Source organism: Atractosteus spatula, chromosome 12 (genome assembly GCF_055471065.1).
Source record: "Atractosteus spatula isolate fAtrSpa1 chromosome 12, fAtrSpa1.hap1, whole genome shotgun sequence".
NCBI lineage: Eukaryota > Metazoa > Chordata > Actinopteri > Semionotiformes > Lepisosteidae > Atractosteus > Atractosteus spatula.
Genome location: NC_142717.1, coordinates 19,627,645 through 19,771,823, shown reverse-complemented (window position 1 = coordinate 19,771,823; position 144,179 = coordinate 19,627,645).

The window sequence follows — 144,179 nt, the reverse complement described above, 5'->3', positions numbered from 1 at the left end:
CTCACCTGCTAAAATGGCAACCTAATTTTCCAACAACATGACTTCAAGTAGTCCGTGTCAGGACTTTTCTCCATTATTCCAGGCTGACGTTGTGACTCAGTAAAGTAAAGAATTCTGCCCAAGATATTCTTTCTGAAACAGAATCATGTGTTCGAGAACCCACAGTTATTATTTCCTCATCAACTAAATAAGACCATTGGACTCATGTCAGCATCTTGTCAACAATAATTGCTGAGGATCAAAGCTATGCAAAGCTCTTATCTCTCTTTCCTCTTCACCAGGTCACTTCCCACACAGAGCAAGCAGCTGCCAAGTCAGACCAGGGATTAACCCAGCCCAGCTCTGTCTTCTCAGCAGGAAGTTTAAACTCATCAAGGACTTTTGGCCAATGGATCTCTGAGGATAAAACTTTATTCACATTATAATCCTTGAGAATTAGCTATCATTATAGCTACTGCTATTATTCCAAATATGTTTGAAGTTTAGGTCACAATAGTAAATGCATATTTACTTGTATTTGATCATATGAACATGATGTGATAATACAGTATAGGACTGATAAACCTTAAGAGGTAAACTATAACATTTATAGTTGATGTTGATGTTTTTGGTGTTATATCACTAAATTGTATATTGTATATTTAGAATCTGTGTGAGACTGTAAATGATTATGTTTGATTGATTCCTAATAAACATCAAGTACAATAGTAATTTACTGTTACAATTTCTAATTGTTACTTTGATACTGTCTGATTGCTATGCTGGATTATCCATCATTAGGGAGTTCTGAGAACAACCCCATCTATAATGCCATGGTCTGCTAATCAGAGAGTCCCTTTTCAGTTGCTTTCCTAACGTTTTACAAAGAGGTTGGTTATATTGTGGTCAAGGCAACAGAAAAAATATTAGAAAGCTCTAATAACATTTAATTCTTAGTCTTGCTATTACAATAGTAACTTAAAATGATTGGATTGATCACAAAATGCTTGTTTTAATATGATAAAAAAAAACAATTTAAAAACACAACATATTAGTTTTGTAATTCATATTAAACACGTGATCACAAGTAGAATGTACTTGAATATAAAGCAAAAACTAAACAGCACCACTACATTTGTTTGAGACTGTTATAACTATTCTGTCTAGAAAACAAAGTTCCAAAATTTACAATCATCTCATTGCTCACTAGGAAATTTCTTACAGACTTAAGCAAACTGGGTTACTGAGCTATAGAATGCAGAGACATTTTTATATCGTGGTCATTAATACACTCCCTGCGCTGCAGTCTTTTGATTTTTCACCTGAAAACAAGCCAACAAATAATGTATAGAAGTATTTATTTGCTATATTGTTCAATTTTAACATTCTTTTTCATTAAGATGTAAAACATAATATTGATTAAATGACACCTGTAAATGTGCAGGATTTGAGACCAGGAATAAAAGAGTTTTACAACTCTTGCTGACTCTATGATAAACTAAGGATGTGCTATATTGACAGCCTGCTATGGGTAACTACAGGCAGCTCTTCCTATTATTACACTGGAGCTGTTCACATGGAAACATTTTTTACTTTTTGTACATAAAATCTCAGTCTGGATTTGTTCACAAAGTTATCCGTTACTTCAAGTATAGCCTTCTGTCTTCTCTGAGGACTTCTATTTTATTTTATCTAAAATCTATAAAAATACTCCAAATGTATTGGGACAGCAAGGGCATTAATAAATCCATATCAATCATAATAAGCACATGGTCACAAATACAAGTTGGATAGAGAAATAATTTTCATTTTGCTGTTCCAGTACTTTGGGAAGTCTTCTTGTATTTTGTGTATTTTTCTTTTGCTGAAACGTACACAGAAACACACTTTATTTTATACACATTGCATTTTCTTTAGATAATGAAAATTATGTATTTTGTGCTTAATGGTCTGCCCTGTACAACAAGCCCATGTACTGGATCATAGCCTATTCTGTATGGTAGTTCCTAGGTTTTAAAGAATGACAAATGATCCATTACTTTATGGTTATTTCTCTTTTTGTGATGTCCTGATGTATTGTTTATCAACATGAACCAGTACAAGATTTCTTTGAAAATCATATTCAACACTAATATTTAACAAGTCTTAGGTTTATTCCATGCTGAAAAAAAGAAGAAAGAAAACACAACGTTTCGGCCATGGAGCCTTCTTTAGGTGTGGAACCTTCTTCAAGCTTTCTTCTTCAAACCTTCTTCACCTGAAGAAGGCTCCATGGCCTAAACGTTGTGGCCTAAACCTATTACTTGTTCCTTTGCAGCCTATGCATGCTGACGCAGCTACCCACCTAAACTTTAACAAGTCTACCTTCTTACTTCATAAAACACAATATATGGAGGTTTGTATTCATCGAAATATTAAAAGTGCCTTTCAAAAACAAGAAGCCATTCTAAGGAAAACATTATTAAAGTTAATTTAGTTAGATTCAGGTAGTAGACATTACATGAATTTAATCTAAACTAGAATATGCCAATTAAAAAAGACCTTAAGCCGTTCAGTCTTTCATACAGTTAACAACAAATTTTAAGTCTTAATGAGGTATTTCTGATAAATAACAGATACATACACGGGGAATTTCCAAGTCTTAAGTAGGAGGGATAATAATTAACCACAGCAAAACATGAGTCATACCACAAATTTACAATATAATGTAACTCCCTAGATTTGAAATTCGAAAATATGGAATTTCTTACCATTAGCTATTAATCTTTCTCCCTTTCTGAGTACATAGCACTATTGATTTTATTATGGTACAACATCAAAATTCAAAGAAATGAATACCTACATTTTCATAAGTGTTTATAAGAATAATTATAAATGTGTACTATGCAGCTTTATTCATGCACTGGGTAAGTCATATTAATTGTTTAAGAATTATTACAATATCCCAAAAAAGTTCATTTGGAATGCAATGTTTTTTTCTCGTGTATAAAATGATCTTATTTGTGGAAAGCGTATCTTACTTGTCTTTTAATTAAATGCAATAATTACACATTATGCATTAATGTATCTTCAGAATAATTTTAATTACAGTAAGTAGAATAGTATATATTTTATTTTTTAAATTATTTTAATTGAAATACAGTAAAGCACGCATTTTGTACACAAATACGATCTAAAACCCAAGCGAAAAATCAAAATGCAGTGAAAGAATGGTAACTGAGACCAATTAGTGATAAAAAAGGACAACATCATATTAATCTGATATTAAGCCAACAGAAACCATGATCAAGCTCTAGAGTGTTTAAAAGGTGAATGATCAAACTGATTTAGATACTATAAAATACCCTTACTCCAGCGTTCTTGGGGCAGCTAAATCCATGCAGAATTACAATAGTTTTGTCATGGTAAACTTATATCAAATGTAGCATTTCTGTCTTTCACAAAGCAGCACGTATAGCAATCTGAAAACCCTGACTCTCAACCTGACTCTCTTTGATGAACTTTCTGCTGCCAAGGGACTTCTGTTTTCATGCTTTTGCACTTCCTAATATTTACTCTAATTCCTGCCTTCAACGTTGGAAACCTGGAGAGGATTGCCTCCAGAACTGATTTGATTAAACCAAAGCAAAAAATAATTAACTTTCACTGCCCCATTGCACCAGCTTCCATTCTGAATCAAAACAGACCACACACACAGATCACGGGGCATCAATTTAGCAGTGAGATTGCTTATGACAGCTCTAAGGATGGACAGTGTATGCTACATAATTCAATCTTCAAGTGTGCCGCTTCACTGGGGAAGGGAAACTCAATTCAATATTTCTCTTAAATGAGGCAGGTGTACACTATATAAACAATAACCAACTCTATGTCATCTTAGCCCTTTTAAAACTTAAAAAGTCCACCTGACCTGCTAAAGCACTCACATCTTGCTGCAGGGAATATGAGGTTGCACTATCTACTGCAAATACCTCCCAGACATGTTTCAAGTACTTGGAGGGCACATTAACTTATTTTTCAATTATCATATTTTATGCAGCCTTGTTACAAGAATCAGTACACAGCAGACAGAATTTCTTTTCTGCCACAGAAAATGCTATCAGCCAAACATTTATCTGTGTAATGTTGCAAATACCTAAGGAATTGTGTATAAAACATATAATTAATTGAGTTAATAATTCCTTTGGCACATCTGTAACATTGCATTGACAATAGCAAAAATGAGTTTACATATTTTACAAATTTGTTAAGTATAATGCCCTACAATGGATCCATTTGCTAAATGGAGGCCAACTATAATAACACTGAGCGAATTTCAAGAAAAAAATATGAAAAATACCATATTGATTCTTCCTCAATTTTTTTCCCTAATCAACAGATCAAGGCTCCCAGTGACCAATGATGATGGTGGGTAAGGTCATACTCACAATAGTAGCCAAAGGCTTGAAAGGGCCAATTGAAAAATTACAGAAGCATAATCTTATTAAAGCAGTAAGTGGTTGATTAGCAGGTGTTTGTGTGTGTATTAGGTTGAGAGCATGTGTTATTATCAGTGTTGGAACACAATTTCTGAAAATTTTAATCTCATTAGCAGTTTTGTAAATGTCTTCACAATTCAAATAAGATTTTAAAAGTAAAATGTTATATTAAATTGAAAGGTGCCAAAAATATTTGTTTCAGGTATACTGTATGTTCACTTGTATGGGGATTAAATGGAATGGATGTTTGAATAGTAAATGAGAATGTTAATTTAGTAAAGAAAATGATTGTTTACACTTTAAGCTTTATTAGTACATTTACTGTATAAACTTACTTTATTTACCACTCAGGTCCTGGATTTGGATGCCTTTTATGGTTATTTTGTAGAATCTCCTCAGGCTCATATGAGTTCTGTCTAGGTGCTCCTTTTCCTTCCACCCCCAAAAAGATAAAACTAGATTAACTAGGGTCTCTAAAATGTTCCAGTTTGCTTCCTATGTGCTCCGAGATGAACAGGCATCCTGTTCAGGTGTATTCTGCCTGTTCTGTGTCTCAGCTTTAGCTTGTCATGACCCCTAAAGGATAAAGCAATTATAGTTAATGGATGGAAGTCTAGTATAACAAAAATATATATCAGTATTGTGTATATCTATCATGCAGAACTTACAGGATGAGATATCTGTGGTAGTAAGCCACTTTCTCCACTTCATAACCCTAAATGTTATGCTGGAAATGGAGATACTGTAGATATGAACATAGATATAATGCTGCCTTAAGCAGTTATTGTTAGGTATTAATGAGCAGTATGGATTGATTTTCTGCTACAAAATCATTTGCAAACAAGCTTTCGTGTCTTAGCTGAATGTACTAGTTTTTCAATTAAAATCTTTTGGTAAAATGCGTATATTCATGTTTTAATTACGAAGTTAAGCATATATAACGGTTCTTTGGGTTTCCACCATTGCTGCTCTTACCCTGCCAGATCATCCCTCACTGTCTAGGCACAAACCCAGGTCCCGGCATCACGCAAAAGGGAACTTGTCGGCTGAGCTAAAGGAGACCTCCCTCAGTCTGGACAGCTGAGATCCCTGTTATACGCAGGGGCGTATTCGTTTCACATACTTTACAAACTTTTCAGCAGATTCACCGAATGTCTACCAAGGTAATAAAGATTGATTTAATGAATTTTAAAACTTGATTCATCTCATCTGCATTTTTTAAAATTTTCTGAAAGCATATACCCAGAATTCCTTAAGTCGTGTGAAACTAGCTCAAGTTTAGGAATAAATATTTTATTAACAGTTTTTAGTATTGCCAGATTAAAAACATATTTGATATATTGTGTTTTTTGATTATTTAAAGGCAATTAATATATGCAGATAGTTTATTGGAATCTACTGTATATATCCATAAATTAAAAAGAGTACAGTATAAATAGGTAAAGACTTTAAACCAGTAATACTGAAAAATATACATTATACATAAACATTCACTATAATTTCAAAGCAAATTTTTGTCATTTTATAATGTGTTTCAAGATTTAATAGGACAATTCTAGATTTAAACTTTTTATATATTAAGTGCACACAATAGTGAAAAAATGTACATGTAGGCCTTACAATAGTTTTTTTCTTTCATTTTGCTTATTAAACGGTAATCAAAATTAATCAGTTTCAACTAATAATGTTACGGATACAACCATATTTCAGAAAGTAATTGAACTGAGTGAGTAAAAATGACTTGTTTTGCAATATAATTTAAAATTTTTATCATGTATGTTAAAACTAATTATTTTTAAAGCTGCAACACCCTGTCTGTCATATTGAAGGTATTAGAAAGTATGATGTAATAGGGAATTCTAAATGAAAGATGGCCATTTGACAAAAAGACTGCATTTATATACAGTATGCGGTACATGTCAATTATAAATGCTAAAAATACTGTGTTTATTTTATCTGATTTAACTTGAACTTGAACTTGAACTTTATTGCCATATGTAACCGGTACTGGTACAATGGAATTCTTACTTACAGAAAGTCTCTCGATTGTAAAACAAGTGTAAAAAACAAAACAAAGTGCAAACAGTGCATCGAGACAATATACAAACAAACAATAGACAATGTGCAAGTAAACATGTAGACAGTTTGAATGTAAACAATACAGACGTGTAAACAATGACTGGAGATGTGCAATAGATAAGAAATCATAAAAAGGTAGATGGTGATGGTGTAGGTATGGTCCGAGGGGGATGACTAAATGTGTTCGCCAGTCTTACTGCTTGTGGATAGAAGCTATTGAAGAATCTAGTGGTAAGTGTCCGTATGCTCTTATATCTCTTGCCTGAGGGCAGTGGGGTGAAGAGCTCATGCCCGGGGTGGTGACTGTCCTCTGTGATGGCCAGAATTCTACCACGGCAGCGGTCCTCATAGAGCTGTTTAATCTCGGTGAGACCGCAGCCGATGATCTTCTGGGCCATATTGACCATTCTATGCAGTGCCTTTCTTTCTCGCGAAGAGGTGTTGCCATACCACACGGTGATCCCGTTGGTGAGGATGCTCTCGATGGTGCAGCGTTAGAAGTTCACCAACACATGTATTGGCATCCCCCATCGCTTGAGGCACCTCAAGAAATAAAGGCGCTGCTGAGCCTTCTTCATGATAGAGTCAGTGTTCACAGTCCAGGTTAGATCTTTAGAGATGTGAATTCCCAAAAACCTAAAGCTGGTGACTGTTTCCACTTCAGTTCCATCAATACTGAGTGGGCTGTGAGTGTATGGCCTGTGTCTCCGAAAGTCCACTATTAGCTCTTTCGTTTTCTTTATGTTCAAGTCCAGGTTATTGCTATGACACCACCTAAGCAGCTGTACGACTTCATCCCTGTAAGTGGACTCGTCATCATCACTGATCAGTCCTATTATAGTGGTGTCATGTGCAAACTTAATGATGTGGTTGTTGCTGTGTCTTGCTGTGCAGTCGTGAGTAAATAGGGAGTACAAACTTGGACTCAAACAGCAGCCTTGTGGGGTTCCAGTGCTCAGGGTGAGTGGTGTTGATGTTTTATTGCCTATTCGCACCACCTGTGGTCTCTCGATAAGAAAGTCCAGCAGCCAGTTGCAGACAGAGTTGCACAGACCTAATCCCCTGAGCTTTGTCACCAGTTGACTGGGTATGATGGAATTGAATGCTGAACTTAAGTCCACAAACAGCATTCTCACTTATGAGTTCTTAGTGTCCAGGTGTTCCAAGGCTGTATGCAGAGCCAGGGAGACAGCATCATCCACTGATCTGTTGTTCTGGTAAGCGAACTGCAAGGGGTCCAGGGACTCTGTGATGGAGGAGTTAATGTGTGACAACACCAGCTTCTCCAGGCATTTCATCACCACAGATGTTAATGCTAATGGGCGGTAATCATTCAGGCATGTCACTTTTGCCTTTTTGGGGGTTGGAACAATAGTGGTTTTTTTAAAGCAGGTGGGGACCATGGACTGTGACAGGGAGGAGTTAAAGATGTCCGTAAACACTGTGGTCAGCTGGGCTGCACATGTCCTCAGGACGCGAGGTGGTATCCCATCAGGCCCTGCAGCCTTACGGATTTTCACCCTGCTCAGAGTCTTCTGCACGTCCTGCTCTGAGAGTTTCAGAACAAACTCGCCCTGCACACTTGGGGTCTTCTCAGCATTGCCTGTGTTCAGAGCATCAAAGCGGGCATAGAAATGGTTCAGCTCGTCAGGCAGGGATGCGTCAGGCAGGGATTAATTAGTTTTTAGTCATGGCAGTTCTGTACACAAAACAAAGATTTTCTTTAAACACTCAATATCACCCAATTGTTAGCGTGTATACAAGAATCAAAGTTAAAGGGGTAAGATATCAAGCTATCTACAGTATGTATATACCCTCTGTAGGCTGAGTTATGTAGAAAAGTATTAATATTTCCGGAATAGACATTTACAAAGACTGAAATAATCTTAATAATTAATATATATATATATAATTATGAACTATAATTAATGGAGGAGAAATAATTAACACATATCTCACTTTAACATTAACATATACAGTAGATATTACATATTATCTAAAAGGAATTATAAATTAATTTTTTAGTAGCTTTCAGTCTCATTTTAGTTGCAGTAATTTTAACTCTGTTTACATTACTGCTATACATAAAGGAATTAAAAATGCATTTGAGAAGAAGGCAAGTCCCCTTTTCCTTACCAATCACTTATACAGTAAATGCCAGTCGTACGTTTCTCCCTAAAGATCTTTGCTCAGCAGCCCTCCTCCCTTCCCGCTCTATATCCACAGCAGCCTCCACTTGGTTTACCTCTAATTGAAAGGCCAATCACCTCATTCATATAGGCAGGATTCACCTCTTCGGCCAAACTGGTTAAAGCCAAAGACATGTAGAATTTATACTTCATGTTTAAGTAATTATTGTTAGGAATGTTTTTTTACCCAAGACACACCTACTATTTACAGCACATAAAGTGAGCTTGTCTTATTATTTCAAGATTTTAACAAATGTTTATACAAACTTTTGAATAGTATTAATTATTATTAAAAAGTGATCTTCAGCAGACCAGGGTTTGCCAGTACCTTTGTAAATTTGGTTTTGAAAACACTGGTGTCAAAACGTATGTTCAATCTTCAGGAAAGAGGATGTTAATCGCAACTTGCAAGTGGGCTGGTATTTTTAGCTGGTTTTAATGGTTTTATTTCATTTTCTGAGTTCAAAGTATTAATGCACTAATTTTTCAATCAGATGTAGCAGTCACATGAATCATCTGTGTATTCAGTGCTAATTATAAACTCTTTCTTATGACCCTTATTTGTACAGCATAGTGAAAAAGATCATAAATCTTTTCTGAGCTATATAATTGAGATCGATCATACTCAAAAGACAATCACATATGAACACTTCATATACAGGATTATGAGCCATTTTTCACCTATGATAATGATACCTATGCCTCACAGTTTCCCTTCCGTACTTCTTTAAATTCACATAATGTGGAATATTAATATGGAATTATGTAACTAAATCAATTTTGGTAGCTGAAAATAAAATTAACCAAAGTATAATAACATCTCGGGACGTCATTAACGATGCTATTTTATCAATATAAATATATTATAATACTGTATATAGCTGATAGTGGTATCTAAAATTTAAAAAAATTGGGTACACAACAGTACTCCACCTTCTACATAAACAGTTTCCACATCAAAGTTTGTTAAAAGTTTTGACATGCTTGTTCTAGCTATATGAAGTTTATATACTTTATAAAATGCTATAATATTTTAACTTTATCCATGAATACTTGCTGTCATTATTGTTGTAAATCATAATGAAACACTTGTAGAAAATAGAAAACATAATCCTGGTTGTTTTTAATTTATTTTGTTGAAAAAGAGTGATGCTTTGGTTCAATGGTACAGGAAAGTTCCTGGATTTGAATCCCAGCCAATGCACAGGTTGTTGTTAGAACAGATGAAGACTCTTTCTTTGATAATATAATATGCATACTATATTGGCATTTTTATTAATTTTATATATCACATTATGTTCAATATTAAATTAATACTGAAAATGAATAGCTACAGATGCAGCCATTCAAAACACGCAGTGGGCATGTCGCATCACAACGCGTCATACTGCATTAACCGCATTAACCGCATGCAAATTAGATTATGTTAATCGTATCCGGAATCACCATGTAAAACTGCCAGGTGGAGCTATTAAACCTTAACCTCTCATGTACAGCATTTGAGCTGTCACCAGAAAACATCCGGTTTTCAATCCCCATTACTGCTAAGGGACAATCTTTATCCAATTAAGAATTTAAGTTGTATACTTTAGACTTTTAATTTTAAACTGTGTATTACAGCATGTTAATCATTAAACATTAAAAAGTTGGTATATTTTATAAAAGCAAGATTACTCAGTTGGACAAAAGTACACAACCTACCAACTTTATCATAAATATTTTAATTATGTAGAAATATTTTATACATCAAAGTCTTTACTGAAGATATTACTAATAGTATTAATAATGAATGACCTTGGACAAGCTGTAAGCTCAAAGTATTACCCTGGTCCACTTTCTTTGTAATCGTCTTGTAAACGAAAATACTTTATTTTTTCATTGAGAAAAAGTAACACCACAGCATTTCGTTTATCCGATCACGTATTTGTTTCCAATCATACAAAGCAAGTTTTGAGAATTTCCGATTCACCATGCCTTTCATATGCTCATAAAGAATATTAATTTAGGAACATAAACATATTATGTAAACTGTATATGGCTGGTATTGATATTTTAAAGAATAAATACACACCAGTATTCCACTTTCTCCCTAAACATTCTAAGCATCAAAGTCTTACATGTGGTTATTTTGGAAACATTTTACGTGCTCCTTCTGAGCTTATTAAGTTTATATACTTTGTGAAAAGTAATAAAGTTCAAACCTTTTCTGTGAATTCGCTCGTTATCAGCATAAGCAAAAGCATACTTTTAGAATTTGATTAACAGAGAATATAATATGGAATCGCGTATCTAAACAAATTAATAATGATATAATTATATTCATGTACTGTCTGGCAGAATAAACTGAAGAGCTAGTTAATGCGACGCGGAAGATAGTATTAATAATTTAGCACTTTTCGGGCCCACACCTTACCAGCTGGGCAATTGAACCCGGGCCTCCAGCGTCACTCAACAGGGAAGCAGCCAGTCGAGCTACAGTGAGATCTGCCTTCAACCCTGACGGACCAGGTTGCTCCTATTCATATGAAAGGCAGTGATGTCACCGCGTTGGCAAGCCCTCATCAACGTTTAACTCGTTCAGAGCACCCTACATTACAAACTCCAAGCGTTTCATTTTGAGCTGAAGACCCTCACACCTGAAGAAGGCTTCACAGCCGAAACATTGCGTTTTATCTCTTCTCTTTTCAGCATGGAATAAACCTATTACTTGTTCCTTTATAGATAATGCAGGCTGACACGGCTACCCACCTGAAGTAGTGTTGTACAGTGATAATAGACGTGTGTAATGTCATCCCCATTAAACAATGTGCTTATTGCACAAATCCTGCTAAACTAGAAGCATTGCAGAAGGTAATAAACTGCATATTATTTACTGAAGCACAGTTGTGTTCAAAGAAGGAAGTCTATGATGACCAGGGTGAAGTTAGCTTGAAGTTCGAAAATGATTTTGGCACGCCTGTACCATTTTCACGAAACCTCCTAAAGTTACAAAAGCACATGCTGTGTGTACAAAGTACATTGTGAATGTTTTCACAGCCTTCACGATGTCGTTTTTACGCCATTTTTTTGACCATGCACGAATATTCTTATGTCCATATCTTAGCAAGGGAAACACAGAAAGCCTTCAAACCAAACGCATTTTAAAGACCTCTACTTGTGAAAATGTTCACAGCCTCCACATAAAACTATCAGTGAGCTAATTCTCTTTTTGTAAACCTCCAGTTTTCCAACGATGCGTAATTACGCACTAACTGGAACCCTGGGGGACCAATGTGTACACAAGTTCACAATGCGAGAAATACTGCTCAATACGGCTTCGTGAGAAAAACCCGTGTATCACCATAGGAAGCAGAACAGCGTAGTTTCCAATTACCCAGACTGTAAGCACGGGAATTTCCGAAACCCTTTCTTGTCCTGTTTTCATTCAGGTAAAGGTCAACTATATACACCATACTGCTGACAGCAGGAAAATTCCTATTCTTTACTCAGCAGCTTATTAAAAGCACCCATGATGTTCAAACCGACTTTTTACAGAGAAGACTGACACAGCTTTGTGTTGTGAATCTCTTTTTCTTGTGCTTTTATTTAATGTGGCACTAAAAAAATGTGGCGGAAAAAAAGTGAACCCTGGTTTTTTGATAGTCAAATGTAACGTATGTTTGAACACAGTCTTGCAAATTAATGTTTTTACAAGATGTGGAAGTGCAACAATTTATCACAGTGCGAATTTTAATACTAATTAAATGACCGCGGGCACTTTTCCTCCCCCTCTACATTCTCAGAGTAGAATAGACAAGTCTTCTAATGAAAGACAGTCCCCCTTCCCCCCATGGGCAGGAAAAGTGCCCGCGAGCACTTAAACTTAATATAAACTTAATATAGTCAGAAGAAGCACATAAAAACATTTCCAAAATAACCACATGTAAGACTTTGATGCTTAAAATGTTTAGGAAGAAAGTGGAATACTGGTGTGTATTTTTTTCTTTAAAATACCAATACCAGCCATATACAGTGGGTAATGTATGGATTTCTATATTTATGTCTTTATTTAGTGGTTACATTAGTGACAAGGGTAAACTTTTAGCTTCTGTAACGCATACGTCGTATGGCATGCATGTTTGTAATGACAATATAGTGTTGATAATATTTATTGTCAGTAATAATATCAATAGCAGTAGCACACTTCTTATGGGTGGTCGACCAGGAGTGTGCCAGGAGCCAGACTGGTCAGGGCATATGCCAGAGACCAGCCCAAATGTAGAGTGCAGGGCAGACTGCAGGAAGAGGAGTCCAAAAAGTACAGTAAGTGGCTGCCTGCTTCTAGTGGACTGGAGTAGTTACAAAAGTCGCAGCAGTGTTTGGCTGCCGATGGGTACAGGCTGGAACTGCCTGTGTGAGCTGAAGCAGAGACTGGCTTGCAGGGTACCAGAGTAGCTGTGAAAGTTGCAACAGGCTTGCGGTGTGGAAACTGGAGAGCCTGCATCTTGAGCCAAACAGGACAGAGCATTCATCATTGGGGTGGTTTACTGGGAACACATCAGGAATGAGGAAAAGAAATCCAGAGAGCCAAGCGTGTGCGGTCAGGATGGATTGATGCTTACTGGCTCTTGATTTGAAGCAGAGCGAAATGGCTTTGATTGTCACAGTGGGCTGCTGCAGTGAGTGGCTGCTGTCTCGTAGTGAGCCGGGGAAGCTTTAGAAGTCACAGCTGAGCTAGTGAAGCTGTAGGAACCTCAGCAGGCTGGTGTGGGGACTGGATATTTCTTGTAGCAGACCAGCTAGCTAACTGTAGAAGTTGCATCAGAGGTCGGCTGTCAACTTGTACCAGACTGGTGAGGTTGTTGAAGTTGCAGCACATTAATGAAGCTTAAGTGACTGCAGCAGGCTGGTGCGGACTAGCTTCTGCCTTGTAGTGGATTAAAGAAACTTGCAGCATTGCAGCGGGCTGAGGCAGTGATTGGCTATTGGCTTATAGCTGTCCTGAATGGCTGTAGAAGTCTCAACAGAGATTGGGTGCCACCTTATAGCAGATCAGTAAGGCTTTAGAAGCCACAGCAGTGACCAGGTACCCACTGTTAGATGCCGAAACAGTTGCTGCAGAGGTAGGTTGCTGACTGGAGTAGCAGCTGTTATGGTTACAGCAGAAGTTGGCTTCCCACTGTGGAAGTGGCTGGCTGGTCCCTTGACTTAGAAGACAAAGATAACGATTTACATTGCATTGTCAGATTGTGAATCAATAAAGGCATTTAAACATGAGTTTGCGATTTTAATCAAAATGAGGGTAATGGGGTTAGACCATTAGACATGGAATACACTTCTCGTGATCATCTTAGAATCTTTGTGTAAGCTGTAAGTTTTTTTTTTTACTTTTTTATTATACATAATACATAATTTAAAAACTTTAATTTTGTAAATGCAAAACACATTCCGTACAGATACAGCACAATCACATTCTCCTGTCTTCCCGGGGTGTAAAACAAATTAGCAGGTGATTAAGATAACAATGATTTCACCCACTGAGTGGAATGTTCTTTTTTACAAGTGTAAAAAGAGGTGATATGTGTCTCCTCTATAACTCTTCAGTTTACAGAGAAATTCTGCCAGACCCTCACAACATTGTCCAATAATACTCTTCTTGTGTCTAATTTTTAGTTTAGCAGGATTTGCGCGATAAGCATATTGTTTAATGGGGATGACATTACCCACGTCTATATCAATGTACAACACTTGAGTTGGAGTGCCTGTTAATAAAACAGAGTGCTTTGCAATACATATACTGTAACTACTTCAGGTGGGTAGCTGCATCAGCCTGCGTAGTCTGCAAAAGAACAAGTAATAGGTTTATTCCATGCTGAAAAGTGAAGAGAGAAAACACAACATTTCAGCTGTGAAGCCTTCTTCAGGTGTGAGGGTCTTCAGCTTAAAATGAAATGCTTGGAGTTTGTAATGTAAGGCGCTCTGAACGAGTTAAACTTTGATGAGGGCTTGCCAGCGCGGTGACCTCACTGCTTTTCATATGAATAGGAGGGACCTGGTCCGTCAGGGTTGAAGGCGGATCTCAACTGGCTGCTTCCCTGTTGAGTGACGCTGAAAGCCTGGTTTCAATTCCCCAGCTGGTAGGACATGAGCCTGAAAGTGCTACATTATTAATACTATCTTCCGTGTCGCATTAACTAACTCTTCAGTTTATTCTGCCAGACAGTATATGAATATAATTATATTGTTATTTATTTCTTTATATACGCCCTTATATTATAAATGCCCTTAGGCTGGGCAAACGTTTTTTTTAGTTTTTAAAAAAGAAACAAAAAATTAGATATAATGATAAGTTCCTGCTTAACTTAGACATTGCATGATTTTAAAAGCTATAAAAAAGGTTTTGATAGTTAATAACCACTTTTTATGCCCCAAAAATGGGTGATCTTTCTTCCTCGAGGTCAGCTTAGAATCTTTATGTACACTGTAATTTTTTTCTTCTTAATTAAACGTTTAAAATACATGAATTTCATAAAGACAACACACGTTTCAAACAGAAAAAAACATATTCTGTTCTCTTCCTATTATGTAGAACAGATCAGCAGGTCTTTTTTCCCAATTAATTTTTCCCCTGTAAATAATAACCAATAATGTCCTCTTTGCTAATGGTACTTGTGGCTGTATTTCTGCATTGAGTAACGAGGGACTAGATTCTCAGGTGGAGGAACGTAAACATCTTAATTTTTGTGTCAAATAAATTTTTTAAATTAAAATTAATTCTATACAGCACTCACATATTTGGGGATCGTTTTATAAAAGCAATAAGGCACTCAAGGCCTGTGCTATATCATGGATATACACCTTTTAACTGTGACTATATCCATGATATAGCACACCCTCTCGTGACTTGTTGTTTAAATAATTAAATTCTGAAAAGTATGAGTTTCTTTTACTGTGATAACGAGCGCAAGTATTCATGGAAAATGGTAAACACTTAACTTTGAATGTTTTGTGATATTTAGAAAGACCAACAAATTCAATATAGTGTCAATAATATTTATTATCAGTAATAACGACAGTAGTAGAAGCTTCAAATTATTCGTTGTTATTAATAAATGACTTAGCTTCGAACAGTTGTGATACTTAGAAATATAAAAAACGTCAATATACAGGAGTGTCCATAACATTTGCTATTTTAGTTTTTCAAAGAAATGTTTATTTGTTAAAACAAAAGTCATGACAATAGCTGGGTTCGAATACCAGACCTCAAGCTTATAAGTCAGTCACTTAAGCAATCACGCCACTTAGAAAGCACTAAAAATGAAGTACACATATCCATAGAAAGTCTTATACTACTGTTTGAGCCATAATTATATCATTATTAATTTCTTTAGATACGCGATTCCATATTATATTCCCTATTAATCAAATTCTAAAAGTATGTTTTTGTTTACTCCAATAACAAGCGTATTCACAGAAAAGGTTAAAACATGATCACTTTTCACAAAGTATATTAACTTAATATAGTCAGAAGCACGAGCAATAAAAAAAAATTTGAATCCCCGGCGGAACACATTCCATAAGAATCAGTGCTTTTACAGTATATATCGCCTTTAAAGGTGGCTTCTCAAAACGCTTTACAGGATAAAAACAACAAGAACAGCAACAACAACAATATTGTATTTCATTGCACTTTGAAAACCAAGTAATAACTTAACTATACGTGCAAACGTTTCATATGTTGCTGTTGTGAATGCCTGTGGAGTGTATCTTATTTGCCTTGAGTCCTGGTTATCTCTCTCCCCCTCCTCCCTCTCTCCCTCAATTCAATTCAATTCAAGGTGTTTTATTTGCATGACAAATGGGTACAATCAGTGTTGGGTATGTATATTTTGATATTTACACCCGGCGCGGCACCGAGGGAGCGTCTGCATTTATAACTTAGTTTTTAAAATTAGTCAAGCAATATGAAGCATCTCCTTTTACTTTTAAGTCCCTTAAATACATTGAGCACAGCTTTCTCACCACTTAAGATTGCTTTTTGATACCATCCTTACACAAAGCAGAAACTTTCCGATGACTTACAGTACAAGTGGAAAGATTACAGATTTTAATCGTCTTTAATTTTGTTACGTTATACGTTTTAGGAACGTTTCATCTAAACAAACACCAAAAAACGATTCTCGACACCTACAGTAGTTCACTGCTTTAAATACATCGAATTAAGAAAGTTATGTGTAGCGCTTTAGATCTTTTTTTCTGAACCAGGGAAAATCTGATCATGTTTCTCTATAACAATAATAAAAAACTTTATTTTACATATCACCTTTAAAAGTGGTAGTACCTTTTTTAGTACTATATTTTTGTATTATATTCCCTATTAATCAAACTCTAAGAGTATGTATCGGCTTGTCAGTCAGGTCTTTTTTCTCTATTTGAATTGTGGTTTACACATCGCACGACTTTAAAAGCTAGAAAGACAGGTTTCGATTCACATTAGCTGGCGAGCCTTGTTAACAAAAAAAAACAGACAATACCCATGGAGGGGGAGGTCAAGCCAGAGAGAGAGTTTTTTACCCTCTGTCTAAAAACCCAAATAGCCCGGGGCAGAGACTCCGGGGGGATCATTGCGTGGTACAGAGCGGAGCTCAATCAATTCTTATGGAATGTGTTTTCTTTCTTCTTTTTTTCAGCATGGAATAAACCTGTTACTTGATTCATATGGATGCCCGGTTCCGCCGAGGATTCAAAACATTTTTTATTTTTTTTTAATCGGGTATCGAAGGGAATAGGCAGTATAACCCTGTTCATGCACAAACTGTGGCATGTTACATTGATTTGGGTGTCTCCTCTTGCCAGAAAGCTCTAAATTGCATTTTGAGCGCGGTTTTTGACTTTTTTTTAATTGCATTTTGGGCGCGGACAGCACATACAAGGGTTAATGAACTGCGCCAAGAAATTTAAAATAGTATTCTTTAGGTGTGAGGGTAGGAGTGGACCGCAGCAGGCATAATCAGCAAACCAGGAAAACAAAGAACAGGACAGGTGAGATGTGTATCCAGAAAGCGAGTGATCAGAAGAAGGAAATGGTGTCTTTCCCTGGCATTAGCTCCGATGCGATTCTATGGTGTAAGTTTACCCTTACTTCGTGCGACTGGAAAAGAATTCGTGATCGGATCAACGAAATGCTTCGTAGAAGGAGGCGATCTTTTCCTCTAGTCTAACAGTCTGTCCACAAACAAAACATTCCTGTTAGACAAGAGGAATTGAAAAAAAACAATTTTGTCAATGGAAACCGGTGTGTGTGTCTCTCTCTGCTGGATGTCCCTCTCACTCTCTGCTGAATGAATAAAAGCATTTTATTAAAAACGCGTTTGCGTTTGTCTCGTATTTACTTTGGTCCCTTTTAACTGTTTTTCGATCTACTGTATTGCTTTGAGATGCCACTTTTAAAGGTGATATGTAAAATAAAGTTTTTTATTATCGTTATAGAGAAACATGATCAGATTTTCCCTGGTTCAGAAAAAAAGATCTAAAGTGCTACACATAACTTTCTTAATTCGATGTATTTAAAGTAGTGAACTACTGTAGGTGTAACATAACATTCAGAAATACAATCACATATTTGACAAATAAAAACAATTACAATCTAATCCTTCCATGTTTGATCCCAAAATCCCAAGAAATATAAATCTTAACGGGTAGAAAGCTATGCTGAAAGTTTATTAAGATACTTAGAAGACAAAGATACTGTATCAATTTATGTTGCATTAGCCTGATTATGATTAAAAAACACATATAATTAAACACGTTTGCGATTTAAATCAGAACACGATTTAAATCAATATAAATGTTTATATTGTAACGCATACTGTCCAGCCTCCATTTCTCTATAAAAATTTACTCTATTGCACACACACACACAATAGAAGCAGGAAGCAGAAGCAGGGACCGTTGTCAGAAGGGAAGAAGGTGACTATTCATTGTTATCAAAAATGACTTAGAATCGATCATGTTGTGATATTTTGAAATATAAAAGTCAATTGATTGTCCATAATATCGCTATTCTATTTTTTCGAAGAAATGTTTGTGAAAAGAAAAGTCCAGCACCAGCTGGATTTGAACACACAACCCATGAGTTGGTAAGCGGGCATGTAGACCAGTAGGCTACAGGGGGAATTGCACGAAGACAGAGGCGAAACAGCCCTACACAGCCCTGTCGCAGTACACGAATATAATCATAACGTTATTAAATTCTTTAGATACACGATTCCATATTATATTAGCAGAAAAGTTTAAAACTACCACTTTTTCACACGCTATTTCACATGCTAGTTAAATACTTCGATGCTTGAAATGTTTAGGGAGAAATGGAATACCGGTGTGTATTTTTCCTTTAAAGTACCGATTCCTGGAATCTGACTGGCTGACACCCTTCTGAAGTGGTTCCATAAAATCTGGTATACGGAAAAGAAAGCATTGATAAAAAAAAGCCTGGATTCTCACGTATCTCATACAAGTATCTTTTAATACAGTCTTTGCTGTGCTCTTGAGGATCCTTGTGATATTTTGAGCTCTAGTTGAATGATAAGTGTCGCATTTTAAATCATTTTCGTGGTTAGAAATTATGAAACGTATGAAAAGTATGGCTTGGACAGATTCCAAGTGCTTGTACAAATGTGCTAAAGAAATTATACTTTGAGTATACAGCTTGTCCAAAGTCATTCATTATTAATACTATTAGTAATATCTTCGGTAAAGGCTTTGATGCATAAATATTTCTGATAAAGGTAGGTTGTGTACTTTTGTCCAGCTGAGCAATCTTGCTTTCATAAAATATATACGCGATTCAATATTATATTCCCTTTTAATCAAATTCTAAAAGTATGCTTGTTGACTCCGGTATCTCTTTAGTTAAAGACTTCGATGCTTAAAATGTTTAGGGAGAAATGGAATACTGGTGTGTATTTTTTCTTTAAAGTACCAAGACCAGCCATACACTGTATGTTTATGTTCCAAAATTAATATCGTTTATGGCCTTCACACGCGTTACAGTATGCTTCTATTCTTTTTATGCTCAGCTACTAAGATTTCCCTTCAGTGGTAAAATTCAATATCTACAAAGGGCACAGCAAAGACGTTTACTCTAAGTCTTTCTACGACAGACCAACGGACCACGAGTGCCCCTGTCGGTCAACCAATCACATACTGCGGTGCCGCGCGTCATCTTGCGTCACAATGCGCGACGCCACCTGCGGTATGTGTCTGTAACGCGCACTTTGAATGGCTGCATCTGTAATATGTTTATGTTCCCAAATTAATATCGTTTATGATCATCAGATGCATTATGCTTCTCTTCTTTTTATGCTCAGCTACTAAAATGTCCCTTTAGTTGTGAAATTCCATATAAATATTCAATACTAAGCATTAAAATGTGCACAGTAAAGAGATTAAATGATTAAATCTTTTCACTAACAACCAATGCACCACGACTGCCCCTGTCAGTCACTTTGGCCAGCCAATCACGTACCGCGGTACACCGCAGTGGCTTGTGGGTAGTTGCGTGTGGTACGGGTTTGTACCGTGCATTTTGAATGGCTGCATCTGTATATGGATAAACCTGCTCATTAAACTGACACCCTAGAGCAAGATTACTTAACTGGATGTGTAAAAAAAGAGATTTTTTTGTAGTATGTTATGAAGGCGATGTGGTTTTTCAGGTCTTTATCTCAGTCACTCACTCTCTCAATTCAATTCAAGACCTGGCATGACTGATGAATTACACCCAAAGTAATGCTCCACAGCTGAAACATTGTGTTTCTTTTCTATTTTCAGCATGGAATAAACCTTTACTTGTTCCTTTGCAGCCTACACATGCTGACGCAGCTACCTACTTGATGAATTATAGTGTTGCCAAAGCATATACAGTACAATCAACACAATATTTACAGACATTTACAATACATACCTACAGTATTATTGGACATTTACATACATAAAACATATAACACTATTGAGAGACAGGCTCACTGTTCCTCAGACAAACCATTAAAAAAACTACTATTTCATGGCCCTGCCCCTCTTTAAATATTGTTTCTAATTAAGTCAATCTTTGACCAAGTCTCTATAGAAAGCAATGGAAAAACTGTATGATGCATTAATCTTGACCTTTATCCAATAATCTGTCATGAATCCATGTCTGGATTAGGTTAGTCGTTGTTACTACAATAGATCAATAGTTAATTGTCTGAATCTATCAATAGGTTTCTGTTGATATCTTTGAACAAAAGCAGCACAAACACTAATTTTAACGGCACAAACCAGCTCACATGGAACACCAATGAATGTATGGAGTTTTACTGTTTATGCTTTTTCTGTAAGGGGGGCACATTAAGGAGCTAATTCCCATCTGGGCACAATTTGGTCATATTCCCCAAAGTTATCTGGTTAAGTAATCTCACTTTGTGAAACCATTCCCTGGTGCTCACTGATTTCATTTCTCCCTTGATCATTAAAACGCAACACCCACTGAGCACATCATACTCTCGCTTGTGGGTGCAAAATATGGTTAATGACTTCTGGTTTAAATGATTTGAGATTTGTTTTAAAATTTGTACTTGTTGTGACTGCTAACACAATGGCGAATATAATTGAAATTCTACTTTATGTTTCGAGTTATACATGTGTGTTGCACCAGTGATACAGTTGTTAGGGGTGTACAGTAGTAATGCATAAGTTCAGTCCTTCATAACCTGATCTAGTGTTATGAAGTTCCAAGCTCATATTTAACTAGGTGTTGTGGAGTGAAATTATTTTGAGGTCACTAGAGGTAGACACTGTAATAATAATAATAATAATAATAATAATAATATATTTCATCATCCTCATCATTATTATCATCATAATACAATAATTTAAACACAATGCAACAAGAGAAAATGTGTGTGGCAATGTTATTGCACTTAAATTACTGGTTTCATAGAACTAAAAACTTCTGCATCAGTATATTGAATCAAAAAACAAAATGTTTTAGATTTATAATTTTCTACTTACTTTTCTAACATTATTAGCCTTCTGATCTGAAGACTTCTTTAAGGATTATCTCACTCCAAAAATGTTGATGATTATAAGAAAACAGTACAAAACAAGTTAGTCATTCAAGACAGTAAAACAAAAAAAAAGCATTGCACAAACAAAAATGAACAACTTATCAAAGTGAAAAACAGGTTGCTAACAGAAAAGAGCTCCATTAAACAGCAGGTGTACTAAATAAGTAATATGATGGAGTACTGGGCTCACATCCAATGAACCCATAGTGGACATATTTCTTTCAGTAATGAGTTCCCATTACAGTTTACAGCTTATGGGTCTGATCTTTCAAACAGTATTCTTCATCATTAAAATGCTAAGTTCACAAGGTGCATATGAGCCAATTACTGAATATGAGCTACGTTGCAAGCCCAGGCATGCTTCATATTCCAACTTGGGAAATACAATTTGAATAGGTAAGTTTGTTTCTTAATCATATAACCACATTTTCAAAAAACTACTATTTGCCAAAGTTTAGAAGTTTAGAAAAGCTTTGATTTGTTTTTCAATACCCAGTATATCATGACAACAAAAAGGCATCAGCCATTAATACAGTAGGTACTGTATATGTTTCACAATAATTTATCTTTTCAACAGGAAAAATAAAAATACTTGTACATCCGAAGAGACAATTTCATCAGAAAATCTGTAGAAAACGTATCTTAATATCTTGCACCAGATATCGTGCAGATATTTAAAATGTAATAATAATAATAATTGCTTACACTTATATAGCACTTTTCTGGACACTCCACTCAAAGCGCTTTACAGGTAATGGGGACTCCCCTCCACCACCACCAATGTGCAGCATCCAGCTGGATGATGCGACGGCAGCCATAGTGCGCCAGAACGCTTACCACACATCAGCTATTAGTGGGGAGGAGAGCAGAGTAATGAAGCCAATTCACAGGGGGGATTATTAAGAGGCCATGATTGGTAAGGGTCAATGGGAAATTTAGCCAGGACACCGGGGTTACACCCCTACTCTTTTCGAGAAAATGACCACAGAGAGTCAGGACCTCAGTTTTACATCTCATCCGAAGGACGGCGCCTGTTTACAGTATAGTGTCCCCGTCACTACACTGGGGCATTAGGACCCACATAGACCGCAGGGTGAGCACCCACTGCTGGCCACACTAACACCTCTTCCAGCAGCAACCTTAGTGTTTCCCAGGAGGTCTCCCATCCAGGTACTGACCAGGCTCACACCTGCTTAGCTTCAGTGGGTTGCCAGTTGTGAGTTGCAGAGTGATATGACTGCTGGCTATCTACTGTATATACAGTATGTGTGTAATTGTGAGTTTTGGTATACTAAATGATGGTGCGAGTGTAGGCACTATTATACCATTAGATGCTGTAGCCAAAAGGTGGGGGACCGTGAAAATTTAAGAAAATGTAATACTGTTTACTGATGGGTCCTCTCTGATGCATGAGGGAGAACAGAGAACAGGCTGAGCTGTTACAACAGAATTGGTGCTAACGATCGGAAAAATGCCCCTCCACTGCCTCAGTGCAGCAAGCCAGTTTAGAGCCCTGATGGAAGATTGTAAAAAGAAAGATGTTAAAGGGTTACTGTATATGTATATAATGTATGTATTTGTTGCATGTAGGCCACAATTCTGGATGGCTATGGAGAAACAGGATTCTCTCACAACGGCAGGGACTCCAGTTAAGAATACTGGGCTTGTCTCTGAACTGATTTGTAGTTTTGCAGCTGCTGACTGAAGCAGCTGAAGTAAGGTGTAAATAACACAATAAATAAAGAATTCCAGTAACTCTAGGTAACAACCGTGCAGATGCAGATGCCAGGCGAGCGGCACTGGGAGAGCAGGAGTCTGAGACTCCTGTGAAACCTCTATTGGGGAAAAGGGAGAATTCAGGTTGAGGCCTTTAATAGATGTGGTTAGAAAAAATGTGAAAAGAATGTGGGGTTGTATGATGATGGCGTGTGGGCTGGCAGATACCCAGCTGTATGACAAAGATGATCCCGTGGTGCGGACTGCCCTGCCCCTTGGATACTGATCTAGGGCCATACTACACTGGGAAGGTGTGCCAGGTTGTAATCGCCTCACTAGGGGTGAGGTGGAAGTTACATTGCCCCCATCACCCACAGTCTGAAAGACCAACTAAGGAAATATCAACCGAAGGAACACCGTGGGTAAATGCTCTACCTGCGGTCCTGTGCAGTTTGTGGGCTGGAGCAAACGGAACTGTGAGACTGAGCCCATTTGAAATCATCAAGGGCAGCCAAAGAAACTCCCTGGAGGCCAAGTTTGGCTAACGGACTGTTGAATTTACTAACTCTCTATTACAGTATTGTAGGGTTGTTAACTGAAGTGGTGCTCAGGGCTCGTGAACAGGTGCTGGACGCTTGGGGACCTCCAGTAGAGGGAAGACATGACCGGATACCTGGCGAGTGGGTGTACAGTAGGTGAAGAAGAGATACCCTGCCAGACGTTGCAATCCTGCTGGGAGGGACCATATCAAGTGCCACTAACTACTGACTGTGCCATCTGAGTGACAGGATGAGATCGCTGGATCCGCGCATCGCACTTTCACCGACCCACGGCACCAGAGACTGAGTGAACAGAAAGAAGGATGTTGTTACCATTTCTGTGTCTGATGCTTCCTAAGGTGGACCAACAGTGTGCTTGTTAGGCCTGAGGAGCATTACTGGGGATATGGTATCAATACATTCCGGGTGTTGGCATATCTATCAGCTAAAAAATGATAATCAGAGTTGGGTCAATATTGCTATTCCAAGATCCTGACGATAGATCTCCACATGGCTGAGGTCTGCGTTTGGGTCCTGGGATAGGACTTTATTTATTTGTAGGATTAGGATTGTTTTATGTGTATAAATGTAACTATCACTTGTACGAAAACATCAATCACATCTTGTTGTAACCGTGGAACGCACAATGTCATGGCAATGCATGCCTATTCACCTAGAAAGGAAAAATCTTCCCTTTTTTGGTTTTATGAGAAGTTACGCTGTTAAAAGGAAAAAGGATTCATGTAGAAGTGAAACAAAATACAGCGCATTGTAGTACGAAGAGAAAAAAATATATTCTCGATGTGTATGTGTGTTTTATGAATTTGTGTGCCGGCATGTACTGTATGCCTGAAATATAAATATACTGTATGTCTGACGGACACAATTGTGTTAAACAGTGTTAAACTGTGTTATTACCTTCTATGGTGTATTTGTAATAGTATTAAATGGACTCATCGGTGGTGTATTTATCTTTTCTAAAACCTTCGGTTTCCAATTTTGTACAGGTTCCTTTCTAGGATTTAAACATTATATTGTCACATGTATTTTTACAATTATGAGTAGAACAATAATGAACTGCAGATTATAATGTTGCTTATTAATATCCACATACAGTAAGGTACGTGTTGTAACAGAAAGAATAAGGTTCTGGATCCCGAGATGAAGTTAAACAGATGAGTTTATTGCATGCAAGGAACAATAAAGCCGAAGTCTTGTTTCCCGCAAGGAACAACAAAACCGAAGTATTGTTCAATGTGCCGGTACAAACTTTTAGTTTATATAGTATTTTCTTTTCCGCTTCTGACATCACTCGGTCTTATGGTAAAGAGGGGGGTCATGGTATTTGGCCAGTTAAGAGATCCTGGCCAAATGGTCAGTTTAAGATTACACCCCCTTTCCTGCCATAAACTCCAGCTTGTTGTTTAGAAGTCTAATCTTCATGCAGAAAGGACTTAAAATTAACCCCGTCTTCACATCTTACTTCATACGTAAACAATGCATTGCAATAATCACATTTTAAAATATTCAATGTATACATTTCAGGGTCATTCCTGAAACGTACTTAAAGAATTAAGGAGTTTCACCAAAGCAGATATTTAAAGATGTTAAAGAGGTTAACTGCTTCTAGGAATAAACTTAAATAAATAAGTACCTTTAGATTTTTAATTACTTGAAAGAGAAATAATTGTACTAAGCTCTTTGTGTATGCAATATTATAACTAGATTGTTATGCTCTGAAAGCTTAATATTTTTTTAAGAGGGATTACCAACGTACCCTCATAGCTGTGCATTACCTGTTCAAACATACTATAATACTTTCAAAACCTCATGAGTAGTATAGTACTGTATATACTGTACAGTTAGACATCACTTTGGAAATGACTTCCCAAGAACACCTCTTAGTGTGTGATCTACACACTTCAAACCTGTCATGCACAAGGATCCTGAAAACTGGTTCCTTAATGTGGGGGATATTAACACTTACTCTTAAGAGTCTGTTAGAATAGTGCTACTACTATCAAAACTACTATAAGCCCTCTCATATTAGTGTTTTGCAAAAATGTATAGGAGTGATATTCCCATCTGATCCCAGAGGGTTATAGACCAGCACTTTGTATTTGCAAATTAAAATACTGTACTTAGTGACTAAAAAGTATGAAAACTAAGGTAATTAAATCAAGAAGTGATAGAATTAAGTTATTAAGAGCCTCAATGGACAGACTACAGGGCCTGCAGCCCTCCAGGATCAGAAGTAAAGTATCTCTGTTTTAAGGGCAAAATTTAACCACATTTCAGCTATAATTGCAGATATGAACCACACTTTTGTGAGGTAAATGTTTTGAAAAATAGATTGTTTTAGTTTAATTTCCCTTTAATCAAAATAATCCACTAATTCAGTGATTTGTTTTGTCTCAGTTTAATTCAGTTGGAAAACATTAGAAAATAGATATCACAGCTATTTTGGTTAAAAAAAACAATTGACATACAGTAATAAACCACAGGCTCCCAACACACTAGAAAAGACAAGTTTAACCTATATCAAGTACTGTGTTTGAAACTGGGCATCCAATAATTGCAGCTATTAATAAGTAGAGAACAACATGTGGGGAGCAGATGGCTTGTATATGAGCCTCTCCACTTTCTCACTAGTCTCTAACAAGGTCCTAGGGAATAAACTGGTTAAGACATCTTACTGGCTAGACTGTCTATTAGATCACAGCAAAGCTTTGATAAGGTGGAGAAACATGATATAAAAGCTGCTGGAATGTGCAATTTTTGGCAATTGAAAACAGTAGGTTCAATATCAAATCAGATGTATCACTCAACAAAACAACATGAGAACACTACAGTGAACAATAAAAGAGTGAACCTCTTATTATTGTAATATCTGTACTTATATAAACAAAAGAAAACATATTTACAAGGTGAACTCTATACCATTGGTCCTCGATTTGAGCACTGAATGACTATTAAATCTTGGATAATCAGACACCACTACATTAGCATATATTTACTAAGCTGAATCAACATGGATCAAACAGATGAATATCAGCACAGAGAGGGATGTTCTGGTAATGCTCATTTATTAATAACAGAATATGTATATAGAGCCATTCAGTATTAATGGGACAGTAAAGTCTAAACTTCACCATGAATTATGAATAATAACTTTGCATAATAACTACAGCACCTCTCATGGAAAATACAGTAAAAGACAATTACAATTTACTACTGATAACTACTACTAACTTTACTTTAAATAAAGACATTTAAGTTAAATTCTCTCAGTCAATTAAACAAATTAAGAGTGTTGAACCTCTTTATTTTGAAGGAGCAAAAGTATTGGCTGACAGATGTTGCTTATTGGTTGGATGTTGTTGGGTAATTTGAAAATGAATAAAATATCTGTGAAAATCCTATTAATCATAAAACAATAGTCAATGATATCTGAAATAAATGTAAATAAACACCAAAAGATAATCCCTTAATTTTTCAACATGTTGATACTTATCTCTATACAGCAAAGGTACCTTTAAGGCTTTCTTAATCAATTTAGGATTTGCATCATATACTGTACTTATTGATCCTTTAATTTGTTGCAGGAGCAAGTGTGGTGAAGCTGTTTGGTGGAAGAGGAGCAGAACATGTTGAGTTCTGTGGGGGTCCAGCAGAAATTCAAACTGCAGGTGAAGCAGCACCTCTCAAATAGCCCCAGTGATAGCATAGAAAATATGCTATTGTCTACACTAGAAACAGATGATATTGACCCTAGTTAGGGAAAGCCTGGTGCCAGATTTGTGTTTAAATAGAGGGGAATTAAACCTTAGGTGTGTGTATGGGTGAAAAGAAGGAGTATGGGACTGCTATAATGAAAAGGTCATGATTTCAAAAATATTGGTGCACAAATTTAGTGTGGGATTGTATTTTAAATACAATGCTTACATCTCTATAAGGTAGTGAATTTCAAGGAAAGACCATAAAGCCCAAGGAGCTTTCAAAACAAGTCAGGGATAATGTTTTAAAAAGACACAGACCAACAGAAGGGTATAAAACTACATATACTGAATATATCTTTGTTTGCTGAGAAGTAAATCATTATGAAGTGGAAGGTGTAGTGTACTGCTGATACAATGCCTAGATCAGGCTGCGCCTTCAAGAAGAAGGACGCCATTACTAAAAAAATTAAGTTCTGGATGGAGTTTGCGACAATGCATTTACTGTAGGAGTTACTGCAAATGCATAGCAAAATTTGTTTTTGAGAGACAACTGGAACATTTTGATTTAAATTAAAAATGATGATCTCAATTATCCATATACAGTATGACACAAATGTGTAACCCTAATGCATTTTTTTATTTTCTGGAGCAGAACATGCAGACACTGTGAGTCAATACCAGCTGCCCGATCTAAAACAAGACCATACTGTAAGTATTTGTGAGCTCGGAAGAGACTGGAAGTAAATGGATGAGCAAAGGGCTGTGTTTTTATATTTATTAATTTATTTTAGTACCTCTGAGGCAGAGCTTGTACTGCCTCTCTTAGATGCTATTATAATTTGCCATTAGTATTAAAGATAAATCCTGTGGACTTTTGCTTTGTATAAAAATCAGCCTTATCTTCCAAAGATGCAGCATTTCTGTTAGCTCCCTGTAATGACGATCCTTATATGAGGGAATATATGAGAGCAGCTTTGGGCTCTAGTCTTTAAATATATTGTAAACAATACTAAACAATATCTGCTCATATGTATGTTAGTGTCAAATAAATAATTGTTTGTGCCATATCTTTGCTGTGCCATCTTACTTGTGTAAGGAAATTAAAGAAATTATATGTAATCATAGGTAGTCAGCTATAAGCAATGCATGAGAAAACCATATGTCAGTCCTTTCACTCCTGATACCTGATAGATGAGTCCTCCCTATTTAACTCATATGCTGCAGCTCAGCAGGTATGTAAGGTAGCCAGAAAGAGGGATAAGGACCATGCATCAGGGTTTGAGAGAGAGTGACTAGATGAAGAGACTAAAGACAACAAAAGCTGAAGGAGACTTTTCTAATTTTTGAACCACTTTGTTTTGTTTTATTAACGAACAATAAAAGAGTACACCTGTGCCGGTGAACTGAAAGCAACCTGGCCTGTCATTTCTCTCTAGCCTTAAACACCATGTCATTCTGTGGTTGGTTTTATTTCTGATGACAGAAGATATGTAATCGGGTATTTTAAATTGGTGTCAGGACATATTTTTTAACTTAAATCTTTAATACACCACCAATCCTGGTCAGTATGTTTGTAAAAATGCAGAATCAGTAGAAATGGATGAGAAAACTTCTTAAGATTCTGTTTGAAAAACTGTTTTGTCCCAACAGTAAGTAAAGCAAAGACTAGAAAACAGTGGCCAAGTGATGTAATTAATCAACCGTGGTAAATACACAGCGAAAGAATGTACATTATTAGCAGTATTGAAAGAGTATTATCATCAGGAATATTGAATAAGCAACCAACCCATCTTGTTTAGTCTGAAATCCTGTCTTCATGTTCTTATTGGATTATTTTTAAATGATAAAATATATTTTTTAAATGATAAAATAGGATCCAATGATTTAAAGCCTTCACATACAATATGATTGAGCTCATAGGATTCTTTGTTTTCATTTAGACTGCCAGTATGGGAAAAAAATTTTCAGCCTAGATATATGACTTGGTTTCCCTTCATTTATAACAATTCTACAGCCTCATGCAAGAATTTGTTAGTGGTTACCTACATGCTGCAATTGAGACTAAGACCAGAGAAGTTGTCCTCTTTGGCAAGACTGAGGCTTGAAAAGACTAAAAGAACTCAAACCTAACATGATAAAGCTGCCACAGCTTGATCAACAACAGTTCAGTCCCATTCCAACTTACCTGGGAACAGTCATACAACAATTAGGACCTGAGACCCGAGTTATCTTGACCCTATAAGACAGAAAGAACAATGGGAGTGCCCCAAATGGGAGTTTGACCTTGGGGTGTCAAAGATGAGGTAGATCACCTTGGTGAACTGAGTGTAGCCCCTGCAGAGGGGATCTGCCCTCTCCCACAGAGCAAACACTAAGCCAGCGCGTCTCCAGGGAAATCACATACTGTATGCCACTAGAGCTTGGTCACAAGGAATGGAGGTTGGCTGCATGGTGAAAACAATTCCGCATTGTATGAGGAAACCTTTGCAGCCAGCCAGATTCCCAGGCTACAGGGGGGTTCAGCACAGGGGTTGGTGAAGAAAGCAGGACAGGAGGAGGCAGAGGATCCTGGTAGAGCCTGACAATCCTTTGCAGGTCCCCTCAGTTCTGTTGCTCTTTGCTCCTGTGCTTGGATGGCTTCCTCATTGTGAACCAGGATTTATGGTACCTCTCCTAGCCCAGCTGGATTCCTGTTTTCTGGCTCTGCCATTCTGTTTCAATGCATCTGTGTGCTGCAAGCAACAGCGGAGGAATGGCAGGCTGAAACCCAAATGGTGAGGTTGTGACCAGGCAGATGTGCAGCGGCCTTTAGTTCCACAGTTAGCTCAATAATGAATGGCTTCTTTAATGGCGTCTTGGGAATAAATAGTGGACCCATGAGGAAATTATTAATTGGAAGATTGGGTGCCTGATTGTTATGGGGAAGGTTGGACTGAAAGGCAGCCCTACCAAGTTCTCAGACCCATGGGAGAACTATGATCACTCATGGGAATGTTACGGTTTACCAGGGCAACCAATAGAGCTGCCACTGGACCAGGCGTGACACCTATGTTATCACATTGTAATCTGACTTTCCTTAGGCTAATCAGGCAGACAGGCTGAATCAGGCATTTCATCCCTGGTTTTCAGCAATAGCAGACTTTATAAATCAATCGTATATAAAAAATCCAGTTCTAATTAAATCAACCACACAGAGCTGCAAAAAAAGTCATTTCAATGGCAATTGTGTTAAGCACTGACAATGGAAGCTCCAGAGAGGTCTTAGATCTGTATTACTTCAGAGTGAGTCTGACAATTAAGATTAAGATGTGTGCTTTGTAATTTAGTGGGGAACATACTTTCTCCAGTGTTACATGATGGGAACAAATTTGTGTCAGATATGGATCATTGAGCTTTAAAGTACTTTAGTCAAATAAAGCACACTGACACTAACTTCACTTGTAGGTATTTGAAGTACCGTGCCTGAAAACAGAATCTGATTGCAGACTTTTTTTCTTATTTTCCTGAGGTCATCAAGAAGATATGAGGGGAGGGGAAGGGTGAGCAGGATATTATGATATAGTAAAATTTTCATTTTGATATTATTATAATAAGGGTTTATATATCTAAAATAAAAACAGATCCTGACACCATCTTGCTACATAAGCAGATTACAGAAATTAACAGTAATTACAACCCCTACAGTCAGAAAATATCAAGTGTTACACAACATGTGTAGTTTTGGCTTTTTGTCACTTCTTGGCAATACAGTAATAATCAGGCAGCAAGTTAAATATTTATTTCAGTAGGTTACACAAATACAGTATGTAGCGGCGAGGCTTATTAAAGGACAGGAATTCAGTTTTCTGTTCCCTTTCTCAGCCTAAGAGCGTCTCCTGAACATTCTCCGACTCAGCCCGGACCACCACGTAATGGCCAGTGTGTCCGAGTGCAGAACTTTCCTTTGCTCTAAGAGTCGAGGATGGAGGTTGCCAGCGCGTAACCAAAGGAACCACCCGAGGTTAGCATCAGCAGCCAGCCTTGTGAACAGGTCGGAACTGTGGGCAGCTGAATCAGTATTCAGAACTAGCGCTTCATCAGGAACTAACCAGTCTTCTTCCTGACCTGCTGGGACCCACAGTCACTTTTCTCCTGTGCACAAACTCTGCTAGTTTCAGCCAACACTAACTAGCTCTCTTCAGAGAGCATCAGCAGCGCATCGCAGGAATTTCTCTCCAGCCGCAACAGCACTGCCTGGCACCGAGCCAGAGAGCGCCGATTGGACAGCAACAAGCCTGCCACTGCTTCTTTGTGCCTGCGGGAGATCTGAATCCCCACAGATTGGATGAGTATTCAACATTCTGTATTACCTCTCTAAAATTAAATTGTTATCCAAACCAGTTGATATCAATTTAATTCTTATGAGTGATGTACTTGCTTTTGAATATCTAGTGTAGAAGTTGTAATTCAAGTTCATTTACGAAACGGTCTAAATGAATGATATACTGAACGTATGTCCCTCTTGGTATTTGTAACTCTTCATGACTGAATACAGATGCAGCCATTCAAAGTGCGCGTTACAGACACGTACCGCAGGTGGCGTCGCGCATTGTGACGCAAGATGACGCTTGGTACCGCGGTACGTGATTGGTTGACCGACAGGGGCACTCGTGGTCCGTTGGTCTGTCGTAGAAAGACTTACAGTAAACGTCTTTGCTGTGCCCGTTGTAGATATTGAATTTTACCACTGAAGGGAAATCTTAGTAGCTGAGCATAAAAAGAATAGGAGCATACTGTAACGCGTGTGAAGGCCATAAACGATATTAATTTTGGAACATAAACATACAGTATATGGCTGGTCTTGGTACTTTAAAGAAAAAATACACACCAGTATTCCATTTCTCCCTAAACATTTTAAGCATCGAAGTCTTTAACTAAAGAGATACCGGAGTCAACAAGCATACTTTTAGAATTTGATTAAAAGGGAATATAATATGGAATCGCGTATCTAACGAAATTAATAACGATATAATTATATTCATGTACTGCAACACAAGAATAGTACACGCTGTACATTGTCTGTCGATAATGTTTCTGTAGTGCTTTTTCAGCACTCTGCATGTGACTGGGTTAGGTTCCTGACTCCCATGTCACACGGTCTGTGATCGAATCCCATGGAACTATGACTTTATTTTTTAACAAACATTTCTTTGAAAAAATGAAACGTTTCCCTTGGTCAGAGATTAAATAAAACCTCACTCGCACCAAACAAATTTATATTTCTAAATATCACAACATGATCGGATTTAAGTCTTTTTAATAACAATGAATAGTCACCTATGCGTTACAAAATAAACATTTATATTGTTTTGAATCGCGTTTTGATTTAAATCGTAAACGCGTGTTTAAATATATGTGTTTAAAGGCGATATATAAAAGCGCTGATTCTTATGGAATGTGTTCCGCTGGGGATCCCAAAAATTTATTTTTTTTTATCGCGTATCTAAGGAAAATAGCAGTATAACTTTGTTCATGCACATCATTATACAGTATCTCATTTTGTATTTCTATAAAAAAAATCGTTTGCCCAGCCACTATTGTTGTTATTGTTTTTATCCTGTAAAGCGCTTTGAGGAGCACAGCTTTCTCACCACTTAGATTACTTTTTGAAACCATCCTTACACAAAGCAGAAACTGATTGTATTTTCCGATGACATACTGTACAAGTGCAAAGATTACAGATTTTAATCGTCTTTTTTCTGAACCAGGGAAAATCTGATCATGTTTCTCTATAACAATAATAAAAAACTTTATTTTACATATCACCTTTAAAAGTGGCATCTCAAAACAATACAGTAGATGTAAACCACAGATTACAAGGTAAATACCCTTAATCGTTTATTAAATTTAATTGTCTTTTTTCTGAACTGGTTTCACAGCGAAAGACACCTCCCCCCCCTCAAAAACCCAGTAAGTACAGTGCTAGTTAAGAAAGGCTAGGCTCCTCAATGAAATCGCTTTAACATGCTAATACGTTGGTGTAACAGTCCGGGCGTGGCAAGCTTCTCATTTCAACCCGACCACGGCGAAAGGAACCCTTCTTTCATTTGAAGACAATGAACATATTTTAGCCCTGAATGAATTAATAGCAAACATGGTTTACATAAAAGACATTTTTCCAAGAAAGTTTAGCCTTTGTCACTAATGAAACCACTAAATAAAGACATAAATATAAAAATCTTAAGATTTTTAAAATACATGACTTTGCTAAAATTTATTTGAAAATAAAAACGATTACAAACGCCAGGGGAGAGAGAGAACAGGGGAGGGATGTTGGTTTTGCATAAGGGGCGGGGCTATGGAAATAAGGTCTGTTTGGGAATGCAGAGTTACATGTTCTGGCTGTTTGTGAATTATCGTTGTTGAGTACGGAGTATTGAGGTATTGATTTTGTGTAATGCTTTATGTTGAAAATTGAGGTGGATTTTGTTTATGATAAAGAGGATAAACTGGGATGGGAGGAGGGTTTGGTTTTGCATAAGGGGCGGGATTATGATAATTGGAGGAATTTGCGAGAGTATAATGGTTTGATATATTTGATTTTGTATTGTGGTTGTTATCTATGTTTTTGGTTGGTATTATGTTTATGTGGTTGTTTTTGTTGGTTGGTTGTTATTATGGTTATTAATAATACGATCTATAGTTGAAATCTGAGCCTAAATAAAAAGAAAAAGCAAGTGATTAGGTTTATGAGCAATCTAATTACTTATTCGTTTAAAACGCTATATAAAATAAAGTTTATTATTAATTTGCTGGACAGAGCGGTGAACATTATTATGCATAAGACAAAGACAACGATCCTGATCAGTTTAGAAATCTGTGTACGCTGTAAGGTTTTTACTTCTTAAACTTTTAAAATACACGTTTCGAATAGAAAGAAATCCTCTTCCTGGTACAGTCGCATGAAGAGAGAGGCGAAACAGCCCTACACAGCCCTGTCGCAGTACACGAATATAATCATATCGTTATTAAATTCTTTAGATACGCGATTCCATATTATATTAGCAGAAAAGCTTAAAACTACCACTTTTTCACACGCTATTTCACATGTTAGTTAAATACTTCGATGCTTAAAATGTTTAGGGAGAAATGGAATACCGGTGTGTATTTTTCCTTTAAAGTACCGATTCCTGGAATCTGACTGGCTGACACCCTTCTGAAGTGGTTCCATAAGATCTGGTATAGGGAAAAGAAAGCGTTGATAAAAAAAAGCCTGGATTCCCATGTATCTCAGAGAGCGAGTGATCAGAAAAAGGAACAGCTGTTACACCCAGGTTTTACGCTCTCTCTCTGTTGAATGAATGAAAGCATTTTATTAAAAACGCGTTTGCGTTTGTCTGGGTATTTACCTTGTAATCTGTGGTTTACATCTACTGTATTGTTTTGAGATGCCACTTTTAAATGTGATATGTAAAATAAAGTTTTTTATTATTGTTATAGAGAAACATGATCAGATTTTCCCTGGTTCAGAAAAAAGACGATTAAAATCTGTAATCTTTCCACTTGTATGTCATCGGACATTAACGAGTACAACCCCCTCTCTGCCGGAGTGCTGGCTGTGACGAATTAAACCGGTTTCACAGGTATTTTCAAAGTAGGAAGTACAGTGTTAACTAGTAGCTAGGCTCCTCAATGAAATCGCTTTAACATGCTAATGCGTTGGTGTAACAGTCCGGGCGTGGCAAGCTTCCAATGTCAACTCGACTCGATTGGAAGACAATGAAGGTATTTTAGCCCTAAATGAATTAATAGCAAACATGGTTTACATAAAAGACATTTTTCCAAGAAAGTTTATAATAATACGATCTATAGTTGAAATCTGAGCCTAAATATAAAGGAAAAGCATTTTCAGAGAGCAATCACGCTGTGTTTATGAAGAAAAAGCGATTAGGTTTATGAGCAATCTAATTACCTATTCGCTTAAAACGCTATATAAAATAAAGTTTATTTAAAGATGAATGATAAGTGTCGCAGTTTAAATAATTTTCGTAGTAGGGCTTGGACAGATTCCAAGTGCATTTTTGCAATTTACGTTGCATTGTCCAATGTGCTGTTGTAATACAGTTTAGAATACAGTAAGTCTAAACTGTATCAGCTTTATTTATGGGTTGCAATTTAGAAAAAGTCAAAAACCGCACTCAAAATGCAATTTAGAGCTTTCTGGCAAGAGGAGACACCCAAATTATAATGTAACATGCCACTGTTTGTGCATGAACAAAGTTATACTGCAATTTTCCTTAGATACGCGATTAAAAAAAATAAATTTTTTGAATCCCCGACGGAACACATTCCATAAGAATCAGCGCTTTTATACAGTATATCGCCTTTAAACACATATATTTAAACACGCGTTTACGATTTAAATCAAAACGCGATTCAAATCAATATAAATGTTTATTTTGTAACGCATAGGTGACTATTCATTGTTATTAAAAAGACTTAAATTCGATCATGTTGTGATATTTAGAAATATAAATTTGTTTGGAGTGAGGTTTTATTTAATCTCTGACCAAGGGAAACGTTTCATTTTTTCAAAGAAATGTTTGTTAAAAAATAAAGTAATTTAGCTGTCTTTAGCCCTCTAAGCTGGTTCATACAGAAATGTAGAGAACCAGGCTCAGAACACACAGCTTCATTAGCGAATACATATGCAGGACAACTAGAGAAGACGTTTTACAGAGGATGGATTTTTAGAAACATCCCATCAGTGACATCACTGAAGTCAACTCCTACTGTAGGTAACTGTCGTGTGGATAGTTTCACAAGAATCAGACAAAGGTTTAAGCATCGCTTGTTCTAGATAAAACTGCAAAAAAAAACAACAACCCATAATGTACTTCTTTGCGGCTCTGTTTGCCCAAATCATATATTCACAACGTGAAATTAGGAAATAATATTACGTAACCAAAATCCGCAATATGGAAACAGAACCTGTGTAATTGTTGACAGATGATGTTCTCGTAACATTTTTACAAGACGAACTACAACATTTAAAAAATGACTTGTATGTACTTGATATCGCTAATCAATCCACGGCGATATAGTTAAAGCAGTCCCCGCACAAAACAAAACTAAAACGCCCTGGGCATACCGTTTCGCGCTTCTTATCAGTTGCTCAAAAGTAATTTGACCGTATGAAATGCATAATATAAACCTAGAAACATATACAGTACGTGAGCAGTATTTACGTAGTATCAGTGTCAAGACATACCTCTCAAATACTGTAAATCAAGTTAAAAATATCTCAAGACCGATTCTGGTCATAATGAAACCATGTTTCGTGTATGTTTTCTTTAAAGTACCGAGACCAGCCATATACTGTATGTTTATGTTCCAAAATTAATATAGTTTATGGCCTTCACACGCGTTGCAGTATGATCCTATTCTTTTTTACCACTGAAGAGGCACTAAGATTTCCCTTCAGTGGTAAAATTCCATATAAATATTCAATACTTAAACGGGCACAGTTAAGACATTAAATATACATATACATACTGTATACAGTACAGTTTGCATACGGTAATATGTTTATGTTCCTAAATCAATCTCTTTTATGAGCATGTGAAAGGCATGGTGAATCGATTCTCAAAAATTACCGTACTTTGCATGATTGGAAAAAAATGCGTGATTGCGAAATGCTGTGGTGTTACTTTTACAAAGACGGTCAATGAAAAAAATAATGTGGACCAGGGCAATACTTTGAGTTTACAGCTTGTCCAAGGTCATTTATTATTAATACTATTAGTAATATCTTCGTTGAAGACTTTGATGGCCACAGCTCAAACATGAGAGGTTGAGCTTTATTAGCTCCACCTTGCGGAAATTCCGGATACTATTATTTTGCTAGCGGTATTTACTGGTAACTTGCGGTATTTACCGGTAACTCGCGGTAGACTGCGTACAGCGTACCGGAAAATAATGCGGTATCGCCCGCGCATTTTGAATGGCTGCATCTGTATATACCTTTTGTATTCTGCTAACCCTCATGATAAGATCTGTTATGTTTATATGCACATTTTATGTATTAATAAATGTATTTCGTGTATTAGTACCCATGTGTGTGCGTTGTTTGAGTTATACCGCAAGGTTGGATTCTAATAGCCATCAGAAGAATCATTTTGTGACTTACTGCGACAATTAATAATTGTCCCAGTTATGCACAAACCCCTACATTTACTGGTGCCTTGTGAGAGGTATATAACAGTATATAACAGAAATTGTTCATGCTGCTATATATAGTATAATTGAAATTTACAGAGTTCTGCCTTTGCAGAATACTCTCTGAAATCAAGACATCTTAAAATGTAAAAGAAAATGCATTTGTATTTTCTTTTTCATAAATTATTCTCAGTTGAAATGCTGTACCAACAATTTACATGCTCTGCAAATTATTATAATATGTATGTTGTGCATCACATATTTATGGTGGTGTAAAATGCAATAAAAATACTTGCCAAAAAACAGCAAAGAGGGAAGCTACATAGTATACCCCTAACCAATGAGTGATCTTTAAACCTGTGTATTACACATTCAGGAAAACAATATTTCCAGCTATGTAAGATAGCAAGTACTTTGTACTTTAGTCTTCCAGTATTCAGAATAAGTGCACAGATTTTTTGCTTGTGTTTTTCAAGCTTACTATTCCCCATTCCCCTGAAGCCTAGCTTAATGGCTTCATTCAGAATGATCCCGTCCCGTTAAATATTGATGTTCTAAGATGGCTCACTTAATGATTTAACAGAGAATTCGTTTAGAGTTAATTAATGACTTTTGTTTGCTCACCTGGTTCTTTGGCTATTGTGACTTAAGTGATCTGAACATACAAAGGCAGTCTATGCAAAATCTCAAAGAATCCTCATCCTTTTAGATTGAGGAGGTCTTCTTGAGAACTTCAAATTTAAGAACTTTATTATGATGTCTGAGTCACATTATTTAAATAACATTGTAACCAAAAACGTGTTCCAAGTAGGTGGTTTAACTAATTCTGCATACCTGCAATCAAAATTACAGGAACATATGGAAACCTTACAGACATACAAATCAAATTTTCACATGGCTCTCTTGTCTTAATGTTATCTGTTTTTAGAAGCTGTCCCATTAGAGTTAGTTCTAAGATGTACTAAGTCTGTCACAATGGGTATTAGTTTCATGGGAGAAACTTGAGATCTAGTAAAACTCATATGCTATATACTGTACAGTATATTGTCACACACCCACCAGTGTACTGCATAGATATAAACACAGCCATTAAGGTAAAAGGAGTTCTCTTTTATTTACAGTGCTGGAAAGCACAAAACAAAAACCACAAGAATGAAACCTAAGCATCTCTTTCAGTTGCTAACAAGATTTTTTCCAAAGTCCTTTTCTAATAATACAGACAGGAAGCCTATTGAATTCCTGTCTGCCTATTGAATTCCAAACACCATTTGTTCTAAGCTCAAATAAATGTGATGATTTTTGTCAACAAAATATCTCTTTGTCAAAAATCTGTGTTTCTCTTGGAATTTGTTTCACAGCCTCTGTAAGAGACCCAGTCTTTCTCTTTTCATGTGTTACCAGTCCTTTGCTCACTCTTTCAGTTCCTTCTCCCACTTCTTCCAGGAAGTGCAATGGATCTGCCCTGTGTCACCAGATGGCAGATGTTGAACAATATAGAAGCCTCAGCTTCCTGGTTTTAAATAATCATCAGGGAATGTAGTTCAGAGTACGGCTTTCATTCTACAGTACATGAACCTGTAAACCCCTCACAATATTTTCTTGCAAAGTGAGTAATAAATATTTGCATTTCTTATTTGGATTTAAGTAAGATTTATAGATGTATAAATAGTGCAGATACAACATACAGTATTAGTATACTGTATACAGAATGTTTACTAAACTTCCTAAATACTGGAAAATAGTATGATCCACTGGAGTGATCCATGAGTCCAAAGTAGCAGGAATGGCCCTGTACTTAGTATGTCCTATGACTCCTGGAGTGTAAAATATAGTAAACCAGGTATGTACCTTAGTGTGCTGAGATATAGGAAAAAAGCTAATATGTCAGTGACTGAAAGCTGGAAGCACAGACTCAGCACAGCTGAAAGAAGCTACAGAGCCAAAAGACCAGAATGCAGATTTCACACTTGGCAGAATAAGGATGTAAGAAAATAACAACTAGTTGCAGTTCATACCTGCTCGTGGTTTTGTGTATATCAGTTTAAAAGCTTAAATATGTCAATTGCTGTTTCAGTAACATATAGGTGGCCCTAGTAACACCTTAGGTTTATTCCATGCTGAAAAAAAGATAAAGAAAACACAATGTTTCGGCCGTGGAGCCTTCTTCAGGTGTGAGAAAGACAAGGCAGTAAGCAAAGGTAATGTAGCGGGAGAACAAAGGCTGGGAGAGAGGAGGAGTGAGAGGCAGGAGCAGGAGACAGAAAGAGAGGCCAATCAAGAGGCCTCTGTTGCAATCTGTTGCAAGGGAAAGTGCCTGGTGTGGATGGTTGCTGAGGGCAGTCAAGGGAGCTGTGAACAAGAAGGTTGCGCAGATTAGGTGGTCGGTGATATGAAATTATGGGGCAGTCAGAAAAGAGGGCCCCAATGGAGGGATCATCCTGTAGGATGGAAAAGTTGTCGTTAATAGTCCTGGGGATAGGAAGTGTGTTGGGGTGGTAGGGAAGCACCAAAAGAATGCGGTTGTTATGGCGGGGGTTCCTGATTGAGTTGATGGTCCGAGGGGTGTTTTGGCTCGGGCAAGGGCCCTGTCAATAACACTGCTGGGGTATCCTCTGTTGATGAAAAAGGAGTACATTTTGAGGGCTTGGTTCTGAAAGTCGATGTCATCGCTGCATAATTGTCGTAGCCGAAAGAACTGTGAAAAAGATGTGAGTTTTTAGTGTGTTTGAGGTGACATAAGCTGTTACGACCCCAAGTGTCTAGGGGAAAAGGGGTGTAACATTTAGGATAATTCTTTTGGAAGCAGGGGGGGTTTTGGTGAAGGACTAGGAAGCGTGATAACAAGGGTAAGGAACTAGAGTGGTGCCAAAGGAAAGAAAATAACAAACAAAAATGGAGCTGGCTAGGACAGTGAGGGAAAGCTAATCTGACTACAAAAGAATACCCGAAACACACGGTCTTCGGTGTCTTCAACACCCTAGCTTACCTGCACTGACTACCCAAAACCATACAAGACAAATGGCACTCACCCGTACTAAACTAGTGTACTAATACAAAATCAACTAAGTGTGTAAGTGTACCCAACAACCTAAACTAACCTTATATACAAAAGTTCACACAAAAACACAAGTGAACCAGGAAGACAAATAAGGGAAAACAAGAGTAATAAACAGGAGCAGGGTACAAAAGAACACAAAAGTTGAACATGTAACACTGGGGCAAGGTAATGACAAAACAAGGATGAACACACAAACAAACGAAAATACAAAGAAACAAACAAAAAAACCAACAAAACAACAAAGCCGAAGCTATACGAAAATACAAACACACAAAGCAAAACAAACCAACAAACAAAGCCGAAGCAATAACCAGAAGCGAAGCGAAGCGAAGCGATAACCAAAACCAAACGGGACCAAAGTCAAACGAAAGGCCTCTTCTTGCTGAAAACCTCCATGTTATATGCTGAATAAGATGTGTTCTGATTGGCTGAGAGCTAATTGATGATGACGTCATACTGAAAGTGTGGTGTAATGGTGGGCCAATGGGGAAGGGAGAACAATCAAGGGTCAACAGTGTGGACATAACAGAAAAACACACACAGAACACACACTGGGACGTAACACACAGATAGCTGTGTGAATCCATGGGTTTGTAATAAACCGAATTATCGCTTGTAGAGGTCAGGGACATAGCCAGTGTAGGAAGTGTAGAAGCATTCTTCTACCCAGCTGACAAAAATATTGGCATAGCTGGGTCCATTCTGGTGCCCATGGTAACTCCACTCACCTGTTGGTAAAAGAGGTTATTGAATGAGAATGCATTCAGTGTGATGACCAATTCTGCAAGGCGTACCAGGGTGTGGGTGGGTGGATCAAGCACTGTACGTTTGTCCAGCGTGTGCTTGAGGGCGGTAAGGCCGTTATTATGGGGAATGTCCATGGTAAAAATGTGCAATTGGGGCCCTGAAATTGGAAATCATTAAAAAGTTGGAGCATGTGGTTGGTGTCCTTGATGTATGAGGGAAGACCTTCAACCAGCGGTCTCATGAGGCTGTCAAGAAAGGCCGAGATGTAAGTAATTGGACAGTTGCATGCTGATACGATGGGGCGTCAAGGGGTGTCTGGTTTGTGGATTTTGGGGACGAGGTAAAATTGAGATACCTGCGGATGTTCAATGATGAGCCGGTTTGCCTCCTGGGGGAGCTCCTTACTGCTGATAAGAAGGGAGATGGTGGATACCACATCCTTTTGGTAGTCAGTGGTAGGGTCCTGTTGGAGAGGGAGGTAGGCAGAAGTGTCAGTTAGTTGTCTTGAGGCTTCAAAGATATATAGGTCCTTACGCCACACCACAACAGCGCCTCCTTTGTCTGATGGTTTGATGACAATATCATCTCTGTTGCAGAGAGACTGGAGCGCCTGAATTTCTCCTTGGGTAAGGTTGGACCTGTGTTTACTGGGTATAGAGAGTGTCTTGGGAGCTTGATTGGTGCATTGGTTAATGAAATAATCGACTGGTGGAAAACGGCCTGAGGGGGGAGTCCAACAGCTCTGTTTGGGATTAATGTTGTTAATGACATCAATAACCGGATTGTTGTCAGCTGCCTGTGAAGAAGAATCATCAGCAAAATGTGCTCTGAGACGGATCCTGCGGTAAAAGTGGTTTCATGAGGAATGACAACGCCCCAAAATCAAAGCGTGGCGAACTATTGTGGAGTGAATATTTGGCTTAACCCTCTTGGCTGAGGGCCCCCCCTACAAGGTAACCAAGGGGCAGCTGCAGAGGTGGAGTTGGGGTGCAAAAGTCGCACGCGAGGGAGAGGGAGATATCGCATTTGTTATTTATAGCTATGGTGAAGGAAGGACGAAGGGAGTGACTGCTAATCGCTGACGGCTGTGGATGATTGAGCATGGTTTCCTCCCGAACTTTAGTTAAATAAACTCCATGTCATGAGGAATGATAACGCTCCAAAATCAAAGCGTGGCAAACTATTGTGGAGTGAATATTTGGCTTAACCCATTTGGCTGAGGGCCGACCTCCTGGCCATAGGACGAGGAGACCAGGACCAACAGAAGAACCAAGCGGGACCCCAAACCACCAATGCAGAATTTGGAAGAGCTTGAAGAAGGAAAGAAGGCGTGATCTGTGGCGCATGGATTGTGCAGCTGTTGGGCAGTCGGAGTGCCTGTCTGCATTCTGTATAAGTTTGCTGTAGGGAAGTCGCTTCTGTTGGCCTGGTGAGTTGCTTATTATGGATACACGTTAAGGGTTGACGGAAAGAATTAGAACGGATGCGAGGTCTAAGTGATGAGGAACCGTGTAGGCTCTTCATGGATGGGAATGGAAAATCGCTGCTATTATTGGAATGGGTTAGTGGTGCCGGCGTTATCTGGATGGGTACGGGCCCATGTTTGTGATTGTGTCCCCCAAAAGCAGCAGTGGAAATTGGAGACTCCTGTGCTTGATTTGCACGGTGATCGGGAGGAGGAATGGAGGTAGACAGTAGCGACTTGGCCTTTTATAGCCGTTAACTTTGATGGCGGCTTCCTGGACGGACAGAGTGGCAGGCTTGAAGAAAGTGTGGAGGCTTGTAAACCTTATGGCAAGTGACACCTTGCTATCGGACAGTAAATTAGGTATAAAGGAGCTGGCTGCTGGGACTTGTGGACTCTGGAACTGGATGGCGAGCATTGATGGCCTTATGACAGATCCATGTGGGCGCTGTGGAGAGGAAAACAAAAACTCTCATTGGGAGAAAATAAACCTCTAGGCGTCCCGGCCCAATGGATGCCCCCCCTTTGAGCAGCTAGGCATTTTTTGGATAGCTCCGGGCTCCAGCTGTGGTACTGTAGCTCATGGAATTTACGTGAAGTGAGAGCAGTACTGGATCGGAGAAGTAGCGGTGCGGAGTGGGAGAGTGCTGGATTGGACGTCAGGGGGCAGTTGTTGAGTAGGCAGGGGTAGGAGGCTGGGCAGAACCAAGGCCGAGAGGTGGTGGTGACGGCCGGGGAGGATGAGAGGAAGAGAAATGGGCCTGGGGTTGGATCGGGTGCCGGGGATAAAACGCATATGAGATGGGGGAATGAGGTGAGGGACTTACCTGTGCAGACGTCGAGGGGGGTGGCTTTGGTAGGAACAGAGGACAGGAGGGATGAGACTTAGGCTGGGTAGTGGTAGAGGGGTGAAGAGGCGACAAGACAGGGATGCGAAACGTAGGGCGACTGGCAGGAGAAATGAACTTGGAGCCCGAACTGGGTGCCAGGGATGGGGAAGCGAACGAAGGAGGAGCGGATTGGACATGTGGGGTGGGGGGACAGGGATGAAATGGGGGCGTGGGACGAAGGACTTACCTGTTGGTGGGGTGGTACCGGAGGCAGGTGGGCGAGGGAAGTCGAGACATGGGACATACCTGTAGGGAAGTGAAAGAGGTGGTGCCGGCAGTGGTTGGGGTGAATGGAATAGACTCGTTACGGTTACGGATTGGGCTGGAGGTAGAACGCTGGACGGACCCAGGGCCAAGGAGATGGCCACAGTAGTAGCAGAAATGAATCGAATAGGTCCGGGGTCTAATTGGAGACCAGGGATAGGGAAAATGAGACGCGGATTTGGGAACGCACACTTTCGAGACAAAGGCCCAACTTTGTGAATGGTTCTGTCTGAGCCTGGGAGAAATGCAGTCGTGCGGGAGCCTGGGATGAGTTTTGTTTTGATAAGTGGAACACTGGGGGATCGGGACGACGAGACTAGGACATGAAAAATAAGGGCTGGGTTGGACGGAACATGAATAGGACAGGGACACAAGGCGCGGGACAACTGCTGGCTGGGCCGGAGATAGGATGGCGGGCAGGCACGGCGCAGAGGAGGTGGCCACAGTAGCAGAAGGGGGGGTAACCCGGGGCTAGATTGAACACTGGGTTGGGGGATATGAGATGGGACGACTGCTGGCAGGGCTGGAGGTAGGACACCGGACAGACCCAGGGCCAGGGAGGTGGCCGCAGCAGCAGCTGAGAAAGGAGGGATGATCCTGGGGCTAAATTGAACGCCAGGTATGGGGACGCAATACGATTGCTGACTGGGCCGGAGGTAGGACACTGGACAGACCCAGGGCCGAGGAGGTGGCCGCAGTAGCAACAGAAACGGGGACCCGGGGCTGAATTGAATGCCGGGGATTTACGTGGCAATGAGCATGCATTTGCCGAGAGCAGCCCATTTTGCTTTAACAGGAGAAGTATCTGGATGTTCGGATGCTAGGTGTTTCAAATGGATGGGTTGGGAATGGAGGGTTCTGGTCTTGGGAATGGCATGGCCGTTTTATGCAGGGCCTGTGATGGCATGCGAGGGTGGCGGGAGGGGACGGCGGGGGCGTGCGAAGATTGTGGGGCCTGCAGGGCCTGCGGGGTCGGCAGGAGGGGACGGTGGGCAGGAGGGGACGGTGGGGGCGTGCAGGGCCTGCGAGGACGGCGGGAGGGGTGATGGCGGGGTGTGCGGGGCCTGCAAGGACAGCGGGGAGCCAGCGGAGGGTTGGTGGAGACGGCAGAGATGTGGCGCGGCGGCGCCAGAGTTTAGTGAGGAAGCTGGGTAAGAGCAGGGTGTGGGCCCGACCAGCACTTTCCCAGTGTTCGCCCTGGGGGAAGAGGCAGTGGTAGCTGTCGCAAGTGAAGAGGAGGGCTCCCTGGAAAAGCTGTGCAAGATGGAGGCCAAAGGCGACTGCTGGGGGGGAGACAATGAGCTGGAGCGCCTCTCCCTTGATTCGTATGCTTCCGACGAGTGATCCAAAGAGGATAGGTACCCAAGGGTGTGCTTGGGCTTGGATGCCGTTGACAGCGGGTTTGCAGGATCGGACTGCCATTGCCTGGTGTTTCATTGATGGACCCATGTAAAACTGGGTTAATGAAGCTGTTTAATATTCGGAAGTAAGAAACCGACTGGCTGTCTCCAGTCTGGGCTGGAGAACGGTTGTGCGGATGACGTCAGCAGAGGGCACCTTAAAATTTGGAAGCGTTTCTTTTAACTGGACTGTCGCAAGCCTTCAGATCGTGGCGTCAGGTCTGTAATTGCGGGAGAAACCGGAGAAAAGGAGGAGCGGATATGCATGACTGCAGTGGTTACATTTACGTATGAGGCAGGGGCTGCTTGGAGAATTCACCCCGGATTTGTGGTGAGGCAGGGGCGACAATTGCAGAATGTGAAGTTGAGTGAGGAGTTGAGTCTTGAGAGAGCTGGCCGGAGACGAGCGCTGCTGGTAGGAAGGCAGGCTGATCGAGGATTGCAGGGGAATCCTCTGTACTGCCAAAAGTTCTTCGTCGAAGCAGAAAATTTACGAGACCGAGGGTGATCGAAACGCAAGAGAAAGCATGAGCTTGTGCAACACAAAAGACACACCCGAATATGCAAACGTCGCATGCGAGGGAGAAGGAGATATCGCATTTGGTATTTATAGCATTCGGTGGAGGAATGACAAAGGGAGTGATTGCTAATCGCTAACAGCTGGGGATGACTGAGCGTGGTTGTTGTCATCCCTCCCGAACTTTAGTTAAATAAACTCCATTAAGGTCGACATTGGTCTGGTGGATGTCTAGCTTCCTGGGAACTGGTACAAAACTGAGGCCTTTGCTGAGGAGGGATCGCTCATCCTGTGAAAGGGAAAGGTCAGAAGGTATAGTGACAACAAGGTTAGGATTGGTGAAGGTGTTTGGGGTGTTGATGGTTTTCTTTTGTAGAAGGTGACCGAGTTTTTTGTCCTTCTCTGTAGTGAGAAACTGGTAGAGTTTAGAGTTGAGAAATCTAATGAGGTTAGTTATAAAGGGAAGATGATGTGGAGCCGTCTGCCATAGAAATTCCTTAGCCTCTTTGATGTTGTTGTCAGAAAGGATAATCTGTTTTTTGAGGGAGAAAATGGGAGAAAGAATTAGTTTCCTAGAAAATTGTTTTAGAAGTCTCTGAGAGTTACTCTGGGTGGTATCAGAATCAAAAGAAAAGGTATTATATTTCAGGTGAAATCCTTTAGTGATGATATAATTTTGATGACATCTGTAAAGGAATAGAAGGTGGTTAGAAAGCCTGGTCTTGGAACAGATAGCTGTGAAGAGACGGAATGCTGGTTTAGTGAGAGAAGAGGGCAAGTGGCCCAGGGAGGAAGAAAAGGTATGACAAAGACATCTAGAAAAAGATTTGGAGGAAGACATGGTGGGTCACAAAAGATGTAGGCTGTAGTAGTTCAGGTGGGTAGCTGTGTCAGCATGCGTAGGCTGCAAAGGAACAAGTAATAGGTTTATTCCATGCTGAAAAAAAGAAGAAAGAAAACACAATGTTTCGGCCATGGAGCCTTCTTCAGGTGTGAGAAAGACAAGGCAGTAAGCAAAGGTGCTGTAGCGGGAGAACAAAGGCTGGGAGAGAGGAGGAGCAAGAGGCGGGAGCAGGAGACAGAAAGAGAGGCCAATCAAGAGGTGTGAAGTCAGAATAGGTATAGAGAGGTGTGAAATGAAACCTCATTTGAATGGAGAAAATTTAGAAGAAAAGTAGTCTGTCGTTAAGAGAAGGGGGAAGGTGTGATCCTAGCTGCAGGATCATTTTGGTTTCTGTAGTCTTTCTGATGTATGAGTTCGGAAAACCATCTTTGAGAACACAGACGGAGAGATTAGAGTGGTCATGGCTGTCAGAGGTGAAATAGGAAACAATAGGCTTGGAGAGATCTTTAATCTTCACAGCCCTAACATGTTCTCTGAAGTGGTCTTGAGGCTCCTTCCTGTTTCTCCAATGTAAAGGGCTGGGCATTTACTGCAAGAGATACAGTAAATAAGGTTGCTAGAGGTACAAGATGCCATCTGGGTGATCCGGAATTGTCCTGAGGGGCCTTGAATGAGTGTGGTGTTAGATGTGTACTTGCAGGTGATACAGTGAGCTCTGTTGCAAGGGAAAGTGCCTGGTGTGGATGGTTGCTGAGGGCCATCAAGGGAGCTGTGAACAAGAAGGTTGCGCAGATTAGGTGGTCAGCGATATGAAATTATGGGGCAGTCAGAAAAGAGGGCCCCAATGGAGGGATCATCCTGTAGGATGGAAAAGTTGTCGTTAATAGTACTGGGGATAGGAAATGTGTTGGGGTGGTAGGGAAGCACCAAAAGAATGCAGTTTTTACGGAGGAAGTTCCTGATTGAGTTGATGGTCCGAGGGGTGTTTTTGGCTCGGGCAAGGGCCCTGTCAATAACACTGCTGGGGTATCCTCTGTTGATGAAAAAGGAGTACATTTTGAGGGCTTGGTTCTGGAAGTCGATGTCGTCGCTGCATAGCCGTCGTAGCCGAAGGAACTGTGAAAAAGGGAGAGAATTTTTTGTGTGTTTGCGTGAAAATGAGCTATACAGGAGATAGCTGTGTGAATCCGTGGGTTTATCATGAACCGAAGTGGAGAGTTGGGGGTAGTTGATGAAGAAGTTGTCTCCACCCTTCCCTCAAATATACAGTTAACATATCTTCCACTACTCTTCTGTTTCTAGACATCAACTTCTCCATCAACTACCCCCGACTCTCCACTTCGGTTTATTACAAACCAACGGATTCACACAGCTATCTCCTGTATAGCTCATTTCACCCCAAACACACTAAAAACTCTCTCCCTTTTTCACAGTTCCTTCGGCTACGACAATTATGCAGCGATGACATCGACTTTCAGAACCAAGCCCTCAAAATGTACTCCTTTTTCATCAACAGAGGATACCCCAGCAGTGTTATTGACAGGGCCCTTGCCCGAGCCAAAACACCCCTCGGACCATCAACTCAATCAGGAACCCCCGCCATAACAACCGCATTCCTTTGGTGCTTCCCTACCACCCCAACACACTTCCTATCCCCAGTACTATTAACGACAACTTTTCCATCCTACAGGATGATCCCTCCATTGGGGCCCTCTTTTCTGACTGCCCCATAATTTCATATCACCGACCACCTAATCTGCGCAACCTTCTTGTTCACAGCTCCCTTGATGGCCCTCAGCAACCACCCACACCAAGCACTTTCCCTTGCAACAGAGCTCGCTGTATCACCTGCAAGTACACATCTAACACCACACTCATTCAAGGCCCCTCAGGACAATTCCGGATCACCCAGATGGCATCTTGTACCTCCAGCAACCTTATTTACTGTATCTCTTGCAGTAAATGCCCAGCCCTTTACATTGGAGAAACAGGAAGGAGCCTCTACCACTTCAGAAAACATGTTAGGGCTGTGAAGATTAAAGATCTCTCCAAGCCCATTGTTTCCCATTTCACCTCTGACGGCCATGACCACTCTAATCTCTCCGTCTGTGTTCTCAAAGATGGTTTTCCGAACTCATACATCAGAAAGACTACAGAAAACAAAGCTAGGATCACACCTTCCCCCTTCTCTTAACGACAGACTACTTTTCTTCTAAATTTTCTCCATTCAATGGAGATTTCATTTCACACCTCTCTACACCTATTCTGACTTCACACCTCTTGATTGGCCTCTCTTTCTGTCTCCTGCTCCCGCCTCTTGCTCCTCCTCTCTCCCAGCCTTTGTTCTCCTGCTACAGTACCTTTGCTTACTGCCTTGTCTTTCTCACACCTGAATAAGGTTCCACGGCCGAAACATTGTGTTATCTTTCTTCTTTTTTTTCAGCATGGAATAAACCTATTGCTTGTTCCTTTGCAGCTTACGCATGCTGACGCAGCTACCTACCTGAACTACTAGTAACACCTTGTTTAGCTACTGGAATTACACAGTGTTTTGGTGCTGGCAAAAGCAGGACACAAGTATTTCCTGATCAGCCTTCAGGATTCAGAATCCAGGAGGCTTGAACCTGTTTTGTTTAGAACATTACTGTACAATGTGTTATGATGGACAATGGTTGTAATGTTGCTGAAAATGTAGTTTCACAGTACACTATCCTCTTCCTCTTGTATATCTACAATCTTATTGGATTTAATGTAAATAATATAAATTGTTTTACTATTATATCTGCAAATGGAAAGCTACCAAAAAGTACTCTTCATTGTAGGTCACCTAAAATAATTGGGTTATATTTGCTTTACAATGTTTCAGTAGGACAAGATGTGACTTGAAACATCTGAGTTCTGTATTTCTAAGTATATTTATGTAAAGGTTCAATTCATTTTAGAAAGTTTATTGTTTATAAATAATATCAGATGGAACTTTCATTAAACATAGTAAAGAAACAGTTTCTGCAACTCAGTTAAATGAAACTAAACATATCAGAGGAAAATGCATATTACTATATTTTTCAAGAAATATATGTTTTATATTAATAATTTAAAAACTGTCATGTCTTTTGAAATATGAATTATGCATGATGTTCTCCATGTGATAACATAAAAACAAACCTATTATTTCACAAGAGGGTAAATCACAGACTTTCTTGGATTCTTGAAGAGTACCTTGCATATTCCATCCCTATTGAAATGAAAAGAAAACTAAATCAGTAGATTCCTTAAGGTTACATGGACAGTTATAAATATACATTACACTCCCTGAGATGTGCATTATTACTAATTCTTTTTAACAAAGTGACCTGGGCATTATTTATATTTATAGGTATTAATAAGATGATACTCTGAAATTACATTCAGTGCCTGCAGAATCCTGCTGGATGCAGATATTGTGCACAGCATACCAACAGACATATACAGCTTATACACTTATGAATTTCTTTGAGAATGTGACCCACATGTTTCAGCAGTGTTTTTCCACAGAACAGAATTTAATAACCATACATTTGCAGGTCAGCAATTGTGCCATTGATGAATGCTTTCCTGTCTGTCACTGTTGAAATATCTCTGTAATGTGACCAGAATATCTGTGGTCAGGAAGAGTTTCTCAAAACATTAGCAGTGAGCTAAGGAATAAACAAGGATTTTTTAGATTGATTTTTTTAAAGATTACCTGCTAAGGACTTTTGGAGCTTGTGTTGGTAATCTCTAAAATACTTTTTTGGAAATCAGTTTTATAACATGTTTTAAATGAAATGAGTATAAAGTTAGCATATCCTGCAAAAATAGTGAAATATAAATTACAATGCTCTGTCAAATAATGATATAAAAAAACAATATAATGTGAATACTGCATAAACAATACTTATTAGTGTTTAGAAACATGTTGTCAGCCTGTACATATTGTACTTCAAATTCTTGCTCTTTAATAATATGTTTAAAGGAATTGCTAGGCCAAGGCCTGTGAATTTCTTAATTGCCAACAAATATAATTTTTCATACAAAAAAACTGCAGAAGAAATCATAGCCAGAGAAACCTAACTTATCTATCTCTCTCTGTCCATCACCCTTGGCAGTAAGTCAGCATGTATTAGTAGATAGAAATGTGTTTATGGGGATATTTATCATGTCCCTGCCCAGTAGGGGGGAAATACAGCGAGGAAATTTGTCACTCACGTCCAAGATTCAAATTATCTCTTATGAGTGTTGTGAAAGCAGAGTTATTCCTTTAATTTTTATGATACAAACTTAGGGTCATTTTTCCTTCAATTCTTTTTTTACTCTAAAGGTTACTATGCATATACAGTACTGTATATTTTTCACCTGTTATATGTACAAGATAGCCATTGCAATCTTGTATTTACCTTGCTGAAAGGGACTACATTTTTAGATAAATACTTGGTACAAAAAAACAAATTAAAAATATAACTGCAAGCAGAAATCTTTCCATGACAAAGGATATTTTACATATTATACTGGATATGGCTCTATATAAGGTTCCATAATAACAATGACCCACTCTGCACCCTCTAAAGAGTTCTACCTTTAACACCTAAAGAGAGGTCAAAGGTTATTTTTGATTGAGTATGTACAGTATTATTACCATGATAATACCATGATTCTCCTTCTCTTGGATTCCCACTTGGACTAATTTCTGGATTGTTTGCCTCGGCCACACCTTCCCCGAAGACCAGCGCACCATGGACACACCCCCTGTTTTCATTCCCGACTCCTGCATGCTTTTTCCCCATGTTTTCCTCACTCTACCCCGATCACGTCGTCTGCATAGGGTCCTGAAAGAACGCTTTCGTTACACTATTATTTTTGCCTCTTCAACAAAATGAGACAGTTCAATATAAGACTATTTTTGTCAACATCCTGAATATCCAGGTATATTCAGTAAACGCTATGGCCTGGATGGACTGAGTTGCACTGCTTATCTCACTTGCAGGACACAGAATGATTTAAAACTCTCACTTCCAATAACGTTCTATTCCTCTGTGATTATTCATGAGGTTGCAACATATATAAATATATAAATATCAAACACAAGTGAAATGTAATTGACTTTTGGTGGCCATGTTTTTAATGCAGCAATTTGTGAGGGAACTTGTCCTAGTTTATGTATATGACAGGTTGTTCCAATTGGTCTAGCATATTCAGAGAGAACATATACTGTATATTAAATATTTGGTACTCAAACCATATGACATGACCTTGCCTTTTTTAGTTTTGTGTCTTGGGATTCATTGTTCACGTTTTGCCAAATTTAATATGGCATCCAAATATGTATATAATGTTATTATGTTCATGATATAACAAACCTCAGCTAGCTTCAGACCTCTAGAATGTTCAATTTAAAAGAACAGGAATTTTGAAACATTTTTACATTTTGTCAAAAATACAATATGACAGTTAAACGTGACCTATTGTCATAATTATATCTTTCATGCAAATACCCATAGGACTTTTCAATCTTTACAAATGCCATGAGCTTTTATACAAGGATCTGGATTTTCATGCGTCTTAATAAAGCACTGTCTTTCCTTTACATAAAGATTTTTTTTCCTTTGCCTACACGGAAGATTGTGTAGATTCATTAGCTTCAAGGCTCAACATCCCACAGCAACAAAAGTGAAGCACCTGCTGGAGGACCTTCATGTGTGTACCGCGTGCTATTCCCAGAATCTCCCTGGTTCAGGTCCACATTCTTTAACCTTCAGGTTCAGAGAAATTGGTTTTAATAAGCTTGGTGAGGGTTTTTACTCTAAGCTCGAGTGAACATTTTCATGAGGCCTGACCATGATTGATGATGAGCACTAAAATTAACTACAGGGTCAATTCCTCCCTACAGCCAAATACAGAAAGAATAAAGGGATGAGACATTGAAGAGAAAAAATAGTCTACTTGTGTGGTATATACTGTATGTGAAAAAAATATTTTTGGTTACCTAAAAATAAAATAATTTAAATCTTTTATGGTACAAAAATGTTTCTTTGCCTTGCCTTGAAATGTATTGCCAGAATTGGAAAAGGCTAGAGAAGGACAAGAGAGGCAGAGAGTGCCACTTGAACAAGCTGTCATTGACAGTACCAGTTTTTCCTGAAAGCTGCCATTTCATGACATTCTTTTTCTTTGCTGGTTTTCAATTTAAGAAAATGGGGGAAGAAATGTCATAGAGGGAATATGTTGTTATATAAGATACTACTCTTCAGTAAAGAATAACTACTGTCATATGAATCTACTTTAGGTATATGGAGAAAAGTACGGACAATGCATCTTTTATTTCTTTGTGCAATATATTCACAAAGGAAACTCTTTTGTTGGCAAATACAGTACATGTAATGCACATTAAAATGTTTTGTTTCATGATTTTAAAAAATAAAAATAATAATGATCACAAGTGTTTATTAAAAGCATTTCTTACCACTTCAGAAGTCCCACAACTGCATCAAATTAAGATCATCACTGTGTTGTTATTAAACATAGTTATAATAAATTTGTAGCTACCTGATAAATTACAACTCATTTTTGCTAAAAAGAATCTAAAGAATCTGTCTCTATGGCAACTGCTGTATACTGTATATAGTTAATGCGGTCTGGCTACATATGCACCTGGCAGATGGGTCCTTATTGTGGCTTTTCATATTTTGCCATATAATGACACTCTCTCAATATAACTGTTGTTACATGAAAAAAGTGCTAATTATAAAAAAGAGAGCCAATGCAGTATTTCTAAGAGCTTTTCTAAGTATATCTACTTGAATTTAGTTTAATTTAATCAGTTTTTACATGTCAATACTGGCTTGCAGTTTCCTTTAATTATCTGTACGTTTGGTAAGGAACACATGATGAATTTCATTACATTTCTTTGTGGTGAATGTTAGATATCTATACTATCTGCGGAAAGTGTGCTCAGCTTCATATGCTGTCAATCACATATACCACCATATTCATATCCAAATGCATGCTCCTTATGTATTTAGATTTCAGAAATAATATCTCACAGCTATGAACTGAGGCATATCTTTCCAATACACACACATATAAGATGTGGAACAGTTAATAAATCACTCTCTGGTAGGTTCAGAAATTACAGTCCTGTGATGGACCTAAATATTCAAAGAAATCCGTATACTCATCACTGTCCCTGAATTTTTTTGTGTATTGGTTCCACTTCCATCGCATCACCCAAGCCTATGTGTTTGGAAGCATTTAATTGTAGCTGATCAAATTTGATTAGCAATTGGCACTACACCAGATCAAAGCCCTGTGATGAAATGTACTAGAAAACTTTCAGTACCTAGACTGTACAATAATCTTTTTTTTAAATGCTGAACAAAAATAAAAAACTACAGTACTTAACTGCATTTTTCTTTAGGTAATTTAATGTCAAATATCATATAGGGGATAGTCATACTGCTGTGCTTCTGGGGCAAATTATGACTTGCTGCCAAGAGACTAGTGACACTCACATTATTTTACTCTACAGTATATTTATGTATTAAAAATGATGGAGAAATTTGGCAAGAATAACTGATATTATCTATCTTGTCTTAGAACGTCTGTAACCCTTTCACTCAGCTCTGTTCAGTGAATCCTGAACAGTGTTTTTGATCAGATTCAGGTATCAAAGAAAAATGTGTATATATTGGTTTTTCATTAAAAACAATACTGTTAAAAATATTTTCACCAATACTAGTGCTAATACTACTGTTATTAATTCTGTATTACTACCATAATACCTGTATTTCTAAAATCTCCTTTTAAAAAAAATCTTTTTCAAATACTGTATGTCCTCAGGTAACAGATGTTAAAACACCAGTTACACCAGCAGTAAATAATAATTTATTTTATTTCAGATTCAAGTTTATAACTGCCCACTTCCTATCTTATCTCCTATATATTTTCAAATATATTATTATATATTATTTTCAAAAACTTTTTTATCATGTTCTGTATGTTGAAAAAACTAAAGAAAATGCAGATGTATAAGATTCCTGTGGTTTAGGCTGTCAATAAGACAGTTACCCTGCATTTGATATTGGCCTTTATCCATTGGAGGATTTCTAAATAATTGAATTTGCTTCACCAAGTTATTAAACTGCTAAGAGTGAAAGAGGAAGATGCAGCACTTCTAAGACTTCAGTAACAGTTGTGTCAGAGATAAACCACCAGTATTATGAATGTTGCTATTTCTTCTATGGTGGAGGCAAGCTGCAGCACAACATTAAGAGATACTGTCAGTCATACCTCCCACAACAAGAGATTTAGTGATAAAATTGTGATTCTGCTGTGCCCCTGACTCAGATGTTACTGATTGAAAAACTGATAATGTCATTTGGATTTGAAATGTTGTTTCAGCTTAAAAGGTGACTTAAAACTCCAACCATTTGTCGAATAGTATTTTAGTAAGCATGCCTGTTGATGTATTGCCACTGTGGAATGATGTATGGATCTTGAGTGAGGTTAAGTAAATAACATTTTGGTAATAATTTAATTCTAAAAATCAAGAGGGTGACATTCTTTTTACAACTCACACAGGTTCAGTATTTGTTTTCTTTATAATATGGATCCATCAAAGAAAGTAGAAACACACATTCAGTACAATTGTGCCAATACCCCTTAATTACATTGTAACTGCTCTCCCAAACTATTATCAATAAATGAGGACCTAGGCTATTTTTTACTTATTCCTTTTTTTCTGATTCATTCATATCAATTTTATTTCAATTGCTTTTATTAATACTTTTATCAATGTTGCTGTTACATTTTAGTTTGCTGTATTCATATTTTATCAAAAATTCACATTGAACACACTAACATCTGTATAAATAAATTAGATATAACTAAAAACATATACAGATCATTCCAACTGATGTATCGATGGTGAACTTTAAATGTAGTAAAATATCCAAAGTATGTAGAATCTATTTTTATTACAGAGGTCTTATTGGGGAGTTTATTAAAGTTTTGCTCCCTGATTAAAGTCAAGGAGATTTCAGTTGTTTCCTACTGATGTTCAATTATTTTGAATTTCAGATTGAGATGAGAATGGAGATAATGTACACTCTAACCCTTGAAACAGAATTAATGAAAAAAGCATTACATTTCTTTTTCTTTTCTCTTTTTTCTAAAAGAGAACAAGATTTAAAAAAAATATCAGTTTCACTTGATACTGTTTTATGGAAAAGATGAAAAGGTAACATAAGATTCTTATACTATGTATGTCTATGTACTAATGTGCAAAAGTCTTAAACATCTTACATATCTTCAGGAATTACAATACATGTTGTACTGCAATCTGCATTCGGCTATGATAAAACTTCAGAAATTTAATAATACAGCATAGTTTGGGTGAGAAGAAACAAAACAAAAATGTCATTTAGCAATTCAAAAACTTCAAGATAAGCCATACAAAAGTATCCAAAGCAAAGCAGGTTGTAGCAGCTACTGTAATTCAGCACATTTACCAATCAAATCTAATTAGTTCTTTGTCAGGTGTCGCTCATTATTAATGTACTTCTTTCCTCTTTTCTCGCCAGTAATGCTAATGAGTTTTTAAAGAAATAATTTATTGTGTAAGTGTTTTCAGTTTTAATAGATTAATCCTTGCTGTATCTATTACTCTTTCTTTTTCAGCAATCTAGGAATCCATCTAAAATGTAGTGAGTCCCACTTCTTGTAGAACACTGACAGCTTTGAGCAAAGCCCTTTTAGATGCAGCTCTGTAAACCAGCACCAAGGAATAATGGATCCTCTTTGCAGAGAACTGTAATATTAAACTTTGTTCTTATAAAATATGAATGATACTTACAATGTTCCTTATAATGCCTGTAATATCTAATAGTTTCATAGTACTGCCAGACATAGCTTGTGCTTGGTAAACATTCCATGCACACTGATGTCTGTTTCTTAGCTGCTTTCCTATAACAATAAAAGCTGTGCATCTCTCTGGAGGCCTGTTGTTGGGCTTCTTCCAAGTGCCGATGATGAGTCTGCAAAGAAGGACAGGTGCTACATTGTTATGAGCGATGATGGCATGAAGTTATAATCTCTTCCCACTTCACTGAAGTCAGCAGGGTCTTCCGGTCCCTGCACTAGAGCAATGTTTATCTAGTGTTGTTTGAGAGATGCCATTTCTTAAAGTTTTATAACACTATTCAATCCTGTGCAGAGATGTCAGCAGTTCTCAGGGGATTTACTGAACGAGCTGGCAGGTGTCAGAAACAGTGAGGATGAATTATTCCAACTGCCCCCCTTACACCCATTCCCTGTGATCCAGTGGGACAGGCAGTCATAGCAATATCTGGACACTAATTATCTGCAGCGTCTGCAACTTTCTAGCCCCAGGAACGTCTGCAGTAAAAACTGGTGTACTGCTGTACATGAAGTACTAGAGCTGACACAATTAATATTCCTGGATGTCTCATGTCTTGGCCATCCATCATAAAACTTGATATCTGACACTTTTTTTGTGTCTAGGACAGACTATATTGCAATGAAATCATTGAAAATTTTGAGACCATAGCAATAATGAAGAACAAATTCAACTACAGTTCAACTACACTATCACATACTGTAAGTGAATTGGAAGTGCAGTTACATCTGTCTCAGGGTTATTTTGTGATAGCATGGATTGTCATTAGTTGAGTAGACATAACTAACAGTAAGAAGTTGCAGTTTCTAAATTAATTCATTCAACTGCTAACAAACAATACAGAACACAAATAGTTAACTATTGTCTATCGATTTTGTAACTTAGAAACATTTCTGTTTATTTTTATTACTTTTCTGAAGCTTAAGTTGTGGGGTCCTATGATTTTGCTATTTTCAACAAAAATAAATTAAATGGTGGAACAGAGTCTGTCTACATAATTATTGATGAAACAGAAGACCTTAAGAAAAATCTTTCAAAGTGCATTTTTTGTTGAATTCAAAGACTTCCAAACATAAACTTAGATTGGTATTAAATATTTTTAAAAGGACAGTTTTTTAAGGCATGTGTTATTAATAAATTAGTGAGTGAACAAAACTTTCCCTAAGAAACAAAAGTTTTATTAATTCTGTTAAGGCCACATCTCCTGCCATAAGAGAATTAAACACTATCCAGGTTATGTGATAGTGCCGTCACCTACCATAACAGGTTCAGTGCCAATTATGCCTGTTACATTCTTCTATTTAAAACTCCTCCTTCCCCTCTACAGCAACTGAAAAACATCAGTCTCTTTAATGTGAATCACAACATCCACGCAAACATTGCAGCTCTGCCTCCTTGGATTTGAGTGTGGCTCTTCATGGACACTTCTTGAGAGACCTTCTCACAAATGCTTCTCACAGAGAGGAGTTAATTCCGATATACACTAAATATATATTTGGATATGCACCAAATGTAGCTAAATAAAGATCTTTAAAGTTGCATCTTATGATTTTGTTTTCAGATATATAAGAATAATAACCACTACAAAACACACTACAAACACAAATAATCAAAAACCATTGGAATAAAATAACAGGATCAATTGGTGCTACGATGAGTACAGATCTGCAACGGATGTAAGATTAGGCATAATGATGCTTAAAACAAGACAAAAAAACTTGCAGGGATTTGAATAGGTAGGGCCAAAGTGCAAACATTTTTTGTAAATTGCCCAAGAGTTACTCAATAAATTACTTTAACTCAAGTCTATGAAAACAAAACCTTTCAAAACAATCTCTTGTAAAAATGATTACTTTAGTTTCTCAGAACACATTAACATACTCTCTAGTACTGGATTATACACTCAATGTAACATTCATTTTTATTTTTTATTTAGATCATGTGTTTCAGTTTTATATACTGTATGTTCCTCCAGTAACAGTTCTGTCAATAGCAGGGTATAAATTCTTACACCTATTATTAGACATAATAGGGGTAGGGGTTAAGGTCCTAGAGGTGCACAAGATGTGAATTTAAGTCTGGAAATGTCTATTTTCAGCTTGAACGTAGCTCTAATTCAAACTTACATCCTATTGGTTCACACCAACCCAGGTCTCCTGCTGTGGGAGAATTCAGAACTACCCAGCTATCCAGTTTCCAAGGGAGTGACACTTTCTCTAACAGGTTTAGTAATTCTAATACTTTAAATCTCTCCAATAACAACAGACTTTTAGATCTGTAGAAATTATGGAGTGGCATAGTCGAAGGATTTCAACCCAAAAGCACTGCCCGGGTACTTAAGGTTGGAGGATCATCAGTGCTTTGAAATGATAATAATAGTAATTGCTTACACTTATATAGCGCTTTTCTGGGCACTCCAATCAAAGTTCTTTACAGGTAATTACTGCATAAAAGCTTAAACTAAAACTCAGGAATGCAAGGAATCAACACAATAAGACAATGGAGAGTGACTTTGAAACAATGAACTCCAGGAGGTTGTGGCAAACAATGAAAACAGTCACAAACATGAATTCTTCAAAGAAGAGCTTCCACACAATGGATGAGCTGGCTAAAGCAAACAAGCTGTACGACTTCTGTCTGAGGTTTGAGACACAGGACTTCTCTAGTGCACGTGACAATATATTAGATACTATTACAGCTGACAGTAGTGCTGCTAGGCTTGTAATAAGTCTGCAGATGACCACACAATCTTTCAGGCGCATATGTGCAAAAAAGGCAACAGGCCCCGATGGCATCAATGCCTCTCTTTTAAAAAACTGCCCAGAGGAATTAACACCAGCATGATTTCCTATCTTTCAGAAGTCAGTTGACTCTCACTCTGTTCCAGCGCTGTGGAAAAAAGCAATAATCGTGCCAATACCCAAAAAGCCCTGTCCCTCAGATAACAATGACTACAGGCCGGTAGCACTGACGTCTTGTTGTGATGAAATGCTTTGAGTTGATTATGGTATCCATGCTGTGCTCAGATGTGAACACTGTACTGGACTCATATCAGTTTGCATATAACACCGGTGGGGCACCCACCGATGATGCAATCAACAGCATTATGCATCTTGTTCTAAAACACCTAGAGGACGCCAATGCCTATGCTCGGATGTTGTTTGTGGACTTCAGCTCTGCATTTAATAAGCTGCAGCCCCATCTATTAATAAGTAAGTTGAAGCACATGTCCGTTAACCATAACATTATAAGATGGTGCCATTCATTTTTAACAAATCGCACACAGTATGTCAGGGTCAACAAAACTCTTTCCGAGTCACGATCTATTAGCACAGGTGCCCTTCATGGCTGTGTGAGCTCTCCAGTTCTGTTCACATTTTATACAAATGATTGTACAAGCAGTGGTCAAAGCAACTTCATTTTCAAATTCTAAGATAATACAGCTGTTCTTGGCTTAATGCATAGAGGTAGCAGCTCATCTGTATACATGTCAGAAATCTAAAGATTTGTGCAATGGTGTGACAACAATAGCTTAATTTTGAATGCTAAAAAAACTAAATAAATAGTTTTCAATCCCAGAACAGTTGGTGATCACTCACACGTAGTAATCCACAATGAACTTATCACTCAGTTTGATTTATATTAATACTTAGGTGTACACATAGACCTGGTCTACTCATGTTGAGAGTGTTTGCGCCGAAGTTCAGCAGCGCTTATATTTCCTGCGAAGACTAAGAGTGTTTGGGGTTCGACAGGAAGTAATGCTACTCTTTTACCATGCTGTAATCGAGAGCATTATCAGATATGGTATATCAGTATGATTTGGTAATCTATCAGTTCATTTTAAATTGCAAATTACCCACCTCATCCAGACAGCTTTGAAGGTCATGGGAGTGAAACAGCACCCCTCTCTGCAGACAGTCTTTGAAAAATCCATAATCAAACAGGCAGGAAAAATTATATCAGATCCTTCCCACATCTTCAACTCTGAATATCAGCTTCTTCCTTCTGGCAAACGTTTTAGGGTTCCCAAATGTAAGTCAAACAGATACAAACATTCCTTTGTTCCACTATCCATTAAAGCTGTCAATGCAAATGTTAAGGATAAACACAATTTTGACTTTTACAACCCACTTGAGTGCAATATGTTTTGTGATGTGTTATAAATGTTACATGTTGTTATGTGTTATACTGTACATGTGCAATAGAATGTTTTTCTTATTTTTTTGTAATAGTATAATGTGCAATATTTTTCTTCTCTTCTTTTTTTTTCTTTTGCATTCTGTTTAAATGTACAGAAGTGCTGGGTGTCCGTAAGAAATTTCCCTCGTGGGACAATAAAATCTTATCTTATCTTATTTTAATGGGGACTCCCCTCCACCACCACCAATGTGCGGCAGCCACCTGGATAATGCAACGGCAGCCATAGTGCGCTAGAACGCTCACCACACATCAGCTTTAAGTGGGGAGGAGTGCAGAGTAATGAAGCCAATTCATAGATGGGGATTATTAGGAGGCCATGATTGGTAAGGGCCGATGGAAATTTGGCCAGGACGCTGGGGTTACACCCCTACTCTTTTCGAAAAATGCCCTGGGATTTTTAATGACCACAGAGAGTGAAAGGCACAGTAGGCTTAAAGAAGAGTCTTGAAAGTGATTTGAAATATGATTGATAGTTATTATAGATGAACCAGGTGAAGGGTAATGGGTTAATGCCACTTGGTACCAGTTAGAATAGCAGCTGCTGTGTTTTGGAGCAACTGGAGCGTGTTGATGGAGTGCAACAGAGCGTATGTTCGCCAGCATGTTGTGTGAGCTGGCAAACAACAACCATGAACATTGAGAAGAAAGGCTGTAACAGATATATGCAATAGCCAAGGGAATATCAGGGTTGAGTGAAGACTTTTAAGGACAGGAGACATGGCATACTGCTTTACATTCTTCTGCAAAAATAAAGTTGGATGCATTATGTACATTGAAAACCTCTTAAATAAAAAGGCATTCCAAAGTTAAAGGAAGATGAAATTAAAGATTGTTTCAAAGGAATAAAAATAAAATCATAATGGAATGGTTTGATGTTCATCCTCACACATGAAGAAGCTCAGGTTTTACCAAATGTGGTTTTTTTTTGCAGATTCATGCATAGCAATTATTTTAACATCGAAGTTATTATTTCAAAATTAAATGTGACATGAAGCAGGGCTCTAAGGTTGTTTTAATAATGTACAACTTTAAGCAGCTCTTCCCATATACAGTAAAGTATATTTTGAGTTAAGAAAATGAAGATTGCAGTTAAATGTAAAGTTTTATAGTTTATAAAGTATGTTTAAGGCTAAAGAAATCTATGTAGAAGTAACTAAGTGGCTCCTTATTTTTTAGAACATCATGACCATTTTTCCTGCCACCTGTCTTGCTGATAAGAGAAGAATAAAGACATACTGTAAATGCAGTACCAGGATTTTAATATTGATAAAAATTACCACAAAACTATAGTCAGCCAAAACAGACTTTTCACATTTGCTTTTTTAAAAAACGTTATCTTGAGTTCTTGTCAAAGCATTTTTTTCTTCCTCCATCTTGCTTGTTTTTACATAAAATTAATGTATCAGATAAAACCAATATGATGTATTAAAATGTATACTGTAGGTTGTCTTTTGTTGTGTCTCTCTGGCAGCTCTTGTCTTAAGTTAGATTTGTTATTATACACAGAAGGCATTTTTCTGTAAAAAGTTTGTTGTCTCAGACTATTATATTATTTCCCTTTTTGTAATTATTTGCCAGTAGCTCCCTTCTACTAAGTAAACGGACGAGGTGCACATGATAAGTCCCAAGATGGCCACATAATTTTATACTTTGCAGACTAAGGCATTTTGCTAAATTAATTGCATTTTTATTTCCGTACAGAATTTTGTTTGAAATAGTAATCGCTCTTACACAATACCAAAGGCACATTTTCTGGGAGTAATGTGTTTACACTGGCCCAATTTTAAGCTGGCTTGTTCTGTAAAGTTTTAAAATCTATTTTAGTTATTGTAAATGATGAAAGTAGTAAGTAAAGCATTCTTTAGATTTGTGTTTATAATTTATGCTAGTTTACTGGGGAATATGAGGTTAAAGAAGAATAATGATTTGGGAATGAATATAACTGTGTGTCTGTTGCCTCTGGCCTGTGATTCTCCATGTGACAGCCTGTTGTGAGTTTTGAAGGCATTTTCAAGGATGTTTTCTGTGTTTTGAAACACTGATCTGCCTTTCTCATGCGGTGTCACATGTCACATTGAATAGGCTATGAAGTACACTGATTCTGGTATGCAATGAATGCTACTGTATCTTCTATAGACAAAACCTTTTTTTGCTAGACAACATCTACTGCTCAAAGTCACAATCTCAGTGGCTACAGAGGTCAGACCACATGAACTCCTGGATGAAACACAGACATGACTGCTATCTCAGGCTTCAGATCTTTGCAGGCAGTATTACCAAAGCAGGTGGCATAAGCACAAGTCTTTCTACTCTGCACTGACAGCAAGTGTGAGCCAAGTCTTTTAAAAGCATGCCAAGTAAACTCCTAGATGCTTCAGTGTCCCACAAGGATGACCACAGTTGAACTGTAGAGTGAAAGAATTCACAGCTGCTCCAGTCACTTTTGGCATTTGCTGTATCAAGTTCGCAGAGGAAGCTAAATGTGTACTGCACACCTACACAATGCAAGCAAGTTTGAAAACAGTTACAGTTAAAGTAAAGTAAAGTAAAAGAGTAAAGACAGTCACAATTTCAATTTCAATACTGGTGTTTCTCATTTTGTTTTAAGCAAGAAAAGGAAAAAACACTATAGAATTGAGATACACAGTTTATAAAGAAAAAGCTTCAATTACAGCAATTTAAATTGAATGTCAACAAAATTATTTTTTGTTTTCATTCGTTGGATAGAACAGCCTAATCTAGCTAAATGCCCTAGCAGATAAAATGGTTTAAATTAAAGATTTTTAGTTGTTTTCAAGTTTTTTTAATTTTAATTTCTGTTCTCTATAAGCTTTTGGAAGAAAACTCTACAAAGAACTATTCGCTTTGAACTGTTTTATATTTGAGGTGTTCCTTTAAGTTCTTGTTTATTGTGTTTGCTATACTTATGAATCAATTGGCCCTTTGCCTAGAGGGTGTTCATCAGGGATCATATCATTCCACCCATCATATCCAAGGTCTATTCTCTTCATCAGGGGGTACTGTATATAGCTGTCACAATTTTTTCTACAAAGCAGACTCCAGTAGCTTGAGTCTAGAGATTTACAGAAATAGTCTAGTAAAGGCCTTGTTACTGTTTTTTACTTATTCGCAGTTCTTTTTTGTGATCTTATAATGGCGTTAGCATCCTGTTAAGGGGATTTATAAATGTGCATGAAGTTAAAAGTCAAAAAGATACTTTTCTTAACATGTATTTGAATAAAATCTGAAAGGTACAGTATATCAAAGACAATACAATTTTGATTTGGAAAGAGTTCATGTCCTAATTGGTCCTAAACTTTGACATTTCAACCAAACTGTCAGTTAAACTTTTGATTAATCTAATATTTAATAATTACATTTGTTTTGTTCATGCATATCAGATATTTTATATCAGGGAATGTACCTTTAAAATGGTGTAAGTAACCTGAAAGATGTTTCCTAAGAGCTGCAAAGAAAAATAATAACACTTTAATCAAAGACTCAGTTATGCAGCTGATAGCTTTGGGATGAAGGATGAAAAACCCCAGTATAATCAGAGACAAATATTTACATAAGTTGCTTCTTCACCATGTAAAAAGGAACTTTTTTAGACCTAGAGCTGAACAGAAAATATTGGACTTTGCAGTTTTTATGGATTGTAATTAGGAGACTCTGCTTTACTAACTGCAACTGGAAGAAAAACAACAAGCACATTTCTTTTAGATTTAAGAGGCTACATTAAAGTCTGTACTTCAAGCAAAACTTTGTCCTTTAACTTAAGGTTTAAAGCCTTTAAAACATAAGAAGTTTTTTTTCATAGCTACTAATCTGAAAAAGTCCTATTTTTATCATTTGTTTAATAAAATAAAAGTATTTATGAAAAAGCATCATATATGCAGTAAATTATTTGTAAACTAGTTTTTTTTATTATAAAATTGTCAATACTATGCTTTTAAATTAAATTAGGCATAATACAAAAAGACCACCGATGCACAGATTTAGATGCAATGACTTTTTCTTACAAACTCTGAAGTACAATATACTGTTACTCTATGTTACAATTGGTATGTAGCAATTTTAAAAAGAACACTGTATATGTTTGTACAGTTGCACAATGAGAAAATAGCGTTTTCCTCTGGCATAGCGATATAGGCTCTGCTGTGTGAAGTGCTATTTTAAATCAGTATTAATTTATTCATAAGTGTGGGTTGTCCATCTGTGCATTGCAGACATATGCTTTAAACCTCAGGGAAAGAAGGCACAATGGAAGGAGTTTAACATTTTATGATGAATCAAGCATAATATCTTCACCAACTACATATAAAAAGCTAACAAAAGATGATGAAATTGAAAATGCTGTCTTGCTTTGAACATGATACAATCATTGAACATGCAACTGAGATAGAATGAAGTTTCACGAGGAATGACAAACACCCAAGATGAAAGCGTTATGGAGCAAAATTGTCACTTAACATGCTTGGCTGAGGGCTGGCCTTCTGGCTACAGGACAAGGAGACCAGGACCCCCATGCAGAGTGACCAAGAGGTAGCTGCAGAGGTGGAGATGGGGTGGAGGTAGGATGCAAGAGATGTGCAAGAGAGAGAGATAGGGATCTCGTAGGTATTCATAGCATTTGGGAGAGGAAAGGATTGTCAGGAGCGATTTCTAATTACTGACAGCTGAGTCTGATTGAGTTTGGTTGTCATCCCTCCCGAACTTTCCTTATAAACTCCATTTTTGGGAAATAACACAAAATACTCTTCATAAAACACCTACTGTATTGTATTAATCAGAGAAGAAATGGAAAGATATCTTGTCTTGAAGTTAGCTTTCAAATGTGATTTTAAAATCAATGTTGATTCCAAGGAAGATCTGCCTGTAAGGCAGAGCTCTCTTCAAAGCAGTTTTGCTTTTGACACAATTCCCACTACAGATATTAAATCTTCTTAAACTTCTTCTTAAACTTCTAAGGCCATTCCAAAGCCATAGGAGGCCTAAAGATAAAATTCATGTTGTCTGAGATTTGAATATCACACACTGGAGGAAAGGGGGTCCAACGGGGTTTTCTTTTCGGGTTGCTTTTCTTTGCAAATTTTATTTTGTATAAATCTTAAGCTCTTCTGACAGATGTTGGTGGTTTTGCCAATTCCAAGTCACTTCCTGCTGTCATAGCCACTCGTGCCAGATAAGAAGATGCTCCTGAGAAACCATTCAGGCATCTGGTGTAACTTCAACTTCTTTTATCAATCAATTACCATGACAACACGGCAGAGAATTAGTCCCACCTGTTCCCTACTGAACATTATTCAACTCACTCACATAGGATATTTAAAATCAGGTTGCACTTCTCTCCTCCGCTCAGTCCTACAGAGTTCTATGCCTAATCTTGGCATTCCTTCCTCTTTTCCCTATTCTTATTTGTCTGTTCCTGTCTTTGAACTTTGTTTGTGTTTGTGACTACACCTTTAGATTTTCCCTATGCTCTGTTTGGTTTCAATTTGCTTTAAACTGTGCTTTGTTTATTGAAATGTCTCTGGATTCCCTTTGTACTTATTTTTCTCTACTCAGCAATGAACTCTGCTTGTCTCAGACTATGGTGTTGGATTGTGCTCACTTATTGTGACTGACTACAGCTTGCCTGCTTGCTCTGCCTTGCACTTGTGTTTATCTCACACTCTCAGACTGCTGCTATCATTCAGGTAGAGCAGTGGCATTACAACTGCTTGCAATGGATACTGTTTCCTTAATTGTGATTTCTGGGCATTCTTGCTGTTCCAGTTTGTATATTTCATTCCTCTGTCCCATTTCAGTTGATCTGTTAGATCCTCACTCAGCTAAGAGCAGTTTGGTTCAGCTGTGGTTTCTTTGGAACTGATTTTTTGCCAAAAATATGTGCGTGTAACAATGAAAAAAATGTTTCAGATGTAGGTTTGTGTTTGAATGAGCTAATGGATCTAGTTGCAGTACCTGCAGATCACGTATGCTGCGGTTGACTGAATGTGAGTCAGTGAACAGGTAATAGCAAAAGTGGCTAGCTGCAATAGCAAGACCAGCTAGCTTGGATATGAACTCTGTGGTGAGCAGCAGAACGCACTGGGTGACCAGAAGAGTAGCGTGAAGGGTAGCAGGAAGAGAGATATTGGAACAGGTAGCTATACTAGCTAGTTTGAGATTGGAACTCTGTCATGGCAGCAGAAGGCACTGGCAACTAGAAAAGCTGCTGGCCTGGGAGTGTAACCTAATGCAGAACATGAAAAAGAGTTGCTTCTTGCTGAATTAAACTCAATAGGATCACGCTGATCTGATTCTAGCTGAATCCCCCAAAAAGGAAAAGGGGGAGGGGGGTAAATGGCAGGGAGGCCTATTGCTGTAGTTGTCTAGGCCCAAGCACTAGAGACAATGCAGGGGTGAAAGAAGAAGCCCAGGTCTGGTACAGACTTCCTCCATGTGCTTGCATCTGTAAGAAGCAGTGTGAGTTATGATGGGGGTTGGGTCACAGCAATGTTGAATTTGAGACAATTGCTATCTTCAATGAAGCGAGACAAGGAATACCGAAGTATGAGAGAGATGCACTTCAGGAAATACCAGTGTGCTAGATTAGGATCCAACCTTCCTCTTGAATTTCTATTAGAACTTCTGTTATAATTATGTTAGTCATTTCATTTTCGTTTTTGTTGTTTTTTAATCTCCCATGTCCAGAACCTCTCAAGTTAAACTGAATGTTTATTTTATCTCAATATTTTTTATTTTCTCATTTTCTGTGAAGTGGTTTGTCATTCTCTTGAAATTGTTTTACTTGAATTGCTTGTTGTTTTTGTTATATATTCTTAATCTTTTGGCTGTGGTTGAAACCTACTGTTTTAGTTTCAAATCTATGTGTCCATTTTGTATATTTTGATAGTTTTGTCATTTTGTTAGACTGTTTTTGAATGTTGGTTATCCATATCCCTAAGCATTGGTTTTCTCAATCTTAGTCTTAATTCCTTTTTCTTGTAATCTGTTTCTTTAACATTATTTAGGAGGCTTTATGGTTCATTGTTGTCTTTCTTACATGTGGTAAATTAAAATTTTAACCACTTACACACTATATTGTCTTTGATTTCAAACTGTTGTTATACAGAAGTTTGTATCACTTCCTTTTATATATTTGTACTTTGTTTTCTTTGTTTGTAATTTTGTCAATTCCCTTCTTATGTTTTGTCAGTCTACTTCTATAATAATTTCTTTATTAATTTACATACAGATGCAGCCATTCAAAATGCACGGGCGATACCGCATTATTTTGCGGTACGCTGTACGCAGTCTACCGCAAGCTACCGGTAAATACCGCGAGTTACCGTAAATTCTCCTATAATATGACAAGCAAAATAATAGTATCCGGAATTTCCGCAAGGTGGAGCTAATAAAGCGCAACCTCTCATGTTTGAGCTGTGGCCATCAAAGTCTTTAACGAAGATATTACTAATAGTATTAATAATGAATGACCTTGGACAAGCTGTAAGTGTAAACTCAAAGTATTGCCCTGGTCAACATTCTTTTTTTCATTGACCGTCTTTGTAAAAGTAACACCACAGCATTTCGCAATCACGCATTTGTTTCCAATCATGCAAAGTACAGTAATTTTTGAGAATCGATTCACCATGCCTTTCACATGCTCATAAAAGAGATTGATTTAGGAACATAAACATATTACCGTATGCAAACTGTACTGTATACAGTATGTATATGTATATTTAACTGTGCCCGTTTAAGTATTGAATATTCATATCTAATTTTACCACTGAAGGGAAATCTTAGTAGCTGAGCATTAAAAGAATAGGAGCATACTGCAACGCGTGTGAAGGCCATAAACGATATTAATTTTGGAACATAAACATACAGTATATGGCTGGTCTCGGTACTTTAAAGAAAACATACACGAAACATGGTTTCATTATGACCAGAATCGGTCTTGAGATATTTTTAACTTGATTTACAGTATTTGAGAGGTATGTCTTAACATCGATACTACAGTGCTTAAGTACTGCTCACGTATATGTTTCTAGGTTTATATTATGCATTTCATACGGTCAAATTACTTTTGAGCAACTAATAAGAAGCGCGAAACGGTATGCGTTTTAGTTTCGTTTTGTGCTGGGACTCTGCTTTTAACAATGTCGCCGTGGATTGATTAGAGATATCAAGTACATACAAGTCATTTTTTAAATGTTGTAGTTCGTCTTGTAAAAATGTTACGAGTACATCATCTATCAACAATTACACAGGTTCTGTTTCCATATTGCGGATTTTGGTTACGTAATATTATTTTCTAGATTTCACGTTGTGAATATATGATTTGGGCAAACAGAGCCGCAAAGAAGTACATTATGGGTTGTTGGGTTTTTTTTGCAGTTTTATCTAGAACAAGCGATGCTTAAACCTTTGTCTGATTCTTGTGAAACTATCCACACGACAGTTACAGTACCTAGGAGTTGACTTCAGTGATGTCACTGATGGGATGTTTCTAAAAATCCATCCTCTGTAAAACGTCTTCTCTAGTTGTCCTGCATATGTATTCGCTAATGAAGCTGTGTGTTCTGAGCCTGGATCTCTACATTTCTGTATGAACCAGCTTAGAGGGCTAAAGACAGCTTGTGTTTAAATTGAGTGTAAGGCAATTTATGCTTCTAAAGTCATGGTCAGCATTTATTATTGTACTGTGCTGTAAACTTGTTCTGTGCCTAGTCACATTATTTTATAGCGTTTTTATAGCGTTATCAAATCCGGTGGCGCTGTGTGTTAGTTTCCTGACTCCCATGTCACATGGTCTGTGATTGAAACCTGTGAAACCGGTTTAATTCGTCACAGCCAGCACTCCGGCAGAGAGGGGGTTGTACTCGTAAAGTAGAAGCAGGCGAGATTTCCAGCGAAAGACACCTCCCCCCGCCCCCCCACCCTCATACGATTCAAATTGTATTACAGCATTGTAATTACACATTGTAATTGTATTACACATTGTACACATGCTTAAAAGAGAAGAGAGAAAACGCAAGCCTTCTTCAGGTGTGAGGATCTTCTGCTCAGAATGAAATGCTAAAATGTAATGTAGGCTCTGAATGGGTTCAATTATGATTTGGGCATGATTAAGGTCGCTGCCTTTCATCTAAAACCCTACTTGAATCCTTCTAAACTAAAAATCAGTGTTAGTGAGTTCTAAATAAAGAGGTATCCAGGTAACAGTGAAACGGGCGGACAGTCTGGGGAGATCGCCCGTTTTCCATGTAAATAGTTCCCTGGTTCCGCACCCCTTGGTGTTTCTCTCGCTCTCTCTCGGGTCACCTGATCATTAGCTTGAAAGATTTCAGTGCTTTGTGTATATTCTAATGGTAGTGGGAGCAGGGTGTGTGGGAACAGGTTTGGTTGAAATTGCATTGGAGATCTATGTTCTTCACACCTGAAACATTTTCTCTGAAAGCATTTTCTTCGCAGTTTAACCGATCTTGTTACAGCATGTTACAGTTTACTATTATTAACCATATTAATTTTAAGTGCTTAATGCCATTTTTTGACCAGGCACGAATATTCTTAAGTCCATATCTTCGCAAGGGAATCAGTGCGAATTGCAATACTAATTAAATGACCGCAGGCACTTTCCACCCCCTCTGCCAGCAGGAACATTCCTATTCTTAGCTCAGCAGCTCATTACAAACCGGGTTTTTTTACACAGCGATACAGCTTTGCGTTGTGAATCTTTTTCCGTGTTTACAAAGAAAGTGGAATACAGTGATACTACCTGCTATACAGATACATATGTTTAGATATTTAGACCCTTAAATTAATATCATTATTAATAATAATGATTATAATGATAATAATGATAATCGGCCAGTGAAAGCTCTGTTGTCCTTCACATCAATGCCTGAAACATTTTACCGAACCCAGGATTTTACAGAGAGGGAGGAGGCGTGGAGCTCAGCAGTACAGAACGAACATTCTGCTGCCTGGAGCGCTTATGGCAGCAATCGCGTCTGCATTTATAACTTAGTTTTTGAAATTAATCAAGCAATATGAAGCATCTCTTTTTATTTTTAAGTCCCTTAATTATCATTAAGCACATCTTTCTCACCACTTAGACTACTTTTTGATACCATCCTTAGTCAAACCAGAAACGTGTTGTTCTGTCTAATGACATTACAAGTGGAAAGATTACAGATTTTAATCGTCTTTAATTTTGTTACGTTATACATTTTAGAAACGTTTCATCCATACAAACACCACAAAACTATTTTCGATTGTATTTCTGAATAGTATGTTACACTTAGTTCACTGTTTTAAATACATCTAATTAAGAAAGTTAGGTGTTAGCATAAACTATTAGCAATCAATAATATTAAATTTAGCACTGTAATAAGCTGTTGCACTTTCCCCCGCATCTTATAAAAATATATTTTCATTGTTCAAATATACATTAACTCTGACTATCATATAAAAAGTTAAATACAAAACTAAAGAAAAAATAGGGTTAAATATAATTCAAAATATTTTGCTAACAATGTTAACTGTTTATGAATAATAAAATGTATTAACTAAGGAGTAGGATGGCACAGTTGTTAGTATGTTTTTTGTTTTGTTTCTTTTTCATAAATACAACAGTAGTACCTGATGTCTCAGTGGCTTTCAAAATTAAATTATGCATGCAAACCTGTGAACTAGAAAGATAACTAAGATATCCATCCATTTATAATGGTGGCGAAGTGGTTAGCATTGCTGTCTTGCAGCACTGGGGTCCTAGGTTCAATTCCTGCCATCCTGTGTGTGTGGGGTTTACATGTTCTCTCTGGGTTACATGGTTTTTCTCCATATGTGTGATATGACTCCCTCTCGCACTCCAAAACATACTGGAAAATTAATTGGTTTATGGGAAAACTGGCCCTGGTGTGTGTGTGTTTGTGTCTGTCTGTCCTGTGATGGACTGGCGCTATGTCCAGGGTGTATTCTGCCTTGTGTCCGTTGCTTACTGGGATAGGCTCCAAATCCTCTGTACTGGATAAAGAGATTAGAAATGGATGGAAGTAAAGGCACTGTGTGGATGGAACTATACACAGTGTTAGAAACCCACTATGAAATGGCAGCATCTCACTGAGAATAAAACATTTTATAGTGCTGGCTTAAGGAAACAGCCTTTCCACCTCTCTTGCACATCAGTATCCATACCTAGTTATTTAAACAAATTGCCTCTAATTATAAACATCTTAATATGCTGGCTCTGTGGATCCGCATCAGCTATGTTTGCCCATTCCTTCAATTCATGTGCATCCAACACACAGTTCAATGCCAGCAACTACACGTAATCTAAAATACAATCCTTATTTCAGTATCTATGTAAACATATAGTCTGTTAACTTCATCATCTTCATCAAAAGTATGCCTAACCCCATTAGGAAGTGTTCTTGTTATAAGTGTATTCCTCAGCTTTCCCCAAATTATCTTCTTCTTGCCAACATCTCTAGTCTTTTATCCTGCAATAACTCAGCCAACACTTAAATCTCCAAAAGCTGCTTGTGTTAATTTCTTTAAATCACAAATATCATGTGTAAATACTGGCCATGTAATACTCTGCATTGTGGAATAATAGTTTATTTTAAAGGGAACTAGAGAAACTAAGAACTAGAGAAATCAAGAAAGGCTTTTTTTCTAGAATTAATAAATGCACATCCTGTTCACTGGGGAAATTAAATCCACACTGAGCAATCTTCAATATGTTCAGAATATGACAGCAAGAATCCTATCAGGGATGCATTACACCTGTTTTCAAGTCCTTGCACTGGTTACCTATCAGATTTCGAGTCAACTTCAAAATCCTTATCCTCCTTATATACTGTCCTACAACTGTTATTATTGATCATCGAATTATTGTACTTGACATGACTTCATTCAGCCTTTCCTGAACGTCTATGACAGGCAGAGAGAGTGCTGTTTCTGGTGCGATCTTTTGCAGCTGACATTTCACTGTTTTAAACGAACAAGAAATTAGATTGCTCATAAATCAGTTATTCTATATAAACACAGCGTAATTGCCCTCCGAAAATCCTCTTTTTCTTGTTCGTTTTAGAGACCTTGATCGAAACTGATTTTGGATGTCAGAAAGGATTTATTTTCTCTGTATTTCCTACATTGCTTTGTCGAGATTTTAACTTTATATCTAACTTTATATCTAGGCTCAGATTTCAACTATAAATCGTACAGTAATTAATAGCAGTAAATACTGATGTTTTGCGCCCTCTTACCACAAAAATATATGTTTTGTAGTTGGGATTAACGTTATTTCGTACGCGTAGCTACTCCGATTCGGACACCGAACAGTTAAAGATGGCGGCAAATCAGACACCCAGAGAGAGGGGGGGGGGGGCGTCTTCTCGCCTCCATAACTAAAATGCCAAATAGGAGTGGCTTAAGCGACATACACGGTCGTGTAACTGACAGTTTGAGGTAGCCTATCGTGTAAATTTCGCTTTGTTGCTGATAGGTTAAGCTTTCGAAACTCTGCCCCAAAGTCATGTGACTGATTTTTCGCCCTGTTTCGTTGGTTAAATGCAATGATCACAAGCACCACCATGGTAACTGGGATGTGTAGTTTTTAATTCCGTTTGAATTATAACTGTACGTACTGTCTTCATATTTGGCCAGGGCTTTAAAGAGAAGGCGCGCCAAAAAATTTCGGTGCCGTCGTCTCCGCTTTAAAGGTACCCCCGTGCTGGAAGAATTTGACCTCGGAACGTTTGCCCAGCGTAGTTATAGTGGACATAAAAACAAGAGTTCGCTGGCATTATATCCTAGAAGACACAGACCGGCGCCAGACCGGTAAATGCCTGATGAACTAGGAATTGGACAGTTTCCAAGTGCTTGTACAATCGATGGAAATGTTCAAATAAATGTGCAAAAGAAATGAACAAAATAATCATTTATTTCTTTATCATATTGTCTAGCTAATGTCCTCTCTTTGCTAGTTAGTGGCTGTGTTTCTGCGTTGGGTAGCAACGGGTGACTGTTCTCAGGCGGAAGATGTAAACAGCTTAATTTTCGTGTTAAATAATTTTTAAAAATTAAAATTCATTCTATACAGCAATCACATATTTGGGTACCGTTTCATAAAACTTTCATGCTTAAAATGTTTAGGGAGAAATGGAAGACTGGTGTGTATTTTTTCTTTAAACTATCAAGACCAGCCATACACAGTACAGTTTATGTACATACAGTAATGTTTATGTTCCTAAATTAATATCGTTTATGACCTTCAGATGCGTTATGCTCCTCTTCTTTTTATGCTCAGCTACTAAAATTTCCCTTTAGTGGTAAAATTACATATAAATATTCAAAACTAAGCGGATTAAAATGTGCACAGTAAAGACATTAAATGATTAAATCTTTTCACTACCAACCAATGCACCACGAGTGCCCCTGTCGGTCATTTTGGCCAGCCAATCACTTACCGCGGTGCCCTGCGGTGCCCTACGGTGCCCTGCGGGTTGGTTACTGTACCGCGGGTTTTTACCGCTCATTTTGAATGGCTGCATCTGTAGATGTACTGACCTATGTATAAAGGTCCTATAATTCTACTTGGGAGAGCTGTTAACTGTATTATTGACAATGTCACTTCTTGGCAACTTTTTTTCATCCACATATAGATTGTTATTAGTATTAGATATTTGCCAGATTTGAGAAAGTTCTTTCATTAGATTTTCCTTACATTAGATCTTTCTTTCATTAGATCTAGTGATGCTTTAAAGAAAGCTCTCATTACAGATTTATATTCCTCTTTGGCCCCACTTTTGTTTTCTTTTCTGTTCATTTTATGTTGGAAAATTTAGATTGCCTTGTTGAGAGAAATCAGGGAATCATCTGGTGCCTCCAAAGAAAATTAGCATGGTTTCTGACTCATGTCTGGTAACCCACTAGGATACACACTCTTTGTTTATACATGTGACAATCCTTTTATTTTTAGATTATTCATATTATGTTTTCCAGGATTATCAAAGTGGAAAGAACATCATCCACCACTGTAGTGCAGAAACCACCTGTATGCTTCAGCTTCAATATATACATTGAAAAAGGATTTCTGTCATGATGTCTGATAATGTAAAGATGTTGGGATATGCTTAAATTTTATCCAAATACATACTGCTGTCTTTCTTAATATTATATCTACAAATACTTATCCACATACATTTCTACCAAGGAGTAAAGGTAATATTGCCCTTTCTTAATTTGCACCAAGGATTCAGTTACATTGATGTGGGATTGGTCATAGTGCAGAATGGAGCATAAAGATTCCTTTCTATATCTTTTCTGGGCAAACTGCCATGTTAAATCCAGAGTGCCGTCATGCATCAGCATTGGGAATTTTCACCAAATACTGTTGCTAACAGGAATCACAAAGATGAATGGCTAAGTCTGTTAGCAGATGTTTTTTTAATTACTTGTAGTCTCTCTCGGTTTATGATGTCAATGAAATGAGCAATGGATGATTAATTCAGTACATTGGATTAGGTGATTATATCGAGCATTTAGATAATATTTAGAATTCTTATAAGATAACAAAATCCTCCCTTTCAAAGGTTATTCTTTGTGCTGAAGATTGCTTTGCACTGCTAGCATTTATTTAGATTCATGCTGGGACTTTGTAAGGCAATAACAGATTTATTGCAAAACTGTTTAATTATTAGAATATAATTGTAGTACATACAGATTATAATAAATTGCTTACCAATTTAAAACATTGAACATTTATACTTTGTGTCTTAAATTATCTAATTCATCGAATGTCTTTATCAACAACATGTTAGGATCCATGGGCATGAAACAAATTTAAAATAGGGGTTTGAGTGCAACCTGCATATGAACAAGTAAAGTTTAAAACTTAAAATAGCATGGACAGGCCAGTGTAAACGTTATTGCTTCTGAGAAGTTAAAGTATGATATTAGTAGATATAAAAACTACCAATACTTAAGTGTGAAAATGCAGGTCATGTTCATATCTATAATTCTTAAGGGTTAGGCAGTCAAAGGGTCAGCTCTTCCACAGTACCAGCACCCTTATACTTCCTGGCAAGACAGCAACCTGTTCCCTTCTGTTAGCTGCAGAATACACCAGCATATGGTCATCTACCAACAATGCTAAACCAATTCAAAAGCACAACCATGTACTACAACATACACAGATGCAAGAGTGCATGGTACATGCCTCCCTGCCAGCCTCAGTACCCTACCCACACTGTGCCACACAGCTGAACCAACAACACAATAAACATAATAAACAGGATCGACAAAAATCCCAGACCACCTGGCAAGACAGAAACCAGATATCTTCTATTAATTGAAGTTTACACCATAATATCAATCACCATAGTAGTATAAAGCGACACCTTTCTTCAAACTTTTTTGACAGGTGCCACGCACCCTTTTTCAGCCACTGGGAGTCCACGGTGGGGCGGATGTCCCGCCCCCTTGTCATCCAATGGTATGTCGTTAAGGGGCGGATGTCCCTCCATCCCCCGCTGGGCGGGCCTGAGCCTCAGGGTCCAAAAGCCCCGGCCACCGCATCCCTTGATTTATAAATAAGTGTATGAAAGCGTGTATTAGGGTTGGAAGGCGACCATGTCTGTCGCGGGGTTGAGCGCGCTCTATTATAACCCTAGGGAATCGGGGAGTTACGGTGGGGGGTGGCCGAGTGGTTGTCTGGCCAGGCGGCTTATACACTGTGCAAGCTGGCGCGTGTGCGCTTTAAGAGAAACAGGACGTTGGTGTCCGAAATGGACTGGCAATGGCAATCCGACTTGGTGGACATGAGAGAGCACAGCGAGTTCAACGACGGTTTCTGTTACATCTTAACATGTATAGACATGTTGTCTAAATATGCTTGGGCCGTACCGCTGAAAACCAAATCTGGAGGGGCCGTGACAGGCACCTTCCGAAATATACTTCAAGAGAGTCATAGTCCTAAAAAGCTATAAACAGATGAGGGAAAAGAATTTCTTAACAGGACCTTCCAAAATTTTCTCAAACGTGAGAATATTGAACATTTCGTTACGGCCAGCAATGTGAAGGCTAGCGTGGTCGAGAGGTTTAACAGAACTGTTAAAACAAAAATGTGGAGGTACCTGACACACAAAAACACCTTTCGATATATCGACGTCCTACAGATGCAGCCATTCAAAATGCGCGGGCGATACCGCGTTATTTTGCGGTACGCTGTACGCAGTCTACCGCAAGCTACCGGTAAATACCGCGAGTTACCGTAAATTCTCCTATAATACGACAAGCAAAATAATAGTATCCGGAATTTACGCAAGGTGGAGCTAATAAAGCTCAACCTCTCATGTTTGAGCTGTGGCCGTCAAAGTCTTTAACGAAGATATTACTAATAGTATTAATAATGAATGACCTTGGACAAGCTGTAAGTGTAAACTCAAAGTATTGCCCTGGTCAACATTCTTTTTTTCATTGACCGTCTTTGTAAAAGTAACACCACAGCATTTCGCAATCACGCAAAGTACAGTGATTCACCATGCCTTTCACATGCTCATAAAAGAGATTGATTTTGGAACATAAACATATTACCGTATGCAAACTGTACTGTATACAGTATGTATATGTATATTTAATGTCTTAACTGTGCCCGTTTAAGTATTGAATATTCATATCTAATTTTACCACTGAAGGGAAATCTTAGTAGCTGAGCATAAAAAGAATAGGAGCATACTGCAACGCGTGTGAAGGCCATAAACGATATTAATTTTGGAACATAAACATACAGTATATGGCTGGTCTCGGTACTTTAAAGAAAACATACACGAAACATGGTTTCATTATGACCAGAATCGGTCTTGAGATATTTTTAACTTGATTTACAGTATTTGAGAGGTATGTCTTAACACCGATACTACAGTGCTTAAGTACTGCTCACGTATATGTTTCTAGGTTTATATTATGCATTTCATACGGTCAAATTACTTTTGAGCAACTAATAAGAAGCGCGAAACGGTATGCGTTTTAGTTTCGTTTTGTGCTGGGACTCTGCTTTTAACAATGTCGCCGTGGATTGATTAGAGATATCAAGTACATACAAGTCATTTTTTAAATGTTGTAGTTCGTCTTGTAAAAATGTTACGAGTACATCATCTATCAACAATTACACAGGTTCTGTTTCCATATTGCGGATTTTGGTTACATAATATTATTTTCTAGATTTCACGTTGTGAATATATGATTTGGGCAAACAGAGCCGCAAAGAAGTACATTATGGGTTGTTGTTTTTTTTTTTTGCAGTTTTATCTAGAACAAGCGATGCTTAAACCTTTGTCTGATTCTTGTGAAACTATCCACACGACAGTTACAGTACCTAGGAGTTGACTTCAGTGATGTCACTGATGGGATGTTTCTAAAAATCCATCCTCTGTAAAACGTCTTCTCTAGTTGTCCTGCATATGTATTCGCTAATGAAGCTGTGTGTTCTGAGCCTGGATCTCTACATTTCTGTATGAACCAGCTTAGAGGGCTAAAGACAGCTTGTGTTTAAATTGAGTGTAAGGCAATTTATGCTTCTAAAGTCATGGTCAGCATTTATTATTGTACTGTGCTGTAAACTTGTTCTGTGCCAAGTCACATTATTTTATAGCGTTTTTATAGCGTTATCAAATCCGGTGGCGCTGTGTGTTAGTTTCCTGACTCCCATGTCACATGGTCTGTGATTGAAACCTGTAAAACTGGTTTAATTCGTCACAGCCAGCACTCCGGTTGTAAAGTAGAAGCAGGCGAGATTTCCAGCGAAAAACACCTCCCCCTTCTTCAGGTGTGAGGGTCTTCTGCTCAGAATGAAACGCTAAAATGTAATGTAGGCTCTGAATGGGTTCAATTATGATTTGGGCTTGATTAAGGTCGCTGCCTTTCATCTAAAACCCTACTTGAATCCTTCTAAACTAAAAATCAGTGTTAGTGAGTTCTAAATAAAGAGGTATCCAGGTAACAGTGAAACGGGAGGACAGTCTGGGGAGATCGCCCATTTTCCATGTAAATAGTTCCCTGGTTCCGCACCCCTTGGTGTTTCTCTCGCTCTCTCTCGGGTCACCTGATCATTAGCTCGAAAGATTTCAGTGCTTTGTGTATATTCTAATGGTAGTGGGGGCAGGGTGTGTGGGAACAGGTTTGGTTGAAATTGCATTGGAGATCTATGTTCTTCACACCTGAAACATTTTCTCTGAAAGCATTTTCTTCGCAGTTTAACCGATCTTGTTACAGCATGTTACAGTTTACTATTATTAACCATATTAATTTTAAGTGCTTAATGTAAAATCTTGTAAAAATATATTTTCATTGTTCAAATATACATTAAGTCTGACTATCATATAATAAGTTAAATACAAAACTAAAGAAAAAATAGGGTTAAATATAATTCAAAATATTTTGCTAACAATGTTAACTGTTTATGAATAATAAAATGTATTAACTAAGGAGTAGGATGGCACAGTTGTTAGTATGTTTTTTGTTTTGTTTCTTTTTCATAAATACAACAGTAGTACGTGATGTCTCAGTGGCTTTCAAAATTAAATTATGCATGCAAACCTGTGAACTAGAAAGATAACTAAGATATCCATCCATTTATAATGGTGGCAAAGTGGTTAGCATTGCTATCTTGCTGCACTGGGGTCCTAGGTTCAATTCCTGCCATCCTGTGTGTGTGGGGTTTACATGTTCTCTCTGGATTACATGGTTTTTCTCCATATGTGTGATATGACTCCCTCTCGCACTCCAAAACATACTGGTAAGTTAATTGGTTTATGGGAAAACTGGCCCTGGTGTGTGTGTGTTTGTGTCTGTCTGTCCTGTGATGGACTGGCGTTATGTCCAGGGTGTATTCTGCCTTGTGTCCGTTGCTTACTGGGATAGGCTCCAAATCCTCTGTACTGGATAAAGAGATTAGAAATGGAAGTAAAGGCACTGTGTGGATGGAACTATACACAGTGTTAGAAACCCACTATGAAATGGCAGCATCTCACTGAGAATAAAATATTTTATAGTGCTGGCTTAAGGAAACAGCCTTTCCACCTCTCTTGCACATCAGTATCCATACCTAGTTATTTAAACAAATTGCCTCTAATTATAAACATCTTAATATGCTGGCTCTGTGGATCCGCATCAGCTATGTTTGCCCATTCCTTCAATTCATGTGCATCCAACACACAGTTCAATGCCAGCAACTACACGTAATCTAAAATACAATCCTTATTTCAGTATCTATGTAAACATATAGTCTGTTAACTTCATCATCTTCATCAAAAGTATGCCTAACCCCATTAGGAAGTGTTCTTGTTATAAGTGTATTCCTCAGCTTTCCCCAAATTATCTTCTTCTTGCCAACATCTCTAGTCTTTTATCCTGCAATAACTCAGCCAACACTTCAATCTCCAAAAGCTGCTTGTGTTAATTTCTTTAAATCACAAATATCATGTGTAAATACTGGCCATGTAATACTCTGCATTGTGGAATAATAGTTTATTTTAAAGGGAACTAGAGAAACTAAGAACTAGAGAAATCAAGAAAGGCTTTTTTTCTAGAATTAATAAATGCACATCCTGTTCACTGGGGAAATTAAATCCACACTGAGCAATCTTCAATATGTTCAGAATATGACAGCAAGAATCCTATCAGGGATGCATTACACCTGTTTTCAAGTCCTTGCACTGGTTACCTATCAGATTTCGAGTCAACTTCAAAATCCTTATCCTCCTTATATACTGTCCTACAACTGTTATTATTGATCTCCGAATTATTGTACTTGACATGACTTCATTCAGCCTTTCCTGAACGTCTATGACAGGCAGAGAGAGTGCTGTTTCTGGTGCGATCTTTTGCAGCTGACATTTCACTGTTTTAAACGAACAAGAAATTAGATTGCTCATAAATCAGTTATTCTATATAAACACAGCGTAATTGCCCTCCGAAAATCCTCTTTTTCTTGTTCGTTTTAGAGACCTTGATCGAAACTGATTTTAGATGTCAGAAAGGATTTATTTTCTCTGTATTTCCTACATTGCTTTGTCGAGATTTTAACTTTATATCTAACTTTATATCTAGGCTCAGATTTCAACTATAAATCATACAGTAATTAATAGCAGTAAATACTGATGTTTATACATAAAAAAGTCATGCCTTGGAGTATAGACCCCCAAAGGAATGCCATAGACTCAAACTGCAAAATGGACACATACAGAAAGAAAGTATTTGTATTGTAATTGCAAATCCTGGTACTGTATGAGTGATTGGTATGACTTTCCTCATTACAAATCTCTTATTAGAATTTAAATTTCTCTGTAACTCCAGGTCAGAACAGAGAAAATGTAACTGCCTTAAGGAGTTTACGATTATGAAAAATAGAAGGATAAGCATGATATGTATGTCTTCTGTCATTTTCTAAGTCATGTTACTGAGCACCAAATTTTATTGAGAATATGAATCCATTTAAGGTTTATACCATTAAAGTAACGGTTTATTCCATGCTGAAAATGTTTGTACAAGACTTTTTTGAGGCCTGTTTAATTGTGTCTGAAGTCTGATGTTGTAAATTTTATTGTTAAAAAGATCCATGAAAATGTCACTACTAAAGTTAGCTGGTACTGTTGGTATTGTAAGTGGCAAGTAGAGCTCATATTTTAGATTTTGTGTAGTTGCTAGCGTTGAACTGTGTGTTGGATGCACACGAATTGAAGAAATGGGCAAACATAGCTGATGCGGATCCACAGAGCCAGCATATTAAGATGTTTATAATTAGAGGCAATTTGTTTAAATAACTAGGTATGGATACTGATGTGCAAGAGAGGTGGAAAGGCTGTTTCCTTAAGCCAGCACTATAAAATGTTTTATTCTCAGTGAGATGCTGCCATTTCATAGTGGGTTTCTAACACTGTGTATAGTTCCATCCACACAGTGCCTTTACTTCCATCCATTTCTAATCTCTTTATCCCGTACAGAGGATTTGGAGCCTATCCCAGTAAGCGACGGACACAAGGCAGAATACACCCTGGACATAGCGCCAGTCCATCACAGGACAGACAGACACAAACACACACACACCAAGGCCAGTTTAAATCTAACCTCAGAACCTTTCTTTTCAGAAGACTTAGTGTCTGTATCTGCTTAATTTTCTAATTTTGGTAGCACCTCTAACTGCTTGTCTTTCTTATATGCATTTACTTTGTAATCTGTGGTCCTTTTATCTGTTTTTACACCTACTGTATTGCTTTGAGATGCCACCTTTAATGGTGATATATCAAATAAAGTTTTTTATTATTGTTATAGGGAAACATGATCAGATTTTCCCTGGTTCAGAAAAAAAGATCTAAAGTATACTAGTTTGTCACTCTTCTCATTCCCTTTGCTAAATGACTTTTCATACTAATCTGATCAATCTAACTGCCAGTTTTCTGTGCTTTCTCTATCCTGCTAGATTTGTAATTATTCTGAAAATTTTCATCTTGAAATAACTCATTTCTAAATACCTTTTTCACTGTTAACATCTTGCAGCAACTCTGCGACAAAATATACACTCTGACAGTTCATCCTGCTACCAACATTAAATAAAACAAATCTTAAGATTTCTATATTTATGTCTTTATTTAGTGGTTTCATTAGTGACAAAGGCTAAACTTTCTTGGAAAAATGTCTTTTATGTGTTGCGGAAAAAACTGACTTGCTTTAACAAAATATGTTTACAAATCCTTTCACCTGGCATTTTCGTAGTTAGAAATTATGGAACGCTCTGTTAAAAGCAAGGGAGTTTTTATGTCCGTTGCAGTTCTTTTGCAACATGAATATAATTATATCGTTATTAATTTCTTGTGATACGCGATTCCATATTATATTCCATTTTAATCAAATTCTAAAAGTATGCTTGTTGACTCCGGTATCGCGTTAGTTAAAGACTTTGATGCTTAAAATGTTTAGGGAGAAATGGAATACTGGTGTGTATGTTTTCTTTAAAGTACCGAGACCAGCCATATACTGTATGTTTAAGTTCCAAAATTAATATCGTTTATGGACTTCACACGCGTTGCAGTATTCTCCTATTCTTTTTATGCTCAGGCACTAAGTAAAAGGAGATGCTTCATATTGCTTGACTAATTTTAAAAACTAAGTTAGAAATGCAGACGCTCCCTCGGTGCGCTGCTCTGGTGCGCCGGCTCTTACACAGTGCCTGTCTGCCGTAAGCGTTACAATATACATACCCAACACTGCTTGTACCCATCTGTCATGCAAATAAAACACCTTGAATTGAATTGAATTGAGGGGAGAGGGGGGGAATACTAAAGCCAATACTGGCTTTGACGTGCTAATGCGTTAGTTTAACAGTCCGGGTGTGGCAGGCTTCCAATGTCAACTCGACTCGATTGGAAGACAATGAACGTATTTTGTGATATTTAGAAATATAAATTTGTTTGGTGCGAGTGAGGTTTTATTTAATCTCTGACCAAGGGAAACGTTTCATTTTTTCAAAGAAATGTTTGTTAAAAAATAAAGTCATAGTTCCATTGGATTCAATCACAGACCATGTGACATGGGAGTCAGGAAACTAACACACGGCGCCACCGGATTTAATAACGCAATAAAAACGCTATAAAATAATGTGACTAGGCACAGAAAAAGTTTACAGCACAGTACAATAATAAATGCTGACCATGACATTAGAAGCATAAATTACCTTACACTCAATTTAAACACAAGCTGTCTTTCTGTATGAACCTCTAAGCTGGTTCATACAGAAAATGTAGAAATGCATTAGCCTGATTTAGATTAAAAAACACATAATTAAACACGCGTTTGTGATTTAAATCAGAACACGATTTAAATCAATATAAATGTTTATATTGTAACGCATACTGTCCAGCCTCCATTTCTCTATAAAAATTTACTCTGTTGCACACACACACACTAGAAGAAGGAACCGCTGTCAGAAGGGAAGATATGTTCAAAATATCGCAAATATCGATCATGTTGCGATATTTTGAAATATAAAAGTCAATTGATTGTCCATAATATCGCTATTCTATTTTTTCGAAGAAATGTCTGTTAAAAGAAAAGTCCAGCACCAGCTGGATTTGAACACACAACCTGCCAGTTGGTAGTCACGCACCTAGACCAGTAGGCTACAAGACAGCTCGCATGAACAGGCAGGCGAAACAGCCCTACACAGCCCTGTCGCAGTACACGGATATAATCATACCGTTATTAAATTCTTTAAATACGCGATTCCATATTATATTCCCTTTTAATCAAATTCTAAAAGTATGCTTGTTGACTCCGGTATCACGTTAGTTAAAGACTTCGAAGCTTAAAATGTTTAGAGAGAAATGGAATACTGGTGTGTATTTTTTTCTTTAAAGTACTAAGACCAGCTATATACTGTATGTTTATGTTCCAAAATTAATATCATTTATGACCTTCAGATGCGTTATGCTCCTCTTCTTTTTATGCTCAGCTACTAAAATTTCCCTTTAGTGGTAAAATTCCATATAAATATTCAAAACTAAGCGGATTGAAATGTGCACAGTAAAGACATTAAATGATTAAATCTTTTCACTACCAACCAATGCACCACGAGTGCCCCTGTCGGTCATTTTGGCCAGCCAATCACTTACCGCGGTGCCCTGCGGGTTGGTTACTGTACCGTGGGTTTTTACCGCTCATTTTGAATGGCTGCATCTGTATCAGATCTTATTTACTCTTATAACCATAGTTACCACACGACTATTAAACGAACCCCAGCTTCTGTTATGGCCGACAACTCCCTTGAGGTGTGGCGAACACTTTAAGAGAAAACCATCAAAGTTTTCATTTAATGTGGGTGATCGTGTGCGGGTGTCCAAAATAAAGGGAGTGTTTGAGAAGGGATATGAACAGACCTTCACAGATGAAATTTTCATCGTCAAAGAGCGGACCTCGGCTCTGAGACCCTATTACAAACTGCAGGACTACGCAGGCGACGACATTAAGAGCTCCTTCTACGCTGAAGAGCTACAGAAGATAAACCCCAATGTTGAGAATGTCTACCGCATCCAAAAGATTTTAGCAGCCAGGGGGCGTGGCAAAAACAAACAACTTTTGGTAAAGTGGCGCTGCTGGAGCGATAAATTCAATAGTTGGGTAAAGGCTTCTGAGGTCCGAGACATATAGAGGTGGATAAAAATGAACCCCAATGGCTTCTATGTTACGCTGGCCAGTAATTCATCCTCAAAGATGTTTCCAAAGAACACCAACACGTGCTTCACAGAGCATCTAGCAAAGGCGATTGACCTGGATGGGAGCTGGGAAGTGGGTCTGGTCGAGCTGCACTATTCGCATACGCTAAACACGTTTGATGAAGACAAAGTTTTCGCGACTATATGGACATGTACCTTACCTAGAGGGTACTACAGCAACATCGAGCAGCTCTTGTATGAAATAAAACTGGCTGCGGAAAAATCCATGTTAACGACTGTAAGTCTTAAATACAACCCCATTAGCTGGTCGGTAAGGATTGTTGGTGATAACCGGTTTGTTATACATGTGCATAACCGTCTGGCGAGGATGTTGGGTTTCAAATCGGGTGTCGGAAGTGTAAAATCACCGCAACCCGTCGATATGACTGGCGGATTTAACACCATGTATATATACACCGATATCATAGAACACCAATTAATAGGCGACGTCTACGCACCGCTTTTGCATTGTGTGTCCTTCAGAGGCGTGGATGGTAAATTCGTCACAGTATTGTACGACAAGCCCCATTATGTGCCGGTGACCATCAATCATTTTAACAACATCATTATTGAAATAAAGACAGATCAAAACGAGCACGTGTAATTTGTATTTGGTAAGGTCATCATCAAGCCGCATTTCAGACCTGTGAAAGCGACAAACATCTAAAAGGATGACAGTCATCAAGAGCTATGGGGATCCTTCTTTGTATACACACTACTACAAACAACAGGCTGGTTACGGATTACCAGGATTTTCTGGGCTACCAGTTCAGTACAGCGCTGGTATAGGGGTTATTTTCAGAGCACTATTTAGAAAAGCCATGCCATTTCTGAAACAAGGGTTTGAAATAGCTAAGCCGCACATGGCATCGGCAGCTAAAAACATCACCAAAGACGTGGTTAGCAATGTTACAAGCGCAGTCATGTCTAAGGCGGCAGCACATCAGAAGGAAGGTTTGGGTCTAGCATACATCCGCAGAGGTGTCAAGAGAAAAAGACAGACATCATCATCTCAGCGTTGGGGGCCTCCAAAACCTGATAAAAGAACGGCTAAGAGAAGACTGTCATCTCATAAAAGCTTCAGGTCGACCAAGAAGAGGGCTGTGACACGTCGCAATCAACGATATACAACGAGACATATTTTAAAAATGGCTTTTGTTCACGGCGGGTCTGCTGAATGCGCAAAGTCGGAGCTGGACAGATTTCAATTAGTGCCTACCCAAACAAGCATTGAGAAAAGCTTTTACATAGAAGTTCCGCCCCTCACGGCCCTAACAGAAAATACACCTCTGGAATTCTACATCGCAGGCAACGGAGAAGATTATTTAGATTTAAATAACACGCTGCTCTATTTGACCTGTAAAATAACGGAAGCAGACAGTCAGGACATTGATGTGGCAGCCCGTGTGAGTGAATTACCCCATCGCTGCCATCTTCAGCCAGGTTGACATCACAGTGGGAGACCGGTTGATCAGCCAGAGCAACAACTGTTATCCTTACAGAGCCTTTATAGAGTCTGTCCTGAACTACAGTGAAGAGACGCTGAAGATGCAGTATTCAACCAGGCTCTTTTACAAAGACACAGCCGTGCAACACAAGTCCACAATTTTGGATGGACCCAATCAGGGGTTCCGAAAAAGAGCATCATACACAATGCAAAGCCGAAAACTGGAGCTCCTGGGTCACATTCACGCAGACCTGTTTTTTCAGGACAAACTACTACTGAATGGGGTTGACCTGAAAATAAAACTCACGCGCAACAGAGATGCTTTCTGCTTAATGAACGTCGGAGAACACAAACTGAGCATACTCTCGGCATCTTTCTTTGTGAAAAGAGTCAGAGAGTCACCTGGGGTCAGACTGGGACACGCCGAAGCACTCCTGACGGCCAACGCTAAATACCCCATAGACCGCGTACAGATGAAAGTCTTCAGTCTGCCTGCAGGGAGCCGTGTGTGTAACCAAGAAAACCTCTTTCTCGGGCAGTTACCCAAAGTGGTAATTTTGGGGTTTGTGGACAATGCAGCATTCAGCGGCAGTTTTACACAAAACCCCTTCAATTTTAAACACTACAACGTTAACTTTCTGGCTCTCTATGCAGACGGTGAATAAACCCCCACTAAACCGCTTCAACCAGACTTCCAAAATGGACATTGTGTCCGTGAATATTTTAATCTGGTGGAAACATCCGGGAAGCGTCTGAAAGACAAACCACTTCTGGTGGACCACGAGGAGTATGCACACGGTTACACATTATTCTTTCAACCTCAGCCCCGACGACGAGTGCACAGGTCATTATTCACTTATCAAAATGGGTTATCTGAGAGCTGAAATACGCTTCACACTACCACTACTCACTACAGTTAACATGGTTGTGTATGCGCTGTTCGACAACGTGATTGAGCTCGATGAGACGTCAAGTCATTTACAATTTCAGCTAAAAAAAAAATGGGAGCCACACAACCTACACATAAAGATGAACACCAAACAGCTGGAAGACATTCTAACCCAAGACCCCTACACCCGAGACAGTTTTCTAGGCGTGTTCCCCAGTGATGCACTACCGATCGAGAGACTGGCGTGGCGACCTCTGAGTTTAATAATTAATACTCACCCACACGACTTCCCCTGGCGAACACTGGCTCGCTATTTACCTACCCGATGACGCCGGAGCAGAATTTTTCGACTCCTACGGAGTTCCCAAGAACATTATTGATTTCTTAAACAGAAATGCTAATTCCATATTTTACAACAACAGACAATTGCAAGATTCTTTTGCAGTGACCTGCGGACTACATTGTGTTTTTTTTCTATACCATAGATGTAAAGTCTTATCTTTTAGAAACATTTTAGAACTTTATTCTACGAATGCAATCCATAATGATCACATGGTTGAAATGTTTCTGAAAAACCAACGAAGTGTGGGACGGAGACCCCTGTACCCTTTTAAGCCATTTGAAAATACGAATGTTCAATTATGCGGGTGCTTACGCCAATTTAAAACATGTAATAAATGTTAACGTCTAAAATAAAAATGAAATCAGATCATTTCATTGTCTGTGTGGTTATTATTTAAAAAAAGAACACAAAATATGAATTAAAATCAATACAATATTTTTATTATATGTTCATGGTTATATAAGGTTATATTGCTCAAGCTTTTTTAATACACATTACATCCAAGCCATTTTATTACAAACATTTTTAACGTAACTATATTGCTCACGCTTTTTAATATACATTTCAAGTCAAGTCATTTATCACAAACACCCATACCCTCAGATGAGAGAAAAAATGTTACAAAGACATCCATGTGGGTCTAGGTATTAATGATCGTCTCTTAGATTTCTGCAGTTATCTTAGAGACCGGGTCGGGCGTTGACATCTCTACCGGGTGTTTTAAAGTTTTGACAGACGCTGCACAACCCAGTGGGGCAGCCTTGAGTTTTTCAAGTAGCTCTCGGTTACCAGCGTTGGCTAGCAAGGTGCCCGGTACGTTGATTTCAGCCATAGCCTCCATAAATACATCCCAACCCTTTGGCTTCTTACCGGCCGCAACTGCTTGCTGCTGCGTGAGAGCCCTGACAAGATCAATCATGTGAGAGCCCTCAACGGGTGCCCCCTTGTACACAAATTCTCCTTTTTCATTCCAGGCTATTAACGGTTCATTGCAGGCCATAGTCTTTAACAATATCTCGGCATTTCTCCGGAACCCCTGAGACACGCTGTCCAAAATATACCCAAAGTCAGTGTCTCTCGATGACGGCTGTTGTGGTAACGTGCGTGATAGCTTGGCGGGTGCATTTTCGGGTAGTACAACAGTTGAAGTCCCCTTTTCAGAAGTCTCCTGGCGTACTAATGTCAAATACCGTTGTAACACCTGACTGTACAATTTCACTTTTTCATATTCGGCCAGATGTAAGTTCTGAAGAATGTCTCTCATTTCATCATCCAGCTGGCGGGTTGTTATTTTTCATACATCGCTTTCAATGCCGGACCGCTCTCGGAGTCGATCGAGCTGTTTCTGAGGTATAAGGTACATTTTTTCAGCGTGCTCCATTATTGACATTGTAGAAGCCTCGTAATTAATTTTACTGCAATACTCAACAGGGTCCCGATAAAACAGCCGGACTGGTTCACCGAGAGTCTCTTTCTTTTAAGAGAAAGACCCTTTCGACTCAAAGTCTTTATAAGCTTACGCTTTCTCTTCAGGGTCCCAAACTGCTTAGCAGATAATGGTATGTTCCCTTTCAAGGTATTCAAGGCGATTTCAGCTATGGCCTGTAAAAGATAATTTGAAGCCCCGCAGAGAATAGCTTTCCGCTGATTGGGGGCGGCTTTTACCAGAAAATGTAAGAGAGTCAGGTTTCTCCGAACGCGTGAAGACATGTCGACGGTCAGAACGGGTTTTTTCGACTGAGTCTATGGTTGCGAGATCACCAACTTTTAGATTTTTTAAATACATAAGCCATGGGTACATCTGGGGGGAAAAGACCTGTTCACAAGCGATAGTCATGTGGGGTGTCAGCATTTAAATCCACCAACAAGTAACCGAAAGGTTTTTTAGTAGCGTCATCGAACGCTTCCAAAAAAAATTTGGCTTTACCGGGGTACATCTATCGGGATAGGGTTGTAATCTGTAGTTTATCTCTAGGGTTTTTAAACAGCACCATGTACTTTGTATTTAAGGCTATGGTTCTACTTTTCCGGCCTTGACAAAACACATTTTGGACGATATATATGATGCTAAGGTTTCTGTGGTGTATGTATTTGGTAAAAGCTTTTTCTATCTCATTATTTTCACACACAGACTCCATCAAATCATCAACTACAATCAAATTTACTCTATCAGGTGGCAGTAGCTGGTCGTCGGAAAACGACGTTGGTAGCCCTTCTATAAACTGAATGTATGGAAATTTCACAACCAACTCAGTGTATAGAGATTGCCAGCAGCTGTAACACCAGACTATGTTTTCGGGTTTACGAGTCATAACGGTATCGCCATTCTCCAAGAGTTGTTTTATAAAATAACTTTTACGGCAATTTGAGGGTCCGGACAAAATGCATGAAAAAGGGTGTTTTTACCTGACATCCATCGTGTCAATATCCGTAGGGCAACGATGTCAAATTTTCTTGCAGCACCCGCTTGTCGTACACCACCCTCTGGGTTTATTTTAAGGTCCGGGTCTCAATGCGCCATTCCTTTTTAACAAGCACGATCATCAGCTGTTGAATAGGAATGTGTTTAAATTCCCGGCACTCATCATAAGGGTTAACGCCATAGTCAAAAACCAAGTCCCGCAGACTCTCAAAGTTAACTTTTTCACAATTGTTCACATTGAGTGTAATACCTTTCACCTTTAAACAGGCTTTCCCACCAGACAGCTTGTACCCATACGACTTGGGTCCTGTTGATACAAACTCGGTGATGTGTTGACCAGCATCGATTTCATTGGTCAGCTCACCCAAGTAGTCACCCAGTTCCGGATTCCACTCACCCTCCCGGCTCACAAAGATAATGGAATCTGTATCGTGATACAGACAGCGGTCTTGCAAAGCATTTAGCAGCTTGTATAACTCCAAATGGGCATAGGCTGTTGTAAAGCTTGCGATGAAAATGTTAGTGTTTGAATGGCCTGTATAGTGGTCTTTAGTGTGTTTCTACATAACACAGGCTGTGTTTTCATCGATAAACTCGCAGGCCGACGCCTCATGATAAGGCGCAAATAAGTACCTGAACAATTCATCAGGGTTTCTCACAATGGTGGTCTGTGGTAAATTGGGTCTTTGCCCATACTTGCCCCACAAACTGTTCAAGACAATTTTTGAAAGTTGTCTTTTGGCTGGATTCTTTTTCCCCTTTTTCATAATATTCGCTGATATATCTTTGTTGTTTCTTGACATCAGTACACCACTCTGGAAACCCCGAAGCTTCCTGTTTCCCTTTCAGATGCAGCTTGATGTAGTCGGAAAAAAGATTGTGTGAGGAATTTTCGAAATGCCAAATTTCATAAATTTTACCCACTCTATACCCAGATCTAAGGCCGTCTGTAATTCACCAGACTGGTGCACCAGACACCAGTCAAAGCACGATCTTCATCACTGTGCTCGCAGGGAATGGCCTGTTTTATTTCAGCACACGTACGACACAGTGTGAAAAACAGTTTTTTGTCAATTTTGGTTGGTAGAACTGGAAAGTACAAACGTCTGGGTGGGTAAACTTTCACCGTCGCTAAACTGAAATACCGTTTTAAATCTCCAAAGTTGTTATAAATTATTTGGGGGTGACCCAGTGAGTATTTTTTAGTTTTGTTCACAAACAGATACAGACTGGTGAAATCATAGTAATTAATTTTTTTCACCGGGTTGTGCGATGTAATGCAAACAAATAGTATTTGTTCTACCCCCAAAAGGCAAAATCGCGCGGTTGCAGAGGCTCTGGTAACTGCGCAACTGCTAGAAATTTCCCCAAGTCTTCATTTTCAACAAGCATGTCTCTGAACTCGTGCTCCCACAAAACACGCACGTTAAAATCTCTCATTTTGAGAAAATTAATTTTCACCATCGTCTTTCTGTACAACCAACCAAAAGTAGTGTTCGTCAGCGGATTAAAATCATTTTCACAATAACAAACACTACAACCGTGAAAAAAGCAACCGTTGAACTCAAACGCTGTCTGCACTTGCAATTACAGCATAACCATCCAGAAAATATGGTCCAACCTTGAACTCACCAGGTGTGGTTAATGCGTGTTGGATTTTAATGTGCTCTGTGTGTTCGATGTACATAAGCCATTGAATGCTGGGTGTAGAAAATCGTTTTTGCTGGCTGTGGTAATTGTCATGGGGTAGCAACGCTATTGTCTCTTCCTGTAAAAACATAAGTCTGAACATGGCCATGCAGACACCTGCAATGGTCACAAACTGAAAGGGGTCGATGCACACAACGCAGGCAGCCCCCGACTCAGTCACACGCGCCTGTCTGGTCATATTCATGACTTCGTCCTGAACGAAACCTGACACAGCCTTCTCTTAGAATTGCCACATCCAGCTGGCAGTAGCGTTTCAACTCACTCTGTAAGTTAAACACTGTTCCCTTGCATTCTTCATACCAAACCAAAAACTCGGCTTTCTCACTTGGCAGCATGTAGTTAAAGCCGTTAAAAAGTTCTGGCAGTAGCAACGGGCCTACATAATTTTGGTTTTCTGAAGTGTTCATCAGGTGTAGAAAATAACCCTTATCCCCTGGGAACCCCATGGCTGATGGTAATTTGCTTAATTTCATAGGGTGAAAGTTTAGAGAATCGATAAATCTGATGTTCAGAGCTTTTACGGTCATACACATTATCTTACCACCATGATTAATTAGTTTAACATCCATCTTTTCATCTAGCAACTGTCTGATTACTAGGTACTTTTCATAACCCTTGCCATTGTGTGATATGAAAGTATAGTTTTTGAAACGCCCATCGATAAATTTACACACAAAATCCTTTAAACAAGTTTCACCACAAAATTCCCAGCTTCATTTATTGTTAATATGAAGGGCGTGGATGTAATTTGGTATGTGTGTCCCAGTTTCTTGCATGCATTCAAAGTCGAAAAAAATGTACTTGCTTGAAATTTTGGGTTTGTCCAAAGGCTGTATGTAGCACAAATGTGTGTCAGGGGTGTCGATCACGTTGTTACAACATGAGCACAGTTTCTCTTTACATTTGTGACTTGCGAGGTTATAAACTCCACATTTCTCACAAAAGGACCTGCGCTCACACTTACTAACACCCGTCGCCACATTCTGAAAGTGTCTCGCCAAACACTGAGAGCTACGACAAAAGACCTTACAGACCGGACAATTCTGAATTTCTGCATCAATTTCGCAACACTGGGGATCTAAACAAGTTTTACAAGATTTAACACAGGCGTGTGCGTTCCGGTGACTATACGCGGCATGGCAGTTAGTGCAAAAATACGCCGCCCCCACAAAAGCTTTAATATTTAAAACCCCGTAAAAATGCTCTTCATGCAGTAGAACAAAAAGTATTTTAGAATTTGGCGGAGTGGGACCCGTTGTAAAATATTTCCAATCACCCTGACTGGGGTACAAAATTTCAACGACCACCTTTAAATGTTTTTCAAAAGCTGTAATGTCTGACAAACTAATTTTCCGATTCTCTGGAAAACCCAACTCTTTGTGCATTCGTTTAGCGCCCTGTAACATATCCCCATCGGTACAACCTTCATTTAACAAGCCATACACACTCCCGGTGAAACACAGATTACCCCCCGTGTAATGTAAGTCGATAAGGTGCGTTTTTTCCCCTCAATTACCCTGCTGTACAGAACGGATTTAAATCTTCTGAGGGCACCCCCCTGCATATTCCTAACTATCGTCACCACTAATCGGAGGCTGTCATCGGTGAGAACTTCTGTGTGGCTCTGTAAGAGGTCTGAGATGTGGTTTAAAAAATCGGCCGCATTTAATTCTCCTGGGCGTCTTCTGCGTGAGAACAAGGGTTTGTTAAAACCACCCGAAGACAAACGCAACTGTACAAAATCACTCACCTCTATGTTTGGAGAAAGTTCATCCAATATTCTCTGGACTGCACCATGCACAGCGTCTATAGCCTGTACATACGAAGCTATTCTGTCAAGATTAACAAAATGAAATTCTTCATTGTGCTCTGTTGCTCTAAAATTATTATAAAACCTACGTATATGCTCCAGGAAAATTAAGGGGTCTCTATTCGCACCGACACCACCACCAACCTGATTCACATCGTTCATCACAACCGCCATCCTGTTCTGCTACAGCACCCCGGACCACTAAGTTATTTTCCACCAATGCATTCTCATTGTGTGGTTCAGGCTGCCCTTGGGAAATCTGATGCCTCTCTCTGAATCTTTTACGTTTCAACAAACATGTTTTTGCCCATTTATTTCTTTTATTAATGTACAAATGCTTGATGTTGGTAAGAGGTCAGTCTTTTAAACACTTTTTAGACCACATGCTTAGTCATTTATCACTGGGGATCTTCGTCAATGAACCATGAAATAGCATCATCAGGCTATGAAATCCTGAGTTTAGAGCGCCATCCTCTTTAGAAATTATGTCTAAGAGGCTAGCAGCGTAAACCAGGATCAGTTTTGGAAACAAGGCCTGTACACCTGCTAAAGTCGCTCTTAGATGCTCTAAATCTCTCTTTTTATCCACCGCATTAGTGCTCACCGTTGATAGTAACTGTGTAATACACCGCACTGAATCTAGCGGATCACCAAACACCAAGTCTCTAATTGCGTTATTATTTCTCTCCAAAAACTTGACATGTTTGGATTTGTTTAGCATATAACGGCAGTCTTCAACGCTGTTACCACCTTAGGGCCCGACGTTTCCTCCACATTTTTTTCACCGCTTGTCGATACAGCTGCTGTGTGAATAAAAATAAAATACTTTTTAATACCACGCCAATGTGCCATATCTCAAAATCAGAAAACTACACTAACTAGGATAAAAATAAAAATAAAAGACTTTTTAACACACCAACCAATGCAATCTAAACGGTCAAAATCAGAAAACTACATTAACCAGGATAAAAATGCCACACATGTGCCGCTTCCTTACACAAAGGGTTGTGAGAGAATGGAACAAGCTACCCGGCCATGTTGATGTTGTTACACTGGTTTCCTTTAAGACACTGATGGCGCTACTAGCAAGCGGTTAGGTTAACTGCATATAGACACAAGACACAGACCAGTCGTTTTTAACTTTAAATATGAAGTCTTAAAGGCTAAGCAGTTTTAAAAATAAGACTTTTTAATACACCAAAATGTAAAACTATGTGAACTAGGATCTTTCAACGAATTAACATTCTAACAAAAGAAGTAACTGTTGCAAGAAGTGGCTCATACCACACCTTGACCACGCTTAAATTATATTAACCTTTGGTTGCTGATTTGAAACGTTTTGAGTTCGCTGTTTCGGTTTACTTCTTTGGGGTCCATCGTGGTTTATTTTTTGAAGGTTCTGGTTCTGCACGGAGAGGGAAAATGCCATTAGTGAAAGAACTCAACACCCCAAATTACCAAAAATAGAAAACGGTCGGAATTGTTATTAATTAGTTATAGACACCTTTAAATGTGTATGTTAAAAGAATGTTTTATAACACGGCACAGACAATTCTTAACTAATACCAACCTCTTCTCCCAGGCGATCTAGTAATATGCTCCGCACCCTCTGGAATAACGTGAACATCTGCCTGAGTCTCCACAAGATGTTGAGGTGGTATTGAAAAGCACAAACGAGGTTTTTTAAACGTGTATCGACACGTTCCCTCACCAGCGTCTGTGAAATAGACACACGCGTGTGTTGATGTGGAGAAAGTGACCGTGTGTCTTTAAGACGCCTATGGCCGTAAAGTGTTATTCAAAACATTGTTGTAATTACTCACTGGCGTTGCTGGGTATTGCCGTAACTGGTCGTTTGACAGCTGTTGAACCCACGACCTGTGATGTTGTTTTCGATGCATCTAATGGAAAAAAATGGTTATACGCAGTCACTGCCACATTACTGAACAACTCCCTTGTAATTCCATTATAATAAGTCATTATTGCATAATATACAAATACTATACAACATTTTGCATCTATAGCTAACAACACGACTACATGAGACATGCACCGTAACATTGTAATTTTATCTCACAATAAGCCAAATATACATACCTGAGAAAGGTTCGAAATTGTCGTCGTCGTCTATCAAATCGTATAGTGTTATGTCTGAAAATAAGACGTCTTCAGACTGTTGAATTTGATCGGTGCGGTCCATTCTGAGAAGTTAGTCGATAACGCGAGATAAACTTGGACCCCAGCCAGCAGTTCAGCTGTTACACTACGTGTTCTTATACATGTTGGTGTGGAACATCCCCCCCCCCGATAAACATCCTCTTCTAAGAAACACATGTTTTTGTAAGATAAACATTTCTCACCCCCCCCACCCCATATCCTTTAATCTTAGGTATCATGGGGTGTGCCCGTGTTGGGCTGTAGAAATTATTTTAAGAAACATTTTTAGAAAACGTTTTAGAAGAGACTGTTATAATGTTAAAATCTATATTATTTTAAGACATACATCTGTGTCTGTCTAAATTTCATAGCCGTTAAAATGCGGTGAAAATGTGGCCTGGTGTCTGTGATTGATTCAGCAGCAGACCTCTAAGAACATTATTAAGAAAAATGTTTTTTTATTAACGGTGTTGCTATAAGAAAATGTATCTTTTCTTTATAGCGACGTGTTCACAAACCATCCTTTACGTTTTGAGGTTTTATTTTTTCGCAATGCGGAGTTAAGAACATTTACATTTTGCGTAAAATACATGTAGTGATTATAAATCAGAAAACTTTACATTAATATAAACCTAAAATGTATATACAAAACAACATTGAAAGCAAAAGAAAAACTATAACTCATATATCTGTCCGTTTATTGTCACTGTTAGTTGTACCCGCTTAAAATTTAAAACTTTTATGAACTTTCGCTATGAGATCAATTTTAGCCTCCCCCCCCGCTGACCATTAACATCCCTCCTCCGAACTCAGGATGTCAAATTGACCTGCTGTGTTTGACAAATAAAATCATACATTGTCTCTACATCCCAGAGCCTTTAACTGTCATGACACCGACCCCCCTCACGACTCCCAAAGATCTCCATTAAATTATTTTTAAACTTTAAGACCAAGCCACGTGTGTTAAAAAGTTTCTGGGAACAAAATTTATTTTCTGAGCAAACATATCATTTGTTGCATGTTAATACTTTTAAAGTTTAAAGACTTTTACGTGCACAGTGCGTGGAAATTCATTTCAAACTTTTGAAAAGCTGTCGAAAATATGTCATTAAAAATAAGCTAAATGTGTCTTATTACATTATTTTTAAAACTTTAAGACCAGTCCGTTAAAATATAAAGAACAACACCACATCATTTGTGTCAAACTTTTGAAAAGCTGTCAAGAATGTGTCAATAAAAATAAGCTAAATGTGTCTTATTAAGTTATTTTATAACTTTAAGACCAACCCACTCGTGTTAAAAAGTTTCTACGAAAAAAAAATATTTTCTGCTCAAACACATCATTTGTGGTTTGTTTTGTGTGTTAATACTTTTAAAGTTTAAAGACTTAAAAAACTTATAAGCTGATAAGTGAATATTTTTCGCTCTCGATAAAACACGGCTCTGGGGAGTGGAGAGATGCGGTGGGTCGTTCTAAAACACCACAACCAATTGAAAAATGTCTTGAGTTATGTAGGTGTGGTTACGCCATTGGCACTTATTCTTAAACGTACCGGCTTGACAGGGGTGTATCGTGTCCCTTGAGCTGTCAGACACCCCACCGGTGTTGATAGCTACAAAGATGGCTTCTTTGTGTGGTGAAACATCGGGTTCCTCTGCTCTACAAAGTGAAGAGGTAGGCTGCTAAAATATTTTTTCTGATCGTGGAACTGTTGTTTCAATCTGCGCTTAGCGTATGTCATTTCAACACTTGGTCTTCTTTACGGAGGAAACGAAAAACCCTAACTCAAAAGAGGTGATAAATGGTAAATATTTTAGGTACAAAGCATGCCTATTTATTTTGTTAGCCTTCCTTTTCTTTTTCATAGAATTTCATAGAATAATGAAGAGGTCGACACATCAATCTTCAAACTACCATCAAGCTTGAATGTTTCGTGTGTATGGTTGTGTGTTCGTCAAAATGTTAATAATGATGATGCTCAACCAGGTTTAGCTAACGATGTCCCTAATACGCGTGATGTTATGGCCCAGATTGTGAAGGCGGTAGTTTGTTGCATCTTCAAACACTGTTTAAAGGGGGTTCTGGTTGATGAATGTCCGGCCTGTTTGATTGACCACCCCGGTCAACAGGGTAACACATGCCTGGCTGTCGGCTACACAGATGAGTTTGAAGACGTTTACCACGTTAGAAATTTATAAGTCTCTCAGTTTAGCCCGAATTTTATCGGCTGTTCTGTACATCGCCAGGTGTCTGGGTTCATACACCATTACAAATGACACTGAGTGGAGCATAAAACACTGGCTGAAAAACATAATTGACGACCGCTTGCCATACAAGCATGTACGCTCCATACTTGAACAGTTAGATGAAAAAATACTAGACGTGACTTTTGATGCATTGCAAAAGAAACATTATTCTTATTTTTACAGATGCAAAAATAGATCTATGTAAAACCAGGGCTGTGAAATATACGCCATGTGAATAGAGCTTTCACTCTGTTTTACGGACCCGGGTGTGCCATCATCCGAAGAATGAAGAATTTCGAATGTATACGTCTGAATTTTTACAAAGAGTGCTTTACACACTTCTTTCTACAAAGCTTGATACAGAACCTGTGGTAACACCATCCCACTGATTACTCAGGGACATTTTTTTGCTCTGCTAGATCGAATCGCCCAGTGCGGTTCGCATGGTTTTAGACATGGTGAGTGGAAGGGCATTATGAATGCTTTTTCAGATGCCTCAAAGTTTCTGAGCAATGTTGGGGTGATAGTTACGTGTACCGAACTAATTTTCCGCACCAACATTTAATTGGTGATTGCAAACAGGAACCTGTAACGTGTGTGTACTGCAATGTTTCTGTGTTTGAAAACCTACTGTTGAAATAAAGTGGTTCACATTTCACATGCTATTTATCCTGCAAGTTCTTTCCGTGAGACTTTACGCAGTCAGTGTGTGTGTGCTTACACGCCCTTGATGTTTGTTGAGACTTGCTGTCAGGGTCAACCACACTGTCACCTGACCCTGGCTGGTGCCGCTCACAACCCGGGATCTTGCGGCCCTCACCAGACTCCCCATGCCGCCGTAACTCCCCGATTCCCTAGGGTTATAATAGAGCACGCTCAACCCTGCGGCAGACATGGTCGCCTTCCAACCCTAATACAGGCTTTCATACACTTATTTATAAATCGAGGGATGCGGTGGCCGGGGCTTTTGGACCCTGAGGCTCAGGCCCGCCGAGTGGGGGATGGTGGGACATCCGCCCCTTAACGACACACCATTGGATGACAAGGGGGCGGGACATCCGCCCCACTGTGGACTCACAGTGGCTGAAAAAGGGGGCGTGGCACCTGTCAAAAAAGTTTGCCAAAAGGTGTCGCTTTATACTACTCAACATACATCACCATACATATGGATGTCAAAAGTTATTAGTTAAATCATTATTTTAGTTTTTATATATACAGATGCAGCCATTCAAAATGGGTGGGGTATTTCGCTGTATACCCCGGTGGGCGTGTCGCATCAAAACGCAGTATCATGCAGTATCACGTGGTGTATTGCACCATTTGACGTCATACCGGAAAGTATCCGGAATCACCTTGTAAAACCGCCAGGAGGAGCTAATAAAGCTTAACCTCTCATGTACAGCATTTGAGCTTTTAAATTTAAACTGTGTATTACAGCATGTTAATCATCAGTCATTAAAAAGTTGGTATATTTTATGAAAGCAAGATTGCTCAGTTGGGCAAAAGTACACAACCTACCTTTATCATAAATATTTTAATTATGCAGAAATATTTTATGCATCAAAGCCTTTACCGAAGATATTACTCATATTATTAATAATGAATGACCTTGGGCAAGCTGTAAACTCAAAGTATTACGCTGGTCCACATTATTTGTAACCGTCATTTTAAATGAAAAGACTTTATATTTTCATCGACAAAAAGTAACAACACAGCATTTCGTTGATCTAACTAACAAGGACGGGACATTAGCTAGCCAATATGATAAAGGAATAAATGACTTTTTTTGTTTATTTCTTTAGCACATTTATTTGAACATTTCCATCTATTGTACAAGCACTGAAAAACTGTCCAATCCCTAGTTCGTCGGGCATTTTCTTTTAGTATAACAGACATAAAAACTCCATTGCTTTTAACAGAGCGTTTCATAATTTCTAACAACGAAAATTATTTAAACTGCGACACTTATCATTCAACCAGAGCTCAAAATATCACAAGGATCCTCAAGAGCACAACAAAGACTGTTTTAAAAGATACTTGTACCAGATACGTGAGAATCCAAACTTTTTTATCTACGTCTTTAAAATTTATTACACAGTAACAAGTCAAATTTCAGGGGCGTCCGTATACCAGAGATTATGGTACCGCTTCAGAAGGGTGTCAGCCAGTCAGATTCCAGGACCGGAATTATCTGTTTTATAATTGAGAATATGTAAGCACGTATCTAAATAAATTAATCATGATATTAATTTAAGGATCTAAATTTCCATGTATCTAGGTATCTATATAGCTGGTAGTATTACTGTATTTCACTTTCTTTGTAAACACGTTTTGTTAACACCCGAATCGCAGGTGGATTCTGTTTTTTGGTCTGTTAGGGTCTGTAGCTCAAATCCTGCTTAACTAAAAATTAAACACGAGAAGAGTATTATTGGACAATGTTGTGAGGCTCTGGCGGAATTTCTCTGTAAACTAAAGATTTATAGAGGAGACAGGTTGTGTATCGCTTCTTTTGACACTTGTAAAAAAAAAACATTCCAATGTTAATGCAACACGAAAGATAATGTGGTGTATTGGTCGTTAGTGAAAAGATTTAATCATTTAATCTCTTTACTGTGCACATTTTAATCCGCTTAGTATTGAATATTTATATGGAATTTTACCACTAAAGGGAAATTTTAGTAGCTAAGCATAAAACGCAGAGGAGCATAACGAAGGCCATAAAGGTCATAAACGATAATAGTTTAGGAACATAAACATATTATGTAAACTGTATGTTGCTGTTATTGGTATTTTAAAGAAAAAATACACGCCAATACTCAATTTCTTAACTGGCTGTTTCAGTAACCTAAAGTATATATCTAAAGTAATAATTTAACAATATATGTAAATGTTTTAAGATATGTTTATGCTGTGAATGTCTGTAGATTGTATCTTATTTTTAGTTTTTGTTTTGTTTCAAATGGCCTTGCAGATCAGATACTGTATCAAGGAACAAAACAATTATCGCGCCCGGCTCCTCAATGGAATCGCTTTAACATGCTAATGCGTTGGTGTAACACTCTGTGTCTACAGTACATTGTGAAAAAAACGGTTTCACAGGTATTTTCAACCCCCAACCAATGTTGTTTCATCGGTTGTTATCCTGTAAAGTGCTTTGAGGAGCCACCTTTAAAGGCGCTATATAAAATAAAGTTTTATTGATCATATTTTTCCTCCCAGAACTTGTAAATTGTTGTTGTTATTGTTGTTGTTATCCTGTAAAGCGCTTTAAGAAGCATACCGTCCAGCTTGTCAGGTGCATTCTCTTGTAAAATAATAAGTAGAGCTTTGGGCGTATTAGTGCTCCACTTACAGCAACCCAATGTAAATACATTTTGTCTCCAAATCCACCACCACTTGTATGAATCATAGCCCTGCCAAATGATGCAAATTCCGCTGCAATGGTTGTGTGCAGGAATTATTCAGTATGGCATCTCCATGTTCAAGTAAACACTGCTCTGTGTGCAAATGCAAATGCATTTAAAAAAAGTTTTTTTAAAAAAAAAAGCCACCTTTAAAGGCGCTATATAAAATAAAGTTTATTATTATTAATATTGATGATATTCTTCCTCCCAGGGCTTGTAAAATTGTTGTTTTTATTGTTGTTATCCTGTAAAGCGCTTTGAAAAGCATACTGTCCAGCATATTGTATTTCATTGCACTTTGACAGATCGTTTTATAATCACTTGTTGTTAGAATATCCCCCAAGAGGATATTCCCCCCAAGAGGATATAAAGGATATCCCCCTAGAGGTATCCAGGTAACAGTGAAACGGGCGTACAGTCTGGGGAGATCGCCCGTTTTCCATGTAAATAGTTCCCTGGTTCCGCACCCCTTGGTGTCTCTCTCTCTCTGTCTCTCTCTTTGTCTATCTCTCTGTCTCTTGGGTGCGGGAGAGCTGCTGGCGGGTGGTGACGTAGAAGAAATAAAGCGCAGTTTTTAACTCCACAGGTTTGAGTCTCTGTGTTCGTCCTCAATGAACCCAAATTCATTACATTGGTGTTAGAAGCGGGAGGATGGACAGTGAACGGCCGATGATGTCGGACTCAGAGAAGCGCCGGTTCCCCCAGCAGCTGAGTGACCCCTTAAAGCGCCTTTTGAGCAGCAGCCGCCAGGGGCCGGGACGACCCCTCAGCACCGCCAGTGGCCACAGCCCTTATCAGGGCTACCGCACGGTGACCTACTCAGCGGAAGGCGGGCCCTTTCCCGGGTCGCCTCAGGCCATGTGGGAGGAAAGAGACGCCAGACCAGCGGGGTCCAGCCCGCCACCCCTGCTTCAGCCTGCGCCAGTGAGACCGAGCCGTTATAATGGGGAGATCCCATGGCAAACGATTGAGGCCCAGTTCCAGATGGCGGTGTGGGCAAACAGCTGATCTCAGGTGGAGATGGTGGGCCACCTCGCCGCCGTCCTGGAGGGGAAGCCCTGCCAGGCGTTGCTGGATGTATCCGGGGACCAGCGGTACAACTACGCGGCGTTGGCGTTGGCCCTCTGGAGGCTTTTTGGCAGGAGAGGGGAGGCGCCGGGACTGCTGCGGGCAAGGTTGGCCCAACGCTGCTGCCTAGAGGGAGAGCCACTGGGTCCAGTCGCCACAGACGTGGCAGATGCCCACCGGGAGATAGCGCTCCAGGCGTTTCTCTGGTCCCTGGTGCCGACTGAGGTGCAGCGCCACGTGATGCTGGCTGCGCCGGTCCTCTTGGAGCAGGCCCTGGCTCTGGCTGAGTAGGCTGATGCTGTATTCGAGGAGACCGGTGGGCACCAACGGAGGGGTGCACGGGGAATCAGAAACTTTTTTTAAATGCATTTGCATTTGCACACAGAGCAGTGTTTACTTGAACATGGAGATGCCATACTGAATAATTCCTGCACACAACCATTGCAGCAGAATTTGCATCATTTGGCAGGGCTATGATTCATACAAGTGGTGGTGGATTTGGAGACAAAATGTATTTACATTGGGTAGCTGTAAGTGGAGCACTAATAAGCCCAAAGCTCTACTTATTATTTTACAAGAGAATGCACCTGACAAGCTGGACAGTATGCTTCTCAAAGCGCTTTACAGGATAACAACAACAATAACAACAACAATTTACAAGTTCTGGGAAGAAAAATATGATCAATATTAATAATAATAATAATAATAATAAACTTTATTTTATATAGCGCCTTTAAAGGTGGCTCCTCAAAGCGCTTTACAGGATAACAACCGATGAAACAACATTGGTTGGGGGTTGAAAATACCTGTGAAACCGTTTTTTTCACAATGTACTGTAGACACAGAGTGTTACACCAACGCATTAGCATGTTAAAGCAATTCCATTGAGGAGCCGGGCGCGATAATTGTTTTGTTCCTTGATACAGTATCTGATCTGCAAAGCCATTTGAAACAAAACAAAAACAAAAAATAAGATACAATCTACAGACATTCACAACATAAACATATCTTAAAACATTTACATATATTGTTAAATTATTACTTTAGATATATACTTTAGGTTACTGAAACAGCCAGTTAATAAAATCATTGCAATTTTGTTCTTGTTTGGAGGTGGGGATATTCTGACAACAATTGATTTAAAGACAATCTGTCAAAGTGCAATGAAACAATAATTACGCTGGGTGAACGTTCCGAGGTCAAATTCTTCCGCGACAGGGGTACCTTTAAAGCGCAGACGACGGCACCGAAAAATTTTGGCACGCCCTCTCTTTAAAGCCCTGGCCAAATACGAAGACAGTACGTATAGTCATAATTCAAACTGAATTAAAAACTACTCCTGTTTGGCATTTTAGTTATGGAGGCGGAAAGACGCCCCCCCATCTCTGGGTGCCTGAGTTGTCGCCATCTTTAACCAGTTCCGAGTCGCAGCAGGTAGAGACACGTTCGAAAAAAAGTTCATCCCAGCTACAATACATTATTTTTAATATTTTTGTGGTAAGAGGGAGAAAAACATCAGTATTTACTGCTAGTAATTAGTGTACGATCTATAGTTGAAATCTGATCCTAAATAAAAAGAAAAAGCATTTTCAGAGATCGATTACGCTGTGTTTATGTAGAATAAGTGATTAGGTTTATGAGCAATCTAATTACTTATTTGTTTAAAACGCTATATAAAATAAAGTTTATTATTAATTTGCTGGACAGAGTGGTGAACATTATTATGCAGAAGACAAAGATAACGATTAACGTTAAAAGACATTTAATTAAACACGGGTTTGTGATTTAAATGGGAATGGGGGTGACGGGAACTCTTAATCTAAATAAAAATAAAATAAATATAGTTAATAACCAATTTTTATGCACGAAACACGGGTGATTTTTCTTCCTCCTGATCAGTTTAGAAATCTGTATACGCTGTAAGGTTTTTACTTCTTAATTAAACTTTTAAAATACACGTTTCGAATAGAAAGAAATCCTCTTCCTGGTACAGTATGTATAGCAGATCAACACGGCTTTTTTCCCCAATCAGAGGGGTGTCAGCCAATCACCATTCTGAAGCCCTACCGTAATCTCTGGTATAGGGAGACCCCAGAATTCTGTCCCATAGTTTAGATAGATGATAGATACTTTTATTGATCCAGTGAGGGAAATAAAGTAAATCATTTTCATTTTAGGAAATTTTTAAACGCTCGGTTAAAAGCAAAGGAGATTGTCTGTTATAGTGGACATAAAAACAAGAGTTTGCTGCGGCGTTATTGGAAACCTAAATTTAACAAAAAATCGCTGGCATTATATCCTAGAAGACACAGACTGGCGCCAGACCGGGAGAATGCCCGCAGCGTAAAAGAAAATGCCTGATGAACTAGGGATTGGACAGTTTCCAAGTGCTTGTACAATCGATGGAAATGTTCAAATAAATGTGCAAAAGAAAAAAATAAAATAATCATTTATTTTTTTATCATATTGGCTAGCTAATGTCCTCTCTTTGCTAGTTAGTGGCTGTGTTTCTGTGTTGGGTAGCAACGGGTGACTATGTTCTCAGGCGGAAGATGTAAACAGCTTAATTTTCGTGTTAAATATTTTTTTTTAATTAAAATTCATTCTATACAGCAATCGCATATTTGGGTACCATTTCATAAAACTTTCATGCTTAAAATGTTTAGGGAGAAATGGAAGACTGGTGTGTATTTTTACTTTAAACTACCAAGACCAGCCATACACAGTACAGTTTACATACAGTAATGTTTAAGTTCCTAAATTAATATCGTTTATGACCTTCAGATGTGTTATGCTCCTCTTCTTTTTATGCTCAGCTACTAAAATTTCCCTTTAGTGGTAAAATTTCATATAAATATTCAATACTAAGCGGATTAAAATGTGCACAGTAAAGAGATTAAATGATTAAATCTTTTCACTACCGACCAATGCACCACGAGTGCCCCTGTCGGTCATTCTGGCCAGCCAATCACGTACCGCGGTACGGCACGGTGGCGCACGCGTAGTTGCCCGTGGTACAGGTTTGTACCGTGCATTTTGAATGGCTGCATCTGTAGCTGGTAGTATTTACTGTAATCCACTTTCTTTGTAAACAGGTTTTATTTTTAATTTGACTCATTCACATATGATTAACTTCGAAACATTTGTAAGCTGTTCGTCTCAGTCATGTTTCCAAGCAGCCCGTTGGTGCAGTGGGTTTGCCAATAGAGGTTCTGTTTAGATGATCAGGGATCAATACCCACTTACGGCACAAGGTTTTCTTCTAACAAATACTTTTTAAAATATAAAATAGTAAATATTATGTACACTATATTAACGTTTTTATATACATTTATATTATTATATATTCAATGTTAAATTATATTAATAATGAAATCAAAACATGAATTAGCAAACGTGAATACTGTCAACTGTTCAGCCAGTTTAATTCTAAACATTTTATTCAGTGAGGCAATTTAACAGACTCCTGAAGCCTTAAAATGAAATCGTATATATTGTAATTAGAATCGAGAATAACAAAGTGGTATTAAAAATATTACTGAAACTATAATAATGTGTCAGATCATTATTAACAGTATTAATTTAATAATAATATTTTCAAGCTTCTTGTATCTTTTTCAGAGTCATTTTTTTCTTCAGTTTTCATAAGCTTCGCTTATTAAAATGTACTTGCAAGAACAACGGTTACAAACATTAAAAAAACATACTTGCTTTATACTGTTATACTGTACAGTGTATTAAAACACTCTATGGTTACTACACTGTAACGCTGCCCACTAAACCTCTTTCCCACAATTTCACAGGGGCAAGGTCACGTAGCTGATTCACAGTTTGATACAATTTTAACTTGCCTCGTGAAAGCAAAAATTCTGATATTTGTCAACATATTTACAAAACTATCCATCTCAGTAATCTCACTGTGTTAGTCTCACTGTGTTAGTCTCACTCAGGGACTCAGTATTGTAGCGAATACGGTTCACACAGAAAAATCAAAATACCACCCCCTCTCCCAGCCGGGTCTCGCCGCCTGCTGTTCCAAAGCTATATGGTATGTGTGAAATATCTTTTCTTACTCCAGTTATTAATCCAATCAATTTTTATTCATCCGGTTATGTAAAAAATAAAGCCAAAAGGATCGCTATAAAGGTTAAATTTCAAGCTTCAACATGTCTTCTCTAACTCTTCAGTTTATAGCTTGTCCATGGTCATTCATTATTAATATACTGTAGTAATTAATGGCAGGCATACAGACGATACAAGCTGGTTGCAGCGCAGTCACAGTAGAGCCCTCTGCTCCCCTGCTTATAACAGGGCTGCTGGCTGCTGAAGGAGGTCTTTTGTAGCTCAGCTGGAAAAACCTCTGTTGAGCGACACAGGAGACCTGGGTTCGAGCCCATGCGGTGAAGGGCGAACTGTGGCAGGTGCAGCGAGGGTTATTAATAATATACAGATGCAGCCATTCAAAACAAGCAGGCGATACCGCATTATTTTGCGGTGCGCTTTACGCAGTCTACCGCGAGTTACCATAAATTCTCGTATAGTACCTGAAGTAAAATAATAGTATCTGGAATTTGGAGCTAATAAAGCTCAACCTCTCATGTTTGAGCTGTCGCCATCAAAGTCTTTAACGAAGATATTACTAATAGTATTAATAATGAATGACCTTGGACAAGCTGTAAACTCAAAGTATTGCCCTGCTGCACATTCTTTTTTTCATTGACCGTCTTTGTAAAAGTAACACAACAGCATTTCACAATCACGCATTTGTTTCCAATCATGCAAAGTACAGTAATTTTTGAGAATCTCCAATTCACCATGCCTTTCACATGCTCATAAAAGAGATTGATTTAGGAACATAAACATATTACTGTATGCAAACTGTACTGTATACAGTATATATATGTATATTTAATGTCTTTACTGTGCCCGTTTAAGTATTGAATATTTATATGGAATTTTACCACTGAAGGGAAATCTTAGTAGCTGAGCATAAAAAGAATAGGAGCATACTGTAATGCGTGTGAGGGCTATAAACGATATTAATTTTGGAACATAAACATACAGTATATGGCTGGTCTCAGTACTTTAAAGAAAACATACACACCAGTATTCCATTTCTCCCTAAACATTTTAAGCATCGAAGTCTTTAACTAACGTGATACTGGAGTCAACAAGCATACTTTTAGAATTCGATTAAAAGGGAATACAATATGGAATCGCGTATCTAAAGAAATTAATAACGATATAATTATATTCATGTACTGCAACACAAGAATAGTACATGCTGTACGATGTCTGTTGATAATGTTTGTAGGGCTTTTTCAACAGTCCTCATGTGACCTAGCCGGTGGCGCTGTGGGTTAGGTTCCTGACTCCCACATCACACGTTGGGTGTTTGAATCCAGTGGGAACCATGACTTTTTTTTAACAAACATTTCTTTGAAAAAATAAAACGTTTCCCTGGGTCAGAGATTAAATAAAACTTCACTCGCACCAAACAAATTTATATTTCTAAATATCACAACATGATCGAATTTAAGCCATTTTAATAACAATGAATAGTCACCTATGCGTTACAATATAAACATTTATATTGATTTAAATCGCATTTAAATCGCATTTAAATCGCCTTTATTTAAAACCCATAAATAAAGCTGATACTGTTTAGACTTTTAATTATTTAAAACTGTATTACAGCAGCACAATGCACAATGCAACGTAAATCGCTATCTTTGTCTTCTGCGTAATAATGTTCACCTCTCTGTCCAGCAAATTAACAATAGTAATAATAATGAACTTTATTGTATATGGCGCCTTTAAAGGTGGCTCCTCAAAGCGCTTTACAGGATATAAACAATAACAACAATACTGTTAGATTGGGCAAACGATTTTTTTTAAAGAAATACAAAATGAGATATAATGATGTGTTCCGGCTTAGACATTAGTGAAGAGCATAACACGGGGGCGGCATGGCGGTCGGATCTGGCTTTCCCATCTATACCGATGCACTACAAGTACAACCCCCCTCTCTGCGGGAGTGCTGGCTGTGACGAATTAAACCGGTTTCACAGGTATTTTCACAGGTATTTTCAAAGTAGAAGGGGGCGAGATTTCCAGCAAAAGACACCTCCCCCCCTCCAAAACCCAGTACAGTACAGAACGGTACTTACTAGTTAAGAAAGCTAGGCTCCTCAATGAAATCACTTTAACATGCTAATGTGTTGGTGTAACATTCCGGGCGTGGCAAGCTTCTAATGTCTCCCGACTACGGCGAAAGGAACCCTTCTTTCATTGGAAGACAAAGAACATATTCTACCCGTACATAAGAATAATAATAATAATAATGCTGACGCGTGGGCACGGTGGGGTGCTGTACCAGCTGTCAAAAAAAAGTTGTTTTTTTTTAAAAGTCAATTGAATGTCCATAATATTGCAGTAAGTGAAAAGACCACGTTCATTCTTCCTCCCCCTACATTCTCAGAGTAGAATAGAATTTATTATTAGCACAATTTATTACAGTGCTAAATTTAATATTATTGATTACTAATAATTTATGCTAACACCTAGCTTTCTTAACTAGTAAGTACTGTACTTACTGGGCTTTGGAGGGGGGGGGTGTCTTTCGCTGGAAATCTCACCCCCTTCTACTTTGAAAATACCTGTGAAACCGGTTTAATTCCATATTAAATTCCATATTAATTCCATATTTAATTCCTTCACTTCTGCATAAGCTTTCTGGAGGAACAGTGGATGGGATGTGGCTCTTTCTGGGAATACTGAAAATTCACAGGTGCCTGACTTGATGGAATTCACATTATCATATTCACATATGACCCCCTGCTCCCTCTCTCTCTCTCTCTCTCTCTCGCTTGCCCTCCCCCCTGTGTATTGTCTGTTTAGGGCAAGCGAGAGAGAGTGTGCTGTCCTTTGACAAAACAAGGCTCGCCAGATAATGTGAATCGAAACCTGTTTTTCTAGCTTTTAAAGTCATGCGATGTGTATGCAGGAACACATCATTATATCTTACATATGAAAAATACATAATATAGCTCCCAAACAAACGGAAATGTGTTTTTAATAAAATGCTTTTATTCACTCATAATCTGACAATTTCAGGAAGACTAAGGAAGGACTAAGGAAATTGTCATCTGTTGTTGAAGCTCTGTGAGCTCGATGACCTTGAGACCACTTGTTATCCCAAGTTGTTTGAATCGCCACAATTGAAATGGAGAAAAAAGAGCTGACTGACAAGATTTAAGATGTGGCTGTCAATGTTGGATTAAAAAAAACACGTTGCCCGACGTTAGTTGCATTGCTTGAAAAATAATTTTATTTCGAGAGACTGGATAAGTAATTCAAGTGTTTTTTTAGCTTCCTGAAAAACAATTAATAATTTAACAATATGTGCAAAAGTTTTATGATATGTCGCTGTTGTGAATGTCTGTGTTGTGTATCTTATTTGCCTGTCCTGGCTCTCTCGCTCGCCCTCACCTCTCTCTCTCTCTCTCAATTCAATTCAAGGTGCTTTATTAGCATGACAGATGGGTACAATCAGTGTTGGGTATTTACTTTGTAATCTGTGGTCCTTTTAACTGTTTTTACATCTACTGTATTGCTTTGAGATGCCACTTTTAAAGGTGATATATAAAATCAAGGTTTTAACTTGCTTTAACTCCGCAAGTCTGAATTCTTGTGTCCGTCCTATCTGAACCCAAAAGTATTACAATGTGTATCTTTATAGCAGGTGGTGTACAGCTTTTTAGTATAGATTACATTTTTCTAAAATGTATTTAAAAAATAAAAACGATTACAATCTAATCTTTCTATGTTTGATCCCAAGATCCCAAGAAAAATAAATCTAAACAGGGAGAAAGCTATGCTGAAAGTTTATTAAGATACTTAGAAGACAAAGATATCAATTTATGTTGCATTTGTCTGATTGTGAATCAAAAAACACATATATTTAAACACGCGTTTGCGATTTATATCAAAACGCGATTTAAATCAATATAAATGTTTATATTGTAACGCATAGGTGACTATTCATTGTTATTAAAATGACTTAAATTCGATCATGTTGTGATATTTAGAAATATAAATTTGTTTGGTGCGAGTGAAGTTTTATTTAATCTCTGACCCAGGGAAACATTTTCTTTTTTCAAAGAAATGTTTGTTAAAAAAAAGTCATGGCTCCTGCTGGGTTTGAACACCCAACATGTGATGTGGGAGTCAGGAACCTAACCCACAGCACCACCGGCGAGGTCACATGAGGAGTGTTGAAAAAGCCCTACAAACATTATCAACAGACATCATATAGCGTGTACTATTCTTGTGTTGCGGTACATGAATATAATTATATCGTTATTAATTTCTTTAGATACGCGATTCCATATTGTATTCCCTTTTAATCAAATTCTAAAAGTATGCTTGTTGACTCCGGTATCACGTTAGTTAAAGACTTCGATGCTTAAAATGTTTAGGGAGAAATGGAATACTGGTGTGTATGTTTTCTTTAAAGTACCGAGACCAGCCATATACTGAATGTTTATGTTCCAAAATTAATATCGTTTATGGCCTTCACACGCGTTACAGTATGCTCCTATTCTTTTTATGCTCAGCTACTAAGATTTCCCTTCAGTGGTAAAATTCCATATAAATATTCAATACTAAAACGGGCACAGTAAAGACATTTAAATCTTTCTACGACCAACCAACGCACCACGAGTGCCCCTGTCGGTCAACCAATCACATACCGCGGTATTTTGCGTCATCGCGCGTCACGATGCGCGAGGCCGTAGCCAATTACCTCCGTTACATGTCTGTGTCGCGCACTTTGAATGGCTGCATCTGTATTCTGTATTGCATTTAAATTGGAATGTTTTTACAAATATAAGAAGAAGTGATACACAACATGTAAATATAACCCTTTTCCCTCCTTTAACTTAAAGAATTGTGTGAAGAAATCCTAAATCACGAAACCATCACTTATAATAATTCATCCAGATACACACACTCACACCATAGCCGACAACAAGCTATAATAGTGGACTATTTTTATATATTCGGCTATGTAAGAAACAAAGTAATTCTCTGATTGGACTTTGAACTGGCTGGGTGCAGTTTGTTACATTACAGAAAGTGGTGTTCTTACTACGTATTTTTAGAAAAGGATAAAACGTTATAACTTTTTTATGACGTACAGCATATAAGCTTAATAATGTTAGAACAAGCACGAACCAGAACACATGTAAGTTACCAAGTTAAAGACTTTTATGCATAAAGTATTTATGCATAATTAAAATATTTATGATGAAGGTGAAAGAGTGTGTACTTTTGTCCAACTGAGCAATCATGCTTTTATAAAATATACTGACTTTTTAATGTTTAATGATTAACATGTTGTAATACACAGTTTAAAATTATTAAAAGTCTAAAGAGTATACAACTTAAATTCTTAATTGGAAAAACATTGTCCCTCAGCAGTGACCGGGATTCAAAACCGGGTGTTTTCTGGCGACAGCTCAAATGCTGTACATGAGACATTAAGCTTTATTAGCTCCACCTGGCAGTTTTACAATATGCTTCCAGATACTATTATCATATTTCAATCAACATGCGGTATGATGCGCCATGCCCACAGTGTTTTAAGGCGGCTTATCTCGCAAATTTTGAATGGCTGATCTGTGTGTTTATTTGCACTTTACCAAAGCGCACATTAGTCACAGAGCCCTACATTACAAAACTATGACAGTTTCATTCTCTATTTCACAGCATCAACAGTAAAAAGTAGTTAAATAATAATATAGTTATTATGATGTTTAGATTGACTTTTAAATTAATTGTGTATATTAAATATTTACTTTACATTCGTGATCACTTAAACCCACAGTGGTGCTATATCAGGGAGAAGGCCCCAATCCCAATGGACAGACTGACAAAGACATTTGAAAGCATTAATTATCCAGTCATTGCAAAGGGTGCTATGAAATGCAGCAGCCACAAATAAAAAATAAGAAAACAATATTTTTTTCTCTTCATTAGGACACTGGAGAAATAAAATTTATTAAAAATCACAACTGTAACAAATTATGCTGTTTCATTCTCTTGTTTAACAATCATGACTTTTCCAATAAGTTTCTGAGCATAATTAATAATATTAATTATGCTTTATTAGCATGACTGATGGGTACAATCAGTGTTGCCAAAGCAAATAAAAATAAAATAAAATCTACAGACATTTTACAAACATTTACAACAAAGACATATCATAAAATATTTACACATACTGACAGGAGATATCATACTAGGCTGCCAGTTCAACTGAGTTCCTTCCTCACTCTCCCAGTAGGTTTGGGACCTGTTGTGATTCTGGCAGGTGTGGGAACTCTGGGATCAGATTTCTGAATTTAGGGAAGAATGTTTGTTTAATACCAGAATATCTGTCACAGCGCAGTAGGAAGTGCACCTCTGTCTCTATTTCTCCCCGCTGGCAGTGGTAGCACAGCCTGTATAGCCCAGTTTCTATGGCCAGGCTGTGGTCACTGAGCCTGTACTTCGTCAGGGTCTGTTTCTTTTTGCTGTTTCTTATCTTGGCCAAATATTCGTCTAGTGTGTATTGTCTGTTTAGGGTTCTGTAGCATTCCAGTTTATGTTGTGTTTGTGTGTGTGTGTCCCAGTGTGTGAGATATTGCAGTTGGATCTGTGCTGTGATGTGGTTGAGTCTGAGTGTTGGTGCTCTAGCAGTGCTGTCCTGATGCTGGTTAGTGACTGTGTGGCTTGGGTCAGTGAGCCTCAGGACCAGCTGGCTCAGGGGGCTCTGTTTTTGGCTCAGCTCTTGGCTCAGCAGGGCTTTGTGGTGGTAGGAATTTTGGTCACTGTTTTTTAGGTGTAGCCAATAGTTTAACACTCTTTTCTGTATGTTTATCAATAGTGGGTACTGGCCTAATTCGGCCCTGCACCCGTTGTTAGGTGTTTTTCTCTGTACATGGAGGGTGTTTCTACAAATCTCTACGTGCAGAGTTTCTGTGGGGTGCTTGTCTCATTGAGTGTAATCCTTGTCTGTGAGGGGACCCCACACTTCACTGCTGTATAGGTCAGTGGGTTGGATTATACTTTCAAATATTTGGAGCCTGAGTCTTGTTGGTGGGTGGATGTTGAAGAGCCTCCGTCTTATTGCGTAGAAAGCCCTGATTGCCTTCTTCCTCAGTGCCTTCACTGCCAGCTCCCAGATGGAGCTGATGGTGAGATCTAGATATGTGTAGCTGGATGTGTGCTCCAATGTTGTTTTGTCGAGTGTGAATTTGTATCTGTTTCCCTGAGGTCTGGTTTTCTTCTGGAAAACCATAACTCTGGTCTTGTCCAGATTGTCTTGTCTGACAGTACTGCTCCCGCAGTGCCAGGTTCTGCTGCAGCCCCTGTTCAATGGGCGACTGCAGGACCACGTCATCTGCATAGAGCATGCACTTGATTTCTGTGTCATGTAGTATGAGACCAGGAGCTGCAGACTGTTCCGACATTCCTGCTAATTTGTTGGTATAGATATTGAACAGTGTTGGGCTCAGGCTGCAGCCCTGTTTCACCCCATGGCCTTGGGTGAAGAATTTGGTCCCTTTGTTTTCAATTTTCACTGCACATTTGCTCTCTGAATACATTAATTTAATTATGTCATACACTTTGCCCCCATGCCACTTTGGAGTAGTTTATAAAACAATCTTTCATGCCAAATCAAGTCAAATGCTTTTATGAAATTGACAAAGCAGGCAAACATTTTTCCTTTGTCTTTTTGGTGGACGTGTTTGTCTATCAGTGTGTGTAGGGTGTTAATGTGATCAGATGTGCGGTGATCTGGTAAAAAGCCAATCTGACTCTTGCTCAGGACATTGTGTTCGGTAAGGAAGGCCAGTATTTGTGTATTCAAGATACTGCAGAATACCTTCTCAAGGTTACTGTTCACACAGATGCCCCGGTAGGTGTTGGGATCGAGTCTATCTCAACTCTTACAGGTGGGCGTGATCAGTCCTTGGTTCCAGGCCTCGTGGAAACATCCGGCTGTCATGATAAGATTGAGAAGTTTGAGCAGGGCTTCTTGCAACTTCGAGCTGCTGTGTCTCAGCATCTCGTAGTTGACTTCATCTTGGCCAAAGGCTTTGGTGGTCTGAGGGCCTGGAGTTTGTCCAATAGCTCCTGCTCAGTGATTGGAGAGTCTAAGGGGTTTTGGTCATCTTTGATAGCCAATTCCAAAATTTCGAGTTTTTTATAAAAGGTGTTTTGGTCTGATCGATTTGTATTTGGGAGCTTTTGATAGAGATTTTCAAAGTATGTTTGCCAGATTGTTCCATTTTGGATGGCCAATTCCTCTGGTTTTGATTTATTTAAATTGTTCCACTTCTCCCAGAAACAGTTCCGATTTAGTGACTCCTCAATTTCTGCAAGTTGTTTGTTTATGTGTTTCTTTTCTTTTTCAGCAGTGTTTGTAAAGTTTTACCATTTCACAGTAGCTGAGGTGCAGATCTGTGTTGTGTGGTTGTCTGTGTTTTTGATTTGAGAGTTTTTGTAGTGCATATCTGATGTTTTTTCACTCCGTATCAAACCACTTTTCTTTTGCTTCTGTTTTTTGGTAGTTTTTTAATTTAGTTGATTTTAGCTTACATTTTGATGCTAGTTTGTGAAATAGGTGATTTAGTTTTTGTGTGGCCAAGTTTATGCCTAATTTGTTGGTTTAATACAGAGTGTTTAGGAATGTGTCCAACAGTGTCTGAATTTCTTCATCAGTCAGTACAGTTTGGTATCTGTCTTAGCTGTCTGTGTCCTATCTGTACGCCTGGTTGAGGTCGTACACCAGGCTGGGCTGTGTCTGTGTGTCTCTGTGCTGGTGTGCGCTCTTCATGTAGGGTGTGATCTAGCTGTGGTCGGAGAGAGGTGTTTGTGGCCTGACAGTGAAGGCGGAGGGGTCCAGATCGGTGATGGTGTAGTCCACCACTCTGCTGCCTAGAGCTGACCTGTAGCTGAACCTGCCTAGAGAGTCCCCTCTAGATCTGCGGTTGACGATGTACAGGCCCAGCCCTTGACAGAGCTGGAGCAGCTCGCATCCGGTGCTGTTGACCGTGGTGTCATGGCTGCACCTATGTGAGGCGACCGGTGTGTGGTACAGAGGGGATTGTCCGAATCCAGCACGTTACCCTGACCCTGGAAATGACCGATCTCCGTGTGGAGACTGGGGAGAATTCCCTCACTGTAGTAAGGGGATTCTGAGGGTGGGATGTAGACAGCACAACTGTATGATTTCCTTTGATTTTAAGCCAAACACATGACTCTTCTCTCTTTACTAATTGTATGGAGTGACTGAGCTCTGCTCTGTACCACACAATAATCCCCCTAGAGTCTCTGCTCCAAGTGATTTGGGTTTTTTTGACAGAGGGCACCATGATCTCCTTGTAGCCTGGGGGACAGCGGGTAGCCATATCCCCCCGACACCATGTCTCCTGTAGGATCATGATTTCTGTCCCCTTAACATTCTTGATGAACTCAGGATCAGTGCTCTTCAGCCCAAATGCTGACAAGCCCAGACCATGAATGTTCCACATAATAATTGATAAAGATCTCATGGTGAGCATTTGAATCATCTTTGCAATTGTTATTGTTATCTGGAACTATCAAATTCGTGTCAGACATTTACATCATCAACAAAAACAGTATTGTACTGGATATGTGTCTGTCATTGTGGGTGCTGGTAGTTCAGCTCATAAGCTGGGTTCAAATGAGATTCAGGAGCTGCCGGATTTCTCCCAGCTTCCGACTGCTTGGGACCGCTGGTCTGGCCAGGGCTGCGGCATAGCTGTGCAGTAAGAGCTCGGTCCGGCTCTGCTGTTGTGCTGGGTGGGGAGGTGGTCGTGGTTCTGGTCTGGTTCATCTGCTGGTCTGGGTGAGGGACGTGGGGTGGGGTGCTGGTTCTGGTCCTGTTCAGTCACTGGTCTGGGTTGGAGGGCTGTAGGGTGGTGCTGGTTCTATTCTTTGTGGGCTGAGCTGGTCTGGGTTGGGGTATGGGTGCTGGGGCATTCCTCTGGTTATCCTCCCATTTCTCTCTGGGGTGGTGTTTGGGTGTCTGCCCAGTGTGGTGTCTTTCAGAGTTTTAGTAAAGAGTCTGATTGTCTGTTTTTTTAAAGCTGTTTAAGGTCGTGTAGGTGCTGGGGTCCCAGGATGGGCCAGGTAGACATTTGGGAGCAGGGCGCAGCCCCGTGAGATCTCAGTGTTGATTATCTGGATGGTGTGGTACTGCTTGTCCTGTCTCGGCAGCAGGGTGGGCAGCAGGGTCTCTCTCTCTCTCTCTCTGCTCGAGTGCGGGCACTGTGGTTGTGCTTGCTGTGCCGGATGCTCGTCCTAAAAATAAAAATGCACATTTTTTCATTCAACGAAAGTCTGAATCGCTAAGTGATTCCATATTATATACCCTATTTAGTGGATTCTAAAAAGTATGAGGTTTATTACGGCGGTAACGAGCACAAATATTCATAGAAAAGGTTAAAACATTATAACTTTTTATGCAGTATATAAACTTAATATAGTCAGAAGGAGCTCGTAAAAACATTTCCAAAATAACCACAGTATGCAACTGAATGAAAGACTTTGATGCTTAAAATGTTTATGAAGAAAGTGGAGTACTGGTGTGTATTTTTTATTTAAACTACCATTACAAGCCATATACAGTTTACATAATATGTTTATGTTCCTAAATTAATATTGTTTTTGACCTTCAGACATGTTATGCTCCTCTTATTTTCATGCTCAGCTACTAAAATTTCCCTTTAGTTGTAAAATTCCATATTAATATTAAAAATTTAGTGGATTTAAACATGCACAGTAAAGAGATTAAATGAAGCAATCGTTTCACTAACAACCAATGCACTACAAGTGCTGCCTGTCGGTCATTTTGGCCAACCAATCACGTACTGCAGTACAACAGGGGGAACTTAAGATAATTTTTGAATGGCTGCATCTGTAGCAATGTGGCTCAAGCAGAAGTTAAAATATTGATGTTCTATGGGAGTTCTCTTATACTCAGTGTTTCTTTCCCACTGGTGTCTGTTCATCATGAATTTATCACCTATTAAGAGTTGTTTAGTCAGAAATAAGGTTCCAATTCTTATTTAAAAATATTAGGAGAAATGCATAAGATTCTGTGTGCTGTAGTTGTTGGAAATAATGCATTCTAAGTGGAAACCACTTTGAAACCAAGGATTGAGTGTAAAAAAAAAAGCTAAACCAGATGGCTGATCAGTTCCAATCACCAAGGCACCAATTAGCATTGTTGATTCAGGGAACAGTTGGAACAAAACCTTGGAGACACATGGGTACTCTAGGACCATGACTGATAACCAGTGCCATACAGCATTTACAATCCTAAGGGGAGATTTAATATAGGGGTTTCAAACTTATGAAGGGCTTGGTGTCTTCTGTTTTTTGTTCTCACTAACTGTATCTATTTATTTAACTGCATCATTGCAATTAATTAGGTAACAATGTAACTGGAGTTACACGTTCTTAGTGAAGCAAAGTTTTCAGTAACAAACAGTAGAAAATATTAAGAATACCCCTATGTATATAAGGTCACTTTAGTGGCCATATACAATTTCTTGTATTAGGAATTTGTTTTTTTGCATACCCCAACTTCTGCTCCATGAGACACACAGACAGGGAGAAAAGGTTGGGGTCAGAGTGCAGGATCAGCCATTTATATGGTGCCCCTGGAGCAGTTTGGGTTTAAGGCCTTGCTCAGGGGCCATACAGAGTAGGATTCCTCTGCCGGCCACGGGATACAAACCAGCAACCTTCCAGTCACAGGCGCAGATCCTTAGCCACAGAGCCACTGCACTGCCCATATCTAACTAAAATTAGTTTAATAATTGGCTTATTGTTTAATTGACTTCACCAGTTGTGTTTGAGACTCCTGGTTTAATCATTTGAAATGAAGCTGAAGCACATTAATTTATCATGCAAATGTAAAATCCTGGGTTCGGTGTAGGGTTTCAGGCATTCATGTGAAGGAAAACAGAGCTTTCACTGGCTGATTATCAAACTTTATTGATAAAAACAAAAACAAACTAGCCGACCAAGCAAGAAGAAGGAAAAGAAAAACGGACACAACGCGAGCCTACATTCTCTCCTTACCTGTCCACACCACACTTTTCCCTGGGTCAGAGATTAAATAAAACTTCACTCACACCAAACACTGAACACTGAACATGTTAACCCAAATATGTCTCACATTAGGCCCACCGTTGAAAAAGAAGTGTCCACGTTTCTAAGTAACATTCCTATACGTAAATAAAAACATAACTAAACTTTTTAACAAGTAACAAATACTAGAACAAATAAGTATTAGATGTAAGAACATTAAATAACATGAAACCACTGAAACACTTTGTGTACATTTTTGTTCAACTGCGTTTTACAATATAGTCCCTGAAACGGGCTGGCAACTTAACAGGCCTCCTACCTGGGTGTCGCGATGACTGCTCGGGATTATCAGGGGAGCAGGAGGTACTGTCCTTTTGAGATGCTACCTGAGCTGCGCTGTGATCTGATTCCCCTGGAAGGTGTTGGACGCTTTGTGCAGTGGACTGTTCATCAATTGTATGTCTGGCAGGAAGGTGGCACTGCTTCACACCAGAGAAAATGATGGAAGGCAACTCAGGGGTAGCACTAGGTACCTGCACATCTGGGTTGTCCTGGGGTGGCACCCTTTGAGTCTGCTGAAGCTCGACAGGTGCAGTTGGAGGGAGACATTCTGTCTGTGGATAAGCAGGTGTCAAATAAGCTTTTAGACGGTTGTGATGAACAACTTGGGTAGGTCCATCAGGGGAGTCTTTCTGTCTAATGTCATACAGCACCCCATCTCCATCAGCAGGACGTAATAACTGTATGATACAATACAATCCTTTCCATCGTGGTGGCAGTTTACACCGTGAATGAGCTGGATCTAGTTCAACCAAACTAAGTCTCCCATGTGGTAAGGTGAGTACTTTACTTTTTTTGTCATACTGGGAATTTTGTTGTAGATGTGCAGCTTCACAATGTTCCTGGCTTCACTGATAAGCGTGCTGGAGTTTACGACAAACAGATGTAGCATATTCGGCTGGTGTTCCTGGAGATGCAGATGATAGTTCAGCCTTAGGAGAAAATAATACATGAACTGGCAACCGAGCCTCACGAGCATGCACCTGATAGAATGGTGTATACCCAGTGCTAGCATGTACACTTGTATTGTAGGCAAGCTGAATGGATCTCAGCATCTCACCAAGCTTCATGTGTTTGATATAAACATTTGGCCAGTTGTCCCTTTAGGAACCGGTTAAATCTTTCGATTAACCCATTACCTGCTAGATGGTAATAGGAAGTTCGGGTTTTTGTCACTCCTAACTTAACTTTTACTAAATCTGACACCTTGATCTGTGTGGAAATATTCTGGAACTCCATGCTCACTTATGTATTGTTCAAAAATAAAGTGAGCGACTGTGACTGCATGCTGGTCTTTCATGGGATACAGGTTCACATACTTAGTAAAATAGTCCTGTATAACAAGAACATACCTTTACCCACTGGGTGAGATAGGGAGTTCAGTTATGCCAGCAGCCACTTTCTGGAATGGTCGACTAGCTTCAATTGTCTGCAGAGGAGCAAGGTTATGGGGTACTGGCATAGCTCTGGATTGACACGCTACACAATGGTGACAATAGCTCTCAATGTCCCTAGCCATAAAAGGCCAGTAGAACTGCTCTCGAGCTCGATGAAGTGTCTTTCTGTGACCAAGGTGGCCAACTGTTTGGTTTCCATGTAGGAGCTGTAGCACCTCTGGGACAATCTTATCGGGAATTACAATGTGAAGAGTAGGCTCCTCCCCTGGTTGGTTACATGAACAGCGATAAATCAGGTCATTCACTAAATGCAATTTATAGAACTGTTGCCACAACACTTTAAGTGCAAGTGAACATTTTTTCATTGCCCAAACTGGAGGTCTCTTTCCTATAGCTAAACACGCTCGCACTGTGCGCAGTGTAACATCATCCTTTTGATATTGGACCAAATCAAACGACAGAGCCTGTGACAAGTCAGGAACCAAGTTGACATTTACAGCAGGATGTATAGCTGGTTTTGTGCACTTTTCTTTTCAGGGTTCATTACAGTTTGTTACAGTTTGTTCACTACAGGCCCTACTAGTGATGATGTCAGGTGGATGTCTCGACAGAGCATCAGTATTTCCACGCCTCTTACCATCTCGATGTTTGATGACCCAATCATACACATCAAGCTCTAAAGCCCAGGATGTTCTCCATCCTGTCGGGTCAAGATCTATAGGCAGTTTCTTCAAGCCCACTAAAGGACGGTGGTCAGTGACAATAATAAAGGAAGAACCTGTTAAATAATGGGAGAAATGTCTGACTGACCATACTATTGCCCACCACTCTCGGTCAAAGGTGGACCAGTTGCATCTTGTGGCAGCGAGGACATGACTGGCATAGGCTACGACTTTTTCAGTGCCGTGTTGTTCTTGTGCAAGGACTGAGCCTATAGCATCATGTGAGGCATCTGTGTAGAGGATGAACAGCTTTGTAAAGTCTGGGTAAGTCAGTATTGGAGGCGAAGAGAGAACATCACGGAAATACTGAAAGGGCTCTTCGCACTGGACTGTCCATGAAAAGGTGGCATGCTTTTGTGTCAGTTGGTGCAAAGGGGCTGCTTTGTCTGCAAATCCCTTAATAAAATACCGATAATATGAACAGAGACCTATAAAGGCTTGTACCTCTGTGGCTGTTGCAGGGTGAGGCTAATTCAGGACTTTATCTGTCAGTACAGTGTCAGGTTAAATGCCATCTTTTGTTACAATGTGTCCTAAAAATTGTACAGACTGTTTGAAAAGTTGGCATTTTTGAGGATGAAGTTTTGAGGATGAAGTTGCCTAGATCAGTTGGGCTTGTACTGAAAACATCGCAATTGTCACATAAAAGAGCATTTACTTTTGACCGTTCTTCTGGGGTCAGAGTATCTTTGTCAATGTGAACATCAGGTAAATTATGAGGAGCATGAAGCTGAGTAACTGTTGCTACACACTCAATGGGGATGTAAAAGTCAGAGGGCATGTTTCGCACAGAGTAGAACTGACCAATGTGTGTCTTCCGGGGTAGCACAATATCCTGGTGAGTGGGGTTAAGCAAGTGAATGAGTGTAAGTCCATACTCAACCATGGAGAAACTGCTCGCAAATGCAAGGTTTCTCTCAGACTGCATATCTGGCTCCAGAATTCCCTGGAATCCATGTAGTTTTGCTCCAATTTCAGTGGGGCATGTGTTAGACTGGAATAATAATCTCAGTTAGGGGGGGCAGTGATCAAGTGACAAAAGTGACACATTGCAGCAGAAGGGCAGTGCTTGTGAAGAAGTAAGTAGGGGAATTGGTTCGTTTCTGAACACAAAAGGCACCTGTGGTAATATCAATTGAAGCACCATGTCTTTTTAAAAAGTCCCATCCAAGTAAAGCATCTTGACTAGAGTCCAGAACAACATACACATTTATGCCTAGAGTTTGTGAGCCAAGGTGCAATGAAACAGTTAATGACCCTAAAATATCAAGTTGCTCACCTGTATGTGTATGTGCTATTTGAAAATGCTTCATCAAAGGGCAATGTTTTAGTGCTGGAATGTGCTGTCGTAAGTTTTCATTAATTTATGACAGACCAGAGCCTGTGTCCAGGAAAATTCTTATTTCCTGATCCTCGATGAATCCCCTTACATAAGGTGTCCATGTTGCGTACTCCAGTGACAGTGATGACATTGATTTGTGGGCCACTGACAATGAAGCTGAAGACTGGCCCCCATCTCCAGCTACCATTTGTTTCCCTGCCTTTGATCCTCTGTGAAATGTACATGACACACACCTGATGGTGTTGGACTGGGAGAACGTTGTCTGGAGTGCTCTTTACCTCTGTAGCTGTCTCTCTCATATCTGGAACTTGAGCTGGTTGGGTCATCTGAACAATGCCTGTACCTCTGCTGAGACATTGCAGACTCTTTTTCAAAGCTGTCAGACCTCCCCCGCTGATAATGGCCTGACACCTGCCGGTCCCAGCGTACAGGCTTGTCATAACCGTGGTGTTGCTGGTATGACCTGGCACCAGGACTGGGGCTGCGAAAAGGTCGGGATTAACTGATGCAGCTGCCTCTGCTGTTTCATGTCGACAGTCACAGCAAGGACTGTAGTGGCTATCCCAGAGCCCCTCTGGGGACTGTGGTCTCCTACGTGCAGCAGATGAAGACTGGACCTCTGCGGAATGAGAATGGGTACATGCCTGGGTGCGAGTCAGTGATGTTACAGCTGACTGCACTTAAAGTGTAAGTTTGTCTAGCTGGGCTGCTAGCTTGTCATCACTGGTGTTAGACAAGCTATGGACTGGGGTGGAGAGAGCAGGCGGTGGAGTAGTCATTGACACTGTAGCTGGGAAGATGCCATGGAATGTGGAACGCGCTCTCTCACACTGGCCAGCTACCTTAAGAGCTTCATCAAGATTCAAGAGTGGTGACACCAAACTCATACAATTTTGCTTGTAACTCAAGGTCAAATCCAGCAATGAAATGCCTCAGGATTTCTCTTGTAATGGCAGTTTGCCGATAATCTGGGAAAGCTTGCAGTACAAGGTGACACAACTCTGCTGCATACACCTCCAAAGGTTCATTAGGCTGACGCACCCGTGGATTCAGATATGTTTTAAATGTCCTGAGTTCCTGTTTTTGTACAAAAACGATTACATGTGCTTGCAAGTGTTATCATAATCACATTTCACTGTATCTGGGAGACTGTCCCTATAACTAAATGCAGCACCTGCCAATCTAGATGAAAGAATTTTGGCTATTTGTGTTTTATCCATACCTGAAGTCTCACAGCACACTTGAAAACATCTAACCCACTGTGAAAAACTTTCGGTTTCTTCACCAGTGAAATCTGCCAGCAAAACAGCTCTGAAGTGCACCACAGCGGTGAATGTGTCATCGTCAGACATGTCTGTAGACATACTCAATTTCAAAACTGTGACTTTCTCCTAACGAATTCACTCCAAGAATCTTCAGAAATATTATAGTCATTTTGACCGGACGCGAAAAAACCCCAACAAATCCATATGCAATCTTAAGTCCAGAATAACTGCGTCACAAAGCCAAAAAAAAGTAAAATATTCAAAATTTGATCAGAGAAGGCAGTATTAAAAGTTATAAGTTCTTAACTTGAAGATTTTACTTCACTTAGGATGTGAACAAAAAGTGGCGAACAAGTAACGAATTGCTCTACATTTTGTTTCAAGGTAATATTGATAAAAACATATATCCTAAAGTTATAAAAATAATCAGTCAGATAATGATGCTCATCCTACTGAATACATGAAATGCCAAAGCGGTGTAGTAAACTCATGGTGCAGTCCCTTTGCGAACAGCGAATCATCCAAATTAAATGTCCAAATAGCAAGACATGCTGAAGTTTTTGTCCGTGAAGACCACACACAAAAAAAACGCCACTGCCACCAAATATATGTAAAATCCTGGGTTTGGTATAGGGTTTCAGGCATTCATGTGAAGGAAAACAGAACTTTCACTGGCCGATTATCAAACTTTATTGAAAAAGAATAACGGACACAGCGCGTGTCTACATTCTCTCCTCAAGCGTCCACACCACACTTTTCCCTGGGTCAGAGATTAAATAAAACTTCACTTGTACCAAACAAATTACCACACACTGAACATGTTAACCCAAATATGTCTCACACAAACAATGCAACAATACGGTTTTTCCTTGTGAAATAAATTTGGTTTTAACATGATCTACTCACATTTTCATTTTTGTTCAGGAAAAACAAACTTCAGGAAATTGTCCAACAAAATGTGTGCTCCCTCAGACTAAATATTTCCAAACAATATCTGTTGGAAAGTACAAGTCTAACAGGAATATTTCCCACTTTGCTTATAACTCACCGAGATACAGTCATTCTTACTATGGCTTCCCACTACATCTTTCTAAAATTGTGCTAAGATAAGGCAACTTGTAGGTCTTTCTGAGGGTGCATCTGTCATTAAACTCCTACCAGAACTCTGCATTCTCACAGAGGTTGTGTTCACTGAGGCAAGAAAGAGAGCTTAATGTTAAACGAATTGTGTCAAATAAATCCTCTAAAAAAGTCTCACAAAAGGATGGTTCATGCATATTCACCTTGCTGTCGTTAAGCAAAGACAGCTTTGCTCTCTATTACAAGCTCTCTATTTGAGCTAGTTCAGAAACCTTTTCAGGTTCTGTAAAAACAACAAAGTGTTTTGGATGAAGCAACCTAAGGTACATCAGAATATGACATTCACCAAATAACATGGGATAGCATTCTATGTCTTGAAATTGATTTTAATTTATTTTCAAGTCTTGAGTGTTTTCATCTGTTGAAGTATGTCTATATGTACAGTATGAACATACTGCCTTTTCTGCAGGCTTGTCACACAGTTTTGGTATAGGCCTGGATACATCTTTTTAATCAGAAGATTCTGTACTTTAATTCTGCTTTATGCAGGTAATCCAAGTTAAAGCCTCAACATTGAAAGTTTTGTCGATTCATAAAATTTTAAGACTGGGATTTTTGATGAAAAATAGAGACATCAAATATAAATTTATCTTCAACTCCATAAGCTGCATTTAAATTATTATCAGTATTTTAAAACCCATCCTAGCTATATTTTGCATAAAAGCAGCATATAATCCCATATACAGACGCCGTGTTATATTATGTGATTCATTGGCCAAACACGATCGATAGGTGCACTTGTGGTGAGTTAGATGTTAGTAAAACGGTTGCTCCAATCTGTTTCCCTGTTGTGTATCATCTTTAAACCCACTTAATTTGGAAAATTAATATGGAATTTTGTAACTAAAGGGAAATTTTGGTAACTGACAAAAATCACAGAAGCATAACATCTCTGAACATTACACATTATATTAATATACTTATTTATTAATATTTAATACATATATTATATATACTATATATGTCTGGTAGTGGTGGCTAAAAATAAAAAAAAAACACAACAGTATTCCACCTTCTTCATAAACATTTTCTGCATCAAAGTCTTTAATTTGGTCACATACTATGGTTATTTTAGAAAAGGTTTGGCGTGTTTATTTTGAATATACAGATGCAGCCATTCAAACTTTGCGGTACAAACCCGTAATGCACGCAACTACCCACAAGCCACCGTGGCGTACTGCGGTATGTGATTGGCTGGCCAAAATGACTGACAGGGGCACTTGTGGTGCATTGGTCAGTAGTGAAAAGATTTAATCATTAAATCTCTTTACTATGCACATTTTAAGCTGCTTAGTATTGAATACTTATATGGAATTTTACAACTAAAGGGAAATTTTAGTAGCTGAGCATAAAAAGAAGAGGAGCATAACGCGTCTGATGATCATAAACAATATTAATTTAGGAACATATTATGTAAACTGTATATTGCTGGTATTGGTAGTTTAAAGAAAAAATACACACCAGTATTCCATTTCATCCTAAACATTTTAAGCATCAAAGTCTTACATGTGGTTATTTCGGAAACGATTTTACATGCTCCTTCTGACCATATTACTGTACGTTTATATACTTTGTGAAAAGTGTTCATTTTAACCTTTTCTGTGAATATGCTCGTTATCAAAGTAAACAAAAGCATACTTTTAGAATTTGATTAATAGGAAACATAATATGGAATCGCGTATCTAAAGAAATTAAAAATGATATAATTATATTCATGTACTGTTGCACAAACAGTAGTATAAGATTTTCCATTGATATGTGTACTTCTGTTTCACTGCATGGCTGTGTCTGTGGTGTGATGGCTTAAGGGCAGGTATTCAAATCCAGCAATTGCTATGAGTTTTCTTTTAACGAATAAACATTTTTTTGAAAAACTAAAATAGCAAATATTATTGGCATTATATTGACATTTTTATATTTCTAAATATCACAACATGTTCATACTGTATGTACACAGTGGTACCGCAGGGTGTAGGACGCAAACCCACGTGAGCCCGAAAGCCATACATTAGAGCATTTGCCCGGCACTGGGGATGAAGAGCGCCCGGCTGGGGTGCGCGGCGAAGGGCGGGATAGGAGTGCTAGTGGTCAGGGTGGGGATTAGGAAAGCCGCTGACCAGTGCAGCTGACCCACTGTGAAATGGACATACAGTCTTGGGAGATCTCCCGGTTTCGCACCCCTGTGTGCACTCTCTCTCTCTCTCTCTCAGCCAGTGCTGGCTGGCTGGTTGTGCCGAATTTCACTCCACAAAGTCTGAGTCTCTGTGCCTACATTGTTTATAAAAAAACTGGTTTCACAAGTCTTTTCTCACCCTCTACATTTACAAAATAGAATAGGCAAGCCATCGAATGAAGGACAGTCCCCATTCCCCCCACGGACAGACTGACAAATGTTTTCTTAGAAAAAGAGATTCACAATGCGAAGCTGTGTCAGTCTTCTGTGTAAAAAAATCGGTTTGAACATCATGGGTGTTGTTTTTAATAAGCTACTGAGTAAAGAATAGGAATTTTCTTGCTGTCAGCAGTATTGTGTATATAGATTTATGTACAGGCTGTGAAAAGTTTCACAAGTAGAAGTTTTTAAAATTATGCTGGGCAAACGTTTTTTTAACTTTTCAAAAAATAAATAAAAAAATAGATATAATGATGTGTTCCTGCTTAGACATTGCATGACTTTAAATGCTATAAAAACAGGCTTCGATAGTTAATAACCACTTTTTATGCGTGAAAAAAGATTTTTCTTCCTTGTGATCAGCTTAGAATCTCTGTGTACGCTGTAAGGTTTTTACTTCTTAATCAAACGTTTAAAATAGCCGAATTTCATAAAGACAACACACGCTTCGAATAGAAAAAATCACATTCTGTTGTCTTCCTGGTATATAGAACAGATCAGCAGGTTTTTTTTTCCCAATCAGAGGTTCTGAAAATAGCGTGCCGCCCACTGTGCTCCATCAGAGGGGGAGGCGGCATCGAGAGAGGGAGGAAGCGCGGAGCTCAGTATTGCATGGCCGTTCTGCGTCTGCATTCATAACTTAGTGTTTAATTTTAAACAACGTAAATCATTTTCTTTGACTTCTAAGTCCCTTAATTATCATTAAGTACAGGTTTCTCACCACTTAGACTACTTTTTGATACCATCATCAAAGCAGGAACTTATTGTACTTTCTAATGACATTACACGTGGAAAGATTACAGATTTTAATCATCTTTAATTTTGTTATACATTTTAGAAAAGTTTCATCTATACATACACCACAAAATTATTCTTGATTGTATTTCTGAATGCTATGTTACACTTAGTTCATTGTTTTAAATACATCTAATTAAGAAAGTTAGGTGTTAGCATAAACTATTAGTAATCAATAATATTACATTTAGTACTGTAATACATTGTTGCACTTTTCCCTGCATCTTGTAAAAATATATTTTCATTGTTCAAATATACGTTAAATCTGAAAATAAGTTAAATACACAATTAAAGAAAAATAGGGTAAAATATAATTCAAAATATTTTGCTAACAATGTTAACTGTTTAAAAAAATAGAATGTATTAACTAAGGAATAGGATGGCACAGTTGTTAGTATTGTAACGCTCCAGGGTTCATGTGGGTATGCACTCTCGCCACTGCCACCTCAGGTCAACCCCCCACCATTGGGGACTCGAACTTGGGCATCTGGCATCACTCAACAGGGACCCAGCCACTTGAGCAAAAGGGAAATCTCCCGTCAACCCGACGCCTGCGATCCCTGCTATTCACAGGGAAAGGCGATGACATCACCGCGCTGGTAAGCTGGCTCGAACAACCTGCTATGGTGGCCGTATGCGTTACAGTATGCTTTTTGTATGTTTTTTTTTCATAAATACAACAGTAGTACCAGATGTCTCAGTGGCTTTCAAAATTAAATTATGCACGCAAACCTATGAACTAGAAAGATATGATAAGTTAGTGGTTAGCATTGCTATCTTGCAGCACTGGGGCCCTAGATTCAATTCCTGCTGTCCTGTGTGTGTGGAGTTTGCATGTTTTCTCTGGGTTTCTGTGGTTTTTCTCCTTATGTGTGATATGATTCTCTCTCGCACTCCAAAACATACTGGTAGGTTAATTGGTTTACGGGAAAAGTGGCCCTGGTGTGTGTGTGTGTTTGTGTCGGTTTGTCTGCGCCGAGATGACACCATCACCACCGCCAGGTGGCACTAATAAAGTTTAACCTCTCATGTACAGCATTTGAGCTGTCACCAGAAAACACCTGGTTTCAAATCCCGATCACTGCTGAGGGACAATCTTTATCCAATTAAGAATTTAAGTTGTATACTCTTTAGACTTTTAATTTTAAACTGTGTACTACAACATGTTAATCATTAAACATGAAAAAGTTGGTATATTTTATAAAAGCAAGATTTCTCAGTTGGACAAAAGTACACAACCTTCCACCTTCAGCATAAATATTTTATGTATCAAAGTCTTTAACTTGGTAATTTACATGGGTTCTGGCTTTAACGTGCTTGTTCTTACATTATTAAGCTTATATTCTGTACTTCATAAAAAGTTATAACGTTTTATCCTTTTCTAAGAATACATAATAAGAACACCACTTGCTGTTATTGTAAAAAGATAAATGCTGTAGTGATTTAACATCACTTGATAGTTATATGAATATGGAATTGTGTAACTAAGCAGCTAAAATATCACACATAGACATTTCGGAAATATTTTGACATCCGTTTCTTTTTTAAAATAATGTATTGTCCTTGTAGTGGTAATGGACAAAGTGCTGCATCCAATGGTTCAAAGCACGATCAGAGTATTAATTTTGGTTTGTTTATGTATGTGAATACATAAAAATAGTCCATTATTATAACTTGTTGGTTCTGCTGTGAATTTGTGTATCTGGATAAATTAAGTGATGGTTTTGTGATTAAGGATTTCTTTGTGAAAATCTTTAAGTTAAACAAAAGAGGGAAGAAGGGTTATTTTGACAATTGGCACTTTGAGATTCTGACTGATTTAATTTCCCTCAATTAGCTAAAATGGATAAAGAAATCATGTAGTAGTTATATGTATTGGAAGGCGCTCTGTTTTATTAACAGACACTACAATGATATACTGTAGACATGGGTAATGTAGATGTGGGTAATGTCATCCCCATTAAACAATGTGTTTACTGCACAATTCCAGCTAAACTAGAAGCATTGCAGAAGGTGATAAACTGTACATTATTTACTGAAGCACAGTTGAATTCAAAGAAGGAAGTCTGTGAAGACCGGGGTAAAGTCAGCTTGAAGTTTGAAAATGATTTTGGCGTTTTCACAAAACTTCCTAGAGTTACGAAAACACTTGCTCTGTGAACAAAGTTCATTGTGAATGTTTTCACAGCCTTCACTATGTCGTTTTAACACCATTTTTTTTACCACGCATGAATATTCTTATGTCCATATCTTCGCAAGGGAAACACAGAAAGCCTTCAAACCAAACACATTTTAAAGATCTCTACTTGTGAGCTCTACATAAAATTATCAGTGAGCTAATTCTCTTTTTGTAAACCTCGGTTTTTCATCGAACCCTGGGGGACTGATGTGTACACAAGTTCACAACGCGAGAAATACTGCTCAATTCAGCTTCGTGCGAAAAAACCCGTATATTACCATAGAAAGCAGAACAGTGCAGTCTCCAATTACCCAGACTGTATGCATGGGAATAAAGGTTTGTTTGATTTCTGAAACCCTTTCTTTATGTCCTGTTTTCATTCAGGTAAAGGACAACTATATACACAATACTGCTGACAGTAGGAAAATTCCTATTTTTTTCTCAGCAGCTTATTAAAAAAGGCACCCATGATGTTCAAACCAATTTTTTACACAAAATACTGACACAGCTTTGCGTTGTGAATCTCTTTTTCTCGTGCTTCTATTTAATGTGACAATATGCACTGGGATGGAGTATGCTGTTCACAAGCTAATAGCATTTAAACCACAGCACCCACAATGCTGCAAGTAAGTGTGAGTGAGGACCTTATCCTGCTTTTTTAAAGAAGCCCAAGTAAAATGATCAAAAACACGGTTGGACAGTTGTTGAAGTTTACCCACAAGCGGCTAAAGAACTGCCCCTTGCTGTCTGTATTAAACCTAGTTCACTCAGTAGTTTAAACTAAGTGTAAAGTGCTATGAGGAGGAATGCATGAAGCTACTCTCACATTTTTATGACTGCCATAGTTTTTTGAATCTTTTAAATCATGGGTGCTCCTACAGTTGAGAGATCTGCATAAAGGACCCAAAGAATCTAAAAGCTTCACAGCTCAAGGTCAAAGTATCCATAGATTTTGCCAAAGCTGTCTCTAAAATAGACGTTTAATAAATTGAAGGTTGTGAAAACAGTGACAATGACAACAGAGCATTATACTGAAAATTCCCCAAGAACTGTCTATTCTACATAACATTATACAGCAGGGTGTTAACACTTCTAGCCTTTGTGAGAAGTATGGAGCTGCGTTACATAAAGTAAAAGTTAATTCCAAGCTGGAAAGAAAAGACACAACGTATCTATAAATCTTCAGTTTACGGACCGTCCAATGTCATTTATTATCAATAATATCTTCTGTATCTCATTAAAATTGGAACGTTTTTTTCGAGTGTAAATTCACCTATTTTCTAACCACTTTATACAGGACAGGTAACAGAGGTTCCCTCTGCCTGCCCGACCTGTTCCCATTTGTAACCATTCTGCGAATCAAGAGGGTGAGAGAAAATAGGGAGAGACCCTGTTTTTTTGATAGTCAACTGTAACGTATGTTTGAACACAGTCTTGCAAATTAATGTTTTTACAAGATGTGGAAGAGCAACAATTTATCACAGTGTGAACTTTAATACTAATTATTGATTGAAATTAAAAATTAAACATAAAACATGTTTAAAAAGAAAGAGGATTGCAGCATTACTACCAGCTATATAAATACATATATTTACATCCTTAAATTAATATAGTTATTAATTTCTTTAGATAATTGATTCCATATTATATTCTCTATTTAGCAGATTCTAAAAATTATTTCTGTATTTCTGCCAATACGTTCATTATTAGAGTAAACAAAAGCATACTTTTAGAATTTGATTAACAGGGAATATAATATGGAATTGCATATCTAAAGAGCATGCTTGCCAGCGCGGTGATGTCATTGCCTTTCCTCTGAATAGCTACTGTAGCAGGGACCTCAGCCTCAAATAATAGGTAGTGAAAACATTTGTCTGTCTGTGTGGGGAAGGGGGACCGTCTTTCATTGGAAGGTTCACCTATTCCACTCTGAGAATGTAGGGGGGAGGAAAAGTGCCCACGGTCTTTTTTTCACTGACAAAGTTATGTTAACAAAAACTACATTATGCTTAAGAGCAGTTAAACCGATTCTATCTAACCTCATTACCCCCATTTTGATTAAAATCGCAAATGCATGTTTAATTAAATGTCTTTATTGATTCACAATCTGACAATGCAATGTAAATCATTATCTTTGTCTTCTAAGTCCCTTAATTAACTTAAAGCATAGTTTTTTCACCATTTAGATTTATTTTTCATACCATCATTAAACAAAGCAGGAGTGTATTGTACTTCCTCATGGGATGAAACGTGGAATGATTAGATTGTAATCGTTTTCATTTTAATAAATTTTAGAAAAGTGTCGTCTATGCAAAAAAGTTATATTTATTCAATACCACTCGATAGTTATATTAATAGAGATAAGCTCTCTATTAAAGCTCAGATCAAAGATCAAACACAGATCAAACAGCAATATCTCACATACTGGGACTGATCTGTGATCTGAGATATGGTTAAGTGTGGGTTGTGGTACTCTAGCAGGCTAGCTGGTCTCTGTGTGGTTTGGGCCGGCTGGCTGTGCCGAAAAATAAATAGAACATTAAACCATTAGACATGCAATAAGGTTTTTTTTTAACATTGGGTTTAATGGGGATGACATTACCCACGTCTATTATCACTGTACAACACTACTTCAGGTGGGTGGCTGCATCAGCCTGCGTAGTCTGCAAAGGAACAAGTAATAGGTTTATTCCATGCTGAAGAGAGAAGAGAGAAAACACACTGTGAAGCCTTCTTCAGGTGTGAGGGTCTTCAGCTCAAAATGAAACGCTTGGAGTTTGTTATGTAGGGCGCTCTGAACAAGTTAAACTTTGATGTGGGAAAAATGTATTTGCCAGAAGCTATACTGACTCTCTCTGATGCAGTGCATCTGCTGGTCAGGTGACTGAGGGCTTGCCAGCGCGGTGACGTCACTGCGTCATATGACGTCACATATTATGTAAACTGTATATGGCTGGTATTGGTAGTTTAAATAAAAAATACACACCAGTATTCCACTTTCTTCCTAAACATTTTAAGCATCAAAGTCTTTCATTTGGTTACATGTGGTTATGGAAATGTTTTATATGCTCCTTCTGACTACACTGAGTTTATATACTTTGTAAAAAGTTATAATGTTTTAACCTTTTCTGCGAATACGCTCGTTATCGCAGTAAACAAAAGCATACTTTTTAGAATTGGATTAATAAGGAATATAATATGAAATCGTGTATCTAAAGAAATTAATAATGATATAATTATATTAATATACTGTAGAGCCAGCAGCCATATCACCCTGCAACTCACAACTGGCAACCCACTGAAGCTAAGCAGGTGTGAGCCTGGTCAGTACCTGGATGACCAGGCTCACACCTGCTTAGAAAACCTCCTGGGAAAAACTAAGGTTGCTGCTGGAAGAGGTGTTAGTGAGGCCAGCAGGGGGTGCTCACCCTGCTGTCTGTCTGGGTCCTAATGCCCCAGTATAGTGACGGAGACCTCCTGGGAAAAACTAAGGTTGCTGCTGGAAGAGGTGTTAGTGAGGCCAGCAGGGGGTGCTCACCCTGCTGTCTGTCTGGGTCCTAATGCCCCAGTATAGTGACGGGGACACTATACTGTAAACAAGCGCCGTCCTTCGGATGAGATGTAAAACCGAGGTCCTGACTCTCTGTGGTCATTAAAAATCCCAGGGTGTTTCTTGAAAAGAGTAGGGCTGTAACCCCAGCGTCCTGGCCAAATTTCCCATGCCTCCTAATAATCCCCCTTTATGAATTGGCTACATTACTTTGTTCTCCTCCCCCCCCCCCCCCACTCCGATGGCAGGCGGAGCGACGTGCCGGTTGGAGTATTCTCGGTCGCAGTTAATGGCAACGTCAGCTCAAAGAATTGGTTCAAACCACCAAATGGAGACTGGTGTGCCAACAAGCGGACCCTGCTGATGCAGGATTAACGCTAGGAAAAAGAGAGATATTCATATACTGTACAGATGCAGCCATTCAAAGTGAGCGGTACAGACACGTACCGGAGGTAATTGGCTACGGTGTCCCGCATTGTGACGCACGATGACGCGCGGTACCGCGGTACCTGATTGGTTGACCGACAGGGGCACTCGTGGTCCGTTGGTCTGTCGTAGAAAGATTTACAGTAAACGTCTTTACTGTGCCCGTTGTAGTATTGAATATTTATATGGAATTTTATCACTGAAGGGAAATCTTAGTAGCTGAGCATAAAAAGAATAGGAGCATACTGTAACGCGTCTGAAGGCCATAAACGATATTAATTTTGGAACATAAACATACAGTATATGGCTGGTCTCGGTACTTTAAAGAAAACATACACGAAACATGGTTTCATTATGACCAGAATCGGTCTTGAGATATTTTTAACTTGATTTACAGTATTTGAGAGGTATGTCTTGACACCGATACTACGTAAATACTGCTCACGTATATGTTTCTAGGTTTATATTATGCATTTCATACGGTCAAATTACTTTTGAGCAACTGATAAGAAGCGCGAAACGGTATGCCCAGGGAGTTTTAGTTTTCCTTTTTGTTTTAATGCAGTGTGGGGACTCTGCTTTAACTATATCGCCGTGGATTGATTAGAGATATCAAGTACATACAAGTCATTTTTTAAATGTTGTAGTTCGTCTTGTAAAAATGTTACGAGTACATCATCTGTCAACAATTACACAGGTTCTGTTTCCATATTGCGGATTTTGGTTACGTAATATTATTTTCTAATTTCACGTTGTGAATATATGATTTGGGCAAACAGAGCCGCAAAGAAGTACATTATGGGTTGTTGTTTTTTTTTGCAGTTTTATCTAGAACAAGCGATGCTTAAACCTTTGTCTGATTCTTGTGAAACTATCCACACGACAGTTACCTAGGAGTTGACTTCAGTGATGTCACTGATGGGATGTTTCTAAAAATCCATCCACTGTAAAACATCTTCTCCAGTTGTCCTGCATATGTATTCGCTAATGAAGCTGTTTGTTCTGAGCCTGGTTCTCTACATTTCTGTATGAACCAGCTTAGAGGGCTAAAGACAGCTTGTGTTTAAATTGAGTGTAAGGTAATTTATGCTTCTGTGTATAATGTTTCTGTAGTGCTTTTTCAGCACTCTACATGTGACCGCACCGGTGGCGCTGTGGGTTAGGCTCCTGACTCCCATGTCACATAGTCTGTGATCGAATCCCACTGGAACTATGACTTCTTTTTTTAACAAACATTTCTTTGAAAAAATGAAACGTTTCCCTTGGTCAGAGATTAAATAAAACCTCACTCGCACCAAACAAATTTATATTTCTAAATATCACAACATGATCGAATTTAAGTCTTTTTAATAACAATGAATAGTCACCTATGCGTTACAAAATAAACATTTATATTGATTTGAATCGCGTTTTGATTTAAATCGTAAATGCGTATTTAAATATATGTTTTTAAAGGCGATATATAAAAGCGCTGATTCTTATGGAATGTGTTCCGCCGGGGATTCAAAAAAATTATTTTTTTTAATCGCGTATCTAAGGAAAATTGCAGTATAACTTTGTTCATGCACAAACAGTGGCATGTTACATTATTAATTTGGGTGTCTCCTCTTGCCAGAAAGCTCTAAATTGCATTTTGAGTGCGGTTTTTGACTTTTTCTAAATTGCAACCCATAAATAAAGCTGATACAGTTTAGACTTACTGTATTTTAAACTGTATTACAGCAGCACATTGGACAATGCAACGTAAATTGCAAAAATGCACTTGGAATCTGTCCAAGCCCTACTACGAAAATTATTTAAACTGCGACACTTATCATTCATCTTTAAATAAACTTTATTTTATATAGCGTTTTAAGCGAATAGGTAATTAGATTGCTCATAAACCTAATCGCTTTTTCTACATAAACACAGCGTGATTGCTCTCTGAAAATGCTTTTTCTTTATATTTAGGCTCAGATTTTAACTATAGATCGTATTATTATAAACTTGGAAAAATGTCTTTTATGTAAACCATGTTTGCTATTAATTCATTTAGGGCTAGAATACGTTCATTGTCTTCCAATCGAGTCGAGTTGACATTGGAAGCTTGCCACGCCCGGACTGTTACACCAACGCATTAGCATGTTAAAGCGATTTCATTGAGGAGCCTAGCTTTCTTAACTAGTAAGTACTGTACTTCCTACTTTGAAAATACCTGTGAAACCAGTTTAATTCATCACAGCCAGCACTCCCGCAGAGAGGGGGGTTGTACTCGTTAATGTCTTAGCACAAAGCAGAAACTTCTTGTATTTTCTGATGACATACAAGTGGAAAGATTACAGATTTTAATCGTCTTTTTTCTGAACCAGGGAAAATCTGATCATGTTTCTCTATAACAATAATAAAAAACTTTTATTTTACATTATTTTACATATCCCGCTTACACATCGCACAACTTTAATAAATCTATTCTTTATTAATACTAAATAAATAATACTAAAAATACTACAGCAAAGAGGTCACTTGATTTTTGGAATAATTCCAAATAGCACAATGATCCACTGGCAGCCCTGAAGTCTGTTTATTCCATAATCTTCCAAATATAATCACTAAGCAATTATAAGAATTATACCATCCTATTTCTTTGTGATGTCCTGTAAAACTAAACCTATTTTTATAAGGCTTTTACTCAAAAGATTTCCAAACACACAAAGCATTTGTGAAGTACTACAGTATTTCTAAAGGTTACTGGTACAACATCAATCATTAAAGCTTAACAATAAAGTTTAGATTGCTGACTATGGACTAACTACTAACTACTAATGGAATCAGTATTCCATTTCTCCCTAAACATTTTAAGCATCGAAGTCTTTAACTAACGTGATACCGATAACGTCAACAAGCATACTTTCAGAATTTGATTAAAAGGGAATATAATATGGAATCGTGTATCTAAAGAAATTAATAACGATATAATTATATTCATGTACCGCAACACAAGAATAGTACACGCTGTACAATGTCTGTTGATACTGTTTCTGTAGGGCTTTTTCAACACTCCTCATGTGACTTTGCCAGTGGCGCTGTGGGTTAGGTTCCCGACTTATACATCACACGTTGGGTGTTAGAATCCAGCCGGAGCCATGACTTTTTTTTTAACAAACATTTCTTTGAAAAAATAAAATAGGGTTAGTGTTAGGGTTACTGTCAAACTTTAAATCAACAATTGATTTAAGGACGATCTGTCAAAGTGCAATGAAATACAATATTGTTGTTGTTGTTATTGTTGTTTTTATTCTGTAAAGCGTTTTGAGAAGCTACCTTTAAAGGCGCTATATAAAAGCGCTGATTCTTATGGAATGTGTTTTCTTTCTTCTTTTTTTCAGCATGGAATAAACCTATTACTTGATTCTTATGGATGCCCGGTTCCGCCGGGGATTAAAAAAAAAAACCCATGGCATCGCGTATCTAAGGAAATGTACAGAATTTGAGCTTTAAATTTAAACTGTGTATTACAGCATGTTAATCATCAGTCATTAAAAAGTTGGTATATTTTATGAAAGCAAGATTGCTCAGTTGGACAAAAGTACACAACCTACCTTTATCATAAATATTTTAATTATGCAGAAATATTTTATGCATCAAAGCCTTTACCGAAGATATTACTAATAGTATTAATAATGAATGACTTTGGACAAGCTGTAAACTCAAAGTATTATGCTGGTCCACATTCTTTCTAACCGTCATTTTAAACGAAAATACTTTTATTTTTTTCTTTGACAAACACCACAGCATTTTGTTGATCTAATGAGGACAGGACATTAGCTAGCCAATACAATAAAGGAATGACTTTTTTTGCTAATTTCTTTAGGACATTTGTACAAGCACTTGGAATCTGTCCAAGCCCTACTTTGTCAGGCATTTTCTTTTACTGTAACGGACATAAAAACTCCTTTGCTTTTCACAGAGCGTTTCATAATTTCTAACTACGAAAATTATTTAAACTGTGACACTTATCATTCAACCAGGGCTCAAAATATCACAAGGATCCTCAAGAGCACAGCAAAGACTGTTTTAAAAGATACTTGTATCAGATACATGAGAATCCAAGCTTTTTTATCTACACTTTCTTTTCCTAGTAATAGTATACTTTAGATATTTTTTTCTGAACCAGGGAAAATCTGATCATGTTTCTCTATAACAATAATAAAAAACTTTATTTTACATATCACCTTTAAAAGTGGCATCTCAAAGCAATACAGTAGATGTAAAAACAGTTAAAAGGACCACAGATTACAAAGTAAATACCCAGACAAACGCAAACGCGTTTTTAATAAAATGCTTTTATTCATTCAGCAGAGAGAGAGAGACATCCAGCAGAGAGAGACACACACACCGATTTTCATTGACAAAAAGTAATTGTTTTTTTTACATTCCTCTTGTCTAACAGGAATGTTTTGTTTGTGGACAGACTGTCCACAAACGTGAGACTGTCTTTATCAGACTTTCGCGATTTTGGCCATAGTCCGTCTCCTTACCAAACTGATACAGTGGTGCAGCTTGAAGTCTGTACCTGTATACAGTATGGCACAGATAAAACTTACACCATATCGATGAGCTAATACCAGGGAAAAACACTCCTATTTTATTTAAAACACAATACTCCAGGAAATGTGTCTGATCCATTAGCAAGTTAAAAAAAAATTGTGTCGAAATCCCGGGCGTAACAATTGTTTCTTTTTTCTGATCACTCGCTCTCTGGATACTCGTCTCACCTGCCCTGTTCTTTGTTTTCTTATTTATTTGCTGATTATGCCTGCTGCGATCCACTCCTGCCCTCACACCTAAAGAAGACTATTTTAAATTTCTTTGTGCGGTCCATAGTGCAATTAACCCTTGCTAATACATTTGCGGTCTTTTCAAAGTATGTGCTGTCCTTTGACAAAACAAGGCTCGCCAGATTATATGAATCGAAACCTGTTTTTCTAGCTTTTAAAGTCGTGCGATGTGTAAACAGGAACACATCATTATATCTTACAAATGAAAAATACATAATATAGTTCCCAAACAAACTCAAACGTGTTTTTAATAAAATGCTTCCATTCACTCATAATCTGACAATTTCAGGAAGACTAAGGAAGGACTAAGGAAATTGTCATCTGTTGTTGAAGCTCTGTGAGCTCAATGACTTTGAGACCACTTGTTATCCCAAGTTGTTTGAATCGCCACAATTGAAATAGAGAAAAAAGAGCTGACTGACAAGATTTAAGATGTGGCTGTCAATGTTGGATTAAAAAAAACACGTTGCCCGACGTTAGTTACATTGCTTGAAAAATAATTTTATTTCGAGAGACTGGATAAGTAATTCAAGTGTTTTTTTTAACTTCCTGAAAAACAAGTAATAATTTAACAATATGTGCAAAAGTTTTATGATATGTCGCTATTGTGAATGTCTGTGGAGTGTATCTTGTTTGCCTGTCCTGGCTGGTGGAGCTCATCCAGCTGTGTCTGGATATCTCGGTCAAATATTCGGCTAGTGTGTATTGTCTGTTTAGGGTTCTGTAGCATTCCACACAGCTGGACAGCTTGTTCCCCCCTCCCGCCCCTCTCTGTGTACAGTAGAGCCTCCTGTACTGGCTGGACAGGAGGCTCTACTGTACACAGAGAGGGGCGGGAGGGGGGAACAAGCTGCACAGCCGTGTGGTTGAAGCTGATACCCTGGATTCTCTCCAGACACAGCTGTATGGGCTCCACCATCCAGGACAGGAGGCTCTACTGTACACAGAGAGGGGCGGGAGGGGGGGACAAGCCGATACATACTCTTACAGTTTGATTAATAGGGAATTATCTTTCATCTAAAATCATCTAAAATCTAAAATCTAAAATCCTGCTTGAATCCTTCTAAACTAAAAATTAGACTCGAGAAGAGGCTCTGGTGAAATTTCTCTTTTTTTAATTTCTCTTTTTTTCTTGGAAAAACATTTTACCCGCTGCAATCCGGGCACAGAAGGATTAAAAGAAGCCAGACAGGCAGGGGGAAGAGTGAGTTCTAAATAAAGAGGTATCCAGGTAACAGTGTTTTATCTAGGGGACTTCTAAACTGTGAAAACATGTGTCTGTCTTTCCGTGGGGGGAAGGGAATTTTTTTCCTCACCTTTAACCTTATCGCTCCCCCTTTACTCTCACCATCTGATTAAGAATGAATAAAAGCATTGTATTTTTGTCTGGGTGCTGACAAAGTAAGCACTCTCTCTCTCCGCTGGCGTTTGTAATCGTTTTTATTTTTAAATACATTTTAGCAAAGTCATGTATTTTAAAAATCTTAAGATTTCTATATTTATGTCTTTATTTAGTGGTTTCATTAGTGACAAAGGCTAAACTTTCTTGGAAAAATGTCTTTTATGTAAACCATGTTTGCTATTAATTCATTTAGGGCTTACTGACAGAATTGCTGTTTTTTATGCATGCCAAAAAATTTCGGTGCCGTCGTCTCTACTTTAAAGGTACCCCCGTGCTGGAAGAATTTTACCTCGGAACGTTTGCCCAGCGTACATAGGCACATCCCGGAATTTTGACCTCACTGTGTAATGAAGAAATATTAAAGACTACTTAGCATAGATAAAAAAAGCTTGGATTCCCATGGACAGTATCTTATACAGTACACATATCTTTTTCTGTTGTCTTTGTTGATCTCTTGAGGATTCTGCTTCTGCACCCCTGGGTGTTTCTCTCTCTCTCTCTCTCTCTCGCTGTTGGCGGGCGGGGGCTGTGTGTCTCTGGTCGGGGTGCAGGAGAGCCGGGCTGGCAAGTGGTGACGGAGAAGAAAAATAAAGGCTTTAACTTGCTTTAACTCCACAAGTCTGAGTTCTTGTGTCCATCCTATCCGAACCTGAAAGTTTTACAGTATGTATCTATATAGCAGGTGGTGTACAGCTTTTTAGTATAGATTACACTTTTCTAAAATGTATTAAAAAAAAACACACACACACGATAGAAGCAGGAAGCAGAAGCAGGGACAGTTGTCAGAAGGAAAGAAGGTGACTATTCGTTGTTATTAAAAATGACTTAAATTCGAACATGTTGTGATATTTAGAAATATAAAAAGTCAATTAATTGTCCATAATATTGCTATTCTATTTTTTCAAAGAAATGTTTTTTAAAAGAAAAGTCACAGCACTGGCTGGGTTTGAACATACAACCTGTGGGTTACTAATCAGGCATGTAAACCAGCAGGCTACTGGGGAAGTCACATTCTTCCCTAGGTGAAACAGCCCTACACAGCCCTGTCGCAGTACATGAATATAATTAAATCGTTATTAATTTCTTTAGATACATGATTCCATATTATATTAGCAGAAAAGCTTAAAACTACCACTTTTTTACGTGCTATTTCACATGTTAAAGACTTCGATGCTTAAAATGTTTAGGGAGAAATGGAATACTGGTGTGTATATTTTCTTTAAAGATACCAGCCATATACAGTAATACTGTATGTTTATGTTACAAAATTAATATTGTTTATGGCCTTCACATGTGTTATGCTCCTATTCTTTTTATGCTCAGCTACTAAGATTTCCCTTCAGTGGTAAAATTCCATATAAATATTAAATACTAAAACGAGCACAGTAAAGACATTTAAATCTTTCTATGACCGACCAACACACCACGAGTGCCCCTGTCGGTCAACCAATCACGTACCGCGGTATTTTGCGTCATCGCGCGTCACGATGTGTACAGTCAAGGTGTTGATAAGTCAAAGACAGTCAACAGCAGAAATATCTACAGATAACTCTAGGTGTGGGAAACCAAAAGTATTTCTGCAAAATAAGGTACTGAATATTTGCCTGGCAAAATATTTTGACTTCTCCAAAAATAATTACAAAAGAATTCTGAGAAGATGGTCAAAAAATGAACAAATCAGTAAAAATGAATGTCTTTGGGTGAAAAGCAAGATTCAAACCAAATGAGTTCAAAACAAATGATTTCACAATAAAGGAGTGTTGGTTTATGGGCTAGTGCATATATTGGTTGTGTGAAAAAATTGTCACAATTGTCATCCCTCCTTTAGAGGGCACTCCTACCTGGTATTATTTGTCATTAGGTGCACAAGTCCCCTGTTCCCCTCTTATTTTTTAAGTCTGGCATCTCCGGTGTTCAAACATTGGAAGATGGACGCCTGGAAGACCGCCTACCAGCGGGTCCAGGAGTGGCCCAACGGCATAGGCTTCAACACGGTATCCTGTCTTGGATGGAACTTCTGGTACCTGGACCCTGGACTGCACAGTTTTCCCTTTTTGGACTTCCCTTGTTCGGACTCGTTGACCTGCGCTCCCCCATGCACTGGATCACTGTCTTCTCCGCCCCCCCGTCTGTCATCCCATCCATTCCTTGCCGTGTTTTCCCTGATGTCCTTCTCCGGTCACTTCCGGATTATACCGTCCCACATAGGGTATTAAACTACATGCTCCACGGGAGTTGGGTTCGGCTCCTGTGACAAAAATAAGGTGTATTGTGCAATTATATACTGGCTTTTGGGGATAATGGGGAAGAAACCTATAGGTTCTGGTAAGATGTGTGGATTCCAGAACCAAGACTGGTCCATAATGTCTAAGTATTGGATTGATGTCTTTATCTAATGTTATATGTATGTAATGTTTATGTAATGTTATGTTCATAATGTTTATATGTACAGTACTGTTTGTATGTTTCTGTAAGTGTGTGTAAAACATAGCTGGTTGGATGCAAAACACATTTCCGAGAAATCAGACAATAAAGTATTATCATATAATATCGCACCATAACCATAACCATATTTGCCCTTTTTCTAATGGGCCATCCAGGCCTTTGTGACAGAATACTTTTCACATTTGCAAAGTAATGGTAATACTGACCACAACTGTATTAAACAAATCTAAGCAGTATCAGATGTAACAGCAAGGCATATCATTATTAAACATTTCTAACAACTTTTCTGTTGCCTTGACAAAGACATTAACCTCAGACCTCAGAGGTCACAGTCAATCACCCAAAAGATGACCAACAAATTGGGAATATGCAGGGTTGACTGAAAGGCTACATCATATATCTAACCTGGTGTAGGCATCCTCTCACAAGGCACCAGTAAATGTAGGGGTGTTTGTGCTTAACTGGGACAATTATTAATTGTAGCAGTAAGTCACAAAATGATTCTTTGATGGCCATTAGAATCAACCTTGTGGGATAACTCAAACAACGCACACACACGGATACCAATACACGAGAATATATGTATTACTACATAAAATGTGCATATAAACATAACAGATCTTATCATGAGGGTTAGCAGAATACAAAAGGTATATATTCAATCACGAAGAGTTACAAACCAAGAGGTACATACATTCAGTATATCATTCATTTAGACCATTTCGTAAATGAACTTGGATTACAACTTCTACACTAGATACTCAAAAGTACATCACTCATAGGAATTAAATTGATATCAACTGGTGTTGAGGTAACAATTGAATTCTTGAGCTGTAATGCAGAATGTTGAATGTTCTTCCAATCTTTGTGGATTCAGGTCTCCTGCAGACACAAACAGCAGTGGCAGGCTTGTTGCTGTGTCCAATCAGCGCTCTCTGGCTCGGTGCCAGGCAGTGCTGTTGCAGCTTGCGACGTAGTGGGAGAGATTCCTACTGCGATGCGTTGGTG